Source organism: Sebastes fasciatus, chromosome 2, assembly GCF_043250625.1.
Source record: "Sebastes fasciatus isolate fSebFas1 chromosome 2, fSebFas1.pri, whole genome shotgun sequence".
Taxonomy (NCBI): domain Eukaryota; kingdom Metazoa; phylum Chordata; class Actinopteri; order Perciformes; family Sebastidae; genus Sebastes; species Sebastes fasciatus.
This window is the reverse complement of record NC_133796.1, coordinates 12,359,564-12,480,848: the sequence shown is the minus strand read 5'-3', so window position 1 is coordinate 12,480,848 and position 121,285 is coordinate 12,359,564. Positions and strand designations below refer to the sequence as shown.

Below are 121,285 nucleotides of genomic sequence, written 5' to 3'. Positions count from 1 at the left end.
TCCCGTCATATAGATCTGCCGGGCCTGCTGATGCACTCATTTCTGTGAGGCTGGACGGCAGAGTGCTGACCTGCCTGCCTCACACCACCGGCCCTGAAAGTGCTGCTTTTTCCTCCACGGCTTCTGGATCAATAGTGACTGCTCCCTGGGTATGGGCCAGTGTCTTCACCTCTTACCGCTAACCTTTCAGCTCTTGTATGACGAAGCAATGTTCAACGTCCAGTGTAAGGGCCCAGACACACCAACCCGACATCAAAGAACTAGCGGCGACGAAGGCCGCCTGTTGCGTCGACTCACGTTGACTTTCTCTTGGTCAAAAAGTTGTACTTGAACACATCACAAAGACCACAGCCGACAGCCAACTACCACGTACGTTCAACGCCTGCGTGAGATGAAATAACTCTCCACACCAACAGGTAGCGGTAGTTTGTATTCAAGCCGTTGTTGTGATACGTACATGAAACAAAGCAGCGTTTGCTGACCATTTTCACACCACTCTCACTCACCACTTAGCTTCATTCCAGATGGCCATGTCGTTTTGAAAAAAACCTGGAATGATCAGATGAGATGAAAATGAAAAATGAGAAGAGCCGTCTGTGTTTTTCCTCTTGACTTTACTTGTTGGTTTGCTATCCTCACTTCCGTATCTCTTATCGTGCACTGATTCATTTAAACTGAACCGCCAATCAGAGTGATTTCTCTAACTAACGGGCGCCGCTGCCGATTCAACATGCTCAATCGGCCGAAAAAACTCTGACACGGGCAGACTAGAGCCAACGGTGCGGGACACACCGAAAACACTAGGCTGAGGGATGCCCACCGACGGCCCCAAACTGTCCGACAGCCGACCGTCGGCTTGGTGCGCGAGAGCCTTATGTTCAGATTTTGAACGCTCTGGCATGTTGCGTTCATGGCCTAGCCCGCAGGCCCTCAGTCTTTACCTAGCTTTGTTGTAACTCAAGGAGAGTTGAGGGTTAACTCTCCCCATCAGAAACAGACCACCTCAGCCAAGTGAAAAATGAGAAATGAGCAGGGCAAGCTCTCAGGCACCAGTTGCCCAGTTCCCCGAAATTAACATTTCAATTCAAAACCAATAATAACGCATTGTGTCTGGCATGAATGAGTGCTGCTGCAAAGGGAAGGCGATACCTCCTGTTCCTGTGTCAATGAAAAAGCTCCTTCATCTTCTGCTAAAGGGCCCACACAGTCTGAGGTCAGCCAGTCAGCCTTGGTTACACTGCACAGGCATGCCTGGCTGGACGGCTACGAGCTTCCCGGTGCCTTTACAAAAGCCAGGAACTACAAAAAAACACACACACATATACAAACCCATACATTCACAGAAACACTCATGCCATGCTCGGCCTGAGGTTGATGGCTCTCAAGTTTTGCCAAGAAGTACTTAGCACATTGAAAGAAAAGTACACTTTGTGAAATAAGTTGTAGTAACTAATGCGATATCGTATGACCATTTCAGCCTCGGCAGCTTATTATGATTTGAAACATAATAAATGCATGAAGGTAAATAATCTCTTTTCCTTCTGCTGGTCTGTTAGGGCTGCGATGTGACACCTTATATGCAAGATATTCAGTCTAAAACATGATATATCATGAACGTACATACTGTACCTCTCTGTTCCTGTCAAACCCTGTGATATGCTCATTGACAGGAGATCTCAGGCCCACAACGAACACACTGTCGGGGTTTTTTGGGCATCTTGGCTTTTGAGAATGGGATTGGGAGCCAGGCTCTCTGTGGCTCTGCCAAGAAGGTGTCAGAGCCGACCTGTGCTACACGCTCCCCTCCATCAGAGAGCAGATTACCAGTCTGGGAGGTGAGCGAGAGGGACACAGGGCAATTTCAAGAGAGCACTGTGGCTATTTCTACAGAGACTGAAGGGGTGCAAGAGCCTATCTGCTTGCTGTCTGCTCCGAGCGATGCGGGCTGTGTTAGTCTGAGTGATTCCTTACATGTACTGCGTTGTCTACAGGCAGGAGGCTTGCCTGGGTTAATCTTCCATAGCTGATGTTTCACTTTTCTATGCTTGTGTTGTTTTGCACTTAAAACATTGGTGAGGCATGGTACCGTCAATAACATTTCAAAAGTTGAAATAATACACAGAGAGTCACTGTTGATATGAAAGACATTTGGGAAAGTGAGCATCAGCCATGTTGATGAGGAGGATGAGGCAGCATTCACAATACTATGCAGGAATTTACAACGGTTAGTTAAGGTGTCAAATAAAGTGTTTCTCAGTGCTTATCAATTCATTAATGATCCAACCAAACAAGGTATCCTCATATAATGGTTTGTATGATATCTGACGAAAATGTATCCCTCATTTTTTGTGTGTTTTACTACGAATGTCCAGCAACACGTGTCAATATCAACTCGATACATGCATACAGTCTTTTCAAAATAAAGTTATGTCTTCACAGGAAACAACTTGGTTAGGTTTAGGCAACAAAACGACTTAGTTAGGTTAAGGTTTAAAGGAAAAGATTGTAGTTTAGGATAAAATAATTCAGGAAGTGACGTAACATAGGTATGGAAGTTACAAATAAAACAACGTTGACTTCTGGTTTCACACAGGATACAAACACCGGTCTCCTGGACGAAAGTCCGCTGTTATTTGACCCACCCATCTACCCCGACCTCCTCCCTATACATAGCGTTTGTCGCTCTTTATACTTCCTTGTTCACAATTACGTGGATAGGAATTGAATTTGTGCAATATATACGAATACAGTGCATTTCTTTTTTTGCAGCTACGAACGGTGTATGAGATCAGCCTGAACCAAAGCAGCTATACTGTTAAAACAACTGCAGCACAACCATCTATTATCTGTGAATCACTAAAATGTGATGTGGTGTCCAGCCAGCCAGTGTAATTGTAATGTATATGTTTCTACTTTTTATAATTGAACTTATAATGTGACCTATGAACTAGTATGAACAAGCTCAAAAAATGTTTTACTATTGCCCAACCTGCTTGTTCCCTGTAGTTTCCAGGTGTAACATGTCCCTGATACAAAACCCCACCGTTATTGTGCGTTTTTGTGAAAATGCCTTGACTAGCCAGGGCAGCGTCTTTTGGCTGGCAGCGGTGACATCAGTGCTCCCAGCGAAGAGGCCAGCTCCACTAATAAGGCGCTGCTGGGATTGCTGCCCGCTTAGGTTGTCAATGAGTCTGTCTTGATCTGAGGATTAGACCAGTCGTTCCAATTACAGCCTGGTGCCTTGAGGTTTGTCAGGCATTGACACAGACGCCTGTCGATGGCCCCGGTGCATATTCCAGGACCCCGCTGAGTGACAGGCGCCAGCGCGCCAAGAGACAATAGTGTGTGAGTGTGACATGTGCTGTGTGTGTATACGTGTCTATCCCATATCATTAGTTTCTTATATATGTCATAGCTCTCAGCTGAAAATGAACCTGTCCTACTGTATACATATACACTATGAAGCACAAGGTGGAGTAGTGTGTGTGAGTGTCTCATTTCCATGGTAAAGATATTGACTCTTAATGACAGTCTATCCTGCACACATGGAGGAGCACGAATGCAAGCATAAGACTGGTGATGTATCAGTTAGTCATGTATCCTGGCTGGCGGTCTGTTACAAAGAGTATTGATAATTTAACGCTATACAGAAAAGAAAGAGGCACACTCTTTGATCACTCTATGGATCTCTGGCAACCAGCTGCCTCATGGTAGAAAAACAGCAAGAAATAAAAGGGGACCATCAGATACTCTTCAATTGTTATCATCACTCTATGATGTATTCCAGGGATTATTTTGATCAAATACTGCTATTAGTTTTTTTTTATTATATGTGTGTGTTTTGTCCTGCTGCATCTATATTCTAATACATTAGAATGTAGGAGTTTTTCAGGAAATAAACCGATATAAAATTTGATCAAAATATGGGAGAAAATCTGTCACCACAAAGAGAAGTGTGAGTGGGGGGGAGCTTGACAATCAGGGTATTTGTATCTGTTTTCTTTCTATGATGGACTCCACCTGTGTGATTGCAAAACATCAGTGCAAATGACAGATTGCACCGATCATATCGACACCAAAACCTGATATTTACTGCTGATGTTTTGAATTTACAGCACAGACGGACTGCAGGTTCACTCTATAACTGCACTGGTCTAAATTTTACTACTTATCCATGCAAAAATATGAAAAACATACCACCAAACAGCACTTTGTTTTGCAGTTTTCATGTTTGCTATGTTTGTTTAATATTTTTTCAGTTGTATTTTTTGTTATTACTTCCTGAGGCCAAAATGCATACAAAGACACTACTAGCATGCAGGAGGTCAGGCTGCTCTCATACACCGTTCGTAGATATACCTACGAAAAAATAATGCACTCTAATTCGTATATATCCCACAAAATCATTTCGTATTCAATTCACGTAATTGTGAACCAGGAAGTATAAAGAGTGATAAACACAGTTTAGGGGGGAAGTCGGGGTAGATGAGTGGGTCAAAAAATACCGGACTTTTGCCCAGGAGATTGTACCTCAACATTGATTTATTTGTCAAGTAACTTCTGTACTCAAGTTACGCCACTTCCGGAGTTATTTTAACCCAAACTACAATCTTTTTCTAAACCTAACCAAGTAGTTTTGTTGCCTAAACCTAACCAAGTCGATCTTTTCCTAAACCTAACTAAGTAGTTTTGTTGCCTAAAACTAACCAAGTTGATCTTTTCCTAAACCTAACCAAGTAGTTTTGTTGCCTAAAACTAACCAAATTGATCTTTTCCTTAACATAACTAAGTGTTTTTATTTTGACTGGAGAGGAAATTGCTCCAAGTCTTGCTGGACATTTTTTAGGAAAACGCATGGAAAGTGAGGAATAACTTTTCATAAGGAATCATACTAGCTGTTGTACGAGGATACGTAGAGCAGTAAACTGTAGGTGTGCCCTCTAAGCAAAAACACGGTGTGTATCTACAGCTCAGCCACGAGTCGCAGGGAGCAGGTTTGTGCTCTCAGAGCAGCACTCAGTAACTTGACATGGCTTGCCTGGACTCAGCCACCTCTCATCTGGTCATCTCTGCTAACTTAAACCCCCCTCGCTACACACACACACAAGCTTGTCGCCTGGGAGGCCAGCAGTGACTTTACACCCACAGAGGTGGGTCATGTGACACAGACTGCTGTGTCCCATGTTTGATACTTAATATTCACCACCTGGTGTTATTTACATGCCATTAAAGGAGAGATGGGTGCTGCCCTCGCTGACTCTCATTTATCTGATTTGGATAAAATAAAAAATCCTCTTAAAAGTTGTATCACGTCAACCACTCAGAAATAATATCCTCCCTATATTTTTTTATATTTCATGGCAGTTCTTCCCTCCATTTCTGCCGGGTGTAATGTTATCCGTGAGCGATGTTAGCAGGGTGTAATTAAATATGAATGGAGCGCTGTTGGTTGCCAGGCCAGTTTGTTTGGTTGAGTGCTGGCCTGGGGAGGAAAGCTCATCAAATCAGTTGTGTTGGTGTCACTCTACACCCCTATAACACTCCATGACAGGGAATCTCGGTGGTCCTGTGTAAGAAAGGGGCTGGGAATCACCTGTATTTAGAGTTAATGGATTCGAAATAACTCACAAGCTCGCTCTTTAATGAACGCTGGGTTGATGAAAAAAAAAGGAGCCCCTCGCTACCCCCCTTGTTCCCGCATTGCATGAAAAACATTTTCAAATTGCATGCTGGCACAGATAATTCACTTATTCTGTGTAATTGGATGCTGACCAGGGTTAATATGTAGGGTGTCATTAAATGGAAATGTAGAGTTGTAAAGGGGGACTGTATGATACAGGGAGTCTTTTCTATAGAGCTGCCCCTATAGAGCTGATTGTGAGCTCCTTCTTCTCGCTGCCAGGGACCTTCTTTATTTGAGGCAACTCAAGCATGAATTCTGCGAGGGAAAGATTGGGGACAGTTATATTCACTTCTGTTTGTTGCCCAGTTGAATGAACTGACCTTTTAAGATAAAGGGAATCTCTTGAGCTGGTCAGGTGAAGAAAAGGCCGCGCAAATAGGGCAGATGTGGTGAAAGGAACTTTTTAAATTCGACAGTGAAGGAGGGCTGCTAGACCACGGGTAGTTAAAAGACTGTTGTTTGCCGGCAACCCTGCTCTGCCACCATGACAATGCCACATGGGAGGAGGCACTCACTGTGGACGCTCCTTATTTTGATTCAAACAAGATTGAACACCAGGGAATTACTTTTTTTTTTTTTTTTTTCTATTTTATTTTTAACTGTTGAGTAAAAATCCTCCAGAAAATTATTTTGGTTGGTTGGGAATGCAGCAGCGGAATAATGCAGGGTAATCTAGAGAGTGCTTAATTAAGTTGCTCCTTCAACCTCCATTCATGGAGAAAGGCCTGTAATTAGTCTTCCGAAAGCAAAGGTATTTTCTTCAGATGGGTCAATTTGAATTCCTCCTGACTCCAATGGAGAACGCTAAGCTTCTGTGGCTTCAGGAGAGGCCTATAACCTGCGTACTCCCAGTGATAGCAACACTGTAAAAGTTAACCAAACGGTTAAATGTGTCCTAAAGAAGAACCATTAAAAGCCAAAGAATGTGGAAGTACAGTCGGTGATAAAAACAACAAAATGAACCCTTTTGGTCGCAGCCCACTTTTTTTGTTTTGCTCTGGTGTCGGCTGGGCTGTGCCACGACTCACCAGCTTTGCCACCTACAAAGAGGGCAGACTGGGTACTTTTGGCGAGGAAGTTAATCATATACCTCAGAGTAGCGCGACACAAGAAAAGCGGTGTTTGTAAACCTTCCCCCCACGGCTCTGCCCATAATTGGCTCTACAAGTGACTGCCTCGGCTTCCTGTCAGCATTATATCTGTGTTCACACCAGCCCAGCTGGTAAGACATTTGTTCCTTGGAAACATGGCTGCTGTTTTGATCTTTGGACTGTGAAAGCAAAGTAGCTCTCACAATGGTGGTAATGTGGGGAGGATTTTCCAGGCTGTGGAGGAAGCCAGGCAAAAATGTCCTGCTGCCTCGGCCTCGGAGCGAAGAACAGCACTTTGGTAATGTTGTTGGTGCTCGCTTTGCTCTTTTGTTACGTCTGCTTTGGGATGTTTAATCAGTGATTGTTGTTCATTGAATGCTCGGTGCGAAACACAATACACCTGCACATCAGATGCACTTTGGTTGGCCTATTTTCTTCTGTTTTGCTTGAAAAATCCCCTCAAAATACTCAAATCCTTATGAAAAGTTGAAATATCACAATGTAAAAATACTCGAGTAAAAGTCCCACATTCAAAATTTTACTTGTAAGAATAGAAGTATTAAGCAAAAAGTTAAAAAAATGTACTGTGTTAGCATATTAGCTATATTATTATCAATAGTATATTATCAGATTATTAGCCTGTTATTGATACATGAATGGGTAAATGACATTTGAATACTGTAATGGGTTATGATGGAGCTAATTCTGACTACTTTTCCGGGTAATTTAATCCATAACAATGCATCATCATTTCATAAGATGATCATGTGTTTTAGATTTGGAGTAATTGGGCTTTTCCTCTGAATTGTAGCAGAGTAGAACAATTCCTATTATTATTATTATTATATCAAGTATATTTTATTCATTAATAATAGTAAGCATATGATCAAGTACAAAGCCATGTGTTTTATAGCCGTTGCTTTAAATCATTTTAAGTAAATTAAACATTGCATCTTACTTTGAAACATGACCTTTGTAAGCATGAAATGAGCAGCAGAACAAAGAAAGTGAGCGGGGCCAGACATGTTTGTGGCGTCTCGTCGTGGCAGTACACAGATTGTTATTAGGAGGCAGCGAGCGTAAAGGAGCGGAACTTCATTTTGAAGTTGACACATGGCAGGAATCTGAGATTAAAATTGGAAATGTTAAAATACTGCTGGTTGACACCTCGACGTGTGGAGGGATGTAACTTCCTGTGCAGCTGTCAAGAAACACTTCCCAGCACCTCCCAAGCTGCTGCTGCTGCACCTCAACTCTGCTAATAGAGCATGCAGGGAACACGGGGGGGAACGGAAAACACTTGGAATATCCTCATAATTAATCATAGTAACTGTAAAAATCAGAGGTTGATGATAAATTTGTAATAGTAACCACTTGTATGGTTATTATTTCAGAGCACACACACATCTCTTTGATTTCACAGCGGACTTTGATTTCGTTTGTTTCCTTTTGCTAAAACAAAAAAAAACATTAAAATATGTTCATGTGACACGATGATGAATACATTTTCTCCAATTGTTGATTAATACAGGATGCATGAACCTTAGGATGTTGCATCACGTGTTTGTTGTTCTTTGGAAGGCTTCGTGGGTCTCTGACAGATATCTTAGCCAGGTACCAGGAGGAATAGCTCAAGTTGCAGCCACATGTGTTCGCAGCGGGCGCCCTCGTGTAATGAAGAATCGCTCCTCTTCACTTCGTACCGGATGCACGTATTGGCTGAATATGACTTTTCTGGCTGGTTCTGCCATTTATAGACGGGCTAGATTTGTTTGGGATTTTCTTTTTTTTGAGGAAAACCACACTCTGATGAACATCCTGCCCGAGACATTTAATTGTGGCTGCTCCATTTTGTGCACAGGCAGTGCCGTGCCTTTTTAGGACTTGTTTATTCAAAAGCGTCCACATGTTGATTGTAACCTTATTTTTTTTTCTCCTTCCTGTGGCCCAGTCACATTTTTCAGGGTTTCATGAACCTTGTTGAATGATGGGAAAGCATAAGTATTCTAGTTGATATAATTTATATACTGTATTATTTATATTATAATCATTTATTCCATAAACTCTAATCAATCATTAAGACTTTACATGTGTTGATCATTTTGGCGAGCATTTTTTTTTTTTAAGCATTTGCTGCAAAATTTTATGTAATTAATCAAAAAACATCTCAGCACCATATGTCTCAGTATTTTACCAAACCTCCCCTTGATCCTCTCACTGTTTTTCTACTTTTCTTACCCTTGCTTACCTTAGAGGCAGTAATAATGAGAAATGAGCACAAACAATACTTTGAATGCATGAAGAGAAGCCTCGGTCATAAATAGCAGCGGGGGCGAAGCTAAATATTGACTGTGTGACTCCATCCTGATGTCTTCTGTGACTGTAGGCTTTTGTCTTTTTTCACCGCCAGCGTGTAGTCGTAATTGAATTGTAAACAACACCCACCATGTTATTATTTACTGCGCTATGCTGCTCAAACCATTCGACCGGCCGCCACCTCTGCCACCGGAGCTGAGCTCTGAGTCACTTTGACGTGTTACCTAAAAGGCAGTGAAAACAATATATGGCCAGCTCATCCATAAGTCATGGCATTTGGCGCAGCAGCAGCAGCAGCAGCAGCACCGGTTCATCCAACAAAAAAAGGGGGCTTTATGAATGGCACAAAGTCTGTGAATGATAACGGTCATTAATATGTCCATTGAGGGTCACCACATTCATGCCACATATCAAATCCCCTTTGAATGAGATCAGTTCCCTCCTGTCAGAGCCCATTAGATCCGTCCCACAGCCCCAGTGGCCAGCTGACAGGGGAGAAACCCTAGCCCCGGCCTAGCACCATTAGCATTAGAAAATGAGCAATCAGCTGGAATGAAGCGCGAGAGGAGGAGGGGGGGACTCTCCAAACTTTAGTAATGACACCCGGCAGATACAAGGCAAAATGTAACACCATGTCAGAAACAAGCAAAATAGTCCTCTACACTGATACTTTCACTGCACTTTTCCTTGTTTAATTCAAATATTTGAAGTGAATACATTAGTACGTGTCTCGTGGTTGGTTGTGACTCTTTTAAAGGCTGTAGCCCCTCCACTGAAAATGCTCCGGCCGCTCATAGAAAATTGCGTTGAACCTCTTTGACTTTGCGAAATAATTGAGTTAAAACACTCGATAAAACATTAATTAGCTTAGCAGTCTGGAGCAGATAACATAGATAAAACCCTATGTAATTCATATTGATTAGAATATGCACATTGAGCGTAACCTCTTAAGACAAGTTTTCCTTATTAAATGGACACAAAGCCGAGGTCATTATTCGTACAAAGAAAGATCGCTTTAGATTTTATCTTTTCACATAAAAAGGTTTGATTGGATTTCTTTCTAAGGAAGCTGCACAATCTATTTTATTCTGGTTTGATTGTATTACCTCTTAATTAGTTTGTATATTGAGTAAAACAGGCCTTATTGATTTGAGGTGCATTCATTTGCATTGCAAAAATCCCCTTTAATCCAATATAATCTCATCCTTACTCAAACACAGCCGACTGCATCTTTCAGTCACTCTTTTCCTGCTTGTTTTCCTGCTCCTGCTTTTGGCTCGTCTCAGGGTTAATATAACCTCTTGGTAGAAATTAGAGATGGCTTTCTGTGGATGCAAAATAAGTTCCCTAAATTTGGCTGTTTATTTAAAAGAAGATACACTCAATTTCTGTGTATTTCATGTGGAGAATTGCACGTTGTGTGTGGTAATTTATACGTCGAGCATAATAACAAGCTGTGGTATTTTCATGTGGCTGTGTTGTGGGGTTTAATTTCGAGCTGTTTCAGTGAATGATTGGCGCTTGTAGGTGTTGTGTGTAAATCTGCTGCCGAACACCCGTGGAGCCGGCGTGGCCGTGTCGCGCAGAAATCAGCATTGGAGGCGTCAAAGCCCTCCCACCCGTCCAGCGCGCAGCGGCAGGCTTAACAATTCTCTGTAATTAACCTCACCTGAACTTTAATGGCCCACCTCCGGGACCGAGGGCCCCGGCTGTGTAAAATTACTGTCACACATGGAGCTGAGGGGGAGCCCTGCCGCAGCGGGTGTGTTCCACTCAGACAACTGAGAGGGAAATGGACCCCTGTGTAACACCTAATACCACCAACACCATGTCAGAGCGCTCGCAGACATTTTGGGGGTTGAGAGGTGGGGGCTGGTGGTTTGGAGATGCCCGAGATGCACAAAGAAGCCATTTGAGCATCTGAAAAGAGAAGATAAATATTTGGGAGATGGTGTTTTGTTTTATTTTACTAGTCATCATTGGACTCTTTTCTTTGACTGTAATTTACTGTATGATGGTGATTCATGCTAATGCTAACTATACAGTATTTCTTCTGTTTATGTTATAAATGCAAATGGTTAAAGGTGTTGGTTGTTAGGAAAAGATCACCCTCGAGGTTAGTAGAAACCAACATTGTCTATTCAACTCTGTCTCCTACAAAATTACGTTCCCATATAACTAAATTGAATTCTCAATTATGTTTTGAGGAAAACATATTTACTCCAGGATTACGGTCGCAGTTTTAAACAGTTTCAAACTTGTGGTTGAAGTTATAAATTGAAAGAAAACAAAAAAAAGAAAAAGCAAAAAAAATACTTTCTTAGGTTTAGGCGATAAAACTACTTAGGTTTAGTAAAAAAGCATCATGGTTTGGCTTAAAAAGACTATGAAATTGAAAAAACAAACAAAAATTGCAATACATTTATTGGATTAGGTTTAGGCAACTAAACTACTGGTTAGGGAAAGATCAGCCTTGTGGTAAATAAAAATCAACTTTGACTTTTCAACCCTGTCTCCTACAAAATTACGTTCTTATACAACTAAACTGAATTTTCAGTTATGTTTTGAGGGAAATGTAATCTCTGCCGGATTAGGGTGGCAGTTTTAAACAGTTTTAAACACATGGTTTAACATTGTAAATTGAAACAAAACAAAACAAACAAAAAAAAAAAACATTGTTAGGTTTAGGCAACTAAACTACTTGGCTAGGTTTAGTAAAAAAAAGTTCATGGTTTGGCTTAAAATGACTACAAATCTGAAACAAAACACAACAAAAATGGAACAAACCTATTAGGTTAGGTTTAGGCGACAAAATGACTTGGTTTATTAAGCTACAGACATAAATTAAAATAAGTGAAAATTGACTTTTGGTTTCACACAAACCACGAACAGCGATCTCTTGCGTGAGAGTCCTGTGTTTGTTTGATCCATCCACCACTCCAACCTCCTCTCTATGTGTCTCCAGTGGACTGTCATTACAAACGTATTTGTGATACGTCCAAAACAAACAGAATCCGTGGCCAATTACGTTTATTCCCAATACAGTTTTGTTGTATGGGAACGTCATTTTTAGGAGACAGGGCTGGGCTTATTGGTGGGAGACAGGATGCAAATTGTGGTCTCTCTGTGTCAAAGACACATTCTTCATCAACAATACTTTCTGTCGAGGTTTTGGAGAGGAGAGGTCATAATTCGCACAACTGCAAGAGGTTACCTGTCAGAAATGCCAGTATTATGTAGGTCATCAATCAATGCTGTTATCTGGGTGGGGCTACAGCCACAGGTTCAGCGTGCAAAAAGTACCCATGTATCAAAATCCTTTAAAATTAAAAACTACAATATTTTAATTTTGAATATTTCAGAGTGACTTAAAGGTGGAGAATACATCGCAGATTATTCAACACACAGTGCCTTATTAATAGATATCCAATCCAATGTGATGATCAAAGTAAAGACGTTTTTCTAAGACTATCACTGCTGCACCAACTGTAGGACAGCTGTTTATGAGTGAGAGGGGAAAGGAAGTGGGATTCAGGCACACATTATGTGAATGAGTGGAAGGCGTCCAGCTTTTAGCTTCAGGGCAGACAATAACATATGCTGTGATAATATTAATAAGTGTTAACAACAATGTCTTGCTCAACGACACGTCACCAGACCAGTTTATGAAGGCCTGCTGCTCTCTTTATCATCTTCAGTAGCTCTAATACGACAGCTGCATGCAGCTACTGAGGCATTTGGCGGCGTGAACATGTGCATGTTGAACACTGATCTGAATCCTGTGTGTGGCACGTCTGAGCCCTGGGCTTTGGCGGAGCAGACGCGGGTGGGGAGCAGATTTCTGATGGATACAGTGAGTCTGAAGTCATCCGGTCGCCCTGTGGTACTCTGAGGGCAGGTTTCCGCCAGGGATGTTCGTCTCGCCATGTGTGTGTTGGGTGTGTGTGTGTGATCATATGCCCAGTGGCTGAAACACACACAGAGGGGTGAGTCATAGCCGCTATCCCAGGATCAAACACTTCAAGTGCTCTGGGTTTACCATCAGGCCTGATGTTTTATCAGCACTGTGGTCCTCCGCCATGTCTCAGCGATACGATGAGAAGGTCCCAAAACTTCTATATCGCTGAGTCACTTAAACTTTTACTTCATTGTGATGTCTCACATGGTAGAGTTGTGCCTAAGAGTTTATATGGCTATATAATCTTATATTCAAACAGGTCTGTATTGAATTTGGTTTTGAAGTTAATTTACAGCATAATACTGTAATTCAAAGCATAGATTATATGATATGATCTGGTGGGATTACAGTCTCATCAACAAAAGATGCTGAAACTAAATTACTAAATCAGAAAATGAAAATCTGTAATTCTCAATAATTCATATTTACTATTTATGTCATTCAGAGTGGCTCAATCATTACAATGGGCAATGTGTATTTTTTAAAGGTACTATTGATAACATTGATAACCTTCAGCCACTAGATGTCACATTCTCCCTCCTCCGTTCCATTGCATTTACTTCACAACAAGTCGTTGCCAGGCACTTACCGTCAATCTCAGCCATTTGTCCGTTTTTTCTACACTAACTGACGACCCAGAGATACAACGTGATACCAACGTAGTTTTATATTGGCTCACAATCCTTGTAAGAAGTGGAAACCAAACATCACAGATAAACAAAACATTTATTTTGGATCTGCCAAAAATTTTTAAATGATTAATTCACAATTATAATATATTTTTTTCAGGAAAAGCCACACTTTTATTTGGCACCTTTCTAAAGGCTCTGTAGATGTATTATTAAAAAAAAAAAAAAAAGGATTTGTTTCCATAAAAATGTCATCAATAAGACCTTTAACTTCTGTTAAAGTATAATAAAGTTTAAAAGAGCTGTATTAACTTATGTCACTCTTGTCATTCAGCGTGGCATTTTAAAGTACTTAAAGCCTGCAGATTAACATAAATTGATTAGCTGGTGGGCAGCGGCAGAGACAGCTCCGTCATACACATCAGCAGTATATGCAAAGTGACAGGCTGACAGGTCTGCACACACACACACACACACTGAGCCCCTCTCACCCACTGGCTGCTGCGATATCCCCCGAGCCGCTATCTGTCTGCCACTTGTATGAAGGATAAAGAGACAGGATGTGGGGTGGGGGGGCTCAGGCCTACGACTGAATGCGCCATCAATGGGCTTATTTTCATTACAGCCAAACAAATGTGTCACCCCAATCATCACACGGCTGATTTTATCCTTCTGTTACTGTAGCTCCACAAGCATTTCCTTTTGTAAGCGCTCGCTCCTGATAATCCCGCTCTGACAAAGGGGCCATGTGCCGCCGCAGAGGTCCATGACCAAAAATGTAAAACTAGTCGTTTCCACTTACATACTTTCTCGGTGATATCATACATAATGAAAGAGTGTTCGTAAGCACTTTTGCTTGTTAAGTAATTCCCGTAATCCCATATGTTGCAATAACAGCTATTTAGGGGAAAACACTTCCTGGAATTCAACTTGTTTGTGTAGATTGTTTGAGTTAAAGTTGTTATTTTGATCACATTTATTTATTCCTGAAATGTTTTTTTCTATCCCAAAGTGTGATCTTCCACTTTAAATCAAGTGCTTTATGACAAGAGTTGCATTATGCATTTTCAGTGCAGATGGAGCGGCTGTGTGTTATCAGATAGTTTATAGATTAATTGAGCAGAGTGAGTGTAATTTACAGAGCTCTCAGTGGGACGGGGCCTCAGTCCTCTAAACCTGAGAAACTCCTTTATTCCACCCTTCACTGCCAGACTGACTCCAGCTTTACTGGGCCGGCCTGTCGTAAATGGGGCAGGGTATCTTTTTTCTCAGACGCTGCCTCGGCCCTGCCAGACTCGGTGTGGGCTACGCACCAGGTGAAAACAGTCTTACTGCTGGTGTAAGATACACACAGCAGCAGGCCGGCTGCACGGTGGTTTCTGTTGTTAACTTCTGAAGTCTGGAGGGCAGCTTTCCAGAACGACTTGTTCATTACATCAGGAGCTTTAAGTCAATAGTAGCAGCTGTTTTCACATCATATTTTACACATATCAGGTGACAAATATAATACTGATAATGAGCGCATATAGGTATGGTGCACTTTATAAAGTTTTGGCACTTTATATGCAAATATATAGTGGCTACTGCCCCTTTGCCCTGTTTGGCTGTACTGCCCCACTGGACCAGATACATGAATTAAAAAAAGCAACATTTAATTACCATTACTTGTATTTTGCTGTTATTAGTATGACTGTATAACTGTCTTTAGATTAATATAAAATTTAAATTGAAAAAAAAGTATTATTGTTGTTGGCGCTGTTATTGTGAGTAAATCCTGCCAAGCTTATTTTCAGTGAGTGATAACGTCATCATCATCATCAGTGTTGACTTTTTCTATTAATAATTGAGTTGAGGAGGATCTTCTCTCTTTTCAAGATTTACGTTGTTTTTTTTTATCATTATTATGTATTATATTATATATCCTTTATTCAGCAGTCTTTATTATAACTTGAGAAACAGAGTGCAGCAGAAGAAATAAGAACAGCGTTAAGACACACAACAAAATGCAGACAGTCACACATATACAAGTTTACAGGCAGAAAGCATCAGAAACACACACACACACACACACACACACACACACACACACACACACACACACACACACACACACACTTATTCAGAAGCATGCCCATAGATGATATTGTACTGTACATACAATGCTGTTTCTGTTATCAGGTTATCACAACAGTTTATGTGAATGGTAAATTCAAAGTAAAGTATATCATGTAAAATATAGTAAAATATATCATGTGTTTCACTGTATAAGACTGTTTTGTGTTTTCCCTGTTAACAACAGAAGCACCTTCCTGTTTATCCTGCAGCTTTTATTGCAGCATCACTGCAGCGTTACTCACTCACTAATGGCTCTGTTCCTGCTCACTGCATCTCAGCCTCTTGTCACTGTTTTAGGCCAACACAAAACGTTTGCTGTTATTATTTTCCATTATTGCAACTTAGAAAGCGATTTCAATCAGGTAGTGTAGTTGGAGTGGTGTAGTCCCAGACAGATTGAGATGTGTTTACAAGCTGGTGAAAGGACCTAACAGGTTCCTCAAAGAGGGGAACTAGAGAACAGATTATACTCCGGCACATTCCTGGAGACGCTGCAGTCTGCTGGACACCACAGCGCCACATTCCTCATAGTTGCAAGTAAGTGTTCACTTGATACCCTCTTCAAAAAGATATAACAGCAGACCTGCGCCACGCGTCGCGCATTGAGGTGATGGATGATCTCAAACATTTCAACTGGGTTTCATATCCTGACAAAGAGAGCTATTAATTTTCTCAAGCAGAATCTGATCTACAGTATATCTTTTGCCGTGATTGGCGAGTGGCATGATTCACTTTGAGACGCTGAATTAAGTGCATTATGTGACACAAACACACCCGTGTCAAGTTATTGACGCACAACAGTATCATATCTCTGCGTATCCTCACGCCGTGGCTCAATTTACACCTCTGAGGAGAAGCACCTGCTGTGACAGAAGCCACTGGGGTCGCGACACTGAATTTCTCAGCTACAGGGGGGCGTCCAGGGTCAATTTGTTTCTCCGAGCGTTTCCTCGGTCACCTTCGCTAACCCGACCTTTGATCAATGATGCTTGACCCAACTCCACTCAAAGTCAGTCAAGTACGCAGTGAGAAAGCAACAAGCACGTAACCATTTGGTAAAAAGGAAGTCATTGCAGCTCTTAGGTGAAAAACCTGTGAGAAAAAAAAAATCTGCTTTGCTTTTAGCTCGCTTTTTCTGATTGGTTTTGAAAAGATACGAGTTAAAGGTTTATATAATAGAATTCTCTCTCCCCACACACACACACACACACACACACACACACACACACACACACACACACACACACACTGAAACATCTGTGCCCTTTTACAGTAATTGGGTGAAAAGCTGATCCAAAGTTGTGTATGCCGAATACAGAACTCTACATACGATACTATTGTTTTTAAACCTAATTTAATATGTTTACTTTCAACTTTAACAAACACTGTGCCCTACGTTTCATTACAGAAGATAAATATCATACAACTCATCACCGTGCACTATATGAAAACGTAGGCTGGTCCTCACTAGCAACAAGAGAAGAACTATCACACGTATATCATTTTTGTTTGGGAATGTCTCCTAAAGCTTCCTCAGTATATCACATCTCTTTTCAAATTTAAAACTACTGGTCATTAAAGCATCCATCCAAGGACTGTCTAAACCTCGATACCCAATGAGTAAATACAGAGTTAAGGAAGACATGCCTTCCAGTATTTGAACCAAACAAATAGAAAGGACTTGAACATTTCATCAAATCTGGTGAATTTAAACTTTTAATGAACATTTTTAGAGATAGGTGTGTGTGTGTGTGCGTGTGCGTGTGCGTGTGCGTGTGCGTGTGCGTGTGCGTGTGTGTGTGTGTGTGTGTGTGTGTGTGTGTGTGTATGTGTAGCCAGATGCTGTGGAATAACCTTGTTGACAAAAGTTGACAAAAACAAGCCGGGTTTATGGAGTAAGGTGACAGGTTATTAATGAAATCTTACTTGAGCTATATGAATCTGTATTTGTTGTATTTGGCTGTATTTATGTGATTATTTCTTGGTTGGTTTGTTTTATTTAGTTTACACTGATGCAGTTTTGGTTTGAAGGTGCCGTCGTTCGATTTCGTGTTACGTGTTTTATGTCTTTTAACATCTTGGGATCATGTTGGAATGAAGTATTCTCACTTCAACATGTATTGGTGTGGTTTTGTATATTCATAAATAAGTCATATGAAATAATAAAAAGTAAGAAAGTAAAAATGCCTACTGTATATCCTGTGTTGTTTACAGGCAAGAAATACATTTCTAAAATTCACAAATGAATTGAACTTAGATATGTCACACTGTGCGACATTTCAGCACATTAACACTTTGTAAAGCTTCAAACACTTTCAAACTGTTCTGTTCTATTGTTTCACCTACAGGTATGACATAAAGGGGAACACCACCTAAATTAAAAATTCCAATATGTTATTTACATGGCCTAGTAAAGTTCAATCAATATTTGTGAACACGAGCTACTCTCTCTCACAACCAGGAACCAGAGAAGTAAGTCTCAAACTTGTGATGTCATAGGGTATAAAGAGCTGCTCCATAGACAATAAATGGGAGACTGATTTTGTTGACCTACAGAATGTTTGTTTTCATTTTTATACCCAAATGAGCTTTAATCTAGTGTAGTTTTGTCAGTTGTGAAACAGAAAATGTTCCTATATAATCAGATCATTCCTCTGGGTGCTCTCGTTGTCATCTAACATCTCCCTTTTCATTGTCTTTGGGGCAGCTCCACACTTTATACCCTATGACATCACAAGTTTGAGTTTTATTGCTCTGGGAGAGAGTTGATCATGTTTATTAATATTTTTTGGACTGTCTTAGACCATAGAAATAATATTTATGAATTTTGAAAATGGGCATGGTTCCCTTTAAGATTGACACGGGCCCATGCACTCTGCTGCAATCACATATCGTAGACTACAGCCAGAAGGGTGGCAGTTCTACCTATCTTTATGCCCAACACTTCACAGCCGTTTCCTCTGTGCCCGAACACCAGCCTGGGTTTTAATGTAATTATTTGAGCAGATAATTTCTATTTGTTGTCCCTGACTTAAAGTATCCAGGTCTCCGGTTACAGCTAAGCCTCCTGTCGCTACTTGTCGCTTGAGGGACGTCGTGATTTATCGACAAGATAAACAGCTTATGAATGAGGCCTAAGCTTTAGTTATACAGTTTACAACATTTGAGTAACCACAGGAGGTTTATGTACACACACGCTCTCAAGGCTACCGTTAGGGGAGAGAATGAGGTTGCCAGCCTCGTCTCATGTCGAGGGAAATTCCTCAATGTCTTAATTGTAAGCCCGTAAGATTAATTCTGCGTGCACAATTGCTTGTGTAAACGTTTCAGGGTGACGCTGAGACATTTTTAAACAAGTTTCAAGCAGCGTGAAGAGTGACGGGAGTTGTTTACACCCGTATACCTGCAGCTTGTTCGACGTCGCGGCCTCGTCTCTGAAGCTGAACGTCCTGAGGCTAACTAGGTTCAAAAAAAGGAAATTGAGGGGAGGACAAAATAAAGTACAGAAGGAAAAATTTGTCTTTTTTTAACACCATTTCCTGTTATGAACGGCTGAGAGGTTGATTGAAAGTTTTTGTTTTGCCACCTTGGACATGCCTTCGATAAGTAGTACAACGTTATCCTACAGCCAATAAATAACTTTCTTCTTCTTCTGTACTTCTTCTGTAAGTCACTTTCAGAAACAGAAATTATAAAACACGTTTTCATCAAAACTTCCTTTTTATGATTTCTTAGCTGCTCATATTTAATGCATCACCTTTGTGAAAGAGAGAAGGCAGTGCAAAGGTGAAAAATACAGTATTTGTAGTTGTTTTCTTTTTCCTCCACAGTTCAGTGTGCATAAAGGGGAGCAAATCCCAGTATGTGTTTAGGTGACTAAGGTAAGGCAGAGGCTGCTATTGGCTAATTATTGACCAGTTGGTGCTCTTTCCATGTCCGCATGGGAAGTCGACTCACAGACATGCAGGAGAGAAAAGCCAGAAAATGAAAATGGACAAAATGTACTGCTAAACGTCAAACGTTTGGGTGTTGTAGGAGTGTGTTAGATGAAAATGTCTAAATTCAGTACAAGATTAAGTGTAAAAAATGTAGTGCAGTGAATACTTCAAGATGTGAAGTACAGGCAGCTATTATGCAGAATTAAAATTCAATAAATTATATATGTGTGATTTTTAAGTTAAGAGGAGGATAAATGTTGAAAATGAAACACACACCTCGGCTTGTGTGGGAAAAAACACAGATGTTTTAGGGTTAATATTATATAGATTTTTCTCCTGGTGTCTGCTGATGTGTAAATAGGGTGTTATTTTGCACCAGTCCCTGCTGACACCATATAGCTATCTGCTCACAGGCATCACCGGATTCTTGCACATATTTAAGCACAGCTATTGTAAAAATGGCCCTCTTCCTGTTGTTGTTTTGTGGAGACTTGATTTTATTCAAGCCTCGGGAAGTGGAATAATTTCAATGCAGATGTTTTTCACTGTAAACAGCCGTGGCGATCTGGGGGGAGTCTGAGGATGAAAGCGGGCGTCAGGGAGAGTAAGGAGTGTTAGAGGTGGTGAGCGGACTAAAATATTTGGCTCTGGTGTTGCTTCATTTAAATTCTAATTAAAACAAAGGAAGGCAGTTTGTCCGGAGGTGGCTCCAGGAAAAAAGAAGTATTTTAGTTAAGAACTTAGAAAATAACTTAAGAACACTGCAGGTTAACATTAAACCCAACACAATACAAACTTGCATTGTGATCCCTGCAAAATAATATGTCGACTCACACAAGGCTTGTGGATGGCTTTTACCAACAAGGCTGAAGTCGACAGTGTTTTACCCACTGGATTCATTGCTTTAATACTGATCTAAAAGTTATATAAACTAGGGTTTCAATCGATTAAAATATTTAATTGCGATTAATCACATGATTGTCCATGATTAATCGCGATTAATCACACATTTTATTATCTGATCAAAATGTACCTTAAAGGGATATTTATATATATTTGTCAAGTATTTAATACTCAACAACTCAATCAACATGGGAGTGTTCAAATATGCTTGCTTTATGCAAATGAATGCATATATTTATCATTGGAAATCAATTAATTACACAAAACAATAACAAATATTGTCCCTAATCAGGTACTGCATTTACCATAAAAATATGCTAAAATCATAACATGGCAAACTGCAGCCCAACAGGCAACAACAGCTGTCAGTGTGCCCCAAACTGCTCGTGATTATCATAAAGTGGGCATGTCTGTAAAGGGGAGACTCGTGAGTACCCATAGAACCAATTTTTATTCACATATCTTGAGTTCAGAGGTCAAAGAACCCCTTTGAAAATGACCATACCAGTTTTTCCTCGCCAAAATTATCGCAATTTTAGAGCGTTATTTAACCTCCTTCGCAACAAGCCTGCAGTATCGTCACTGTAGCTTTAAAACTAAGCCCGCTACAACCTCCGAAAGATCGATTGTGTCAATGCTTTCAAGAAATTAGTGGCATTAAAAAAAATTTGCTTAACGCGTTATTATCGCTTTGACATGGACAGCCCTTATATAAACAAAAGTAATTCGTTAAAAACGTTACTAGAGCAAGTAAAAGTCGTCATTTGGTTTTCAACACCAGTTATCTCAGAAAAAAGTAAATTTATCAATCAAACTTTATTATTGAAATAATTGATATTATGTTCTATGAGATGTTTTGGATATTAATAGTGATTGTGGCTATTGATACTTATGCACGGAAATACGAATATTAGTTCATTTGAATGCACTAGAGCATTTGAATAGTATCCAAAATGTGATAACTGTGCAACGTTTTATGCAATATCCTTTATTGATAATAAAAAACTGTATAGATACACGTCAAGAACAGTAGCTGATAAACAGGTTGGGTGGCTGCTGATGAAATGAAAAATGACGCAGTCTTGTTGAAGATTAAACTCGGATCCAGAGCCATTTTTATGTGCTGAGGTGTTATGGTTAAATCAACAAGCACTAACCAATACGTCCTGGCCTAGTGCAAACAGAGCAGCAGGCTCATTTGATTAATGAGCTGGCGTGATGTAACCACGGGGGGAAATAGGTTAGTGCACCTGGTCGTTTACACAGTTTTTCATTCATTTCGAAAAACGCTGCGTTGAGGGAGCAAACGGTCAAAGCAACCGTTTCAAACCAGCCACGACTCGGAATTGTAAATTCTTTAAATAGCTGAATGATTGAGTTTCTGCTAATCCTGGCACTGCCCTCCCAATAAATGTCAATCGTTTTGACAGAAATATAGCTTCTAGGTCATGGCCTACGAGTGTTCTGTGTAGCAGCACACACACACACTGTTTGTTTTTAGTTGTCTGCAAACACACGTGAATAGTTGTGGGATGCGTTGCCTCCTGCCGTGAACATGCATTGTGTTCAACCAGCGGCTAATATCGCGCTGTCATATACTGCTTTTCTTTTGTCTCTGTCAGTGGTCATCAAAAGGTCAAGGAGGTGACGTGAAGTTGTAAAATGGCCCGAGTGAGGGTGACCTATGGCTGCCTGAGCATTCCTAATGCAATAGTGAGGCCCGCGGGCCCGGCCTGCCAATACCGGGCTGATTATAACGAATCAGGTCCCTCTTAACACAATAATGTGATCAATTTCTCATTCCACTGAATAAATAACATGGCAGATAGGGAGCTCTGAGTGACCCGCCGTTAACCCCTTGCCTCATTATTCATATCAGTGCCTGAAAAGAAGGGAAGGGGGCAAGGAGAGAAAGGAAGAAACAGGTCAATTTGAGCTAATTATTGGTTAGCCAGAGTTGCTGCGCTAAATGCTTCTGATTGGATGAATGTCCTGGGACGTTTTTATGACATCTGCTGTGAGTATGGCTGGTGAAACTCTGGATTCTTTCCTTTGGGGATTTAAAAGGGGTGACAGATGCTTTGCTGTTCTAGCGGTAGCAGCAGCCCACACGTAGATCCACAGGCCAGGCTCTGCGGCAGAGTAACATAATAGGCTCAGTCTGACTGCTTTCTCCCTGCTGGGTGCTTGTTCTGTCCAGCTAGTGGTTAACATGCGGGCACTTGGTAAAATAGCTGGTTCACCAGGGTCACGAAGACGTAGCGACACCAGTGCCGCTAATGGGATCATAATTAGCCCTGTCAGCTCTGCATCATACATAAGAGATCTCCTCTCTGACACATTTGAGCTCCATAAATCTGGACGCTTCTACATTTACTTCAGGCAGGCAGCTTACCCTTCAATCTTTGTTCCGGCCCCGGTAATAGAGCCGGGTCCGAGCGGGCAGGATTTCTCTGCATTGTAACCAGAGGCCCCGCGCATCTGCGGCGCGGCCTATGTGGGAGCATACGACACTCCAAGGCGAAGCTTTGAGCTTTACACGATACCCAGTCGAGCTCGACCGGGAGGATGTGACACGGTCATCGCTCTTCATTTATTTACCTGTGGGTCCTTTTTTTTTTTTTTTCTTTTTTTTTTTTTTGTCACAGTCCCACTCCGAGTCTGTGTGCACTTCACCTGACACCCAATATCTAGACCTATTGCTTTCATCTCCTCCAGTATTGGTCTTCACTTATCTCACTCTCATCATCTAGCTTTAATCAAGTAAATGGATGCATTTAAATGTTGCTAATTTCACTTTGGTAATTGCCTGTGTTTAATTAGGTTTGATCAAAAGACCATTGCAAGTAATCTGAAGTTACCGGTGCAAAGTTCCCCAAAGTCAGTGCACATCTATAAAAACCTTGACATGAAAAATAACCTTAAACCACCTCGGCGTATTGCATTTTGCTGCAAGGAGCCAGAGTGGCTTGAGAGACTGTCGCCAAACTGAGGCGTCACAGGTTTTTTTTGTGTTTATGTATATCTAATAGGGCTGTAAATCGATTAAAATATTTAATCACAATTAATCGCATGATTATCCATAGTTAATCGCGATTAATCGAAAATGAATCACACATTTTTTATATTTTTAAAATGCACCTTAAAAGGAGTTTTGTCAAGTATTTAATACTCTTATCAACATGGGAGTGGACAATTATGCTTGCTTTATGCAAATGTATGAATATATTTACTATTGGAAATCAATAATAACACAAAACAGTGACAAATATTATCCAGAAACCCTCACAGGTACTGCATTTAGCATAAAAAATATACTCAAATCATAACAGCTGTCAGTGTGTCAGTGTGCTGACTTGACTATGACTTGCCCTATACGGCATGTGATTATCATAAAGTGACCATGTCTGTAAAGGGGAGACTCGTGGGTACCCATAGAACCCATTTTCATTCACATATCTTGAGGTCAGAGGTCAAGGGACCCCTTTGAAAATGGCCATGACAGTTTTTCCATATGACATCAGTACCAATGGATTCTTCAGGTTTTCCATTTTCACTTGATTCCAGTATCTTCACTCTAGCTTTAAAACTGAGCACGCTACAAGCTAAAAATCACAAGTTGTGATAATGCATTAAAGAAATTAGTGGCGTTAAAACAAATTTGCGTTAACATTTTATTATCGCGTTAACTTTGCCCCTAATATCTAACAAAATATTCATATTCACACAGAGTGCCTTAATGCAAAATACAACAAGCTGCTCATTCAAGATTATCATATTTTAAATCAGTGAAAATGTGCATTTTGGTTCTGATTTTTTCAAAGTAAACAGGGTGTGCATTTCCTCTTTCATATTTGACTTTAAGCCTCGCAATGAAAAATCACACCAGATGTCTGGATTCTGCTACTTTATATCCAGCCCTGTACAGTAGATCCCTCTTGTCTCTCTGCTCACACACAGACCTGATGGCCTTAGCATCTGGCCACATGGCTGAATCTCTCCATATCTCTCTCGCCCTCCCCCCCTTTCCTTTCTCCCCTTTTTCCTCTCCATTTCTGTCTGCATAATTCTGAAGCATGTAAAAGGCCTGAATGACGTTGCAGAGGCCCCGTACAATTTTATTTAAGCCATTACAGTTCCTGGGAGCGTATCGGAGGGATGGGAGGTGGAGGGGCGGGGGTGGAGGGGGGCTCAGTTCCACATGAGAGGACTTCCTCCTCAGCAGGCAGTGTTTAAAGAAGAGCAACAGGTGGCTGCTGGCAGAGGCAACCTGAGGCTAAGTGGATGTCAAAGTGGAATTGCGGCTGAATCACGGCTATTTATTTGACCCTCCTCACATCTGCACTCTTCCCCTCTGAGGAGGAAGAGATGGGAGGGGAGACGAGCAGAGGGGCGTTTTGTTCGGCTCCTCTCCCCTAGTTAATGTGGGGCTGGGGGATGTGTAAGTGAGGGGGGGGATAAGGGAAATTGTACATGGTATTAATTACAGCCTTGTGTTCACATGGCCGCTCCTGCTATGTGTTTATGTATGGAAGTAACATCATGTGCGCACAACATGAAGGGGGTCAGCGGGACGGAGGTGTTTTTCCACGTGGCGAGTGAACGCATCCTATTAATTCACTGACGGTCACATCAAGCTGCTTGACCCCCACTGAGATAAATCTAAGTCAAGTTCTTTATCAGAGAAAGGGCGGATGTGAGAAGAGGAGTTTTCTTTCCACAAACAGATCTCTGCTATTTGAAAACATTTATATTATTTAAAAAAAAATGAAATACATGTAATTGAAAATAGGCTACATAAAAATCTAAATTCATATTTGTGTCATTGAATGGGTTATAATTGTACATTTATTTAAAATGATAAATTACGAGTGCATATAATTTTCAAGTATCAATTTAAAACAGCACTACTAAATTTCTGCTTTTGTCTTTCAAGATGGATTTGCCATATTACTTCTTTGTTGTTATATATTTGGATGTATGTCTATACATCAGCAGTTATTGAGCAACGTTATCATTCATTTGGAGTCGCGTTTTAGCCACCTAGTCCAGTATTCACTCTCTTTTAGCTTTGTTTTTGGTCTACCGACTCCCGAGGGAAATATCCGGCTCTTTAGTGGCTAAATGCTCCACTATACTCACCAGCAAGTCTCTCTAACTGTGTCTGTCTGCCGTTTGGTGCTGAACAGGTAGTGTAATGTGGGTTTTTAGAGCTTTTTTGCTTTAAACATCCGCCTGCTGCGGCTGAAAACAAAACTAAGAGAGCGGTGAGAGTGAACCAAAACAATACAGTTGCGGCTGGACAGCTAAATGATGAGCAGAAACTCGCTATAAAGCTACATAAACTGAGGGGAGCTGCAGATTCAGGTGATCATTTTTTGTAGGTTCATCTCATTGTAATATGCAATATTTAACCTGCATTCACAGACCACTTTCTGAGCTAACATCCTGGCGCTAAACACCAGCCACGTCACGGCTTGTTGGCAGTGAAAGGAGAACAGTGGCCAGGTCTGGGAAGGATCCCTGCATGTCTTTCCTGTTGGCCTCAGTTTTTCCATGCTGTTATCAACCCAGCTGATAATGCGGAGCTCCGGGCTCTTTTTCTCAGGACCCACAGCACACTGCCACACATTCTGATGGCGTGACACAGACCTTCACCACAGAGCCCCCTCTGTCTGAAGCAGAGCACACTGCCAGGCCCAGGCCCGCAGCTGGTTCGCATATTGGTGAAGGACTCTGCCAGTCTGACTGCTATTATCTGAGGATGTGCATGTACGTGCCACCCTGGTTGCAGGTTTCAAGAGATTCTGAAATCGCTGATAAATGCTTTTAGATAAGCAGTGAAAAGTGGACGGACTCAGATCAGGATGGGTGGTAGGTGCAGTAATGTGGTAGGAACACTGTGACCTTCAGCTCAGAATGAATCAGTATGTTTACACATACAAATTTGACTCCGGTTTCTAGTGGCTCTCAATGTACTTACATATAGTTAAAAAAACAACAACAAATAACCAAAAAAATAAATGTTATATTTTCAAAAAAGCACTTTTTTCCCCTCCCAATATTACCTAAGTCTGTCACTACTTATTATGTGATAAAGTGTTAATTCGAAATTAATGAGTGGAATTGTATTCTAGAAATATGGGGCAAGCTATTTGTAATCACATCTAATTATATCAATATTTCCTTATTTTTTTAAATTAGTTTAATTTAGATTACAAAACAAAATGTAAATATTGTGCAGATACATTTTGACTGTCAGTAGGAAAATTCCATAACAGTATTTTTGGTCAGAAACCAGAAAAGTTTTCATCAGTTGTTTGCTTTTTTGGTAAAAAACACAACAATGGGTGATGAGTGCTACATTTTCCTGTTTATCACATAGGTTGGCATGGCAACCGATACATAACTGCACAACACATCTTGGACCAATCAGACCTCTTGGTTTAATCAGAGTACTTTGTTGAAAAACAGTCCTCGTAAAATATGTGAGGCATTACAAGACGGCACGGACAAATTATTAGCACATTATGAGTTATTAAAGGCTATAATCTGAATATTGTTCACTATATTATATAAGATTACTGGAATATAAAATTACCAAAATTAATTTAAAAAAGTCTAGGGTGTATTATTAAGGGGCAGCTCTATAGATAATAGCACATTTTGTAACTTAGTTCATTTTTAATGTATTCCATAATACTTTGTAATGTACGCTTTTCCAACATGATTATGATTAAAGAGCATTTATTCTAATATAAAAAAATTCTTTCAACTTATAATGTACTTATAATATAGGAAACTGCATCAACATTTCAGGACCTGACTTTTTTATGACAATGACAATAAATATACCAAGCAATGAGTAATAGATTATTGATTATAGGTTTTAAGTTATATATAGTATGTGTTTAATTGCTGAATTCCCAGTGCTAATGAATCATTCTCCACTGCTATGGCCCACTGCCTTCCTCCATGTGTGTAACTAAGTGGGAGGTAGCTCCCAGACTGAGGCACAGTAAAGTTTATTAAACACATCAGCTGGTTTGCAGCAGACCATTACTGAAATGCTATATTCCAGCAATGAGAGATCAACAAATAGGCCTGGGAAATAACAAGCGAGGGGGACTTCGGCCTTTTAAACCAGAGAGCATTATGCAAACTTTGAAGGAGGAATTTATTAAATCTCTTACAACAACTGAGGGGGCTCTATATTTAACTTTGCCAGAGCGCTTCGGACAAGTATCGGCTGTGGTTTCCAATTGGCTCTGAGAGCAGTCTGGTGGCTGCGAGGCAAAACTTCTGGAGTCCCCGGTTCCTAAAATGAAACAGCTGCAGAGTGTGACACAGTGAGAGCGGTGGGGCGTAGGGAGGGAGGAGGAGTTTTCATGAATGAAGCCAGTGGGAGGAGGAGGAGGAGAGAGGAAGCTAGCTCGGGGCTGAGCACTACTACGTAGGTGTGTCATTAAAAGGGTTTGGGGGGGGGCGTACAAAGTATGGGTGTGGACTCAGACATGGGTCATATAAGTTCAGTTTGATTCATAGTGGAAGAGGGGAAATGGTGTTGTTGTTTACACTGGCTCAGGGTGCACAGCAACCCACTGTGTAATTTGTAGTGTAGTTTGCACAGATCTGCCCCCAGGGAGCCATGAGAGGCTGTCCTACATCGGCTGTTCCCCCGCTGCCAGAGCCCTGCGTGTCCCGGCACTGCACAGCCGACAGAGACAGAACAGAGCACCACTTGGACCACGCAAAGGGATATTAAAGTCCGACGCTGAAATTAAACTTCAGAGTCTGACTTTAGATGAACCTCCAAAGCTATCTAGCAGCCCTCTTGCACTCGGTGCCAGAACAATATCTGTATAATTAATAACCACAGGAAGAAAGAAAGAGAGAAATACACTTTGCCAAGCCAAACCAGAGCCATGTGTATGACGGTATGGAGCGCACACACATTGTTTGGATTGGTGAGACAAAAAAAAAAATTGCACTATAAAATACTTTCTGCTGAATCTGTGGAAAATTGCAGAAAGAAGCAACACGCTCCTTGCGTCTACCTGTCCAATCAGCGCCAGGAAGCTGGGCAGGGATGGCATCCAGCTGGTGTTGGGGTGTGAGTCACAATCCCAACACAATCTGGTGGTTGTCCAATATACTTGTTTTCTATTAGTACATATATACACACCTTTATTTCAAGCAAGCTCAAGAATTTGGTAGAAATTAAAAGTTCCATTCAAAAAAGATGTGAAAACGGATAACTATGCATCACAGATATACAGTACTTTTCACATATCCTGCATTCGACTTCCTCTATATATTAACACCAATCTTTCAACCAAGCAGGAAGCTGGCAGGCATTTTTTTTGCACCTTCTGATTCCTGTAAACACACAGCTTCTCTCTGAGATGGAGCCAAACTTCAGCTTTAGCCTTACAATGCAGGTCTTCGGCGATGGTTACATCTGCATAACATCTGCCAACGGTATTTTACGGTGGCGTGAGTGCATAGTTTACATTTTTAGGATGGGTGGTCTCAGTGGTATTTTAAGTCATTATTTTTATTAACCCTGGCATTCTTTTCACCCTGCTTGATCCCCTTTTTCCTCCTTAATTTCTGTTTTTTAAGCATCTTGTTGTTTAACTCACTTGCATACCTTCTTTTTTTCTTTTAATCGCTTTAATATGTCAAAAATAATAACAAGGCTTAAGTTATACCTTTCACATGCACTGAGCTACACATGAACTTTGTCACCCTTGCCGTGTTTTACCCCGCGGAGAGATGCTTGTGCTGTTATTGTTGTTGGTGTGTGGCTATCTATCTCACACCCCTCCTCTTGATCAATATGGTGAGCCAGTGGTCATCATCACTCATTGGGAACTGACACACACAAGTGCATGTGTACGTACGTGCTCGGTCACATGCACACACACACGCCGTGGCCTTTCAAACCTCTGCGTCTCCGAGAGTAAGCAATGGCACATAACCCATAGAGCACATAATCCATCTGGCTTTGATGAATGGATTTAACATCCATTTTCAGACCCATACAATGCCCCTGTATGAATTTTATCAGCGTACAGTGACAAATAGCGGTACTGTTCTCCGCTAAGAGCCCTCATTGTTCCTCTGACTGAGAGTCATGCAGATGTCACCGCCTCGGCCAGGCTGCCCAGAGTGACTTGTTTAGAAAATATAAATGTAACGGGCTGTAGTCTGACATCATTGTCTCAACAATATAGATGCCTATTTTGTCAGCACATAATGGGTATAAATGTATGACTTGATACGATTTTGCCTGAGAATAATATCCAGGCTGTGTCTGGGGTGGTGGTGTAATTGTGTATGTGTTTTTTTTTGCAGTGGGTCTAGATCAGGTCTCATGAAATAAACTGTAAGCATTTTCTTTAAAGAGGACCTATTATGCTTATTTTCAGGTGCATATTTGTATTTGGGGTTTCTACTAGAACATGTTTACATGCTTTAATGTTCAAAAAATGCTTTACTTTTCTCATACCGGCTATGTTGCAGCTCCTCTTTTCCCCCTCTGTCTGAAATTCTCCGTTTGAGCTCCTGACCCCGCCCTTCCAAAAAACCCAGTCTGCTCTGATTGGTCAGCTGGCCCACTGTTATGACTGGTCAACTGAACGAAAACTCTTCTGACTCCGCTCCAGCTCCGCTTGAACTAGCTTTCTTTGAGGGCATACCAAACTAACCGCTAGGCAAAATGTGTTACTTAGTGACATCACCACGTTACCGAAGAAAAGGCGGGACTTCAAGTGTTTCAGGACATTCAGGAGCAGTGTTTCTCTGGGAGAGAGTAACTCCCTTTAGCGTGGACTTTGGGCTTTGTAACTTTGCTGACCTTTTACATGCACAAAAAACTATAGAAAGGAAAGGGAAAAATCACAAAGCATAATAGGACCCCTTTAGAATAAAAGATCGAAAGAATATGTCTTTGCTTGATTCGATTTTACACGCGAATTTACAGCCCCCCAAACAATCCAAAGCAACCGCACGCATGCATTTAGTTGGCATCCCCTCCGCATTCATTTGGAAAGTTGCAGAGTCAATCATGGCACCGTCTTTACTGTTACCATACCCAGAGTCCGTTGACTGTAATATCAGTAGGCTATGAAGCACTGATCAGGATGGCGCGGCTGGCTCCCGGATCTGGGTGTCCTGGCACTGAATAATGCAGCTTTTTCCTCTGGGGCCCTGTATCCTTTGGGGCCCTGTCATTGAAGATGCCCTCTCATCTCATCTCTCACTGACACATGGAAATGTTCCCCAAGTAAGAGTTTACATCACTCGGAGAGGCTCGTTGATGAGGTTTTTACAATGGCAAACGGCCTGGCCTAAGTGGCGTGCATCTCCCTCTGAGTATGTCTCCTGACTGTCCTCCTAATGACTCAGAAAATATGCACGGCGCTCCATTTATGGGCAGTAAAAACAGACATCCAGCCGCATGCTAACAGACTGTGAAGAGCGCCATAAAAACTGTCTCTGTCATATTCACTTACAGCATAGTGCAGACTGGCAGCTCAACTGGCTATCATAACATCCAGGAGGACTGTCACCGAGCTCCGCGGTGCCTCGCTGCCCATCACAAGCAGCCAAACATGAAGTAAAACAGCAGGCGTGCCCTCCCCTGCTACACAGGGTGACATGAACTAGCAGCCCCGCACATAGGAAGTGACATAAACAAGCAGGCCCCAGAGAGGAGGGCCATCAGTGGCGATGATGAGCGACTCTCTGGATGCTCCTTGACATGTGTGGCTGCAGCAGCAAGGGGTTGAAAGGGGAGAAGAGGAGGGAGGCAACGGGTGTAGGGAGGGGGGAGGTGGTGAAGGCGGGTGTTATGGCGGGGGGGTGCATGCGGTAGAACTGTGCGCACGACTGCATTATCCGGCTGATTTAGTTATGACAGCTGGTGCCCAAGAGGAACGCAGCAGTAGGGGATAGGATCGCCCGGGCTGCAGACAAATGATGATGAAGAGATCACTTTAAAGAACAATCTCCATAATATTTCATGCTCGCTCGGCAGCTCCCAGGCAGCCCGGGCTGCAAGGCTAACTGCTCTATCAATTGATTTGATTCACTGCCGGAGCTACTCCTCGCACATAGTATTTCAAATAAATGACACAGCAGATAGGAATGATATCTACATCAATATTAACCCTGAAAAGAACTAATGGATGCCGGCTGCAATTTGCGCTATATCCTGAGTAATGCATGTGAGGCAGGTGATGGAAGAGTTATAACTCAGGCTTTTCCTGTCTCCCCCCGAAGGCACAAGAGGATACAATTTGACCTACACCCACCCCACCCAACACAAATATACAAGCTACATCTTTCCTCCTCCCCAGGCAACCATTTGTTTTTGTATTTATAAAGCACATTATGGCAGACCGGGCTAAACTAAACCATCTCTCAGGCTTGTGGAACACAAAAGCAGTTTATCAGATAAATCACCCTTGACCAGTTAGCTATTAGAGCAGCCAGGAAGTGGAGCCCGGGCACGTATGGTGCTTATAATGATAGCATAGTTGCCTTTTATTAATGCGCGGACATGATGCATGCTCCTGTGTCGCGGTGGTTTAACATGGCTCAGCACTCTTTAACCTGATCCCACTTACTAACCTGCAGTATTATGAATTCAGATCAGGTACAAGGATAGATATACAGATTATTCCTGATAAAAAGACCACAGTGGCTTTCCATACAGGGGTCATGACTTTTAGAAAGAGGTAGAATGCTTGTATGATTTATCTTTATGGTCATTGGATATAAAAACTGCTCCTCCCAATGTGTAGTCAACTATTTTAATTGAATTCTTTTTCATAAATTTTTTATTTACTGCAGATTAATTGTATTTCAAGTAGCACAAAAACAACACAGCATACATGTCACATCTTAAAATACCTATTGGTCAGATCGGGTGTTCTTACTCGTTGCTCTGAGATGCATTTAGGTGGCAACGCTTGCGTAAACGCGATGCCAGAACATTCATTAGCCAAGATGATGTTCACTGAGTAGCTACTGATCACTCCTGTCCCTGATATCTGACCCCTGCCCTAGTAAGAAGAGACTTCAACCACACACACCCACATACACACACACACAGACAGTGGGAGGTTTGTGGCTTGCCGATAAGGTGGTGATTAATCACAGTGCTGATGAGAGTGTGTAGGGTTTCCATCAGTGATGCTTAATGAATGTCGTAATAATACGAGCATCTCTGATTGCGCGGGTCAGCGAGTGGTGTGTGTGTGTGTATGCGTAGGGAGGGTGAGGTTTATGTGTGTGCATTTGGGGGTTAGGGGGGGATGCAGGAGGAGGGAGACCCCCACCGCTGAGCAGTCTGCTAATGAGTCCACCAGAGACCCACCCAATACCTTTGATTGTGATGCCATGGAAGAGAAGGGAGCAGTGCAATCTTTAGCTGGATTAAGTATCTCTTAAGGAGATCTACTTTCAGCCACAATGTTATCAACCCTTGAGTGTGTATTAATTAAGCCTATTGCAGAGGCGAAGCGGACGAATTTGCAGTATTCCCTCTACTCCCCTGCACACGCACATGCGCACACACACGCAAAAAAAAGTGCATCTAATAGCCTCTTGCAGAAATTCAGTCCCACGCAAACACAAACCTCCTGTGCTGTGTAACAATGCAGTTTCTTTTAAAGAGGAAAACATGTTTAAAGTCAAGCTACACCTCCGTCTACATGTTCCAGCATGTTGTTGCACTCTTTAATTTGACACCCCATTACATCCCCATCTACATGTTACATCCACACATCTGCATGCATGTTTAGGTATTGTATACATCATCCTGTTCTCATTAGCAGGGCTTTTGATATGAAGTGATGCATTATCTACGCACCAGGCAACAGTTGATTGACTGTGGGCCGGTAATACTGTTTAGCCCCACTTAGTGCAGCCTGGCTTTGATGTAAGTACATATTTCCTGGTGAAGGGGCTGTTATAATTTCAAACATTCACTGACTCATCATATGGAGGGCTGACATTGTTGCGGTTCACTTGCTGTTTTTTATCTCTTACATGTGTTTCCTGGACGCGAAATCCACTGTTTTTCCTCTTCCCTGCAAGTCATCAAGAAAACGCCTGCAGGTATATTGTTTACCTTGTTGTCCTGTGTGGCTAAAACCCTTCAGCGTATACTAGCGGAAGGTATTGCACAAAGCATTGATATTCAATCCCACCCCTCCGCCCCCCATCTCCATCATAACCCGGATGTTTAAGAAGCATGTCCAACTGGTATGTTTTGACTTGGTTTAAGTGGTGTTTAATGACAGTGGACTGGCTGGTCTGTTCCGGAGCTGTGTTAAGAGTTTCTAATCAAACGTTCTGCTCCATCAATAATGCAGCGCCTTGGATCCCATGGAGGACTTAATTGTGGGTGTAGGGCTGATAGGGAGAGCCTTGGCTAGGGGTGTCTCGTTGCACTCTTTAATTAGAGACCCCCGTCATGTCAAGAGCAGGAGCTCTGGGTGTTTACTATGCAGCAACGTGCCCAGCACTACTTTGGCAAGAACCCTACTGTAACCGTGCCATCAGCTACCGCTCATAGCTGGCTCTGCCTGGTAGAGAGAACGAGGTGGGCGGAGGGAGAGAGAGAGAGAGAGAGAGAGAGAGAGAGAGAGAGAGAGAGAGAGAGAGAGAGGAGACAGAGAGGAAAGTAAGGAAGGACAGAGAGAGTGAACACATATTTTCTTGCTAGGGCTAGTTGGGGGCTTAATTATTTATTGGCGAGACTGGAATTTGTTGTACAAAACTGTAGACAAGATTGTTTGATGATGAAACTGCATTTTTATCTCTCTGCAAGCCTGAATAACAGTTAACAGCCTAAATATACTGTATCTCTTGTGACATGAGCAACATGAACTCACCCGAGTGATTCCATAGCATAGAAAGTTGAAGGCATAGAGGGCAATTCGGGGCGCTATTTGGCCAGATCAACTAGACATTGGGAGAAAGAGTAGTCTAATTAAGGAAATTAAAAGTGGTGTGAAACAGCCTCAATTCTTAGACTATGACTAAACTAGTTAGATTATATATTTTTTAAACTCACCCGAAAATGTAGTAAGAGTAAATCTAATTTAACTGTGTAATATTTTTTACTTTCAAACTAGCACTGACATGAAAAAGTCATCTCTTTATTTTTCGGACTTCTCTGACTCCTCATGACGGAAAAATTGTAAAATCCCCCCAAAATCACACCCTTCCCTATCCCTTTACCCCTTCCATTAAAGCTGGCAATACTGCTATGTAACACTATCATTATAAGAACAGCAAGTCATCCATTAAAAGTATTTCGAGTAAAAGTAAAAGTAAAGAAGAAGAAGAATTACTTCATGAATCCAATTGAATTATATTTTTTTCACTCCATGGTGATTACACACATAGGCCTGAAATACACACATTATCATGTAGTTGGAGAGATATTAGGGTGATGGAGATGCCCATTGTCAGGTGCCAGGGTAGCAGATAGGGTAATAGTATACGTATTAGTATATTGGTAAAAGTATTACTTATATAATGCAATTAAAAGTAAATACAGTGCATTCATTCAAATGAAGTCTTTCAGATAGCTTCATTAATGATGCATTCACTATTAAAAAGCATTCAATTGTTGTTGTTGTTGGCCCAGATGGCTAGTGCTGGTCCAACTCCATACTGTTTGGTAGCAAATCTGAGACAGATGATTCTGCATGCATAGAAACTTGGAAGTATGGATAAACGTAGCTAAGTAAAAAAAAGAAATAAAAAAAAAAGTAGTATTTCCCTCTGAAATCCTGTGAAGTAGACAAGTACTGTTCATCAGAGTGAGTATCATGTTTGTTCATTATGCATTCTTGTCTTCTTTCTTTGAACAATATTAAACACAACAGTGATAAACTGAGAAAATGAAGGAGGGGAAGATAAAAATATTAAAACAAAAATGTTCCACGGAGCAATACCTCAGATATCTCTCCCTCTGAGGGTGTCAGGCCCAGATGTGTTTCTTTTTTTTCTGTCAGTCATGGTTATTAGAGCAATTATCGATAAGAAGCAAATATTCCTTTTCTGGAGTCTCAGCTTCATGTTTTTTATAAAATCAATACGCCCCCTGGTCCTTATCTTCCATCCAAAAGAAAAATGACGGAACAAATTTGGTGTATGATGGATGACGGTGCCTTTATGTGGCTCATGTAATGGAGCTGACGATAAGGAGTCGAGTGGACTTCCAATTAGGAAGCTTCTCCTATAGCGATATGGATTAACGTGTTGTTTGAAACGGTGACCATTGAATTGGCAATTTGACGCCACTGAAATGAGTGACAGAAAAATTGGGAGCAAAATGAGGGCAATGGGATGAGTGAGTATGAGTCCGTCACTTTTAATTTGTCGTACACTGAAACGTGACCTGATTTTAGCTGACCTGACATTCTGGTGAAATGCATGCCTTTCTCAGTGAGAAAATTAAAACTACCAATTACATAATTTGTGCGATGTATGTCGGCCCAAATCCTCTCACATTTGACCTGATGGCTGTAGACGCTGTGATCCATCTTAATGTTTGCGAGCGGTAAAGTGGTCAAGATGGAGAGCTGCAGAAGAAGATATCATTCAGTGTCTAATCATTCTATCAAGCCACGACGTTGCCTTGTGTTTGTGAGGCGTTGGAGGTGGAGGGAGACCCCGGCCAACATCAGGTGTCACACTCAGCGCCAATGAATGGACAATGGCTATCCATCAATCTTCCATGCCAGCTTGTCTCGTGGCCTGAAACCAACTACAATGTCCATCTCAAAGCAATTTGATCCCCTCAGTTGACTCATTCATCAGCCTGACCTCATTTGCAATCCAGACCGGTTTCCTAAAGAGAGGAGAGTTGGATTCAACGGAGAGGATGGGTGCGAAATATTGAATTTTAGGGAACCAACAACCAGTCGTCCAAAATATTGCTCGGAGCACAGTAGGTGAGCGATGGTCTTTATCTCGGTACCGTTGTGGCTCATTTATTTAGTTGATGGATTGTTTATCAGTCAGCCCGAACAGACGTGCGTGTGAGTAGCTGGAGGGAAGTTTAGAGGGGTTTTACTCGGCGGCGGCGCTGTAGCACAACCATGTACATCGCCTTCAGCCAACTGACCTCGTCGGGTCATCAGGACTTAAGTAAGAGTGAAAGTCGCTTTAAATGGAGCGAGGCTCCCAGGGACCCAGCCTTAGCCGAGCAGCTGCTGCCGGCCGTTGACTATTACTTTTCCAGGGGCTGACTTTGATGTTTTAACAATCCATACATATTGATTCAGACTGATAATAAACAATTTGATTAGCCTCTTTCTATAGGCTGTCATTTCAATCACTTTCAGAGCTTCGATGGAGTGGAAGTGAGGGGCTGTGGACGGAGGGAGGGATGAGGGGAGGGCGACATGGAGATGGAGAGAAGCCAAAGCTGAAAGAGAAGGGTGGAGGGCTAGGGCCCCCTCCTCAGACAGAAAAAGGAATCCAGCCCTGATTAGGCCTCTGCCTTTGGTGAATTGGACAAGACAGCTGAGCTGCCAGGTTATTAACTCCCTCAGAAAATTCTCAGCCCTCTCTCAGGCCAGCCTGAATACTGCGATCTGGATCGATAAGCAATCTCCGGTGTGTACCAAATGCCTGCTGGATTCATTTGTCTCCCAGCACCCTCTCCCTCCGCTGGACAATACACCTGCACAACTGAGCCCCCCCTCCTGCCTCTCCTCTTCCCTTCCCTCCTTTCCTGAGTGCTGTTCTCCCTCTCTCTCCTCTCCCGCCTCCCTCCTTCCTCACCTCTCTCACGTTCACTCACTGGAGTCTCTGTCACTTTTTAAATAATGACCCTGGGGCTGAAGGAACAACTGCCTACCTCTATTTCATCACGGTGAGACCCTCTCCTGCAGGCCTGGGTGACCAAGCTGTCTAAGGGGAGAGAGTGCGGGGGAGAGAGACGGAGAGACTGAAACAGAGAGAGAGAGAGAGAGAGAGAGAGAGGAGCAGTAGAGGGGGTTTGCCCACGGCAATGGGGAAGGTGGGGGCCACGGCTGCATCCTGACTGACAGCACAGATGTCACCATCAGAGCTCAATCTGAGCATATCAATGACCAGCCCGTGGCAACTTTATAGTAAACATGAAAACATACAAAGTAGCTGTTGTTATGGTTGATATCATACAGACAGAATAAACATCTGGCAGATACCCATTAGGTGACGCCGTGCATTAAGAATCAACCATGCTTCCTGTCTATTATTGAGCTGTTTTGTGCTGCCAGTGTGGGAGTTTGTTGATTCTGGTGAGAATATGTAGCTCCTCAGAGGAAACCCTCTGCACTGTGCTGAGAACTGAACCATATACTTTAAATGTGCCGAGGTTCAGAGTTGCCAATATTGTCCATTTCTATCACACATTTAGTTCTCAGAGAAAGCAGCTTCGCTCATACTCAAAGCACTCAAAGCAAGCGTTTCTTTGTGGAGGGGAAAAGATGGATTTACATAGTGATTGTGTTTGCTGATTTGGCAGGGCTTCAGCTGATAACTTTTAGTGATTCGCTGCGGCATTGATCTCCCAGATGGATTTATTGACGGGGGTGGGTGTCCGAAGGCGGGGGTTGAGTTGGTGGGAGAGGAGGAGGAGGAGGAGGAGGCGAGGGGGGTGCTGCTGAGGTGATATGAGGAGAAAACAGTAGATAGCCACTCGAGCGAGGTGGACAGTGGATGAGCTTGATGTTACCTGCCTTTACTTGTCGGCAGTGTTACTCCCCCAAAGGAGTCAAAAGCCATGCTGTTTCTCATAGCTCATTTCTGTGGTTGGTCTTTTCTATTGTCTTTCTATTGTCTCTGCGTGGCTGCAGAGTTGCGACCCCAGAGGGAATTGTCTGTCAGCATACAATAAAGGCGAGGCCTGCGACCGAGGACTCCATTTCTCAGGGCTAATTGTCAGAGACAATGAAAACGCAGCCTATGAGGGATAAACCTGGCGGATGTTTAGATTTTCTTATCACTGTAATCTCTCCGCAAAATCAAACTGGAGACAGAAAAAAACTGGTGAGGGAAATGCAGTTATTAAAAGGAGTTCCTTAAATATTTGAGAGGACTTTACTGTAGCAGAGAGAAAAACACTCATCACGCAGGGTGCTGTTTGTAAGCAGGGATGTGAGACAGACCAAACAGGAAGTGCTTCAAAAAAATTTTGTTGGGAGTTTTTAATCAGTCAAAGATGGCTTACTCATCAGGGGTTGATTGTAACGGAACAGTTTTGTTTCATAATGTTTTCTTCCTTTGAAAGATCACAGGCTGCGATATCATCAAAGAAAATTTGTAATAATGTAATTCGTCTGAAAAACATGATCTTTTGATTGGTATAATTGCAGTCCTGCGTAACCACAGCATTGTCCCTGCCATGTGATGAGTCCGATTCCCAAGCAAGCACATTTCATCTAATAATGTTGTCTAATGTACAAACTGGTGCCGTCAGTGAATACAGCCAGCTTTGTACCTTTATCAACCATTTTAACCTCCTCTGTAACTCTATCCCGGCAAGCACTTTTTCATTAGCGACTTTTCCCCCCCCGTTTCTTTTGAAGGTCATGTGTAATGTGGAATCTATAAAATTCTCAATGAAGAAAGTTATTTGAATTCTTAGATTTTAATGGCTGAGCTTAAAAATCCCCATTTCAGACCTGCAGTTTTAAAATGATCCTACAGTGTGTATGTCAGCAGATGAAATTACCGAGGGTAGCTGCTCTCACGCCATGCTTCTCTCTTTCTCTGTCTCTCTCTCACACACACACTTACAGCATGCTCACACACACCTCATACATTTACTTCATATTTTTTGCATTCTGTTATATCACATTTTGCAAAAAGCTCACTTCTCTATGGATACAAAGTACCCTATCAGTCGCATTTGGTGGATAAATAAACCTTTCTGTTTGGAAAATGTATTCATTGCCAATAATCTTCAATCTCTCTGCTTTACTCTCTTCTTTGAAAGTTTGTTGTTTGACTCTTTTGAGCAGTTACATTGATTAATTTTCTCATTCAATATCGCAAACAGGCTGTAAAACATATTATTTTTACATATTTACATTACTTGTAAAAATGGTGGATATCATCATGAAAATGTATCACAAGGAAGTACAATAAAGTATTTCTGATTCTGATTTATGTCTTGTGTTCTTCTGTCAGGTGCTGAGAGTCTTGATCCCTGTGGTTACCCTGGATGAGGAAAACTCCCTCCCTCCCCCTCCCTCTCATTGTCCCCTCCTGACAGTGACGGTAATGTGTGAGTAGGTGAGTCGCCCTCAGGGCTCTGTACATCCACGTCCACCTCAATATAAATCAGCACTTGTCATCACAGGCTCATATCACACGCACCGATCCCCCGTCCCCTCCACAAACGTGCAGATTCCGCCTTGTTATTTCGATACCGTCCGAGACGCCAGTGGCCAGAGCATTAAACCTGTCCAGTGTCTCCCTCTCTGTGTCGCTTTGTTTTCTCCCTCCCAGACCTGTAGGTGCTCCCGCATGGTGAAGTTAAACAGATGTGACTGCATTAGATTCAGCCCCGGACAGCAGCACACCTCTGCTGCCCTGAATGCATTCTATAATTATCCGCCACACCTTGTAACAGGAAGTCAGCTCATGTCAAAAGTGCAAGTGAAAGCTAGGGTCACTGTCAGGAAAATGAGCCTGATGGTGACAAGAGCCAAAGCAGCCGCAGAGGAGTGAAATAAGATTTAGATAGCATTGCCGGAAACATGCAGTCTGACTGCAACAGTGGCTTCACTTCAGCTACCGAATGTTGAATTTTTACGGTAAATGTATGTCTGGAACTGATTCTGATTCTGACATCACCTGTGATGCTCTTCAAAGATGAGATGCTAACATCACATTAATGAATGGTAACATTACACTTCCGGGCAACAACATTCGTGAGTCATTTGTATGCCACGCAACAAAACTGTGGTAATGTCTGCAGTTAGGTTTAGGCAACAAAACCACTTTGTTGCTGAAAACAAACAACAAAATCAAGTCATATCTGTACGTAAACAACATAACCTAGTACAAAAATCACATCACAAATGTCACTAAAAAACGTAACAAATGTCACTAGTGTAACATACAAAAAAAAACACAAGTCTTGAACACCGGTCTCCTGGTTAAAAGTCTTGTGTTTGTTGGACCCATCAACCTCCCCATCCGCCCGCAATAAGCGTAGCATATTCACACGGATGCGTTTACATTGCAGTCAGTAGGCTACAAACTACATGGTGTACAAATGACACAGCAAAAGCAAGGAAGTCATACGACTTTTCGTGCGAAGGGGCTGGATGCCCCTTTGCATCTATTGAAGCCCGTACGACAGACAAATTTAAGCGGGCATTTCCTGTTTTGATCTGACCTACAGAGTTCACTGTTAAAAACTGATTTGATATAACTCTGTTCATCATGGTGCAATGCACAATATACAGTCGGCTGAGTACAGTTACACTATTAATACATGTGATTGTGCTTGGAACTTGCTGGTGGAAAAATATGCATCTGTGAATGTGGGAATCCATTTTTTGATAAAGAGCTCAGTCAGATGTCCTGGGACTGTAAAAAAACAATGTCCTCCGGTGGGAGGCATACATTTTGACATTTACTGCACTGTATGGATTGAATCGATTTGAGTACAGCTAATTTCAAAATAAAGACCCAATACATTCAATAAATTCCAGTCTGTTGTATTGGACTGCTTATATAAACATCATCAAGATTCACGTGATGCCTCAGAGATTATTTGATGGAGAAGGAGCAGCTGCCTTGGCCTGGATTCATCCAGCCACTCTGGCCGTGGCCACTGATTGATTTTTAAGTTAGGAAGAGGCAATCAGTAAATACCACCCAATCAGTGGCCAAGAACATAGAAAAGATTAGACAATTTGAGGTAATCAATGAAAATATTCTCTGATTTGTAGGCGCTCAATTACTGCCATAAATCAAGCATCATAGCACGCAAGTTACTTAGCAATAAAACAAAGACCAGCGACAGGCAAACTATAAGAGATGAATTAAAGGTCCGGGGGAGGAAGTGCCGACTGGCGTGGTAATGAGACAGAATTACAGGCCTCCGATTCCGGCCTGCTTCCCTTGCAGAAGCTGTCAACAACTAATGGGCTGCAGCGGGAGCTGCTATCAGTCATCCTGCTTCCTGTCCACATATTTACTCACTTATTTATCGCCTTGATGTAATATCATCATTTTTAATGTTAAACACCCTCCACTCCCAACAAACACAGACTCCTTCTTCAGAGGACAGGATATGGATACAGACAGGATATTGCCCTTGGTAAGTCGACATGAATTTACATTTGAGAAGGCAGCCTCAGATTCTGCTACTGCGTCTTGATAAACAAACGTGATACTGTGTCAAATTGGGTGACTTCTAGTTTTTGTTTCCAGTAAGGTGAGAGGTTGTTTCATCAGATTGTATCTGGCGTGGAGACATCAGAACTCAAGGCAGGGCAGGCAGCCTTGTGGTTTGAAGGGTAATCACATAACCAACAGGTCACAATATGTGTCCATCAGCTGGATGTCCCACATAAGCCTGCAAGTAAAAGACTGACTCCCTACCTGCTCCATCATTGTAAGGTGCTCTCGTTAAGACTGTGTACCTGAACTGTAGACCGTCAACTCCTCGTGTTTCTGTGCCCCCTTGTCTTCATGTAGGATGTTCCCACTTAGGACGTTGGAGCTTCATGCTTTCTTGGCAGGGAGTCGAAGCCCCCGTGCTCAGCCTTAATGGACTGACTAGACAGATGATCCTGACAGCGACCCGCGCAAGTGCTTTTGATTCTATCATCCGCCATGGGGTCGGGCTGCTTTATCAGAGGAATTACCTAAAGTGCCTCTTATTTCATCATCCAGAATGTCAACGAGACGGCATTCTTTTAATTTATACACACCTCAAACAATCACCGCATCATACATCACACGACCGGCCCTGAAAAATCATTGCTAGGAGCCCAGGCCAGGTGCAGAGTCATTAACCTACGCCGTGGTTTTGAGAGCAAGGTCATTATAGAACGCTCCTACAACGTTTGTCTGAGAGCGGCTTTTGTTACTTGACCCTCTCCTTTATAACACTATCTGCACAGACAGAAGCATGCATCGATAAACTCATTTCCTCCTCCCCTGGGCAGCTACGAAGGGTCAAGGGATGTATTTTTCAACTATAACCCACCTCAGTTCAGTATCACACCTCTTTAATAGTTAACTGAATTATAGAGACTCTTTTTTTCATCAAGACTTCCTCAAGAGTTATTTCCTGAAGTGCAGTCGGCTTTGATATCTACAGCCTTTTTCATGTCAAAGCTGATTCCACACTGTCTTCAAGAGTTCATCTCTTAGGAGAATACGGTATGAGGCATAGGAAATATATCATATGGAAATAATTCTTTGCTGCAGCCCGCTTGGAGTAGCAAGTTGGGATTTGCAGTAGGTGAGAGTTGTAGGTAAGTTTTCAGTCATGTAAAAGTATACAAAAGTTGGCACTTTTTCAAAAAATCCAGTTCTTACAAATTAAAACTATAGACTGTATAATATATAGATGGACGACGCGTCTCTATGTTTTGGCCTCACTTTTGGGGAGCTTTTATGTTGTCCATCTTTATAGTCTATGGTTCAAACTAACTTAATAAATTCAAATTGATTCAAACACAATCCACAACATTTTCTAATGTCCAGCCAGACAAAGAGAGGGGGAGGATATTAACAAAGTGTAATGCCAATAAAATATACCTGTATAACTTGTGGAATGTTGTTCTTAGCCCGCTATAGTCACGTTAGCTCCTAAAGTTTAGGCCTCCCACAGTTTCTCCCTGATCTTCTGTATTTTTTCCCCCAACAAGTTTTGCCGGCGCAATCTGGTTCCTTTCATGCGCAGTGACTCCGCCGCCTCACTTTAGTGACCAGCTAACTTTATAAGGCAGTTGTGTTTTATAAAATACGCAGACAGATTTTGAGTTAGTTCTACCCCACCGCAGTGTTGTGTAACGGCCAATAAGAGAAGACTGTTTAGGTATGCTCCTATTTGTGAAATTACATTTAAATCTGAAGAGGAGCATTGCTTGAAAGATCATCAAGTTGAATTACTTTGGAAAAAGTCAGAATCAGAACAAATTGTGATCACTTAATACTAGGGCTGTCAAATATTGTACAGAAACCCTCACATGTACTGCATTTAGCATAAAAAATATGCTCAAATCATAATGTGGCAAACTCAAGTCCAACAGGCAACAACAGCTGTCAGTGTGTCAGTGCGCTGACTTGACTATGACTTGCCCCAAACTGCTTGTGATTATCATAAAGTGGGCATGTCTGTAAAGGGGAGACTCGTGGGTACCCATAGAACCCATTTTCAAGTTAAGGGACCCCTTTGAAAATGGTCATGACAGTTTTTCCTCGCTAAAATATAGCGTTTATCATGACATGTGCCAATGGATTCCATAGGTTTTTCTAGTTTCATATGATGCCAGTATCTTCCCTCTAGCTTTAAAACTGAGCCCGCTACAACCTCCGAAAGATCGGCTGCGTTAATGCGTAAATTAGTGGCGTTAAAACAAATGTGCGTTATTATTGCATTAACTTTGACAGAACTACTTAATACATGTGAATTTTGCACGATGACATTGAAGAGGTGTACTGACACAAACATACAAGGAACAAAGACAGCAGGACCTCACATATAGTGCAGACGGATAGTGCAAGAGAAACCCTATGACATGTGAAGTAATCGTGTGGGTAGAGGCATGTGCTGGTACAGTACTGACTCCTCTGACTTTGCTTACCCTTGGAAAGCTTTCGGCGCCCTATGATCCAACATCTGAAGAGCTGATAAAAACCCTTCAGTTGCCTCAAAGCAGCTGCGAGGCTTAACATTGTCAAAAAGGGTTTTTTATTTCCCTACCGTTTCGACCTCCTGTGTATATTTTATTGAGCTGTTCTCATCCCACAGCGGTGCGCGGCAGCCATAAGCTGCCGAAAATGTATTTCGAAGCTCATTAACACAGGACGTGCATGCTTGGAACATGTAGCATCCCTTTGCAGAGACACTTGTGAAAGAGTGCGAAGGCGATGGCGGGGAGCTCAGAAATCGTTGTTTTTGATATTCAGTGAGCTTTTCATCTTTTTTTTTTCTGCTGCAACACCACATGAGAGGATTAGGGAAGTTAATGAATTATCCTCACAGGGGCCAAGACAGTATGTGCAAGCTGCACTATCCCACGTCTCATAACATGGAGCTGTTTGAATTTATTGAACTGTGGGCTGAATTTTCCCACACTGATCTGACCCAGTTCAAGATTATACCTAGTCCCCTTTCTCTGTAATCAAGATGACAATGTGAAAGTCTTTGTAATCTTTGTAAGTCAGAAATATCATTGAACTTAACCCCAAAGTGAAAGTCGACTGAATGGTGTAATGTTCACAGTGGCCTCGCTATACCAGTTGCTAGATATCTCCAACAGTTTCTGTGATCAAATCAAGGCTTTAAAGTGTGTCTGTGTGTGTGTTGGAGGGTCTGGAGTCGGTGGATCCCCTGGGCAGCTAATGTCTGAGATTGTATGCTCCTGAACTTCTGTTAAGTGAAAACAGTCCACAAAAGTGAAATATCACTTTAAGATGTCGCCTCTCGCCATTGGCGTCTGTTTGCTCAACCCCCAGAGGCAGCCCAGTATCAAATGCACCAGCACAAATGATAATAACACAGCAAGACCTTTCTATTTTTCCAAATTAGGTTGAGCCTCAGATCAGTGCCCTTGAGGCCAGCACAAAGGCTCTAATTCTTCCCTGAAGATTTTTCCCTTCAGTTTTCTATCATATAAAGTAAATATCAAAAATGTGATTTGAATCCTGGAAAAAATTAAAGCTGAAGGGCGCCAGAAGGAGGAACAGTGTAGCGCGGCGGCTGACAACACACCAGCTCGCTCGCCTCTCTTTTACAGGCATCGATTGAGTCTGTTTAGCTCACTGTCAGATGGCTGCACTGCGAGGCAAACCCTGGAGAGGCTGTGCCCAGAGTCACTGAGCGGCAGACCAAACTGCCCCAGGGGTTAATTGAAGTCCCTCGAGTGACTCAAGTGCCCTCTCTTTAATGGGCCAACCCATAAAATGTTGGATTTCTGAACCGCAATGGGAAAAAATGTATCCTCTTATGGGCCTTTTTTCTCATCGTTCCCGTCCTTGAGAGGAGGACTCGGATGTGGCCGGACTTGAAAACACTTCACTTCCGAACTTGAATAACAAAAGAAACATCTTGAACAGGGTTAGGCTGATAATAATATGGCTGTGCCTTGTTTCCTGTGATTTTTTTTTTTTTTTTGCTTTAACCACAAGTATCTCTGTACTAAGGCCAAGTGGATGGTGCTCACTTAAAGGTTAGAGGAGAGGCTTGTGAGAACGGCTAAATACCTGGGTAGCCTGGGAAAATCATGGTGAAACTTGACCTGGACATAATATTTTAACCATTTAGTTATTGTGCTTGTTTCCTTTCTTTCTGAGACTTAAATGAGCTGGAACGCAATTAGCCTAGCTCACAGATACCCTGCCTCTGTCCAAAGTTAAAAAGTAGTCTACCAGCACCTCTAAAGCTTGCCAACACGTTGTATCTCATTTGTTTAATCCATTCACAAACAGAAATATAAAACCGACAATTTGTGGTTTTAGGGGGAACCTCGTGCTGTTACTAATTTTTCACAAGCAACAGTCGGGTGCAGTCGTGTCATCCCCGTGAGGTTTCCACACAATTAGCGTTATTGACCTTTTGCAGCCAGCTCCTTTTTTTATTGTTTGTTCCATTTCCAGTTTTGGAGCTAGAGACCATTTCAACGGAATTGCATTGCTAGGCAACAGCTTGAGTCCATGTTTACTTCCAGTCAACTAATGTCTTTCACATACACTGCAACAGGAAATAAACTGGGACACATTTGTAATGTTTACAAAACTATTTGATTTGTGTAAACAGACACTTTTTTTTCATGATGCTCAGCACGACTTTCAACAACATATTTTTCATGCGTTTTCCTACGAATGTCCAGCAACTTGTGACGCACGTGTCAATTTCCGCTGCAGTCTTTTCAAAATAAAACTTCTTAGTCAGGTTTAGGAAAAGATCAACTTGGTTAGGCTTAGGCAACAAAACTACTTGTTTAGGTTTAGGAAAAGATTGTGGTTTGGGTTAAAATAACAATGGAAGTGCTGTAATTTAAATACAGAAGTTAGATGACAAATCAACTTTGACTTGTGGTTTCACACGGGACATGAACACCGGTCTACTGTACGAAAGTCCAGTGTTTTTTGACCCACCCATCCACCCAGATCTCCTCCCTACATGGCGTTCGCTGCTCTCTATTGCCGGTTCACAATTACGTGAATTATATACAAATTGATTTTGTGCTGACCATCACGAAAAAAAATTTAAATTTGTGTGTACATGAATTAATACATTAAACTTCATGACTATTTCACAAGCTGCTGTGCGACTGGCCTGGATGTAAACACACCTCCACATTTTTGAGGAGGTGGCCTGACAACTCCACAGATCTTTGGCTCAAAGTTGCCTAAGGGACACTAGCTCAACTAGCTCAACTAAAGTTATCTTTATGTTGCAGCAGCAGCTTGATGTTTTATGGTGAAACATTTCAAGAGCACTGATGTTTAACTTATCAGTACGCTGATGCAGGTTATCAAGTTAGTAACATTATTTGCGTTCGTCACAAACAAATAATGAACAAGCTGATTTTTTACTTGTTGGTCTGGAAGCTGATTTATAAAGATGCTTATAACTTTTCATCCAATTACGTAATATTTGTTCATTACATAATGGTATTTTATTAATAATATAACTTTGAATAATCAGCCCATGTCATAGTAAACTGGACTGATGTTGTAATAAAGGTTAAAAACATACACAGGGAAAATGCGAGGAAGATACTGTTCCATAATGAAGCCTGGCTTTGCAGTGTCGACACATTTTACAGAGCTGAGCTCCCCCACCTATCAGTTTCAATCAACAGTGATTCCCCTTGCTACATTGAATCCGAGGTATCTGCAAATGAAATCTTTAAACATCTTAAATCTTTAAAAACTAATTTACTTAATGTCTTACCGTTCCAGATTAAAAGCTCTGTCTGCAATTATATTAGGCCAGTGATTACCAAGTTCCATGATTTACTCTGCAACTGTGTAGTGAGCGTGTTCGTCTGTTTGTATTTATGTGTTTTTCGCATGTGCCTATTCATGCAAGTTATGCGTTTAATTGGGGACTCATTATGTGAGAATGCACTTGCAAATGTGTGTGTTTGGTGGGGTGTTAGTGAAAAACAAGAAGGTGAGAGATGATTTTATTGGCCTGCATTCAGAATGCCCTCCTTTCATCCCTCTCATTTGTTGGAAGATAATGTTGCCATCGATTCGTAAAAATGCTTGAAAATGAAATGAGAGTCTCTCATCCCACTTAATCAAGAGAGCCTATTGATCAGGTTTCTAATGAAGGATCGTTTAGATAGGGTGGAGAAGAATAGGCCGGCGTATCATATCATGTCAAGGAGTAATAGGAAGTCTTTATCTGAAGATTCCCGGATATCAGTAAAAGCAAAGCCTTCTATATCTTCATAATGGAAACCTGCTCCGCTGTCTCATTATCTAATGTTCTCTGCTTAAAGGGATATTCCAGATATATAATACACGGTGGAAATATTTTCTGCATCATGCCCTTGATATTTCCTGTCTTCTCTGTAGCACGGTGCTAAATAATTGGAAAGTCCCTCAGTTTTTTCTGTGCTAAGGTTTCATTTGATCTAGAAATCAATAGCAGTTTACTCTTCTTTTTTATTTTGTATTACTAAACGATCATATTAAAAGACTCTGAATCAGTATGGTTGACAATACATGTTGCTTTTTTAGATTTTTCCTGATTATCTCCACATGCTAAAGAACATTTTTGCTCACAGCCAGGAATGCAAACCCGATATCACACCAAAGCGTGTAATACATCAGACCGACACTTATGGGTATTTCACAAAAAGTCAAGGCCGCGCCCCCTTTTGGGGGAAAGAAAACCGAGGATCCCATAGACTTCAATGCATTTGACGTATGTTTGGATTGTAATTTTGACAAGTTTGTACGCATTCATGTCTTGTCATACAAACGTTTTATACACATGACAAATAATAATAATAATTATAAATGAAGGTTGATCGCCGCCCTGCCCCTTCAGTCTTCCCCCATCCAAATCAGTGGTTGGATATTGCTTATCCAGACAGCAGTCTGATGCTGCTATAACGTTAATGTATGACTGTATTACTGCAGCAACCGCACACTCAAGCTAACATTAGCTAGCCATGCTAGTCACCAGCATCCTTTAGCCATTTACCACACTGACGGTGAATATTAACATATCGTATGTATCTCAAATCTCAGTGTGAAAGCCTCAGTTCACCCGCTACACAACAGCTTTTCGTCATTTTCTCTCCTGTGACAGCGAGTTTCTTTACCCCAAAAGGGAGCGCAGCCTCGGCTGACATTTGTGGTATAGCTACTGTATATCTTGACACAGTGATGTGATTGGTACTGTTTGTTTAACAACAGAAAGGCAGTACAAAAAAGTCTGTAGAAATTCCTAAACTACTTGTGCCACTTAACACATGCTGGCTTAATGAGCCACTTATGGTGTCATACTGTACCTGTAGTGCAGGCCTGGACTGAAGACCATTCACTGGCTATGACTCCTGCTCAGTCACAGATCTGTCCAGTGACCAAGCCTGTCGGTGAGCAAACCTTCATGCAAGTGTGGTTGGCATCTGGTTAGCAGGTGGCTTATTTTGCTCTATTTTTTGATAATATATTTATATGTCTGGGACGTACTGAGCAATGTTAATTTGATATGATTTTACAGATGACTTTTACTGGTTTGAGATGGCTACCACATTTGGAATTGGCATTCCAGGCTCTGCAACTTGTAGAAAGTTGGTCATTTCAGTGAGATAGTTATTGGGGTCAAAAGTCAGCAGTTTGGCTACTCCTCATGAACCCTGAGCAGAGCAAGTTAGCCTCAGCAATGGTGTCATAAAATGTGTGCATTTATGAGACTGTCCTCCGATGGAAAACGGCAAGAACAGTCTCCTGAGCAAGTGCCCCAAAACAACATACGGTCACGTTCAAAGCCCTGCACCGGCCGCAGTATGACAGAAGCAAAAGGGGAATTCAGGTGACGTTGTTAAAGACCATCAGGAGGAGGTCAGGAAGGATGGATGGGTCAACAAAATTTCAGACTTTAACACGGGAGACCGCAGTCCGTTTCCCGTTTCAAACCCACAGACAACATTGCATTGTTTAAAACATGATCATGATTGTTCCTTAACCTTAACCACATGTTTATTATCGTAACCATGACAACGAAGGTCTCCTAACCTTAACAAAGTCTTCATTGTAATCCAAACCACACTGTTTTTCTAACCTTCTTTAAGTACTTATTTCAACACAAACCATGATGTTTCCCTATACTTAACCTAGTTGTTTTTATACTTAAACTTAACTAATTCATTAACCATAGAGTTGTCACATAATAAAACTGATTTTGTGAAAAGTGATTTTTAACAGTTTTGGAAGACGCAGACAAATGAAGTCATTGTGCCGATAGAGGCATCAAATCAGAATACAGTATGCTTATGTGTTGTTATAGAGCAGGGGTGCCCAATACGTCGATCGCGATCTACCGGTCGATCGCAAAGATAGTGTGGGTAGATCGCATGGCATTAAAAAAAAAAAATATATATTTTTTTTTTTTTTTTAAAATAGACGTCAGCCAACAAATTGCAACACTGTTTCACCTGAATTCATCTGGAGTGGAGGATGAGATTTTGACACTACAAGCTGACATTCAGCTTAAGTCCAGGGCTCATGGACAGTTCTGGAACTTACTCACAGAGGAAAAGTACCCCAACATGAGGAAATGTGCTACCTCCTTGACTGCATTATTCGGCTCCACTTATTTATGCGAGTCAGCCTTTTCCCACATGAAGATTATTAAGTCCAAATACCGTTCCACCTTGACTGATGATCATTTGGAAGTGTGCTTGAGGCTGGCTATCAGCAGCTACTGTCCGGACTATGCATCCCTGGCTGATTCCATTCAGTGCAAGTCATCAGAGTAAGGTAATGGCAAAAAATTTACAGAGTTATATTGTACAATATGGGTTCATGCAGTTATGCAAGGTACACCAACATATATTGTACATATAAAGAATACTCAATATATTTATAAATAAATATATGTTTTGCATTTTTATAGTAGGTAGATCATTTTGACTTGGTCATTTTATAAGTAGCTCGCATGCTGAAAAAGTGTGTGCACCCCTGTTATAGAGTATATGGACAAACAACGTATTTTGTTGTTTAATTTGGAGGACTTGGCATGTATCGATCTTACTATTGGCCCAGTGACGTCCATGAATGCTTCTGTGTGTTATTTCATTTAACGTTTTTAATTTGACTAATGTTTTACTCGTGTTTTTATTAACTATATAATTTAATTTTCAACATATGTCTTACTCTAAATATGGATAAAGATGCAAAGATTACAATTTAGAAGACAAATTAACAAAAAACATTTCACAAAACAACATTTCAGCAAAACAGTATTTTAGAAAAAGACTTTCTGAAATTCTGTTGTGTTTTTTGACAAATAATTTTCTGAAATGTTTTGCACCTCCGGGCCACCATACTAAATGGATAAATAGATTAAGACTTGATGAAGGAATTCACTTCATTTACCAAAGCGTGTAAGATCAAAATCAAATGTTACATTCTTACAACAGCAACATTAGCAATTAAAATACCAACAGATATTCAAATATTCCTTACATTTATGTATGCTATGACACACCTCCAGGTAGGGTTAGAAGCTAAATAGAGGGCAAGATTGGAAATGGTTGTATAGTTTTGGCCAAGGTGGTCACAAGAGGAATTAAACCTAACCCAGGGTTATGTGCCAATACACCATAACAGCCTAATGTTGTGCTTTGATGAAGTAGAGTGACCGTTACACTGAGGAAAGTGAGTGACGTTCTTCTAACAAAACAGGGTTATGGACTCACCTCTTTTTCTGTTTGTTTCTAAGGGCCTATTCTCACATGTCCTTGTATCCCCACAGTTAGCACTTTCACACAAAGTTTAAATCCGTAATGCACTTCCCATAAAGGCCGAAAGAGTCATTCACACCTAATGGCGGCGTGTTAAAACATGGCGAGCGTGGCCTCCAGGGGTCCATATACTACCCAGAGTGCATTGACCACTGTGACTGCATCCAGAAGGGCACTGTGTTGTGATCAAAAGACAGCAGCGGGGCTAGTGGAGATGGGAGGCCACTATCAGCTCTCATTATGGCTGTGAGACATCCATTTGAGCATTTTTAATATGTGTATCCTATTAGGCAGTTTAAGTGCTTTTTGATAATTGTGCTTTGTACTTTTACAGCACTTCAGTCTATTCCCAGTTCAATTTCCTCTTTTATCGGACGTTTGAAATATTGATCTCTGACAGATAAAAGCAAACACCATAATCTCACTCGGGTGAGCTGGTGAGTGAGTGAGAGCGCAGAGCGAGGGGAATACACCGGGGACAGGTCGCCCCTCCAACCCCTCTCTCTGCTTTATTACCTTTATTCGTCAACAGAATTTGCTTACTGCTCTGGGATGTTTATGTAAAGCACCTGCGTACTGATGGGTGGTTGATATGACCATCTCTCCCAGTGCCCCCCCCCCCACCACCCGAGATCTCTGCCAGCCCACCCGTCTCCTCCCCTTCCATCAACCCCCCATGACATTTTGCAAAATGCAGCGCAGGGGCTCCCGAGGTGCTTCTGATGATTGCCGCTGCTTAAACTGCTGTCAGTGCTGTCAGGATAACAGTGATTTATCTCCATAGCACTTTATGGAAGTTAGTGTTTTCTGTTAACCTGAGCACTGAAATGCTGCTTGGTGCTGGCTTGCAGTCACATTAACCTGAATCAATCACGTCTTGATTTTTCCATAAAAGAAAAACCCTCTGTAAATAACACTCAAGCGATTGGCGCATTGAATACACTAAGCCCAATAGCAGCCCTGCTGAGCTTTGTTTGATGCGCAGATATCATTGTTACCTGTTTCCAATATCCTCATGCCAACGCAGGGATTTGATGCTTTGACTTGTGCGTATAATTTCTTCAAATGGGGGCAGCTCTTAATACCAGTACTGTCAAGAGACACGCACTGAACCTATGGTGGGAGGCAGAGAACTATGATAGAAACAAAGTTTGGAATCACAATCTGGCTGAAGTGAAACAATAATGCACATTGATTGTGTATGAAGCAGTATATTCTTTGGTCTGAGCTGAATCTGTTCACTTTTAGATGGCAGGTCCCTCTTGAGATAATAGAAAGGGCTGTTTTGATGTTTAAAGCATTGCTAATCTCCTAAAGCCTTAGGCTACTCATCCCACTGCATATTTGCAGGCCTGTCAGTTTGAGTGGGAATGCAAGAGGATGGTCCTCCGAGCAAATGAATTTTTTTCTTTTCGACTGTTTTTTAGCTTTGCAGACACTATTTGAGATTTACTGCAAACATTTGACCACCGGCCTGGCATATTGACTGCGTTTGACAAGCGTAATCCTTTTCTTCTTTCCAGTCACTTCCATTCTGCGATCAATCAGAGCATCAATGCCCTGTAGACTGCTATGAAGTGCAGACGCAGTGTTCGATCATGAGCCAGGCACCTTGTGGACTTTCACTATAATATAGTGATTGATTCATCTTCAAAGATATCTTAAGTGGTTGGCTGGGCACGGTATATAATGCCTTTTGTTGACTGCAGCCTTTTCCTTCACCCAGCATGCAATCCTTTAAAACAGCAACACAAGCACACACATCAAAACTTAACCCAAGACAAATATACCGCTTTTTGATGTGATCCATTCCCGCTCGCCTCTTGAATTTCTCTTGCGGGACAGAAGTTTGGTTTGAAAAATGATAAATTCTCAAGTAGTGTACAAACAGAAGATGTACTTTGAGTCCCTTTTGGACTTTGATATTACTTTCCCGTTTGAAAATTGAAAATTTGAACCTGAATCGCGACTGAAAACTGTTTCCAGATTAATCTGGCAGTAACCCTGTACTTTAGGGGAAAATTTCAGTAAACCTATACTTTGAACAAACACAGAATAATGCCAAATAATAGACATTAAAGTTGCAGTGGAGACCAGACTAAACCCATAGGTCTGCAATAGCTTTTATGTCCATTTGAGCTGGTGTGTGTTCAGGTTTGGTTTACCTATTTCAGCTGTGATACTCTTGATCGACACTGTGACCTGAAGTTTAATGCCACAGTCGTGTCCCCAGAAACCAAAGAGCTGCTATTATTATGCATCTTATTCACCCATTGACAGTCAGCGGAGTGAGAAATGAGGATAGGGAATATGTCTCTTGCATGATCCAGAGGGTGAAAGGTCACAAACCTGCTCTTTGTCATCTAACATCAACACGATCGGCACATTAAAAAGCTCAATCCTGAGGAAATGAAGACGGGCTCTCACAATACAGCTGTAACAGTGAACGCTTGTCCTCTTACTGATATGTTCATGTTCGTCTGGAAGAGGTGTGTGTTCTGGGGGTGGGGAAACAGTTGCATAGCAGAAGTATTAAAGGAAGTGTAGTAATTACAGCAGAGGCAGTGTCAGTGACCTCTAGATTGCACTATCTTGTCTCCTTTGTGCCTGCCTTTGCAGCCCGCCTCATTGAGTGAAATTGTATCTTTTCACTTTGGCTCTCTTAAAAATGTGCATGGTATTGGGAGCCAGTGAGGCGTGATGGGGTGTTTTTTTTATGCCTTTTCTCCACCTCCTCCCTCCAGCCTCCCCCAGCTGCCCCTCTCCTCCATCCCCACTGTCTTACTGGGAGGTATTTCATGAACAGCTGGGTCCCGGGAGAGGAGAGGTTAGTGAAAGAGGCGCGCTGTGTATAATTCAATGATTATCAGGTGTGTGCATGTGTGTGAGTGTTTATATGTGTGAGTGTGTGTGTGCGTGTGGCCCTCCCCCTCTATTGGCAGGTGTCAGGTGACGGGCAGGCCATGTCACTGGCTGTCAGCTGGCTTTCTATTGGAGCAGTCACACTGTTCACAACATTACCATAAGCTGATGAGGACCGCTCGAGCCCGTCTCAGCTCACACGCTCTGATCTGCAGCTCTGATGTCACACGGGAGACTCAGACCATGTCACCTCCAAAGCACATGAATCTGAAAAAACATCTTTTTTTACTGCCTTTTAGGCTGATGTTCACTCTAAGTGAGTATTTCTCACCACAGGAAATAATAGATGAATTTTTGAAACATCGGCATCATTTTGTAGTACCTGAAGTTTTTATACTAGAAGTATGATCACTTGTTTTGTGTGTAGATGTAGCTAGGTTTTGTTATTGCCATAGCTGCATGCTAAGGTTGTCAGACAACTGCAACAGTATAAATTCTAATTTGACCAATACAGCTGCACATAACTTACTCAGCTTTGTTTAGCAGTAAGTATTCTTGATCAAATACCCATTTTTCTATACTTTCATGGTCGATTGACAACAGACACAGAAAGCTATTTGGCTCTAACAAAACATAAAGTAAGTAATCACAGAGAGAATCTGAGGCAACAGAACAAACCCGCTGAGACTAGTGTTGATTGATCGATTACTTGCTTGACAGAAAATTAGTCGATAACTATTTGGATAATCAATTAATCATTTTAGTAATTTTTCAAGCAAAAACTAGCAACCATTTTCTGATTTTAGCTTCTCCAATGTGAGTATTTGCTGCATCCCACTGTTTTATATCATTTGAAACTGGATATCTTTGGGTTTTGGGCTGTCGGTTTGGATAAAACAAGACATTTGAACATGCACACAGGAATGTATTTTCAGTAGGGGAGGGTTATTGCCCTGGATGCATGCGCGTGTTCGCTTTCGTGTAGTATCAAATTTTCTAAGTCAAAAACTTGAGTGGAAATAAGATTATGCCAGCAGCACCCACATCACCCCCCTTTCTCATGTTAATGCATGTGAATATCTCTGTGAAACTGAGATGGATACTTTTCACTATTTGTGATTAATCAATGAATCAATGAGATAATCAACAGATTAATCAGTAATGAAAATATTACCAGAAACCGTATCCAGACATTTTTGTAAAAACAGTCCAGCTTTTCAACCCAACTCCTCCCTGGATGATGACAGTATTGATCTATTTGCCAACTGCTATTAAACTAAACAAGGAGATGAAGATGAGGAATAACAGTTTTCGCCTACAGTATAATAGTTCACTGTGAACGCTAAAGCTTTAGAGAACAATCTAAAACAGTTCTGTGAATGAATCTGTACATCTGTACATACAGATTTAAGCACAATTCTTAAATCTACTACTATTTTTAAATGCATCAAAATTTGCACCTCAGAAAATGTACCACTTAAAATGCATTTAAAATCATAATGTATTTAAAGGTGCTATTGATAACATTGATAACATTGAGGCATTAGATGTCACATACTCCCTCCCCCGTTCCATTGCACTTACTTCACAACAAGTCGTTGCCAGGCACTTACCGTCAATCTCAGCTATTTATCTGTTTTTTCCACACTTACTGACGACCCATTTGATACCAAAGTTGTTTTACTATTGGCTCACAAGCATTGTTAGAAGTGAGAACCAAGCATCAGATATCTTCTACAGAGATAAACAAAATATTCATTTTAGACCCGCTACATTTTTTAAATCATTAATTCACAATCATAATATTTTCTTTCAGGAAAAGCTCATGAACACAGCCTGTCTGCAATTCAGTATAATATCTACTGCATCGTGCCTATAATGGTGCATTTAATATGGTCTTCTTTGAGCGGCTTCATGTGATGTCCCATTTCTGACTGACTCTCTGACCCTCAGTTTAACACAAGTTAGCCTCCAAAATCTGCTCACTAAACCGCACATGCTTGATTATCCTGTGCAAACACTGAGCCAATCCGCCTATTACCAGGGCTAGTAATAGGCAGATTGGTTCAGAGGGGGTTCAAAGATGGTCTCGCATTAGTGCTACCTTTAGCATGCTAATTGCTATTCTTCCCCTCAGTGGGGATCCTGTTTGAGATGGAGGGGACATGTGAACTGCGCTCGATCCCTAGCTGCTTCACTGTCAACATGCCCGGCCACGGGGAGCTGACACCAACACCAGCCGCAGATCTTTAAACCCAACTCCTTTCATTTCTCCTCTTTCCTCAGAAAGAGCGTGTTATCTTAGCCGCTACATTGAGAGCTGGTTATCCATCGCCGTGTGCTGAAATAACCACCAATGATAATATCACAAACATGCAATATGATATTTTAAAATAAATACAAGTCTATAATGACTTTATGTACTGATCTTTTACGGTTAGTGTGAAAGTTTAACAGGAGAAGTCACAAAGTCAGAATCTGTAAATTGTGATCAAAATATACAAAATGTCTTTGCTTAGGACATCTCATAATTTAAACATTCACAAAATGTTATATTTTCTAAATACACAAAGAAGATTTAGCCCATCAAAACATTCTCGAAACTACCACCATGGTCTGTTTGTAGCAGGAACACAATCTCTCTCCCAGGATGATTAATGCCTCTAAAAGGACATCAGACACTTTTGAGGCTAAATGGCACACACAAAAACAAATTTGTTAAAGTTTTAAAGGGGGCATGGCTAGTGGTAGCTCTGATCGATAGCATTAGCTGCGACAAAATACATAAAAAAGGGAATCAATGCTAATAAAGTGAGCTCAGCCTCGCAAGAAAGCATCTGCCTCCTCCATTCACCTCCAGATCGGTTGTCTTCCTTGTCCAGTCATATGTGAGACATGGCTGACTATCAGTGACACAAGGTCCAGGTCAGGGATCACATCTATTAACAATTATTAATGGCCAGGTTCCAGCAAAATAGCAGCAATTGAGAAGAAAACAATGACAAAAGCCACTTTTGAATTAAAGGGATGCAAATATAAAACTAACTGTGAATATAAACGTTCCTGATGATGTTCTACGATACCCATAGAACATGTTTACTACAAAAGTGTATTGCATAATTAGCATTTTTTTCACCAACCTGATTATTCTATACCAATTTTAACATAACAAGAAGCAAAGTCACAATATAATTGCACAGTGTTTGATGAAAACCATTCTTACAAAAGTCGTGCAAAGTGATGAATATGTTCCATCTGCTTGTCGTGGTGTTTTTCCAGTGCTAACCACTCTACATACCTGTGCTAACCTCCACACTGTCTCCCCCTCTTAAGTCTCAAGCACGTGTTAAACTGTGAGAACACTTGACTGCATGACTGTGTTCTCAAAAAAAATCCAGAAACGGCCAGTTTGCCTGGGAAATCACAGCCCCTTTGTTTGCATCAATATAGTAGTGAAACTGAAAATGCCAGAAATTGTAATGTCAGTAATGTAAATCTAGAAATTAAAGCTTGTTCTGCTGTTACGCTCATTGAAAAACATTGTGGATGCACATTACACATAGTATATTAGTGTAAAAGTAACTGTAAAGTTATGTAAGATAATAATTTTTTTCCATATAAAATAAAACATATTGGTCAATTCATAATTTGTGAAGATATTCAGTTCCATTTTATAAAGTTTTTTTTTAGTATATTTTTCATTGTAGTATTCAATGAAAAATTACAAGTCTTATGTAACCTCATGTTGTTTTGTATCTAGTTTACATGTGCATAGTGCAGGCTAATCTGCACATAGAGGTCAAGTTACACAAGGCCTGTTTGATTTAATCTACATTCATGGAATAAATCTTCATGGAAACTGAATAACCTCTACTCGTTTTCGTCATACTGGAACTTGTGACTTTGTTTAACCGCAGATCAAATTCATGTTATAAGGCACAGTGCATGCATTAGCGTGTAAACCTTAAACCTTGTTATAACTTCAGATAGAACAAATAGATTTCATGTTATCATTATATTCTAATATATAATCACATATAAAAAAAAGGATTCAGGATGCAATGAGGAGTTTAGCAGAATGACTGAAAAATCTAAATCTAAACTTTTAAAAGTGTACTGTAATTGATCTACTCCAGTGGTTCCCAACCTATTTTCCTTGAAGCCCCCCTCCCCTACTTGTATCTAAGAAAAACTGAGCATCCCCGGTGTAATCACCCTAAAATAAAAATTACAAAACCTTGAACAAAATCCTCAATTTAATTATAGTGAGTCTGTTTTATTAAATCAACTATCTTTAATAAATAAAACTCATCAGTTTCGTCAACTTAAATAAAGTGATGACGTCTTGATGGATTTTCCAAGCGAAAGCAGATACATAATATGATCCTTTTTTTATAATGACTTAATTAGTTTACTATAATAGCATTAGAGCCAAAATATTTTTATTTTTTTTTGTGGCTAAATAAATGTCATTCACGGCACTGTTAGATTGCTGCTAGAAAGCAATAAAATCCTTTGACCCTTTGATGTTATTTTTGAAAGGCTAAACGCCAACAAATATGGATTGAATCAGAATATTTCATTAGATTCATTAGCAAAAAAATATATTTAAAAAAAATAGTTTTATATACAGACTTATAAATGTATAAATTATCCAAAGGCAAGTGTGTTATATATTATTATTATTATTTAGTTATACATGAACAAATCTAATTTTGACAACCTCAGAGCAGTCAAATCCTGGCACACTGCCTGTGATCTTTGACGCCCCCATAAAGGAGGCCCGGACCCCAGGTTAGGAACCACTGATCTACAGGATACCAAAAAGTTTTGGCCTTATATTATCCCCATTGCACATACATAGCAACTTGTTAAGTTTGACATGTGGTCTGATATACCAATTAAGGCATAACAAAAAAAGAAAGACATAACACCACTACGCCTTCTGATAACAATATGATGTATTCCAGCTCAGTCTGGAAGCACCATACCCAAAGAACTGACCTGGTTCAACTTATGACCATAGCTATATGTGGTGTATGTATGTTTGAGTGTGTGTGTGTGTGTGTGTGTCATTACCACACAAAAACCTGCACATACTGGATGTGTTTGTGTATTCATGTGAGCTCTGTCTGATTACAGTTTGTGATCTGGAGCACAGCGCCCCACAGTGGCCCAGCCTGAAACAGTGCTCTCCTCTCTCCCAGCTGCCCCAGCACCTCTGTCCGTCCTCCTGGCTGCATGTGTGCCTCTACTCCAAGGTGGACAGCACATTTACATAAAGGTGCAACCCCTTTACGCCTGTGATCATCAACACTGTTTATCGTTTGATCAGCTATGATTGATGCTCTGTTAATACAAATTTAACTTAGCGTATTTTCCCTGCCAAGGGACCCATGAAGAGGTTCAATTACAGAGCAATCTCATTAATTCGAGAGCTTGTTACGGAGAGAGGACAGCAGGCTTTTTTTTTTTTATTCTGGAATGCAGATGTGTAAGGGACATAATTAGTAGATAAGAGTCCTAATTGGATCCTGCTGTGTGGCTGCAGAGGGTGTAGCCCTCGCTATGTTTTACAAGTTCCACGGTGTGGAAGAACACTTTTTTATAACCTGCTCGCACACACGCACCATCCGTCACACACAATGTGGGAGGGGAGTCCTCACTCCCTGGTATTGTTAGCGAAAGATCATCGCTGCAGACGTATAATGATACGTGACAAACTTTGCCTTTGGTTTTAAAATAGAGTGACGTATCTGTCTATGAATATTATTTGCATTTGCATGGAAGTATAATTTGCTTATAATAGAGCACTAATTTTAGAAGTTGGTAAAGTTGAGTAAAGTAATAGAAGACGTAGTACAGAGTCAAGTGGACATGTTTTTTTGGTTGGCAAAGAATGCAGGGTGAACACATCAAACAGTCCTGTGCGCTTGCTTCACAGCCCTGTTGTAACGTTTTTATGACACAGGTTCTTTTTACCCGGCCTTCTCTCCTTGGCCGTGTAAAATGTCAGAGAGGTGGAGGGCTCCACAGAGGCATATCAAAAGGCCGACCACCCCCTGGTCCAGCACAAATAGCCGGCTTCATTGCCCTCGTTAGATGGCCGTGTTATTTAAGCATGCCTGTCTCTTGGCCTCTGCGGGGGGACCTGCTATGTAGAAATAGGCACGGCAACGCAACCTGCCTTTCTCTGAGGGAAGATACGAGCCTGACGGTTCTCATCCCGGTGGTCCACCCACGTCTGGAACTCCCACGCTCACCTCCCCTTATGCTAGGAGTGCAGCAGACTGAAGGCTCAAGGCCCAGCAGTGGCACAGCAGGACTGGGAGGCAGGAGGGGGGGGGAGGCGGCAGCTGGGTGTGGAGGGGGGGTGTGTAACCCCAGCTCTGGGTGGCGGATCTCCCCCAGCTGTGCCCATCTGAGGGGAAAAGCGGCCCAGAGGAAGCTCCATTAGTTCCAGGGACGGCCCGGGCCCTGAGTGGCCGATGGCAGCAGCAGAGCAGAAACACACTCTCTCCCTCGCTTCCAGCATCAGCGACCCTCCACACTCAATTACTTCTCTGGGAAAGAGGTGGACAATGAACACAGCCTCTGTCTGGAGCACTGATTTATACTTTACACAAGTTTCTACTTGTTCTCAATGAAATAAGCTTTTTGGGAAAAAAAAAAGTTCATTGGAATTGTACCTGAGTCTTGCTCCTACTGGCCAAGGCCCTGAAAGCTATTTACTGCATGTTTCTCTTTGATGCAGGCCGCTGACTGTGAACAGTGTCACGCTTGTACTTTGTTCCAAGTACTGTATCACTGAAAAAGCAATCAGTCGAGGAAGTCTTACCACATGTCATATACACACAACAGTGAGTGGAAGCTGAAAGTATCTGATGACTTTGTCCTGTCTTCTACAGGGCAACACCTGTATAATGAAGCTGATCCAGTATCGTTATAAACGTATTAAGTGCGACGCAGCTCTATAATATTATTTTGTCTGAGCATTTGAACTGCTGGAGAACAAAAGTTGTCCGGCGCACTTTTTTATAGAGAAGGATTGTGTTAACATCAAAGTCAGACATGCTCTCAGGAGCTCCTCCCCACCCTGAGTGCTTCACCAGAGCTTGATTCATTCACATCAGAATGAAACAGAAATGTCTGTATTTTTAGAAGATGAGACTTACTTCTCATTTCACCCTCTGAAAGAAAAAGAGAAAGGGACAATTGGCAAACGAGGCCCCGGTTGCCCACTGACCCATATCTCCGTTAATTACAAATGTAGTTTATCTCTCACACCCCCGGCCTTTACAGTGAGACCACTTCCCCCGTAAAAATGGACAAGGACACAGATTTGTGTCAACTCCGTGGCTTCTCCATGACACCGACAAATCTTATCTCACATCTATCTGTTTACCCGCGGAGATGTTGTTGCAGTATTTTACATGTGACACTGACATCTGAGAACATGTTTTCCTCCTGCTAAATATCATATTTTCGCTGCATCTCTTTTAGCCATGATGTTGATGATTTATTCCTGTTTCTCTTCAAAGGAGAAACACTTAAGTGTGTTCGTGCGCAGCGGAACATGATTAATTGTTTCAGTACTTTACATGCAACCAACATTATGTCCGTATGATAAACATCTCGGTTTTCAAGGGGCAGGTTTTTTAACCTCTCGTGTCCCTTTGAAGGCAGAACACTTTAGCCATCTCCCCCATCTTCTTGGTTTTATTTGTCTGTTGCTCCTTTTTTTTGTGTAGTTGATACCACCTACTTTGGCTTTGTGTCTGTGTCTCCATGCTAACTCGGTTTGTGTGTGTTTGTTTATGTGTCTCGTAAGTCTTGGCCAAGCAATCTTGGCCTGGGTGCCTGCTGTGCTGTCTGTCATTCTTGCTTCCATTGACATTCAGACTGAGCAGCTGTGCCTCTTCATGTTTTTCAATTAGACATCACTTCAAACCACCCTGTTTGGAATTTAAAGGGCTCACTTTCCTTGTTTACACACCCTGGCAACACAGGGAATAAAAATCCGCAGTGTGAGGATTTTTTTTTCCTGTAAAAATATGGATATATATTCATACTCTTCTTTTTGTGACCTTGTACCTGAGATGTTTGAATGCCTGTGTGTATGGGAAGACACAGAGTCAAAGAGATTGTAATACAGGTGAATCAAGCAATGATTGACGGTGCTCTTTGGTAGTGGAAAACAAGTGTAGGGATTTTATTTTGAAAGGGAAAAAAAATGTTTTGATAAAGAAAGTATCAGCAGATAAACAGACAAGATCCGAATCATCTCAACAGGTGTTCCCTCTAGGCGCTACGAAAAAGGCCGGGCACCCAGAAACGGGGCTAAATAACCCAAAAGGCTTGCATTTTTCCAATCACAACAGAGGTGTCATTTACGTCCCCGTCACCAGGCGTGACCTGGACCCAGACTGAGCCCTGAGGAGACACGCTATTGATCCGCACAGCCAAGAAAGCCAGCTGCCATTAAAGCCATGACAGTGGAACTGTACGGCATCGATCGGCAGCGCCGAGGCCCCACCATATTATTTATAGAGGAGAGCTCCATCCACTACTCTCTTATGTCTGATAATTGATGGCAAGTGGGGCCTTGCTTCCTACCCTGACCCCGACAAACTGAAAGTCAGATGGATTACATCTAACACAATTATGATTGATATTATCAGATTACGCCATGCACGACAAGGCATGCCGGGTGAGCCGAGCTGAGGTATTCACTCTTTCGGGCTGTCTCACTTAATTCCTCCTGTGGGAAAAAAATGGTGTGCCTGCAGTGAAGAGGTGAAGGTGCATGTGGCTGTGTACTATATATGTGAACTATATATATATATATATATATAAATATATGTATACAGTTAATATTAGGGCTAATCAATTAAAATATTTAATCAATCGCATTATTGTCCATAGTTAAATACGATTAATTGCAAATGAATCACACATTTTTTATCTGTTCAAATTGTACCTTAAAGATTTGTCAAGTATTTAATACTCTTATCAACATGCGAGTGGGCAAATATGCTTGCTTTATGCAAATGTATTTATATATTTATTATTGGAAATCAATTAACAACATAAAACAATGACAAATATTGTCCAGAAACCAGTAAGCAGGTACTGCATTTAGTATTAAAAAAAATGAATACGCTCAAATCATAACGTGGCAAACTCAAGCCCAACAGGCAACAACAGCTGTCAGTGTGTCAGTGTGCTGACTTGACTATAAATTGTCCCAAAACTGCATGTGACTATCATAAAGTGGGCATGTCTGTAAAGGGGAGACTCGTGGGTAATCATACAACCCACTTTCATTCACATATCTTGAGGTCAGAGGTCAAGGGACCCCTTTCAAAATGGCCATGCCAGTTTTTCTTTACCAAAATTTAGCGTAAGTTTGGAGCGTTATTTAACCTCCTTCGTGACAAGCTTGTATGACATGGTCGAGACCAATTGATTCCTTAGGTTTTCTAGTTTCATAAGATGCCAGTATCATCACTCTAGCTTTTAAACTGAGCCCGCTACCACCTAAAACATTGTGTTAATGCAGAAAAGCATTATAGCGTTAACTTTGACAACCCTAATATGTAATGAGTTGGTGCACATAGAGGTCCCGATGAGCGAAATAAAGCTCTGAAATATAACCTTTATCAGCTTTTAAACTTAATGATGGAGGTCCTTGAATATCCAATATCCTCATATCTATGAAGCAAAAGATTTGTGTTACTACTGCTATGTACTCAGGCATATTAGAGTTTCCACCTGGGCTGAAGGCGGCATGGCGATAATGTCGACTCTGCTGCAGAAGGTGTGAAAATATCCTCACAGTAATTGAATAGGTTTGCTGAAATCTAAGTTGGTGCATTCCCTCATTGATTTATTTCCACCACATTTATATGAACTTCCCAAGTGTAATGATCGGATTTAGCACTTAACATTTTCTTCCACCTCAATACATTAACATTGTTTTATGGCTTTGTGGTTTTTCTTTAGGAAATGAGAGATGTATTCAAATAATGAGGTCAGATTCTTTCATCTGTAATATCATTTCCTCATGCTACTTTCTCACCATAATAAATATATTAATGATTCTGCTCTAATAATATTAGTTTAAACTGGAGTCAGAGGCTGTGAAGGAAGTCTTTCGCATGCAGAACCTGAAGTTGACATTTCATTTTGTATGTTTTTGCTTACAGTTAAAGTGTGAACGAGCCTGTCCATGCTCATTCGGCAGACTATGAAACCTCTATTGTAGACAAGGCCGGCCCAAAGTGGCACATTCAGAGAGCTACTGCAGCGCCCAGCACAGACCCTTCCTGTCTCATCAATGACCAGCATACTGCTCTCAATCCATTTCTTTATATGTTATTATTATGTGGTTTACTTGCATTTTTCCTCTAATCCAATTACTCCGGATGACTATAATGCAATTTAGACATTGTTTATTATTCAATTACAGGACATGTCTCTCCCCCTCAAACATGCACTGCTTGCCCTTAAAGCCCCCCTTTTGTGGTTCAGAAGTTTCTGCGTTCTGTGGAGATCATCGTGATCGGGAATTGAATTAACGTGACAGAAAGGGTAGCGCCCTATGAGACTTAAATTGTAACGACAAGCCAGTTAAAATTCATTTTCCACTCTGATTAGATTTAATGTTATCATCATTGCTTCACAGATATGTCTGTTCTTGATTCATATTAGACAGAAAAAAAAACATAAATCTCACAAATTGGTTCCTGTCTCTTCTTGTTAAAATGATGGAGATTTATGGCTCGGCCGTAGCACAAGGTCTCAACCGCTTGCCTGTCCTTACCAACATCAGCTTCATAAATACACCAACAAAATGTTTCGTTCTCTAACAGTCACAGCAATTACACCAAATTAAATTAAATCTGCATCTGTCTCCAGATGATTTTTATGTCCAATTCATTAGCAAAACTAACATACTCATTAGATAATGAGAGTGGATGTGTTGCACAGTAGAGCACTTGACTAAATGCCTGCTGAGTGTTTTAGTAGAAACATGTTTGATATCGTAATAAGCACTTCCAACAAGTGTTGGCCTCCCACTTATGGACGTATGTTTGTGTCTTTTTGTATTTTTACTTTGGGACTTCCTCACTTTTCTAATGTGCTGGTTTAGTTTTCAGTGTTTAGGGTTAATATTAAGAGTAGGCATGTGGTAGAGATGGTTAGTGTTAAAGGAATTAATGTGCTAAATTAATATCCTCACTTGATGGTATAGTAAAGTAAATCAAATGCGTGTCATTTTGTACATGAATGTGTGCAGAGTATGTGTGTGAATTAGTGTCTCTTTGAGGCAGCAAGTAGACATGGAGTTCCCTCTAACAGCGTGAAGAAGTGGAGGAGGTGGGAAGGAGCAGTCTAGCTGGCTGACTCTCCTGCTGGTCTGGCCTGATAGCTGAGCCAAGTGTGTTTTAACACCTGGAGTCCTGGCTAGGCCCTTTCCAAGCACCACACTATAATGACTTGTTAAAGAGCTCAATAGAGGCAATTCACCTGATGAAAAAGAGAGGGGAGGGGAAACAACTTGAGATATTGAGTGTCAGCCAAACACAAAAATGTCCCATTCAAAGGATGGTGTGTATTACACTACGGTTAGTCTCTATCATCTTAATTTAATGGCCTCTCCTCGTTTGTGATATTTGATTTCATTTTTCACTTCAGCAAAGAGAGGAGGTCCTATATGTATGGTCAACATATGGCACATATTAGATTACTCATATATTGTGTTTTGTTGTGGCAGGTATCATCTTTCTCATCCAATGGCTTCATGCAACATATGTTCTCTTCTATTCCTCATAACACACCAGCTATTGAAGTCTATCTGGTATCTGATACCAGCTACTATAGTACTTAATATCTGCATAAAGGACCACTAAGCTCTGAGTAACAGGTGTTTTGTATTTCTATTAAAAGTTGATTGTGAACTTGTTATGAACATGGGGATTAGCTGCCAACACATCTACTGTACATGCATACAATGAGTTTTTTCGACATACTATACTATGACTTTTTATCACATTTTTGACATACTATGACCTTTTTCGACATGCTATAGTAAGACTTTTTAATATTTTTTTTCAAAATACTATACTATGACTTTTTATCACTTTTTTCGACATACAATACTATGACTTTTTTCACTTTTTTCGACATTCTATACTATCACTTTTTTGGACCTAATATACTATGATTTTTTATCACTTTTATCAACATACTATACTATGACTTTTTAATCACTTTTTTTGACATACTATAGGATGACCTTTTTATTACTTTTTTTGACATACAATACTATGACTTTTTAATCACTTTTTTTGACATACTAAAGTGTCCCTTTTTTATCACATTTTTGACATACTATGACTTTTTTATACGTTGTAAAAAGTGATAAAAAAAGTCATAGTTTAGTATGTCAAATTTTTTTTTTTTAAAGTAATAGTATAGTCTGTTGAAAAAGTTATAGTATGGTATGTCGAAAAAAAGTTATAAAAAGTCATAGTATAGCATGTCGAAAAAAGTCATAGTATAGTATGTCAAAAAAGTGATAAAAAAGTCATAGTATATTATGTCGAAATTTTTTTTTAAAAAAAGTCATAGTATAGTCTGTTGAAAAAAAAGTCAAAGTATGGTATGTCGAAAAAAAGTTATAAAAAAGTCATAGTATAGCATGTTGAAAAAAGTGATAAAAAGTCATAGTATAGCATATCGAAAGTATAGTATATCAAAAAAAGTGATAAAAAAGTCATAGTATATTATGTCGAAAAAAGTCATACGATAGTATGTCGAAAAAAGTGAAATAAATTCATAGTATAGTATGTCGATAAAAGTGATAAAAAAAGTCATACTATAGTATGGTTAAAAAAAAGTATTTGTCTAGAATGTGAAAAAAAGTGACAAAAAGGTCATAGTATGTCGAAAAAAGTGATAAAAAGTTATAGTATAGTATGTCAAAAAAAGTGATAAAAAAGTTATAGTATAGTAGGTCGATAAAAGTGATAAAAAGTAATTCTATAGTATGTTGAGAAAAAAGTGATAAGATTGTTTGTTGACAAAAAAGTCATAGTATAGTATGTTGAAAAAAGTCGTAGTATGTCAAAAAAAAAGTGAAAGTCATAGTAGAGTATGTCAAAAAAGCGATAAAAAAGTCATAGTATAGTGTGTCCAAAAAAGTAAAAAAAAGTCTTAGTATCGCTTAGACTTTTTTCGACGTACTACACAATGTTTTTTTTTTAACTATTACTTTTTTATTACTTTTTTGACATACTATACTATGAAGTTTTATGACATACAGTACTATGACTTTTATATCACTTTTTTCGACATACAATACTTTGATTTTTTATCGTTTTTTTCAATATACTATACTATGACTTTTTCGACATACTGTACTATTACTTTTTATCACTTTTTTCGACATAATATACTATGACTTTTTTTCAAATTTTTGAAACATACTATACTATGACTTTTTTCGAAATACTATACTATCACTTTTTTTACTGTTTTTGACATACTATACTATGACTTTTTTCAGCATACTATGCTATGACTTTTTAATCACTTTTTTTGACATATGATACTATGACTTTTTTTCACTGTTTTCGACATACTATACTATGACTTTTTTGCAACATACTATACTATGACTTTTTTCAATACACTATACTGACTTTTATCACTTTTTTTGACATACTTTAACTATTACGTTTCTATCACTTTTTCGACATACTATACTATGACTTTTTTATTACTTTTTTCGACATACTTTACTATGACTTTTTTGATGTACTGTAGTCCCTAAATAGTCATAAAATACGTCATATGTCTAAAAATTCATAGTATAGTATGTCAAAAAAGTTAAAAAAAAAGAAGTAAAAAACAGGTATTAGTATAGTATTTAGAAAAAAGTCATACTACAGTAAGTAAAACAATTAAGTCATCATAGTATAGTGAGCCTATGTTGAAAAAAGCTAAAAATAAAAGTCATAGTGTAGTATGTCTAAAAAGTCTTAGCATTGTATCTAAAAAAAAAATCGTAAAAAGTCATAGTACAGTATGTCATAAAAATGTTGTAAAATAGTGTTACGCCCCTCTCTTGGGCAGCCCTATTGGGGCGATCAACACTCTACCACTGACCCAAACCAAACACAGAAGACACCTTTAAGACTCTCAAATCCATAGGATTTATTAACAAGGAAATATGAAAAAGACAATATCAAGTCCTAAGCTGAGAGGCAGCAAAACCAGCAGTCCTCACACCAGAAGCCTCTTCCTTCTGCTTCTGGCATGGGAGCTTTAAAGAACTTTCTTCCCAACCTCGCTGAGCAAATACAGCACACCTGGGCAGAGCTACTGGAGAGGGTGAAAGGGACAGCAGCACAGAAAACACATACAGCCGTAACAGTGTCATTAAAATGTTATAAAAACAAAAAGTAATAGTATGTGGAAAAAAGTCATTATCTAAAATTACGACGTCGTGGTTGTCATAATTAGCACATGAATTCTTGAGTTGTGGCCAAAACATGTTTTGTGATGTCACAGTGACCTTGACCTTTGACCTTTGACCACCAAAAACAAATCAGATGATCCTTGAGAAAGTCACTTTATAGTATTTCATAATAAGTCACAGTATAATATGTCGTAAAACAAAGTAGACATACCACAGTTCACAGCCATTCATTTTAATTAATATTAGTTGTCTGAATCTTAACCAATCCAACTGACATTTAAAACCAGTGACGTTCTTGGCTGCAACCCACATCTCTCTCTGTCACAGCGCAATGAAGCAACAGCAGAGACAACAGAGCACTGGAAACACTGGCATAATGCGTTGCTGGAGGGAGAAAAGTGACATCATCCTGAACACTACTGGACACCACAAGCTTCCTGTTTTTTCCTCTCACAAAACATAATGGGAGTTTGTCTCTATGGTGGTGTCCAGTCTTTGTATCTGTCCTCAGGAACAGGAAATCCATGCTGAAGGCATGCTGTGGCTCTCCAAAAGAAAGTGATGACTGCAGAGAAAACCCTTTTAACATAAATACTGTCATAGCAGGTCAGGTCTAACTGCTGTAATGATTTCGCAAGTTGTCTACCAGCACACAACAAAGAAATAGGTTAAAACACTATGATTATTTTTCTAAATATTGGTAGATTGTGAATTTGTGTTTTTATAGACATCTTTAGTGCGAAATAACATAATGTTGCTGAGATTTTTTTTTCTTTTTTCGCCATGTTCGGTATGGCTAAATGAATCATCAATTGTCTCATGTCTCTGTCTTTATCTAAATTGTATTATAAAGTCAAAACGCAGTACAATACATCTTCAGCACAGCTATCACGGCAAGTAATTGAACATATCAGTTCACCGCAGCTAATAAGACCTAGTTTTGTAATGTAGGAATTGTACATTGACAAACGGATTGCATTTACTTCTTCCCGCCCTGCTTATTATCAGTAACTCGTAATATAAATATGCAAATCTGCTGCTTGAACTTTACAATCCTCCTTTGAGGCTATTCATCTCCTTTAAAGTGTTCATTTACATGTGGAGAGCCCCCATGCATCAAGCCGTGTCATTTTGAAAGCAAATATTAATCAATTTTGCATTGTGGATTGCCCCGGAGCAGTGTGTAATACATGCGGTGTCTTTGCCGAGATGGATGTACGTATGCAGACGCCTCTCTGCTCAAACTTACTGATGATAACTGTGGAGAGGCTGAGGACTCTGTATCACTAAGCTTTATCATATTAGGTGCACACATGCCCTGGGGCCTTTTTTATATCTGTATTTACAGACAAAGCAGTTGTTGCCTTCATGCTAATTCCCTTTATCCCACCTAGATGCATCCATATCCAACGATTATGCTGGTATCCTAGAGGATAACTTATTTGTCTTGCTTGCTTTGGAAATATACTAGGAAATAAAGTTGTAGATATGGTCTTTCTGATGGATGATTGCAACGAATCTGCAGAGCCAGCTGGTATATTGGCTTACTGGCAGTGGCACATGTGTTAACGGACACTGAATCATCCATATCGTCTAACCGAGACTGGCACTGCCTATTTAGTTCATAATACCTACTGAGCCACTCATGATAATCTTTCATAAACAAGCTGAAGTTTATCTGAGTCATGCAAACTGGTCTGTTTCAGCCGACACGGTCTGTTAATGTTAATACCAGTCAGAACTCATTAACCTCACTCCACTGGGCCACAGCATGGCTATTCACTTTCACAGGAAGCTACATCAGTTTCACTTGAGTGTAATGCGTTGGAATAATACTGTGATTTCCTGTGCTCAGGCTCATAGCCCATGTAATTTGCTTCTCGGCATCATAATGTTGCTCTAATGAGCTCCCAATGTAGTGTCATGTTTTCATATGGTGGGCACTGCTAATATCATCTGCTGGTGATGGGCCTTGTTACAGAGCTTTAGAAACTGAGATGGATTCAAGTTGTGTTTGTCCATCTGCTCGTACCGTATGCACTGAGCTTCTCTCATCATGGCTGGCTTAGCAAGGAAATATCTGAGTCAATTTTGGGTCATTCTGTTGAGACTGCAAAGATTAAAATATGGTAATAATATTATTTTCTGTAAAAAAAAAATATATAATAATATACAGTATATATAGATTTGGGCTGTTAAAGTTAACGTGATAGTAACGTGTTAACGTAAATTTGTTTTAACGCCACTGATTTCTTTAACGTATTAACGCAACTTGTAATTTTTAGGTTGTAGCGGGATCAGTTTTAAAGCTAGCCGCGAAGGAGGCTAAATAACGCTACGAAGTTAGTTTGCGATTAACATGATTAACTATGGACAATCGTGATTAAATATTTTAATCAATTGACAGCCGTAGTGTAAACCAATAGAAATCATGCACACAGTTGCACTGCATCGTTGGCCAATCAAAGTGCTCTATGATCCTGTTTTCTGATTGTGTGTAAACGCAACCAGGCCTTACAGAGCAGCCTTGACAAGCCATCATACTGACTAATACCACATGAGGCCAGGCTGCTGGTTTTTCGGAGAAACCTTACCAAGCAATTTGACAGGCTGGAAACAACAATCCTGATAAAGCCAAGCTAGCAACTAAGTAAAAACGGAGCATACAGCAAATACAGCAGCCTGCCCCCATTTCCCTAAGGGCTCCCTCCTACTCAATAGCGTCAGACACGGCAGACAAACGATGATAAAGTGATCCTCTCATGACTTTGACAGGGACGACAGACAGCAGCAGGGCTGGCCCACGCAATAACGCCAGTCAACCAGGCTCTTGCTCAAAGCACAGCACTGAGACACGCGTTTCATCTGCAACAATGCAGTCAAAGTAAACACCTACGCTCACAGTCATGCTCCTAATTATTGCCAACAGCTTGTTAATAAATAAAGGCATATTGCTGCTGTCAGATCAGTAGCACACGCCTTTTGGGGGGGATTTGAGATGAACACACATGCATTTCTAGATAGTATAATAGGGTTTGAATGGCTTTATTGAGGACTTAAGGGTTATGAATTTTGTTCTTAATGTTCAGAAACCTGAAAATCTATAGCTCAAGTAAAAACAATGGTTCATTCTGGGGGGGGTTTATATAATTTTTTGGGGGGGGGTCCTTAAAAAATGCCAGTGTTTCGCACAATAAATGGGACATTATCTGTACAACATATACATAATTTTAGACTAATATGTCAGTAAAGGAGTTATCTTATTTCTTTTAGGGATATTTTTCTTTATTTTGTGTCTGTATTGCATTGAAAACTATTCAGGAGTAACAAAAATGATGCGTGTTTTGTCTTCCCTGTGCATTTGAGAAATAACATAGGTTCTTAAATGTACTATATAATTGATCTTGGACACATTCAAACTAAGGAAAGTGAAAATCTGCAGTGTTGCAGCAACAATCACACTGCAATAGTATCAGGACCACCCAATCAGAGGTCAGCCAAAAACCTTTCTGTGTAGAATTGAATTGTTTTTTTACTGATGAATAGATATTGCTCGGCTTTAGACTATGATACATATACTATAACTCACTATGTAACTCTTTATTATTTGGACTTTCCCCTCCATTTGTCATTCACCACGTACACTGAGGTGCTACTGGGAAGCCAACAACCACAGCACAAACCAGAGTTTCTGACTGTCGAAATATTTACAAGTAGCCTAAATGAAAACAGTGTTTTTAGTTTGTACCAATACGGGTCGAATCATTGCCTTGCTTTGTCTGCCGGTGTGATTTTAAAGCACCATATTTTGATTTGAAGAAGCTCAGGAAATACAACAAGGCCACTAAGAGAGTGGTAGACCCAAAAGGTCAAGCATGTAATATCAAGGAGACAGCGCACTTGTCTCCAGTGCACAATAGCCTTCCGGGAGCAAACAGCCTCTAGCCATTTCAACATACGCCATCCATTTCTCTGTTAATTATAGTCATATTGCTGTATATTGAAGTCCAGCGTTCCTTAACATATTCTTTGTTTTGAGCCCTTTTTGTCTCAGGTAATGGAATGTCAGCTTGGCGTGATTCCCGCGTGTCGCAGAGTGTTGATCAAAGTGACCTCTGCACCCCTCGGCTCTTGCAAATCAATACACGCAGTCAACAGGAGCTGACAGAGGCAGGCACAACATATAATAAATGACAATTCACCATCACAATGGCAAGAGCATATCTGACAACTACTGCTCATGGCAGTAATTTTCATGTGATGCCAAGCTGTTATGTTCAAAGTGGGATTCATTTGCCAGGACTGTCTCACACAGATGCTGATATTACAAGGCTGACTTGTAAGCACCTCATCCCCCAGTCATACGTTCCTGCTGAAGCTGTCCCAGCCAAGTGCTGACAGAGGCAACGGCATTACAGTTGTATCTTTTTATTGTTGTTGTCTGTCAAAGGGAGCTTATATTGAAAGCAATTTTCCTCTTAAGGGACCAAATTGTTCACAGAAAATTGTAACTGCCATCGCTTGGAGATGATTGGCTGCATCTTTTGGCAGCCAAGAATGGAAGGATTTCATATGTGGGAGGGGAGAGGAAGAAGAAAAAAAAAAAAAGAAGCAGTGCATATCAAAAGATGTGTTGTGAAAAATGAGTGTGAAATTTCACACGCTCCGGATGATGAAAATGGCTGCTGTTTTGCCAGGTGGAGGGGAAATAAAAATCGGATGTGTGACATGCGAAAAGGTAGAGGCGATGTGTTGTGGGTTTTGGGAGATGCAGGTTTTATTATAAACTACACTGTGGGCCTATCAGAAAAAAAACTGAGACTGACCATTTCCCTTCATGTTTTGCAGCTTTGTACGGATCAAGAGGATTTGTTTCTGCTGGCAGCTTGCCCGTCACCTGAAAGAGAAAAGCCAACTAAAGGAAAAGGGACTTCTGGGTTGTGTTGTGGCCTAGTCGACCACAACTGATGCCAAATGTCAAATCTGCTACTTGAGTTGGGTCAAAGTCAATTAGAGAAATGTCACATGCATAGCTCTGACAGGTGTTTCAGCAACTTAGCTTTTTTTGTAAACTTGCTGTAAACTGTTGGTGAATGTTTCTGCCTGTCACAGAGCTCTGTAGATTTACTGTATGATGGCTTATGGAGCTACCATTGTGCAATAAGTACATCATTCTGTTGACATCTGCATTCGGCTTCTTTATGAATACGTGCCTTGTACGATACACATACAATGGAAACATATCATCCTCTGTATTAAAGCATCAGTAGGCAGAATGTTTTTGGCATCACTGGGCAAAAAATAACCTTTCAGCATATTGTAATTCAAGTGTTCTGAGAGATAAGTGGACTTCTGCACCTCCTCATGGCTCTGTTTTCAGGCTTTAAAAAATCTAGCCCGTGACGGGAGACTTTGGCCTCCTGTTGGCTGTTCATTCAACGGAGGCAGCTGTCAATCACGAACTCCGATCAAACCAGGCAGCGCTGATCAAATATGAATTAATATTCTGTTGTTGTAATGCCTATTTCTCGCCTCAAATGTTTTCAGAAACATCTTGTAGTGTACTGTTTAGCTGTGAAATGAGAAAGTGTGCTCCGGCTGGTGGGCGGTGCTTGGTATTTCCTCAACTTATATCAACATGGCTGCCGGGTCACAAACTTTTTCATTTAACTTTTTGAACATTTTATGTGAGAAATAGGCATTACAGTATAAGAACATTGATTCATATTTGATCAGCGCTGCCTAGTTGACCGTTTGATCGGAGATCACGAGTGATTGACAGCTGCTCAGAGACGGCAAGGCTCCAGCTCGGCTCTGATTGGTTGTTTTCCTCCGGTTTGTGAAATCTTGCAGATGCCATTAGGAGCACCGGAGGACACCGAGGCACATGTTTTTTTTCAGATTACCTGTCTCGTGCACTACTGTCACTATGCCACTGGGGTGTCACGCAGTAATCCTATTGTTTACACCATTTTTGAAATAGAAGTAACACTGTTGTTAAACAAAAAAAAAGTAAAACTGTAAGTTCACCATTCATTGCCAGAGTTCGGTCAGTCTCACTGTAGTTGTTTCTGCTCCGTCTCTGTCTATTCTCCAGTAAGCAACCCCCTCCTCCTCCTCCTCCACCACTATCCAACAAGTCCCTGCAGCTGCTGCTAATTGCCCAGATCCTGACATTTCTCTTACTATGGACATAATGAATTATGAAAGTGTCAGACTAAGCCCGACCTCCCTCTGCACACACACGTAAACACACACATTCACATGCACACCTTCCCGCACCTCCCAATAAACCTATTTGTTTTGGGGCTGGCTTGCCCCATCCATTAGTTGTTATTGTTTTCTCTAAACATGACATTGATTCAATTTACCACCAATCAATTTCGAATGGTTCTGACATTCAGATATGACCTTAAAGCCAGGCACACCAAGAACTATGATTAGGATTAAACTTTTGTTAATGAGGTGATTTCTCTTCACACGGGGCCGTGTGACACGATCCAACAGAAATGGTCAGTAAAAATTAGATCAATTATTGTGAACGAAACCGCTTTAACTCGATTACCCTATGCACCCGCTAGTTTGTGTAATTAATAACCCCCCTCTCAGCTGCATAGAGCAGTTTATTAATAACAGTCTATATCTGTGCTCCTTAATGAAATGGCAGGAGCCAGGCCATCCATTCTGCAGGTAATGTCATAATCAATGGTGCACAACACACATGTTAATTACCATAGTTATTAATTGTTACAGTCGGATTTGAATGCTACATGCTGTCAGCTCCTTTGTCCTGCTATGTATAGCAATCAGTGGATTGAAAATGGCAAATCTAATTAGCCATTCAGCAAGCAGGCTGGGAATCCAAATGAGACGGTATCAGCCCTGACAGCTGGCAACCGAGGCGCCGTTCACACTGGGCCGTGAACAAAACCAGCATTATCCACTGCCCCGGGAACAACAGGAAAAGGCATGTATCGCAAACTAATAAATACATTCACAGCAGCGGCCTGCCATATCACACAATGGTCTAATGAAATGCCTGCTTGATGCCTTTGTTTGGGTACAAGGAGTGTTTATGCATTTATCTGTACAGGGTGCACCTCGCCCATCCAGCAGGCAGCGGAGAGTCATTTATGAAGAGAGAGATTCTGCACCAAGTGGTACTCCTGGTAAATATATTCAGTTATGTAATGACATGGTCATATGGGAATAGGTTTTCTTTCATTTGTTTGTATTAACTAATTTCCTGAATAATTTCCAGATATGTTTCAAAATGTTTAACCATTGTATTTAATGACAAATTACATACATTAAAGTTTATGATATTAATACAATACAATGTTAAAGGAACATTGTGTAGGATTTAAGGGGATATATAGACAGAAATTGAATATAATATTAATAAGTATGTTTTCATTAGTGTATAATCACCTGAAAATAAGAATCGTTGTGTTTTCGTTTCCTTAGAATGAGCAGTTTATATTTACTTATTACATGGCTTTGTTGAATACTCGAATCTGATTGGTCAATCACGGCTTTCTACGGTATGTTATTTTTTTATAGCAGACCGTTGCTATGGGCGCAGTTCTGATGTCGGATTTTGGCGAACCATTTTTGTGTCAAATTATTGATTTCTTATGCAAGTATCTGTGTAATAAGCAAGACAATGTACAGCTAGCGGGTCATTTTTGTGAAATTAACCTCTTCAGAGCAATCCAAAACCAGCTCGCTGTGCATTATCACTTAAATACTGTGCAGGTTTTCTTCACGGAGCAAGCTGCCATGTTTCTACAGTAGCCCAAAACAGACAAACCAAACATTGGATCTAGATAGGGCCGTTCGCGTTTTCACGTTTACGAGTCGGCCACAGTAGTTCTCCTACACGCTTTGGCACATGGGAAAAGTTTCAGCTGGTTGCAATCTGCAACCTCACCGCTAGATGCCACCAGATGTTACTCACTGCACCTTTAATAAATAATGTTCCCAGGCTGACAAACTAAAAGCCTAATGTGTGAGTTTTTGCAAACTCATGTTCCATCTGCTTTTCTATCTATAAAGAGTGAATGTATTCCGTTTTAAAAAGTAAACTAAAAACAAAATTCAGAATAATAAGTTCCCCTCAGACTAATCATTTAATTACTCACATGATTATGTGCTTCAGATAACTGCAAGTCTCTTTGAACATATCTGTCTTTAATCTGACCATTGTGGTTAGTTTGTGAGAGGAAATTGTGAGGAGATTATAAAAGGTCATTGAACAGGACATACTTAACTTAGCCATACACAGTCATTTTGTACTCATTACAGTGGATGATAGTATCATTTCCACTAAGGCCAGTCTCTATATGTGTTGTCCTCATAATAGCACATACTGTAATGATTATATCTGGTATTTCTGTGCATAATTTTACTTTAAATATAGTGGAAATTACAGTATGTACAGTAAGTACTGGAAGTTAACTCAGGGTTCAAGAGTCTTACAGCACTGAGGTCATCAGAGTGGCTGACGGTCCCACTGGTAGATGGTCACAGATCCACTTCCCGCTGTTCCTCATGTGCAGTGTACAACCTGCAGATAGCACAGCAGACACAAACACATCGTCAGTGTGAAAACAATCGATCGCCAAAACTTTTAAGTTAGTCTGTTTTCAGCTTTGTGATAATGCATTTTTTTCATCCAATGCCTTTTAAAGGGTTTATATAGCTCAAGAAGAAGTTTGAGAATTTATTCAACCCATAACTCATTTCACTGGACAGCAATGACATGCCAATAGAACTAAAGTGTAATTTATTTAAATATGCTTTTGGCGCATTGAGGGCAGCGGAAACAAGTTGTGTCCACCTGACAAATACAAGTCCAGTATTCTCTCTCTTCTACCTCCGTTTTTGGTTCTCTACCAACTGCTGAGGGAAATATCTGTCTCTTTAGCTGCTAATTGCTCCACTATGTTCACCAGTTATAGTCTCTAACTGTATCACCAGCTAGTCTTTAACTGTGTCTGTTTGCGGTTTGGTGCTGAGCAGGTAGTGAACAGTGGGTTTTTAGAGGTTTTTAGCTGAAAAAAGCTGCCTCCTGCGGCTGAAAATTATGCTATGAGTGGTGAGAATGAACCAAAACACTAAAGTTGTGGGTCGGACTGCTAAATCTAGGAGCTGACAAAGCTACATAAAGCTGAGAAGAGCTGCAGACTCAGGTGATAATTCTCTGTAGGTTCATCACTAGGAGCGACACCTTTCACATTGTTATTTGATACATTTTTATTATAAAAACATTGATAACTCCTATAAAAGCTACCATGTCATCCACTACAAAAGCTACATTTTATGAAATTGTTCTGAAGAGCGTATACAGTAATGAAATATGTTGCTATGCACTTGTGGACCCTGTCCGTCACACCTGTTCTGTGTGATTGGCAATACTGAATCACAAAACAAGTGATCATAGATACATTAGAAACTGCTGCTTGGAAATACATCAACCATGTTTAATTCAATGTTCTGTTGACACAACCACGCTGTAAGGTTTGGAGGTGGTGGACCTTTACAACCAGGACGAAAAAAAACAGGAGGATTGAGGCGTACAGCGAGCGTGGTGGAAAAGTGAGCAGCAACAGACCAGCCAGGATTTTTCCAGAGCTCACTTTTTTACTTGTGACTACAGACAAGTTACAAAAAAATCACAAAACTCTCACCAGTGGTTAGCAGACAGATGGACAACAAAACTGGGAAACACATGTAGCTGATTCCAGGATTAAGGTGACACTCAACCTGATTCTCCCTCTTTCACACACACCACACTGCTTCTCCAACCTGACACATATACCTGTGGTCCATACCAACAATGAAAGGCATATACCCACTCCTACAATCAATTTAACTTAGCATACAATATAACCTTAATATTTACATATAAAACGTACAAATGAATATTACATATTACAAATTAAATAATATGCATGATGAATGGAAGAAATATCAAACAAAAGCCAACTTAACAAACAAACAAACAAACACCTCTACCCCACTCCCCTCTCTCTTCCCTGGCACTTGGTTCAGCCTAACAAGCTAATTGAAATCAGCTGGAGACCTGTGATTGAAGTTTCAGGTGTGCTCCCTGAAAACACTTCCCCCGGAAGAAGGCCTCAAAGAGAGAGTTCCTAGAGGAGTTCCCCAAAATAAAAGCACAATATATAAACCTGAACTTCCTGTATTAGTCCGTTTTCTTGAACTTAACACAGTCAATTCACGTGTGTGTGTGTCTTTTTCCATCTTAGTGAGGGGGGTGGTCTGCAGCTCCCTCAAACACGCAAACTCAGCAGTTTGAAATTTATCCACTTTAGAGTTTTTGTTGGTGGAAAATGTCTCAGTGTGGATGGGAGAACAACCTGCACACACACACACATACACACACACAACCATCCATATTTAAAGCAGACAGCAGCTTGTGTCTCCATCCAGAGAGCACCTGTAAATAATGCAGTGTTAAAGGTGGCAGCCAGGAGAGAATTAGAGGGCGAACAGGTGGATGGACCCCCCACCCCCACAGCGACACACTGCCACGCCAAGTCTCACTGTCAGCCTCTCCATCCGCAGTCTTAACACCACAGGTGCTGAGCTCCAGCGCGGCAGGCCCAGGGGGGCCGCCGGCCTTTCCTCTCGCCATACTCAAAGCAGTGATGGGCAATAAAAACACTTCACACCTTAAGTGAAAGATACGACTTTAAATATTTTACACACATTCTGCATATGCAATTTATCCACACCTGGCTGTTAGGAGCAACAACATCTGGTAGCTGTTGCTTTAGAGGCAATTAATTCTTCATCCAAGCGACCAGGGTCCTTTCTGAAAATGCGGGAGAAGGACTGATGTGTTACTTAGATGAGTACAAATGTAAAGATTACAATGCAGTTTAGTAGCATCGATACCTACCGGTGAAACTAAAACGTCAACAACTTTTTATTCATTTAACAGCAGCCAGAGACATCTGGAAGAATCCAAATTTGGAATTTTATTATTTCTTTATATTATTATATATTATTTTATATTTATTATTATTTAAAAAAAATCTAATTTAGATTAATTTCTCTACATTTTCAGGATAATATGAAAGAACGGAATCGTCATACTGTAACTAATATATGAATATTATGTACTATTGAAAATTATTATTAGTTGATTAAATATGAATTTATTTAAAACACAATGGTATATTTTTAAATGCTGTTTTAGATGCCTGCACTCACTGATTTGGAAAAGTAAGAGACAACAATGACAAGTGATAGAAATGCTGATTTTGTGTCCTGACAACATTCAAGCCAGAGGCACTTGTGTCCCTCTACTGATGAATTGAGTAGATAGATCGGCTAATTGTCTGGCTGAGTGTAATTTTGGAGGGCCACGTGTCCACGGAAAGAAAACCGATCTGGGTAATGATGAAAAACAACTGTCTCGTGAAGCCTGAAGAAAAACTAAAAACAAAGATTTTAAGATAGCTCAGTGACTGAGTAACTGCTGAGTTAATACTTATGGCTATAAACATTTAGGTTGATTACACTACTTTGACTTCATCAGAAACTGACCTTTGAAGACAGTAAATAAAACTGGTTATCATGATGGAGTTAAAACAACACCTAAGTGGTATATTGAGTTAGGACTGATTGGTTTAAAACCGTTCACCCTCCATTCTTTTTCATCTTTAGTGCCGGAAATCACTGCTTTCCTGTTGTCTTAATGGCCTTAGACATTTACCTTCCTCCTGCACTGATAGGATTCCTTTGTTTATTGCTGTCTTTTCCCATGGGAATGAAAGTCGATTTGGAGTTCGGTGCTAAGTGAGAACTGTCCTGCATTCTCATGTACTGTGTCACAACAGGGGGGGACACCATATTACCCTATGGGACGGTGTTTACTATGACCATACTAACACCAAGGCCTATGTGCATGTCATGGATGTGAGAACCACAGCAATGAAATCTTGACAAGGTTATAAAAGAACAAAACAGTCCTCTGTTAGTGGGAAAGAACAGGGAAGTCTGACGGAGAAGTATATCTGTTTTGAGAGAATTTTCCAGTTTAAGGTCAAGGGGGTAAAAAGGACTTGTTGTGGTGGATAGCAATTATTGGAAATTCTCCACAGAATAGGTTAATGTACACTCTGTCTTCTGTTTGTTTGGGTTTGCCTAATGTTTGGGTGAACGGAGAGCTGCAGCCCGCAGTGCAGGTGAGGTTAAACTACTGTAATCCTGCTAGTTTGTTGGGAGGGTGGGGTTAAGGTGTTAGATGGACACTGGTTGTGCTGGCTGTTTATCATAAACACAGCCTAGCCCAGAGAGGTCCATCTGCTTTGATTTTATTTAGTGATTCCCCCCAGGGGCCCTGAGCTGGAGCGAGAATAACAATACTTGAGCCCATCTGTTCCTGTAGAACCAGCCCCGGCTAAATTACCACACGCTACGAGCGGCTGGCATATGCTGTGGCATAAAGCTACAAGAGGGCATTGTGTGCCAGCTGTTCTGTTGACAAATACTTATCTGGCACTTCTGAAGTCAGCTTGCTAAGCTGGTTTCAAGTTTGACTAAAAAATAAACGAGGTAAGGTGTGGAATAGGGTTCCTGTGGGGGAGATGCATGTATAATACATGCCGATTTATCTCGGGGTATCGTTTTGTCAGAGATTGTCTGGGGAATTGGGTCACTGAATGTAGACTTAATCTGAACATATAGGCCAGATAGAAGACTAAAGCCAACCAAGTGGTCAAAACAGACTATACTTATTGTAATCTTTCTCATCTTCCCGCAAACATGACAAGCTGTGATCTTATTGTTGTTGTATGTTTACAAGTCGGTGGATGATCACCGTGTCAGAAGCCTAAATTGGGCTTGATCATGTTAATCCTATCAGCAAAGGATCGGATCTTTGTTGGAGTGGATAACACACACGTCTTACACGTACAAATACACCAAAAAGCCAGGATTTACAAGGATTTACTGCTATAGCCTCCAGAAACTCCCTGGAAGAATTAATAATATTATAATAAATCGTATGAATAATAAAATGAATAATAATGATAATAAGCAATCAAGGGGACATCTCATTGAAAACATACAGCCACTGCTTCCTCATGCTGCTCCCAGTAGAGCGCTTACATGGCCAGTCATATAACTCCATTAAGTGTTGTCATATTATCACCAAACTAAGATTACAGCACAGTTTTTATTTTCCCTAATTGTGTAATAATGTGTGAGATTTTCAATTCAAGGCCAGTAAAGACACTAAAATGCGAGTCTCGCAGTAAGACATGATACTTGACAGGTTTGTGCTAAACTAACCACCAACCATAAGCTACCAACATAAACTTATGGAAATATACAGAACATTTTACATCACAGAAAGACTGTTTCTGTATGCATTGCTGCTTCTTACAGTTTAAAGGTAAGTTTAAAGCACCCTGTTTTAGCTGCACCAATAACAGAATCCAGAAAAAATCATTCTGTATATCAACTTGAGCAAAAATAGCTCAATAACAAGTGTCTTTCAGTAGCCACCATTGTCAGTGAAGCAGCTACAACTCTGTTTGTACTGTAGGCCCACACAATGCATTTACAGTAATGACAGCATGGCAAAAACTGTACATTAACATAAAGTTAAAAATTTCCCAATTCACTAAAAAGCATTTAAAGGCCAAAGCGGGCTTAGTATGTGAAAACAGCTATTTGTATTGTCTCATAGTATATAGGTCGCTAGATGTGTGTGTAGGTCTAGAATGTTTTTAAATTTAACTTAATAAAATGCTGAAATCTCAGGTTGAATGTTTAAAAGTCTGTGGCACCTCTGACCTCACATAAGTGATGTCACGATGTACTGACACACCCTGGAGTACAGCTCTACAACACGTTTAGCTGGTGTTGAATTAATATTTAAAGGGACAGTGTGTAACATTTAGGAGGATCTATTGGCAGAAATAAAACATAATATTAATAAGTATGTTTTCTTAAGTGTATAACCACCTGAAAATAAGAATTGTTGTGTTTTCATGTGCCACCATGTTTCTCCAGTAGCCCGGAACGTACAAACCAAACACTGGCTCTAGATGGGGCCATTTGCGTTCTCTCGTTGGCCACCGTTGTTCTCCTACACCCTTGGCTCACTGGAGAAGCTTTAGTTGGTTGCAATCTGCAACCTCAACATTAGATCCCGCCAGTTCCCACACACTGCACCTTTAAAAAAGGGAAATGTTAGTGAATGCCCCCATTCATTTCTAATTGGAGGAGTCTTTCCTTTTATGTGCTGCTGATTGTATCCCTTAGTTACCATTCTTGCTGAAGGGAAATAGTAAGTTAATGTAAAAGTAATACATTGCATGTAGATTGAGCATTATAGCATCACACAAAAATAATCAGTTTCTACTGTAAGTTACCTACTCTCCATGGTGGCTTTCCATCCTCACTAGTGTCTCAGTACTGTGTATGTAAAATACATTTCTCAATTTCTCTCAATTTTTTTTTTTGTGATTAAAGGTATAATTTGTGATAGTTGTCGGTTGCTATTTGTAAACACACGACATTCAAAGTTGGCCTCTCCTCCTCAGCTCAACAAGGAAGAGAGAGAGAGAGAGAGCAGCGATGGTTCAGCGAGCTATAGAGTGAATGAAGAGAGGGAGCGGCGTTAATGAGAAGCAGTGAATCAGACAAATAAAACGTTATTGCTGAAGCCCAGAAACATCCCGAACACCGCAAAATAAAAAGAAAAGAGAAAATACAGGCACCACCACACACTTTTAGTTGGTCGGAAGTGATTGAGAGGTATATACATTGTTTTTAGAAACATTTCTGCATATTATACCATTAAACATTTGTGACAAGGAGACGGCAATCTCCTTGAAAACTCACACATCCCCTCCCACCCCCAACCCAAGCATCTGCAAAGAGACTTACCTTCAATCCTTGATGCTCACCTACACCGGCCGCACAAAATGCGTCATCACACCACACAGGACATGCCGCGTACCCTTCAAAATGGGCTTTATTTTGTTAACATTTACAGGAACATCACTGACATTAATTTTCCACCCGTTACATATGTCTATACTGTACAGATGCAACAGAAAAAAAACAAAAATCAAAATCCCATCCTCTGTTGTGAGACTTCTCTCATAGAGAACAAGGCTCCAGTCAGTGACAAGCTTCAGCAGTGCAGAAAGAGTTCACACAGGAAGGTCCCCTGTCAGGATCCCTGGGACAGTCAGTGGAAACGACCACAGAGCTTAATGGAAGTTGTCAGCTGGAACCTAATTTATAAAAACGCCCTTATTTCATACTCACAACTAAATCCATGATTAAGTTGTGATTTAGGAAAATATATATATAATGCTGATGCCAACATGTGCAGTTTCTCGATTTCATCCAATTTTGTGTGATATACTGTATAAAAAGCAACTAGTTTATATCTCAATCCACGGTATGACTGGTATGCTTTAAGTACTCTTTAAAATTGGAATACAATGGAATTTTTAAAATGTTTGTCTTTAAATACATATATATGGTGCCCCAAGGTTACCAGCCTTGCGCCTCATTCATCACCCATCCTTTGTTAACTCTACACTGTTCAACGTGTCACTATTAACATTCAGTAGTTGCTAAGAGACGGCGTAAACTACGATAACTCACTTCAATATACTGTGAAAGAGGACAAAGAGTACCCAAACCAGTATCATCAACCCTGTTTCATTTTCTTAAAAAGGGACGACATATAAGTTTGTAATATGATTAGAATATAATAAATAATATTTGATCACAATTGTTTTGTTATCTGGTGCATGGCTGGAAACATTGCATGTCACATCTTCATGGAAGGCAGCGAGAGTCAACACCTGCCATGGCGGGCAGAGAAAAGGCTTCGTAAACATAAAATATAATTTAGACTTAGTCATCAACACAATAAGTCAGAGACTTAAAAAAAAAACACTGCATGTGAAAGTCTTCACATCTTACTTTAAAGAAAACACCCAGACTTTTCCAGTATTTCACCTCATTGACCCTACGAATGCAGAGAGTGCTCCACCGACCAGCTTTACAACAGGAGCCATTGTACAAGTCTCCCTTCATGCATTTATCTGGCATCTACTCTGCATTAGCAATGCAGAGCGCTCTTTACAGCTACAGAGGAGAAGCACATTTGTATTCTGTAACACAAAACTCTGATGTCTCCCAACCAACAAATTAGCACTCACTGTGACTTCCAATGGAAGGAAAAAAAAAGAGCAAAAACCTAAATGTTTCCTGATAGGTCCACTTGGGGATGGAGCAAAAGTGCAGCATTGGTGGAGCAAGTATGCAGTAAAACATGAGACTTTTACAATGGCTACATCTGTTTCTGCAAAACATGTACTGTAAAGACATTTACACGGCGTGATGGGGGGAAATACGAAAACCGGTTCACAGAGAGCAGAATGCTCTGGTCTTAATGCGACTGCACAGTAGGTTGACGTCTATACTGTTGATGTTACTACCTGGAGAAATCTATGCTACGAAGAGATTTTACACGAGTTTTTAGAACAGTACACACAGGTTGGATGAGGATTTGCGCACTGCATTGCTTCCTTAATGTGGCGTTATGGAAAGCTCCCGTCTTTTACAGTGATTAAGAATAGCAGGACTCCTCTTTTCTTAAGGTAAATGAGGTGGCCGAGGTTCCTCCCACTAGCTCATCTTGTTTTTGCTGCACATGTTTTGTCAGCCGCGGCGACGCGAGCGTGGCCTCCCGCCCATCTTCTCCCCCCGTCCTCCCTGAACAGGGAGTGAATCTTCATAAGGCCTACCATTGCTTCATCATCCACCATCAACGCTCAGCTGTGAGACACAGGGAAGCTACATAGGACTACATGAAGAACACAACACTTCAACTAATGCACAGTGCAAATAGGCTTCTCCCCTTCTCCTCCATCTCTCCAACCTCCGGAGATAGGCAGGCATCGAGGAGAGGTGGGGTGGAGAGGGTTAACTCCGGACAGCACCCCTGCTGGCAGGCAGCCTTTCTTCTTTTTAGTTTGTTTTTCATTTTTGGTCTTTCTGGGAATCTCCTGCCCTTGGGGAGGGGGGAGGTGGTGTGGCTGAGGGGCAAGGGTGGAGGGGGGTTGGGGGAGAGGATTCTACTTGTACAGGCTCATGGTCGGGCTCTGGTACATGCACATGTAGGCGTCGCACAGCAGGCGTCGGGCCTGGCCCTGGATGCTTTTGGGGTCCAGGGTGTGCAGCTCCTCTGGGGTCATTTTCAGGTAGGCCTCCACCTCTGGACAGGGAGACACCTGGGGGATGTTGAAACCATTCTGCCCTCCTGCAAAAGCCACATGCACCATGTTTAGAAAAGACATGATCGTTTGTAACAGCAAAGCCATAGTCACATTATATTCTTAGTGTTTGAAATACTAGATCAGTGGTTCCCAAAGTGGGGTCCGGGGACCCCCAGGGGTCCTTGAAGGTGTAATAGGGGGTCCCCAGCAAAAAGGGGAATAATTCATTTTCTCTATATTTCCATATATAAGTAACACGATGACAGAATGTATGACTATTTTGGTCATGGGTTTCATACACGTTCTGTAATAAAACATCTAAAAACAACCTTATGAAATGGGATTCCGCGGTCTAATTTGTGTCAGTTTAAGGGTCCTTGATGTGAAAAAGTTTGGGAACCACGGTACTAGATGTCTAGAATTTAATGCATCCGGTCAAATAAAACAATGACCCAGAAGTTGCCAGTAGCAGATATGAAAGTACTTTTTCTTTTTTTTTTTATACTTTTAAATTAAACTTCTTTCCAGCATTTATTATGTTGTTTTATATGATAAGTAAGCACTTAAATGCTTTCACCATAATAAAATAAAACAGCAATCAGAAGTAAAACTATTAGCCGATTAATCATTTTGTCGGTCCACAAAAAAATGTATAAGCAACAATTTTGATAATCGACTAATTTCATTTTCTATGCAAAAATGCTAAATTCTACCTCCAGTAGTTCCAAGAGTGAGTATTTGCCCTTTTCTCTGTCTTAACATGATAGAAAAACTTTGGCATGTTTATTTTCTGACATTTCACCGATCAAACAATTAATCTATTAATTGTAAAAAAAAAGAAATAAAATAAAATGTAAAAATTAACTTAAAATTTAAAAAATCTATATTAGTAGCCCTATTTGCAATTTTACCCAAGTCAGATTGGAGCTAAATGTACAATAGTACTTATTAGAGGTGCTGTGGCAGTCATGCCTGATATCACAGGAAGAATAAATATCTCAAAGTCCTACAATGCAATACAATATGGCAACCCATAACTTTGGTTAAAAATGTAAACAGTCATTGCATGAGGGCATGAATGTTTTCTGTGTAGTGATTAATTAGATTAGTGTCTTCTTCACTGGGTTTCTGAGGCCCTTTAATACCATCTGTGTCACTGGACACGGTGAAATCCTCCCACCAGTGTTACAAAAACAATTTCCCGTACATATCCCAGATCTCATTTCAAGGATCAGTTTGATGTCATAACAAGCGCAGCATCGAAAGGCCGTGACACCTACCGTCACGGTCGGCCATGCTGTCGAAGAAGAGCCAGGCGGAATCTGCGTTGCCGTACTTGACGAAGGCCACGTAGTGACTGGTTTCGATGCACAGCACGGCGAACAGCTCCATCCTCTGGCGGGGGAAACTGCCCTGCCGCCCCGTACCGTCTTGCAGCTCCTTGGGGACAGACAGTTTGCCGTGCCGATGGGCTTTCCTCCTCGGGTGGAGGTGAACCTACATCAGTACAAGCAGTTACACACAGACTGTTTGTTACTGTGGACTATTCAAGTTGAATAAAAAACAGATTTATTATGCTTCATATAACATATGGATTAAGGATCAAAGAAATAAAAGCTTTGATTTGAGGATTCATAATGCCAGATGGGCAATTTAGATATAAATCCAACAATATTTCAGTAAGTGTTGGCAAGTGAAATGAACGGACCATGTGTTACAATCTACTGTAGAAGCCACTCTTCTGCAACATAACTTCTGCACTGAGACAGTGTGATTCCTTTGGATTTGGCGCCACCAAATGGACAATCCTGACCCACACTTTACAACTTAGTTCTTGTTGTTGAACAGTGTTGCAATAATGCCCTCTGTTGTTGTACCTGTGTATTGCACTTTTCACAGAACTGTTTAATCTTGCCAGCCGTGATATCCCCGTCCTCATAACAGTCTCGACACTCGTAGAGCGCCAGTCCTCCGCAGATCCGACATTCCCTCGGAGCTGGAGAATAAAAACACATACATTTATTCTTGTTGACACGCTGCACTAAAGTTCTTTAGCAGGTTTGGAAACAAGAAAAAAAAAAAAAAAAGGTTCCTTCATCTCAGCTGAGTAGCAGTGACAACTCAGCGGGATTTCATTACCAAATGCCACACAGCTCTGAAACGCCATCGATCGGCAAGAAGAACACATCACACTGACACACTGGAAAAAATTATTAGCTACAACTCACTGTCTTCAAGAAGGTCTGTGATGTCTAACTCTAGCGAGGGGAAAATCTTGTTGAACATTTTGAAGTCCTTGCCAAAGCGGGGCATCTGGATGATAAGGCAGGAGGGAGCCTGGGGGTCAGGAAAAACAGAGAAAGAGAAAACGTATGTGGTCATCAACAAAGATCTGCAAAGCTCAGTGCAGACAGGAACTGAAACCAGAATAGAGTCTACACAATGTACTTGATATCTAACACATTACAGACCTTTACTATTAAGCCTGTAAAAGTGAATAGAGATGTTATTTTATCTAGGGTAATTAAACATGTGACTGGACTCTATGTGTGATCTATGTTCTAAGTTTCTTGTTTGAATTAATTGTCTACTGGAAGCTGCTTTTGATCTGCTGTAGGAAGTGTCATTTTTAGGATTGCTGTTAGTTTAGGACACACAGTCATGTAATGTAGCCCCTCATTTCTGGAGCTGTGTGGTCAGTACCACTGGCAGGCTGGCATGAAGACAGGACATGGAAAAAGACGAGCTGTGTGAAACCTTTTCCACTCAACAGCATTCTCGCTACTCTCATAGGCCACGACAGGGGACATTACGACATCACATATGAACTATTTCTTTCTTAAGGAAAGCATTTAGTTCTCCTCATCAACATTGGAAACAACCAAAAGATGAGTCCAATTTAATGAACTATGATATAGAAAGGGAACAATAACTTTCCTTTGTTCCAAGTGCAATAAATGTATTTAATTTGCACTGAAACTTGACGTGACTGCACTGCTCAGTAGCACTTTATTATGGCTACCTTCACAACGGTTTGACACTTTTAACGAACAGATACATCTTTTTTTACTTGGTTGTTTGCTGTAACTGTTGTGATTGTTGTCCCATGTCCTCTTGTATGTTGTCTTTGTGTTTTTGCTCCGTCTACTATAAACAAAATTTCCCCTCGAGGGACAATAAAGATGAACTAATACACCTACTGTATGTACCCTGATAAAAACTACAAATGTATTTTTTTTTAATTACAAACTGTTAACACAGGGGGGAGCCATTTCTTTGTCACAGACTGGAGACGCGAAAAGGACCTCTGTATCTTCAGATGAATTAAGGGGTGTACTATTTATTTATCTTTTGTTTAAAAAAAAACTTAGAACCCAAAGCCATCCAGAAGTGAATAGTACATTACACAATGTGCTATTTTTTTCTGAATTTTAATCTATCCAACACCTCACACACCATTTACATCCTCAGGCCTGTTGTCTGCTTAAACATCAGGTATAAACATTTTTAATAATTTCATCACCATGATGTAATTTTGTAGCGCCACATATTGTAAAAAAGAATTTTGGGTAGCACTGTGTATGCTCAGTTTGATCTAAATACCTATGTGATGTGGTAATATAGGAGCTGGGAATGACGGTACTAAACTAGCATTAATCAGACAACAATCTTTCTACTCAACTCAAGCTAATCTGGTTTTTAAAAAAAGTTCAAAACAAAATGAAATTCACCTCTGCAAACTTCAGGTCGCTGTTGATGAAGGACCACTCCAGGAGCTGCTGGATGGTGGGAACTCCCACCTTGTCCTTCTTGTCCATGAAGATCTGGTAAAAGTAACAGTCCTGGACCTTCTGTCCTGCTGACCTGGAAAACAAGTTTTATTTACATCCTCCTTTCTCAGGGGACAAAGCTAACAGGATAACTGTAATCTGTGCTGACATTAAAAGCACTTCCTGTAGCACCCACGGGTGATATTTATCTCACTGATACACAAAATCAAGATTTTTTTTCTAAAAACTTTAACACTTCAGGCCAATCTGTATGTAATTATAACAATTTCTTACCAAAGAGTACCTTACGTAGCAGATATTGATTAAACCTGTTAGGTAAGGATCTACACTATTTTTCAAAAGAATATTTATAAATAACTTGATGGATTTTCTAAAATTGAATAGACTTTCAAGACTTAAAAATAATAACTTGTAGTTTACTGCGACAATTGGGAATTTGTATTTCTTCTTTGAAAGCAGCTAAATGTCAAATCAAACTACCTGATGATCAAAACAGGCAGTTTAACTTGACATTTAACTGCTTGAGATATGATAAACACATTTTCTGTACCATCTGTATCCTGTCCCTGATAAACTGTAAAGACAGATTTAACACTGCTGAAGCACTGATTTCTAAGCCTGGTACATGTTTCAGATTACTCCTGTTATATGACGTGGCTTTACAACTCTGTGAGTCTGCCACTGCTCGGCTTTGGTATCAAAGAATTACGATGGAAATACTACTAACCCTATCGTACAGTAGACTGAAATACTGCTCATCTGAACTGCAAAGGTCATTAAACATGACAATAAAGGGAGTTTTCATAACGAGACTCCTACAGTTAAACCACTTTGCCCACGCTGTCTGCCATTCAATCTCCAGCGTGATTGCTGCAGCAGAAGTGAAACTTTGTGTGACTGTGCAAATCTACATACTGCAGAATTAAACAAGGTCTGGTTTAGTTCTGTGGTTTAGCAGCAGTGATGTGTTTGGAACTGTATTTGCAGCATATGGTAGGCAGCATTAGGCCATGTCATACACATAGTTTGTGTGTGAAAAGTAATAACTGCATCACTAAACTATTTCATCCACATCTCTTGCTGTGTAAAAATTCAACATTGTGCTAACAGATATCTCTTTTGTGCCTTTACCCACTAGAAGTAGCCAAAGAGGTTTTGCATTTTTTCAAAAGGCAACAGGCCCTTACCTTAGCTTGAGCAACGGGTCCACCCTCAGTATGTGATGGAAAAGGATATTGAGGAACTCCTCAGGATCTGCAGTAGTACAAGATGTGCTTGAATGAGATGTGAGGTAATGTTCCTGTGTAAATGTTGCAATCCAGTGCAGACACTGTAAAAACTGTAAAATTGATTGCATGAATGTGTAGGTTATCTTAAAATAGCTGATTCATTGTGTTTCTTGTGACTTGCAGCAGTATATTATACATTATCACAGTTTCTAAAGAGTTGGTTTTATCCTCAAAAAATTATTTTATTTAATCAGTATAGCAGCTTATTCAACTGATTCTCAACACCAGTACAAAGAAGTTGAAACAATCATCATGATACAGGTCAAACTCGTGACAATGAGCACAATGAAAAAGTATGATATATTGTTCAAAGAACAATAAACAATAGAGTGCTGCAGGAATGAGTCCTTAAACCCGGAAATTAATTAGCATTTTAGCACTTCCAGTTCCCTCGTCTGGTAGTCAATGGGGTTTTAGTTAGATGCCTGAAATAAGGTCGGTGTTTAACACAAGCTTAAGAGAATTTAACGTTTAGTTCTACAATATAAAATACGTCAATAAATACCCCACTCATGAATCTTGAAGCCTTTATGTGTCTTAAAAAAGGTGGTAGCTAACAACTGGTTAAATGAGACTACTGTACAAAACATCATCACGCTGACACGTCAACTTTTACAGCCTCGTTGTTTATACTCACGCTCATGCAACCGTGATGCAGTTGGTTCATAGCCTAATGTGAGCTTTTTACTTCTGGCGATTGCATTTACGCTTCAAAAATCATAATAGTGGTGTTCATTATCTTGCTGAACAAATTGTGTAAGTATCATAAACGTGTGTTCGCCACAGAACTTATTTTTCACAATAATCCAAAACCCAATGGAAAAATCCCATTGGCTTTTTGTCGAGGGAACCCATGGCAATGCTAACTTCCAGGTTGGCCTACAAAAATGCGTCATCCCAGGAGCACTATTTAGCCGTCTCATTCTCCTACCTTTTTCTTCAGACGTAAACCCAGATGCAGCTTCTACTTTCTCCAGGATCCTCCTTAGCTTCATCACTTTAGTGGCACAAACATACCCATGTCTACAGGACAAAGAATGAGCAAGTTACAAACTGGCTAAATAGTCACATTTGGTTTAGTGACATTAGCTCTGCTAGTGAAGTTTTGCATCAGATGTTACATTCAGGGTTTGATGATGAAGTAAATAATGGCACCTATAATATTCCTGATGTGTTTTGTTTTATTCATCTGAATTTAAATCATGTACAGGCTCTTATTTAAAAGTCTGGGAGAAACTTTAGCATTCTAGTCTTGAACGGCTTTTAGCTTCCAGTAAGAATTATACCATTTACCATTACCATTATAACAGGTGATGAGAACACTGAGTCAAAACCGACAATGTGAGTTATGAGTCATGAGTCATGAGTCATGAGTATGTATGCAATAAACCGCTCTGACTTACATGCGCAGGGGGTTGACTATCTCTGTGCGTAGCAGCTCTTGGGTCTCCCTGTAATACTCCACGTCGGTCTTTGAGCGTGGTCTCAGCAGAACCGTGTCCAGTACAGAGCTGAAGGAGAAAAGACTGCAGAGCAGAATATACAACCAAGGGATTACAATAATTATTAATATTCATGTTTCTTTTGTCTAATCTATAGAAGATAAATGATGATTTACCATGATCTTTGGCTGACGTTGAAAAACAGATATCATCCAAAAATATTAATGTTGTAAAACTTTAAATGATGCAGTTTGTTCGATTACATTTGTATTTATTGTGTAGTTGATTAAACATACTTTCTATTTTTATTTGGAAGTGGGTTTTTTAATTATTTATGGTCAAATTAAAAGCTAAAATTCAAAACTCCAAACTGGTCGAAGCATCTTCAGAGTGTGGGATCTCCTGTAGTTTGGGGAAGAAGTTTGGGTTGACTGCTTTATTCAATGTTCCCTTTGGCAGTGTTGGCAGAAACAACAGATGTACTACTATCCACCGGCCTGCTCACAGCAGGAATACACCCTCCTGTTAGAGCCAGTGGGCAAAGTCAAAACAGTTTACTAATAAGCTTCTGCCTCTGGGCAAACACAGCACTGCAGGCTGAGGAATCACCATATAGTCGATCAATATGACTGACCGTCCAGACGTTAGTATATCATGACATACACTGTAGCTGATAGAGCATTTACTGTTAGACTAAAAGAGTACTGACCAGAAGAGGGTTGAATCCAGGTAGCAGGAGTTGTAGTGGCCCTGGATGCCTTTCTTTTTTCCCACCATGACATCCAGACCATCATTCTCTGTGCGGGGAGGCGTGTTCTCGTGTACTACCTCGCTTAGATACCCCCCAAATGCTGCATAGAAACAGACAGTACAAGTGTGAACATAAAGCTTTTGGGGATAATAGTCAATTTGGTGCCTTTAATCATCCCAATTCCTGCTACTGACTCACCGATGGAGTTGCATCGCTCTATGGGGTTAGAAGAGTGATGCAGGGACGGGAAACGGGAGTCAGGCCGGCAGCACTTGAGCTTAACAAACAGGGCTTTTTTGGGTGGGCAGGTGAAGTACCGCGTACCTTTGAAGGTGCCGTCAGTGCAACCAGGGCACTCTTCCTCCTAGAAGAGAAGGTCAAGATCACGTCATCCGATCAATTACCTTCAGGTACTGCATGAATGTGCCTTATGTCGTACTTGGAGCTTTTTCAGATATTTTGTAACTGACTTTGTTTACCAATTTTGTCAACAGTGATTGGCTGTTTAGTGTTGAATATGCTGCATATTGTCTTTACTGGCCAAGAAATAGTCCGGCACAAACCCCCACGTAAAACCGTTTTTTGTCATTTTTACACTTTGGTTTTTGTATGGATTACACAAATGAGATATAAAGTTTTATTTAGTGAGCTTTAAGGTGCTAGCAGGCTGATTTAGTTACCTTTGAATACAGCCAGGCTAGCAGTTTCCCTGTTTCCAGTCTCTATGCTAAGCTAAGCTACCCAGCTGCTGGCTGTAGCCTTAGGCTGCATTCACACCAGATTAAGCGATGCGGCGAAAACGCAACTCTTCCCATTAATTTGGGTCATTTTTGAGTGTGTTTGCGGCTGCGGCTGCGGCAGCCGCAGCCGCAGGGGGTGCCGAGAAACAGAATCAACTTTTGGAAAAGTAACCCAATGTCACGCTGCGGTGGCCAATCACGTAACCGGCAATCCAGAGCTGTACAACCCTGCCATGAGGGAACAAAATATGTTAATTGTTATGGACCATTAAAGTGACTCTCCCACACTGCCGCACAACCCTGCGGCGATTCGCCGCAACACCTGATCTGGTGTATATATTGATTATATTATATTGATATTTTCAGTCAACTCTCTGCTAGAAAGCGAAAGAGCATATTTCCCAAAATGTCAAACTATTTCTTTAACAAAATGTTCAATAAATGAATCAAGCAATGTGGTGATAAATTAGTTTTTACCTGACCAGTTATGACGTGTTACTGGGAGCAACATACTGTAATCAACACGGCCATATAAGTCCACTAATTTCCTATCCAGCTCATCAACAAAGGAGATGCAACAGATGTGTAGTTGATCAAACAAGCTCAAGTTAAGCAAGAAACTGATATGTTTGATATTTTTGTGGTCATCAGTAGGGTTATAAACTTCTGGGAATATTCAAGGTTGAAACTTTCCATTTATTTGAATGGGAATTAACAGGAATTTATGGGGGTGGGTTGCACATGTGATGGAGTAGGCACTGTGCATGCAGAAGGTTGTAATTTTAGGTAATTCCTATTTAACAGGATGCTGGCAGATTATCTGTACATGTGATGGAAGAGTGTGCAGCTGAATGTAGTGCATGGTTACAATTCAATTAAATGAATTGAAATTGTGAAAAATGTTCAAAAATTCCCCAAAGATTGGACATATTCCAGAAATTTACTGGAAATTTTCCAACCCTTTGCAACCCCAGTCATCAGTCAATCAGGGTTAGTAGTAGCACCAGCAGTTACCAACAGCAAGCTTTGAGCAGTAGAAACTGAGGGAAGGCTAGTGTGGTGGATGTTGCATGTCAGGTTGCAATGCTTTGCAATCACTGGCCAGTGAACAGCAACCGACAACAGCAGCGGTTACTGATATAAATAGCTTTAACTTCACCACATATAAATCAAGGCTGGAGTGGTGAGTGTTGCTAATAAGATAGATCAGATCAGATGATAATCAGCTGATCTGAGTGGCACTTCATGTTCCTGCCTGATTGAGAGCTCCAGAAATGTGTTTATGTAACCTGTCAATATGTATCAAACGTTGAAAATGGCAATGACGGAAAATAATCACATAAAATGTATAGAAAACTAAATCAAACATCCAAGTTTACATTGCTGTGTTGCCTCACCAGCTCTAGCCCAGCCAAAGGCTCCAGCAGGCCAGGAGGAAGGCCCACCCAGCGGATGACACCACACAGAGGGGGGTTCTCCTTCACCTCCACCAGAGAGCCCACCTCCAGACCTGGCTGTCCCCGGGGAGGGGTCGAAGGCCGCGGTGAGGGAGGGGCAGCGGGCGACGTGGGCTCGGGCTGCTCTCCCATCACCGACTGGACAGAGAGGGAGAGAGGCCCATGGCTCATGCTGTCAATGGGCCCGGTCTTCCGGTTCAGGCTGAAGGGCAGAGAGTGGAACTTGTTGTCACTGGACAACGAGGCGGGGGGCGGGGCTCTGGAGGGCGGGGAGGACTGGTTGAAGTCAGGGGGCGTGTCAGTAAGTGACTTGGCGGGGTCCTCCCCAACTGCAGGAGAGAAACCAGAAAACAAAACTCAGTGTCCATTTTTATAGTAAAAACACACCATATCATATCAGTCTGTCTTCACTACTGTAGAGATGTCAGTCTTTAAAGAGCAACTTCACACCAAGCTGAAAATCTCTATTTTACTGACAATAAGAGAACTCAAACACCGGAGGTCAGCAAAAACAAGACTTTCAGATGGTGCTGAGTCACGGTTTAATAACTGAAGGAAGAAAAGAACCTGCACACTGGCAACTGGATTCATTTGGCTTTAACGAGCTACTAGATTCAAATAGAGACAGATCATAGTTTTCATAAAATGTAAGAGTGAAGCTCTTTCATCTTTTATTTCTATCTAAGCAATCTCAGCATCTTAGGACATTTTCAAACTTGGGTCAAATAGATCATTTTTTAGTAGATATGAGGGTATATCCCCCTGTTGTCAGGCTATCAAATAGGCATTATCGGTTGCTATAAGCCCCATAGATGTGGGTTAATAGGGGCCTATACACCCAGTAGTAGGTTTTATCATCTATTCAAATGGTAGATCACTGAAAGAAGGTATAAAAGAACACAATAGCCAACTCTAGCAACCGTAGGAGACCAGAGTTGTTGTGTAGTTGTCTTTGTGTTCACAAGCCTTAAGTTTCATTTTCACTTTAGAAACGTAGTTATTTTAATCCAAAACGTGATGTTTTTCATGAACATGAGCAACATGAAGTGTTTTTGTTGCCTAAACCTAAAGAAGTTATAGTTTTGTTGCCTAAATCTAAAGGAGCCTTTTTGTTTGTGTTCAAAACGTAACGTTTCCTTCAGTTTTACATGTTAGAAAATTTTGCTTTTAAGTTTCACTTTCACTGTTACAACGTAGTAGGTGTAGTAGGCCCCATACTGACCCACATCTATGGTGCTTATAGCGACCGATAACACCTATTTAATGGCCTGATAACAGTCTAATCGGGTGCAGCACAGACAGGTACACTTGAGTGTATAGTGCTGAAAGAATTAATCCACAGCTCGGATAGATTCTTTTGTATAAAAACTGTTGATGATGAACCTCCTTAATTCCTGAAGGAACAAGCCACTGTCCAGACTCAAGTTTTGAGTTTTTAAGAGAGAAAATGCCCTTTGTTGAGACATGACATCTAGTGTGCAGACTCCTCTTCCCATGTGATGGTGTTCTGAAATGTGCTTCACTTTGCTTTTAAGAGTACACACCTAAAGTCACAATTTATGTGCCGTATCAAATTGACAATTTTCAGAGATGTCAGCCTTCTTTGATAATTTAGTAAAGGCAGGTTGTGCACAAATCACACCTTTCAAAACTATGTGTTTGTGAAGGGGAGTGCCACTCTATCTAAGAATTCACAAAAGAAGAATTTGAGTGACAGTTGAGTCAATATATGCACACTCTTTACAAAAGCTAAAAACTGGAGAATTTTGTGATGTCGCTGGGAGTCAATATCTGCCACTGCTCTAAAAATAACAGCTTTTTGACCATTTTTTAAATTATTATTTCAAGTCCTTGAAGATGTAAAAGCAGCCAACTAGAACTTTACACATCACAGTTTGCAGAAGTGAGAGCTCACTGAAATGATGTCCTGGTAGTCATCACAATCTAACCAGATTCTAGCTCTCTGCTGTTCTCTGAAATCCATATGTGAAATTACAGATGTTGGTTTCAGTTCGGTAGCTCTTTACTAGAACTGTCACCTCGAACAGATGCTACACAACAACCTCATCTACATTATGTGATAGTTGTGGAATGTTTAACACAGATGTTAATTAAAACATCCATCACAGATACATCTTTATATTGTGATTCATGATTGTTAGCAATCCAGCATCTTATGGCAGCAAGAAAGTCATCACAACATTTATCGTCTCCCAGTAGCAGCTGATTTTGTAAACCACTGACATCACAATGTCGTAGTTTTCTCTCTGAATTTGAACTTTCAGAAAGAGTGATGCAAGATCCCAAGTATTGACAGAACTGTCATGACGGACATGACATGAATTCTTGAAAAAAGTGGCATTCGTCTTTGAGCTTGTACATCCCATATTCCACCACTCAGAGAACCACAGGAGTTTGTAGTCCAGTCTGATGACTACGTTGACAGACATGAAAGCACCACGATCACAAAGAAAAATAACCCCAAATTGTGGAAAGTGACCCTGAGGAAGATGAAAATGATTACACATTCACAGGATGAGTAAGCAGTTGTGAAATCAGCACATCAGCCATTTATGACAGACCTCTCTTACTTTCTGCGTTAATACTTTTACAGGCACTCAAGTACTCTGTTTTGCTTTGGGAGGAGGCAACACCACAATCATTCACAATCAATCATCTAAATTTCAGAGCTTGCACATTATTTGCAATGATACTGAAGTACATAACCTCTTGTGCATCTTGTTATTTTTTGGTTGATTTGTATTGAAAATTTAAGGTTATGAATTTATTCATGATTAGTACATGAATCAGAATCCAGAATGTGACCATAAACAGAATAAAGTTAATATCCAGAATCCTGTGTACATTTATATACACTCAGTGATAATCAGCCTCCACCATCTTGACTACAGGAGTCATTTCATTTTTATAAAACTCTCAAATTCTTCACAACTGACACGTATTGGTGATGACATGAGCAATGTGACATTTCAATGTGAAAAAAAAATCAAACTTCCGAAAATGAAAATACCACAACAGTGACACTGAATGACTCAGTCCTGACACAAGAAATAAAGGCTTTTACTAACGCTTCGGCCTGCAAATAGTATTACACAGAAATGTTAATCTTAAAGACAACAGCCAGTTAAGAAGTAATTTGCAGCACTGAGCATTATTAAAAGCCTTAGGGGCGACACCAATTACTCCATGCAGGTGGGATATCATAATGGTGATGAAGGACAAGACTAGTGGAAAGGACTTTATAGCAAGCTACTGCAACAAACTACTCATTGTTGTTTTTCTGCAAACTGTGTTTTGGGCATACATTTTATTTTATTCCAGAATACATTAATTACAATACATAACCTACATATACATACAGCAAATAGATTTTGTATGGAACTCCATTTCTCCCACATGTTAAAAAAGTTAAATCATTTTTTCCTGATTTATTATGACTTAAGGTTTCTTAAGACTATGGAGGTGCAATGTCACAATCCTGAGATACTTCAGGCAGATCCACTCTGACACTCTGAAGTATTTTAGTCATCCATCTTATAGAATAACAACAAATGTGTCACTACGCAACAACTCTGCGAGATGCGTATCAATGTGCAACCCCTCAGATTTTAATTTATTTTGTATTACACACCGTGAGAAGCAGACAGCCAAAGCACACAAATCTCCTACTTTGCATATGTCGTGAGTTTCATATCAACCACATCTATAGTCTATGTTTAAGATGGTAGAAATATTCTCCCGTATACATCTAAAACGTACCTCTTCTGTAAGCTACGTGTACTGGAAAACTATTTCTGTTCACGGATCAGATCAGCTGTGTTGGTGGTATTTCTTATATTAGCCGGCGTGGTGAAGACGGTTGACTACCGCCGCCTGTTTCAGCACCACAGCTGTTTAGTTGCTGCTGAAAGCTCACTTCCTAATTCAACCACTGGACAAATAATATGCAGTGGATATCTCATATGACAATAAAGTATGTTAAGATTATGAGATACTGTTCCTCATAATTATACCATATACTAGATTAGAAATACAATACGGCGCGAGTATTAATATAAATTATATTGATATATGTGATATTATTATATGCCACATGTTTTTAGCAGGTGGGAGAAATATGCTTCCATACACAACTTTACCAATTGCTAAAATTATCTACACAATACTACTTTTGTATGATACTTGTATTTAGAGCAACCCACAATACCAGAATATATATATATGTATTTTAGTACAGGGGTGACCCAACGGGAATGCCAATGTTAGTAAAATAAAACTATACAGCCCAGATAAAAAGTGTTCCTTATTGAAAGGGATTAGGATGTAGCTTGTTGTAAACAGGAGCTTGCCGGTAAGATGGTTGACATTCCATGAGTACCCGTTTTTTACCTTCATCAATGTACCATGTGCTTTTGGATTTGGACTGGGCGGGGGGATCAACAGTGCTGCCATTTAAAGTATAGTAAAATTCAGACTTGCTTCTACTGCCACACTGATGACCTAATCCTGTAAATAACACAAGTACATGAACAAAAACACACAGAGATAAGCAAAATGTGTCTGTGTGTGCGTGTGTGAGCATGTTTTGTCCCCTGTTTTGACCAAGTGAGAAATAAAAGGGTAGAAAATCCTAGAAAAAAAAAGGTCAATTAATCAGCGACTGTCGTCAGTTGTCTCCGTAACAGAAACACAAAAAGAGAAAACAAAAGCAATCAGGTAGTAACACATTCCATTCACATCAAATCAATGCAGCTGCTGTATTAATATATTTTTAAAAGGGACTTTCCACCAAAACTGTTGCTATTCTTAGCTTTGCTTGCCTACAATATTTCAAGTTTGACCAGTTTGTTTCAGTGTAAGAGTTCTCTAAAACAAACAAAAGACTTCCTCTATCAGGAATTAGCCTCACAGGGATCATTAGAAACCACAAATCTAAATTTGTTTTGATGGAATGCCCCTTTGAGAGTTGTCATCACACTAAGTGGTTGATACATCAGTTAGGTTTGTATCGTAACAGCGGTGCAGTACCTTTGCTCTTTGGTTTGCTTTGGCCAGAGGACGACTTGTCACTGTTGGTGCCTCTGGGGGCAAAACTGTGCTTTTGCAGCCTTTGGTCCTGCATGGAATATTCTGTACAGCCCAGAAATACATTCACATTAGAGGCACAACACCCCTATCAGCCTACGTCAAACTACCATTCAACAAATGTCTACCACAGCCTACTTGCCATGTATGTAAGTTCACATTGACCCTCTACCATTTCCCTTGATGGTTTTCAATTTGTCACTGCAGTTTGATAAACACAAGTTTGATACAGTCCAATATGTTATTGGATATTTAAAACACATTTAAATATCCAATAACAGCTTTTAAGATTCTATTTTAGCTTCCTTAGCTATATAAAACATACTTTTAACGCATTGGTTGTAATCTTAAGATACTGGCAAGAGTACGCTAGATTTTAAAAATGATCCAAACCAGCCCAATGTTGCCATTGAGTGGTCGGAGGAGTAGAAAAAGCGCTATATAAATGCAAGTCCATTTACCATTCAACTCTTTTCCAATGAAAGAAAGTCGCCAAGTCGGCAAAACTGACAGTCCGTCGCTTCAGGCTTCCCTCTAAAGCCACTCCCCCAAAATGATCATTATGAACGTGAATGGCGAACATGGCTATTGTTAGTACTCACAGCTGTCAAGCTAGCAGCTTGTGGAAGACTCCGGAGACAATTAGTGCACGGGCAGAGTGCGCGCAGGTAGACAGGTAGGTAAGTAGACAGGTTGACAGGCAGGCAGCCCAATCCAATCATTACATTTGTGCCGATTGAAATGATTGGACAGGTTTATCACAGTCCTGCTACAGTATTATACAGTACACTATTTGATTTATTGATTGCTGTCAGGATGTAAAGAGAATTCCAACAAATATAACAAACATTTGTTGAAGAAGAAGATTACCAACCTTAGCTTTCTTGTATGACACTAACCTGGCTTTCAACATTTAGCCAATGACAGCAGATGTGTTGCTTACAAAATGTTCTAGACTAAAGATGTTTTGTATGTATTGACCATAACTTTGACCATGAGTTTTCTTCCTCTCAAGTTTGCAGACAGGCTGACAGTCAAAAGGATGATTTTCACTGTCTAGTATAACAATCATGACAAATTCGGAACAAATGAATAACACATTTTGTTTTGCTTTAAGTAGCCTGTCTAGAGAGTGCAAAAGTGTTTCAAAGCGAAACGACGAATGTGCAAAATAAAGAATCTTAAAGATTTTCTAGATGCGATTCTGAATAGTCAGAGAGGCGTCAGTAGCGCACATAAACAAATCAATATGCCAATGTGGGGAACAAAGAGCCTGAGTATCTCACTTGACTTTCAAAAACAAGTGAGACATCAACACAAAAGGCTCTCTGTTCCCGCTGCAAGCAAAACACAAACTCAGAACGCTCGGAGGCAGCTCAGAGCTGGTCCAAGAGAGGGACGGCTGAATGTGTTCAGAAAACGCTGAGGTTTCACGACATGCACATGGTCCAAACACAGGAACAAATACTGTATGACTCACCTGGCATTACGTCACAGATGGGGACGAGTCGAGTGTGCTCCAAACTGGCAAAACTACACAGCAACTTCCCATCAAACACACCATCCCAGTCCCCGATAGGATTGTCCTGCAAGAGTTGGAGACATAAGAACCTTATAACCCTGCCAAGCGTTCTTCTTCATCTCTGTAAAACTGATCAGGTGCCACACGTGCTTCTTCTTGATGAATAAATCAATCGCGATTCTTGATGATGGCTTTTGTCTTATCGCTCTAAAAATGATGCTTAAGCTTGATCCTCTGTATTGTTATGATCCAAACTGCTCATCTCATCTTCTCCACCAAAACAACAGCTCTTCCTCCTCAAATCATTCCACCTGCTGAAAGCTCTACTTCCTCTGCAAGCACAACCACGCCATTCTTCTTCTTTGGTTTGGGATCCAGGACTCTGCTCCGGCGGGATAATGTAAGACAAGCGTGAGGCCAGTGCCACTAGCTAGAGAAGGCAGGGCGAGGCTGGACGCAGAGTGAGGCAGAGCAGTGGGCTCTCCTCAGCTGCCTGCTGGCCCCTTGCCATGCTGTTGGGTCATACAGCACTAAGTCTTTACCTCACTCCCCGCGTGACTGCCTTGCCTTTGTGTGGGTGGCTCAGATGCTCTGAGTGGGCTGCTGCTGCTGCTGCTGCTGCTGTTGGTGCTGCTGCTAACGATCAGCAGTCAAATGCCTCAGTTATGTGTTTCAATCTCTCTATGACTACAATACCTCTCCCGCCTGACAACAGTAGTCATAGATACCAGCTACAAGGCAACAAGACATGTTCCCTCAACATACAGACACTGTCATTAAAAAAAAAAAAAACAACAACACAGGCACACATGACAGAAGACATTAACTCTCATCACTTGACTGACTGATAATTTAAAGCTGACATGTGTAACTTTCTGCACCACTACTGAGGCGAGGACAGTTCAACTAGAACGAAGATGGCAGAGCATCCTCAGTCATGATTGAATGAAACATCATCTCACTTCATTATAGACAGCTACCTCAATGTGACACTGTGACCAGAGGCTTGTACTACGAAGCGAGTTCAACATACCCAGGGTATATTCTCGTTGTCTGGTTTAACTAACCCTAACAACCGCAATCCCGCTAAGCGGCCCTACAGCGGTGGTTATCAACTCAGTAAATCAACCCAGGGTTTCTCCATCTGACTGCGAGCGCGTTCACATGAGCGGGGCGGTGTTTGCAGCATTTGACCAATCACAAACATGAACAAGTCTACTGTCTGCAGAGAGGCACATTTTACAAACGAAGAGCAAATTATAATATTAGACAAATACGAAGAAGTTAAACACATAAGGCTAAAAGTAACACAGTTGAAGCTGCCAAATGCAGAACGGACAGCTGGCAAAGGAAAAGAAATGCCGATGTGTGGATTTGTATATTAACAGACTTATAATATCACCGCCCCATCAAGAGCATGAGGAGATCTCACTATAATTACTTTGTGTATAATTAATATGCTGCTTATAGAACAGAATGGCAGACTGGGAGATACTTCATTATTCCCTTTAGGGAAACTGTGGCATGTACGACACTTTTATCCTGCTTTCTGCTGCGTCCCCGACTCCGGCGGTATGAAACAGACTTGGGAGCAAATAAAAAATAAATATAAGAACATAATTCAAAGCGAAAAGCAGGCTTACTTTCATGTCTTATAATCACCCACAGCATACATAAATGTACCGGTAGCAAAGTAACTCAAGGCAATGCATACAGTCTGCGTGACTGTAAACACACGACTCTGACGTAGGCTATTTATTAATTTTTTCATTTGCTTCCAAGTTGGTTTCACACCTTCAGCGATTTCTTGCCAGCTGTGCTTTCTGCATTTGTAAGTTTAAACTGTGTTGCTTTTAGCCTGGATTGTGACTTTAACTTCTTCGTCTTGGTTTCATATTATTTTACATTCCGTGCACCGATCTGATTGGTCAGTAGGCGGTGTTTCCATAAGAGTTGACCTCTTATCTCAAACAAAACCTGCTCCGAAGCAGGTCAGGTGTGCAGCATAAGTTACCACGGTGATCTACCCCGTTAAGAAGTGAACCACCGTCGTAGAACTGAAAACCCAGGGTTGAACCTGAAGTTACCTCGCTAACCCCAAATCCGCACGTATCAAAAACCTAAGTGTAAATAAAAAATCATTTTACGAAGGTTTATGTGCCGGACTATTTCTTGGTCGGGACAAGTTGCTAGACGAGCAACGCAGACTCCACGAAGTAACTGATTCCTACCAGGAAATAGTGCGAAACATAACCCCGGTAATACAACAATTTGTCATTTTAACACGGATTAAACAAACAAGATACAGCATTGTCTTTGTATTAAGATAAATAAGCCGGCTGCTGGCCATAACTTCATATTTTGCATACAAACATGAAAAGTGGTATCAATCTTCTCGTCTAACTCTCAGCAGGAAAGCGAATAAGCGTTTTCCCCAAAATGTTGAACTTTTCCTTTGAGGGAAACAAGTCATATTGTCAGGGAGAAAAAATGCTTTAGAACTTCATTTTCTTTTATTTCCTTTAACTGACAACAACAGGAGTCTTAGATTGTGTGCATTTGTCTATTATTTTCTTCATCAAGTAACCTGTTGATTATTTTTGGACACACAGCTGTGGATACAATAACTATTTAGAGAGAGCCTTACTTACCATGTCAACTCCCACATAGTAACCCAGGCTCTCATTGCCCGGTAGCAGGTCACAAAAAATGATGGTGCCTCTCTCTGGCCCGTCCCTGGTCTGCACCAGGACCCTGGAGTTGATCTCCAGAGGAGGGAAGTCCTGGTCCACTTCCACCAGATTGCCGTCGTCCACCTCCAGCTCGCCCAAGGCTTCGTCATCATCATCCTCCCAGAGTTCAAGTTTGTCCAGAGCCACGAACACGCCGCATTCATCCTCACAGCGGAAAAGCTGGCGGCCCTGGTAGGAGCCCTCCGTGAAGCCCTGGCCCCGGCCCTCCTCCTGGGAGACGGAAGCAAAGGAAGGATGATGAGACAAGCGTAGAGGGTGAGACAGAACAGGAGCAAGAGGGATGAGCAACTTATTGTCATAAAAAGTAGGGCAGGTAGCGAGGCTGCTTGCTCAGCATTCTTCAGTGAGGGGAAGTCAACATCATAGAGCTGTGAGAGCATATGATCGATTACTGCAGCAGGAATATGACTTGACTTACTGAGATGATAAATGCATTCAAAAAGTTGTAGCACAGATACTGGATGTTCTCACAAAGCATACTGTAACATACTGTATTGTGCTTCTTGTATCACATGCAGGCTTTAGATGTGAATTACAGTCATCTCTATTTGGTAGTAGCATAAAATCAGAATTGGATCTGAAGCATATGTGCAAACTCTGATGGCCTGAGCTGCAGTCTGAATGTTTGCGCTCCATCAGCCCACTCAAGCAGACGCCAGCTGGATTCAGTTGAATAAAAACTACTTTGTGCTGCAATAAGCAACCCTTTGTATTTTGCTGCTTTCTATACATACAGTGCAGAATGAATGGCGTGACATGAAATAATCACATTTAGTGTTGAGATTAAAGGAATAGTAACAAAAAGTCAAATGTTATCATTATCTGCTCAGTCAAAAGACTGCTGCTTTTTTTTAGTCTATTCTAAAACACATTTGTAATCAGTCTCCATCTTTAAAGCTTAAGAAAGAGAAGAAATTGACAAAAAAATGTAGATTTGCAAGCAATAACTAAGTCTGAAAGTCCAACATGTACGTCATTTCATCCTGCATTTTCAGGGAGTCAAAACGAATATGATGCAAAAGGTGCCGAGCTGTGACATTCTCATAGCAAATGTCACACAAGTGTGAATATTTAGCTTTTCATTGTGCCTTGTGCTCTGTATAAACAGTCCCCAAAATAGCTCTGCAACAGTCAGCACAAAATATGATTTGTTTCAGGGGTCCATTTTGTTATCTCCAAATGTGATATAAGTTGCCATACAAGTGCAAGCTGACAAGGCGCACATGAAAGACACTTATTGTGTGCACTATCTGGATGAATAAATCTAGCTGTACTCTTTGCATTTTTTCCTTTCTGTTATGTATGTAGATAATAAAGTCCATTGAGCTTAAAATAGCAGACTCACACCCCAGCAAATGAACAGCGTTGCTCACAAAATCGCATGCTTCTGTCCGTCTTATTTATGAGGAACAAGAGTACAAACACTTCATTGCATTGCAATTGCCTTGAGCACTTTCACTAATGAGGCCATGGGTAGCGGAAATAGTTGGACTTCTCCTAATAAATAAAGACAGCAAAGGAGTGTGGGTTTTCATTTGCTGAACTACGGGTCTGATGCAGCTTTAAGCATTAGACATAATTTATAAAATGTTACTTGAGTCAAACAAAACCACCTGGTTTCAGAATGCTCACAGGAACCAGTTACTGGCTGCTTCTTTTGTAGCAGGTAAGACTGAAAGAAATTTGCACTGTTTAAATTGGTTTAAAGGTGAATAGTAAGGACACATGTTCATTTTTGACAGCTTTGAACTTTTGTCTCAGTTGTACTGTGCAACTTAAAAAATGTCTCTAACACTGAAATTAATATTTCTACGGTAGTAGAGCTCTCTGGCACAACGATCAACTCAAAATAAACACCTCACCCTCAAGAGAAACAAAAGACACACAAGTTCTCACCAGCAGCTCCACTCCAAACCAGATTCCAGAGAGGGCTCTGTCAGGGAGCAGCGAGCCCTTGAATCGGACCACACCAGGCAGCGGTTCATCCCCTGAACGCAGCTGGACACGCACCTTCGAACCACAGTCAATATCACGGACGCGCTCTAGCCGCGACTTGTTGCAGAGCAGGGCGTACCGCTCCTCACAGTTGGTGATGGGGAACAGCAGCTCAGCCAGCTTCTCATCCAGCTCCAGGACGTCCCGCTCGTCCAGGCTCAGCACCACGTTGGTCTGGTCCAGGATGCGGAGACTTTTTTTGCCCTTGCACGGGGGCAGCGTTCGGCCCAGGCTGTTGCGCTCCTGGCAGGCCTGACCGAGGCTGCCACGGGGGATCCTCAGGGTCTTCTGGGGAGGCTTCTCCACCGTACACTCCTTTATGACCATGTAGAAGCGCCAGTCCTCCCTGAAGCCCCCACTGGGCTTCTCCTGGCTCCATAGGGCAGAGCTCATGGCTGCATGAGGTCCAACATCAAGGCAAGCTTGACCTGTGGTCTGTAGGAAGAAATAACAAATGACCACTTAAAAAAAGAAAAAAATCAAGGACAACAAGACACATACAATTAAAATTATGAGTGACAGCTTGTTTTAATTACTTTATTTGATAAATTAAAATGAGGGCTGTCAAAGTTAACGTGATAATAACGTGTTTTTATAACGCTTTTTCGGAGGTTGTAGCGGGCTCAGCTAAAGCTTAAGGCTAGAGTAAAGATACTGGTATCAAATTAAACAAAAAAACTAAGGATTCCATTGATACCAACCATGTCATATTAGCTTGTCGCAAAAGAGGGTAAATAATGCTAGAAATTTAAGCTAAATTTTGGCGAGGAAAAACTGGCATGGCCATTTTCAAAGGAGTCCCTTGACCTCTGACCTCAAGATATGTGAATGAAAATGGGTTCTATGTGTACCCACGAGTCTCCCCTTTACAGACATGCCCACTTTATGATAATCACACACAGTTTGGGGCAAGCCATAGTCAAGTCAGCACACTGACACACTGACAGCTGTTGTTGCCTGTTGGGCTGCAGTTTGCCCTGTTATGACTTGAACATATATTTTTTTATGCTAAATGCAGTACCTGTGAGGGTTTCTGAACAATATTTGTCATTGTTTTGTGTTGTTAATTGATTTCCAATAATAAATATATACATACATTTGCATAAATCAAGCGTATTTGCATTAATTTAAAAAAAGAGTATTAAATACTTGAGAAATCTCTTTTTAAGGTAAATTTTAAACAGATACAAAATTTAATCATGGACAATCGCGATTCAATATTTTTAATCGATTGACATGCCCTTATTAAAATACAATATTCCACAGACTTTGGCATAAACAACTCATTCATTAATCAGTTGTAAATAACAAACTAATAGTGATCGAACATTTGGTGACAGTGACTTAATTGCATTAAGGTGAGGGGAAATATGTTCTGAATAATGATGAATGGTGACCTCAGTAAAGATATATATCTGCAAGGTAACTTTACATCTTAATTAGCTGATGACTGCTCTACACTGCTCTATAATTAACAGATATCTGATCCAGGCTGTGGTTTGTTGTGTTAGCTCATGATGGTAATCTCGGCTGTTTACTCTCCCTCTCTACTGCCCAGTCATCCCTGTGCAGTACCCCTTGTTTTTTAGCAGGACCTCGTGTGACATTAGTCATATCTACTGATTTGAATTATCTAAAAATAGACGGTGAGCAGACAGTTGACTTATTCTGACAGCCAGAGCAAAGACTCAGATACCAGACAACTGGATTTCCCCTGATGACACCTTTGATATAATGATCAACCACCCAACATAGTCAAGAGCACACTATACATCCGTGATTTGTTTCAAGCATGACAGCATTACTAACTTGGTTATTTTTATATTGTTGTGTCCAGGGTCTGAAATTAACCTTTTTCCTCACATGCCGCTGTGGCAGGTCACTGAACATTTCTACCAGCAACTCATTTTTGTTTGTCTGCCACTTCTGAAATCTAAGTAGAATGCTTTAAAATTGTAAACACTGAGTTAGTGGTACCAGACCGTAGAATTATGGAATATATCATGTAACCTTAATCCATGACTATATTTTGTAACGCCTCATTTTACAGGCCCGCAAGTTCATGGTAATTAGCTGATAATTAGCAAGTAACATATTTGAAATTTCTTTGCAATTACTGCCAAATTACCCCAATATTTACCTTAAAATGTATTAAAAAAATTATTTGTTATAAACATTATTTGATCATTATATTCCACTATTTCTCAATAATTAATTGAATACATTTCCAGGACAGCTTTTGCCTGGTGATGGTTGTCAAGGAAAAATGTTTATGGAAAAGGACTCATGATATTGCTGTCAGTGGCCAAGTGCTGCCAACACTGAAATAAACAAAACCGTAATCTAACTTTGTGGTTGGCACCTCAATGAACAGGCTAAATAAATGTCAAACCACAGGTCAGGGCACTGTTTATAACAAAGTAATTTTCAATAAATGTTGAGGTTAATATTGGAGTAGTAATTCCAAAGAAATTTCAAATAGGTTAACTTGCTAATTATCACATTTGCAGACCTGTAAGATGAAGTGTTATAATATATTTAATTTAGGAATTGCTTTTTAAAAATAGTATTTCTTAATATAAGGAAAGCCTGGTGGCAGGTGACCTGAAATTTTCACCTGCCACAGCCAACATTTACCCTGTTATTTGGCAGGTGGCAGGTGCTAATTTCATTCCCTGATTGTATCCAAATAAATGTAAATAAACATTAAACTAATATTGTTATGGCTTCTACATACAGGCCTCAACACAGATAGCAAAAATGAAAGTAAACCTGACTATGAGCTAGCATTGACCTATGTGTTGTTTGACATTTATTTATTTAGTTCATTGAGGTGACAACCACAGAGTTAGATTACAGTTGTTGTTTATTCCAGTGCCTGCATCACTGACCGCAACATCATGTACATTTTTCTTGACAAATGTATTAAATTCATTATTGAGAAATAGTGGAATATAATGATCAAATAATGTTTATAGCAAAGTCATTTTCAATACATTTTAGGTTAATATTGGGGTGGTAATTCCAAAGAAATTTCAAATAGGTTAACTTGCTAATTATCACCTAATTACCATGAAATTTGCAGGACCTGTAAGATGAAGTGTTATAATATATTTAATTTAGGAATTGCTCTTAATATAGGGAAAAATCTGTCTGCCATGGTTGGCAGGGGGAACTTTCAGGTCACCTGCCAACCATAGCAGACAGGTTTTCCCTTATATTAAGAAGCCAACATTTACCCTGTTATATGGCAGGTGGCAGGTTGCTAATGTCATTCCCTGATTGTATCCAAATAAATGTAAATAAACATTAAAGCACTATTCTTATAGCCTTTACAGGGCTCAACATCAGGTAGCAAAAATGAAAGTAAACCTGATGTGAGCTAGCACTGACCTGTGTGTGGTTTGACATGTATTTAGTTCATTGAAGTGACAACCACAAAGTTAGATTACAGATGTTGTTTATTCCAGTGTCACCATCACTGACAGCAACATCAGGAACATTTATCATGGACATTTTTCCTTGACAACCATCACCAGGCAAAAAGCTGTCAGTCATAGAGGCCCTTTAAGAGAGGGAAGTAGCTAGCTTAGCTCAGCTAAACAACACCATTATAGTAATGTGGGTTCAATAACAACCTTACCTTTGATACCCGTCAGTTCACTTAGAAGCTACAGATGACTGCCATGTCAAATATCCATCTCCAGTTATTAGATCCAGGCCTCTGGAAACAAGCTCCTCGTAATAACCTCTGATTAGCTCACTGGGCTAGCTAATGCTAACATCCAAAAACCAGCTAAGTTATCACGTTAAAGTTAAACTAGCTGAGCTGAGCGACAGCAGAGGACTGCCAGCTCCTCAGCATTCAGATAAACCTGCTCTCCATGTGGGGAGATACGTGAAATAATAATAAATACACGCTACAGCTATGAGATATATATATTATTTACAGGAGAAGACGACCTCACCAAACTTAATGTATGACGTCACGCACGATCTTGGTAGATGATTGGTCAGTTGGTTTCGTATTCGAGCGCTGATTGGCTGTTCAGTGTGTTTGTAAAAACCAGGGTCCCACCCTACTCTGGGGTTTTCCCATGAATGGCAGAACATATAGTTAGGTGGAAGTGTGCAGATGATGCTGTCACTTGATCCAGGCTGTAGTGGAAGAAGCATTTAATGTGGAATATTTACATAAATAAAAAACTATATATTAAAATATATTACAAAATATATAAATAATAAAAAATATATAAATAAAAAATATTTAAATAATAAAATAATAAAAAACACAAAGTATATTAATTTTATTAAAAAAAAAAATTATCAGCAGCATGTGTTTAGAAAACAAAAGTGCTCTTTATACAGAATTGGCCTCTTTCAGAGTGTTATATAATGTGATATATATTATATTATTGGATTATTATCAATGATGCATTCATATATATGATGCATGATACTGCACACATTAGATCTATTTATTGTACACTACATTTTTTTATTGACGGACGGTACACGCCATGTCCATTCACTATGTTCATTCACTGTGTATATTCTGTATTTCTATTTATTGTTTTATAATCTTTTTGTACACCTGTACCTCTGTATCTGCCCTTTGCTGTGTTGACACCTGAATTTTCCCCCGGGGATTAATAAGGGTTCATTTTATCTTATCTTATCTTATTTATTATATTATTGAATTATTATCAATTATGCATTCATATATATGATGCATGATACTGCACATATTAGATCTATTTATTGTACACTATATGTTTTTATTGACGGACGGTTCACGCCATGTCCATTCACTATGTTCATTCACTGTGTATATTCTGTATTTCTATTTATTGTTTTATAATCTTTTTGTACACCTGTACCTCTGTATCTGCCCTTTGCTGCGTTGACACCTGAATTTCCCCCCGGGGATTAATAAAGGTTCATCTTATCTTATCTTATCTTATCTTATATATTATATTATATTATTGGATTATTATCAATGATGCATTCATATATATGATGCATGATAATGTTGCAGCTAGTTGACGTAAAGCACTGTTTTATAAACTGTTGGGAGGTTATATATCATATTTGTGTCATATTTTCTAGGATGATCATACAGTACGTTTTGGATGAACATTTTATATTGAAAGTAGTAACTAATAGCTGTAAAGCTATACATGTAGTACAATAAAACTATATTTCCCTCTAATATGTCAAGAAAAGTACCTCAAAAGTAAATTGAAGGAATTTGTGTAGTTACTTTTCACCACTGACTACAGGCAATTATTAGACACAAACTGCTTGTTTTTAGACAAAAAATGTAGTAGTAGTAGTAGTAGTTGTTGTTGTTGTAGTTGTAGTAGAGGTGGTGGCGGTATGGTTTAATGTGATCCTATACCCACCTACACCTACAAAAGAAACCCACGATAAAGGTGGATACATTTAGTTTATTTGGATGAACTACGAACAGTGGCATTTTGGTCACCAAGATGCACTTTAGCATATTTTACATTTCACAGTTTGACATAAAATATTTCCTATAATAAACAGACACAGTTCTTAAAGCAATACACAGTCCTCAGTCAACTTTATACAAAATCAGAAGATTAGTCTTGATTCCCGTTGTGTCATCTCCTCTACCTCTTCCACACTGAGGTCATTGTTTATCAACCTGCAGTGAAATAGGACGAGACAAAAACAATCAATGATTTAGCACAGTCAGTTTCCAAATGGAAATGAAGCTTAAAGCCAAAATAAGGTGCAGTTTCAACTACAACAACAGTTCTTCTTGGCACTGAAACGAGTAGTACGGCCATGCCCTGCCCCAAATCCAGGATGCAAACAACCACCAAGTACATGTACTAACCACAAAAGAAACATTACGCACCACACTGATTTCATATGAGTGTTGTGTTGTAGGGCTTGAATCAGACATTCCACTCCTGTTCTGGATATGCAGTTCTCTGTCAACCTTTTACAGGAAACAAGAGGGTGGAGCAATTTAAGCAACACAGTGAGTGCTCAAATGCTAAATCAGCCATTCGGTTGTGTGCATTGTCAATACAACTTCTCTCTAACACTTACCAAAGCTCTTCCAGTGACGTGCTGTTCTTTATAATGTTGGCAAGGGCACATGCTCCTGCACTCCCCACACCATTGCCTACAAGGCTGCCATTACATCAAATTAGAATTATATTCAAGTAAAGTATGTATATTTGGCAACTTACAGGAAAATATTATATACAACTGATAAATACATACTAGGGCTGTCAGTCAATTAAAATATTTAATTGCGATTAATCGCATGATTGTCCATAAGTAATCGCGATTAATCCCAAATTAATGACATATTTGTATCGGTTCGAAATATAACTTAAAGGAAGATTTGTCAAGTATTTAATACTCTTATCAACATGGGAGCGGGCAGATATGCTGCTTTATGCCAGTGGATGTACATATTTATTAATGGAAATCAATTAACGACACAAAACAATGACAAATATTGTCCCGAAACCCTCACAGGTACTGCATTTAGCATAAAAAATATGCTCAAATCATAACATGGCAAACTCAAGCCCAACAGGCAATAACAGCTGTCAGTGTGTCAGCGTGCTGACTTGACTATGACTTGCCCCAAACTGCATGTAATTATCATAAATTTGCGTGTCTGTAAAGGGGCGACTCGTGGGTACCCATAGAACCCATTTTCATTCACTCTTGCGTTGTTGCCTTAAAGAAATTAGTGGTGTTAAAACAAATTTGCGTTGACGCTTTATTATTGCATTAACTTTGACAGCCCTAATACATACAATTGTGGTAGTTATGCAACTGCACAAAAGTGGGACATATTTGAATACATTCATATTTGTAATACATTTTCCTCACTGTCTTAAGTCTATCTAACATGCCAACATTCAAAGCAAATATTACCTAAGCCACAGCAGAGATGTGCTGCTCTCTAGGGCGCTGGCAAGGGCCTCTGCTCCTGCATCACCTATCTTGTTGCCCCAAAGCCTGGAAATACAAAGAAAGATTATTAATTAAAAATGCACCACCAATAAGACACATGGAATTTTGCAGGACAACTTTTTACCCTAAATGCTGCAGTGAATGGTTGAATTTCAGTCCCTCTGCCAGCTGCTTTGCTCCTTCTTCTGTTATATTATTGTTGCCTAGCCTGAAAGAAAATAGAGAACTGCATTTGCTGTTCATTTGACACTACACAGACTTGGTGCATTATAGATCCATTTTAGCGTCACATCTGATAATATACTGTATGTGCTGACCTTAGAGCAAGGAAATTCTGCTTGGTCTTCAGAAGATGAGAAAAGTGCAGTGTGCAAGCATCAGTTAGATTGTTGTTGAAGAGCCTAGAGACAAACAAACTGATTATGAAAGGTAATTGATCAAACATCACGATAGCGTTATTAATCATCTTGACAGCACTTACGAAATTTTCCTGAAGTTTTCACACTGGATAGCTTTAGCAAGCAGTTTGCGGATCCCCTCATCTGTAATGTTATTATTTCTGAGGCTGATAATGGAAAAAAAATATAGGACACTTGAGCATAACATGTATTTTTGCCTTATTATAAATGCTATGGTGTTCACTATAATGAATAGATGGAGGGAAGAATTTAACCTTTTGATACTCACTACAGGGAATTACAAACATGCATGCAGGGAAGAAGCTGCTCCACTCCAACATCACCTACAGAGTTGTTGTCCAGCTGGAGACCTATAGGATTCCTTAAATGCTGGAGCACATAGGCTAGTGCAGTGCACTCCACAGGACCAATGTTACAGTAGGTCAGTTTCAGGTGGTCCACCACCAGCCTACCCATGGCGTCTTTAGCAATCCGGCTCTCCTGCATCTCATAGATGCATTTGATAAGCCAGACGAAGCCTGGCATTGCGTGCATGCTCTTCTTCTCCCCCTCTACAGGTTGAGGGATGGACCTAAAGTGTTTCTGCATGCCTTTGGAGAGGCATTTCACCACCTGGCTGACCCTCTTCTCCATCAAAGCACTGGGGCAGCAGTGGAGCCACAGGCCTCGATGGCGCTGAGACAGTAGTCCAGACACAAAGGTGGCTGTGATTTGCAGATTTGGTTTAGCTTCCCTCACTAAAGTCTGCTGTTGTTTGTCAGTGGAAGGCAAGCAGACCCCAAAGCATGTGCTGTTCTGACCTGTCTCCTTCACATTCTGCGCCTCAAAGAGCTTTGGGATAGCTAAACGGTCAGTGTCAGTTGACAGAACCACGTACAGAGCAGCAAAGAAACATTGCATAGTCAAATGAAGGAATTCATAGCGTTTACAGTGGGTTGAGGACATATCTTTGCTTTGTATGAGAAAGCCCATGCAGATATCCTTCTCAGTTACACCACATGTTTCTAGGTTTGTATCTGAGAAGACGTAACAGCTGGTTCCTATCCCCTCAAATGCAAGCTGCCCTAGATGTAAGACTGTGTTTAGGTGTTCCTGAAGCCAACCTGACCCTGGTGTGGTGCTCTTCAGGGAGCTTTGGTGCTGGAGAAAGTGCTGTAAGATCATGAGGTAAACGTCTGTGATTGTTTGAGGGCTGCCCTCGCCACAGCCTAGCAGCTCCTTATGGCACTGTGAGACAATCCAACAGAGGACTGGACTATGACACAGTCCAAGTAATGCTGTGTTTGTCTGTAGGGACTCCAAAACCTTAGCAGCCACAGCGGGATCACTGTGATGCTTCCTCACAAAACAGTCAATCCCACTCGGGGAAAAGCCTTTCAGGAAGATCTCTTTGCGAAGATGTTTCTTCAAAACAGGGCCCACCGCCTCTGGGCGACTAGTCACCACTTTACGCACACCCTTCATTAGGGAACCCTGGATTAAGTTGAACAACAGTATGTGAACAGGTGCACGCTGGGTGGGGGAGCAGAGTCTGTATTCATCTGAAAAGCTCTGCTTGAGCTCATCAAGGCCATCGAAAGTGAAGAGGATGAGATGAGGGTGGTCCAGGATGAACTGGAAGATCTCCTCCTGCTCCCTGTCTGGCCAGCAGCAGTGCTGAAACAGCAATTCCTGGACAGACAGTTCCCTGTGCTCCGAGTTCAACCTGCGACAGCTGAATGGGAACAGAAGGAGAAAGTCCTGGAGAGCTGCCCCCTGAGCCCAAAGCAAGTGCAGCCTCTGGAGTAAAGTGCTCTTCCCGCCGCCCGCATCCCCAGACACCAGCACCGTGTCGGCCTCCTTGTTCACTGTACCCGCTGTACCGAGGATGTCCTCCAGGCCCAAAGGTCCATGGGCATCAACGCAGTTATGAGTTAGCTCCAGCTGGCCTTCAGTGTAGATGTCATCCAGAGACATGTGGCTGGTTCCTCCATAAGTACTGAGGAAGCAGGACTGAGCCGACACAGAACTGCTGAGCTTCTTCTGATACTTTAAGACCTCTGTGACAGAAAGCATACACATGAGATAAACTACAGTACATATATAGCACTGAAAAATGACACATAATGTATATTTGTTTATATTCTGCGACTGCTTTTTTTTTTTTCAACCAGTTCCTATTTTTGGAGCTCCCCCACTTCCGTATTTTCAAAGGAAATGCATATATTTTTCATATTTCAGACAGATCACAGATCAGATCAAGTTTAAACACACATCAGTTTTCTTTCCATTTTTGTAGTGGATTGGCCTTGGCTGATGTCTGGGCTCTCTGAGTGCCATTCTAGTTAGGCTACTGTAATAGTTTATAATAATAATTATAATTATAATGACAAACCTTTGGGAGGAGTCCATTCCTCCTGGTTCAGTGGACATCCAGATTCTTGTTTTTGCTCAATGTACTGCAGCACAACCTCTGCCGCTGATTCTCCTTTTGATGTAACATGGTCAAGCAAACGCCTTGCCTGATTGACATATGAGTGGCAACAGATTATTAAAGGAACAGTTCAACATTTTGGGAAATGCAAATATTTGCATTCTTGCTGAGAGTTAGATGAAAAGATTGACCCCTTTTTTCATGCATGGTAAGTATGAAGCTAGTACCAGCAGACAGTTGGCTTAGTTTAGCACAAAGACCAGTGTTCCCAGTCTTTGTGCTAAACTAAGCTAAGAGGCTGCTGGTGCTAGTTTCATATTTAGCCTACCGTGCAGACATGAAAGTGGTATTAATCTTCTTAGCTCTTGGAAAGAAAGTGTATAAGGTAATTTCGAACTAATCATTTGATAGATTTGATTTAATGATAGTACAAAATCTATTTTAAGCAACATCAAAAATTAGACTGCTGGTATACTGAGCAAGATTAACATTAAACCAGAGACAGCTTCAGTTCCTGTAGGCTATAACATCCCAAGTTGCCAATAAAAAGGGATGCAAAAAGTTTTAATTCCAAGACAATTGAATAGGTAAAGAAAAATAACAGGGAGATGTCTAACCACAGTTTAATAATGTGTATAAAACGTGGGGCATTAACAGTACCTGTTGAGAGGGGGTGTGTATAGGTAGCTGCACCTCATCGCAGTCTGCTGAGGTGAAGTGTCCTGATAGGACAAGAGCTTTTAGAGCACCATCAATGCAGCCTTGTAGCTTGCTAACCAGGCTTGGTCTCTGAATCAGAACAGTCTGAGTAGACGTGCTCTGGTATTCTTCTTTTTCCACTAGATTCAAACAGCATTCTGGAAATGATAGGCCAACTCCCTGAGCTTCAGGTAGGACCTGTTTGAGAGCGGCAAGGAAGAGCCCACTGGTGTCCACACCCTTTGTATAAACCAGGTCGAGCAACTGCCTGGCATTGGTATACAGTGCCCTACCCGGTACCTGTATGTTCTGGTAGTCCTCCCATAGGAGCTCCCCCTGGGACAGCAGTATGTCCAGCACCTGTTCCAGATGCTCAGCTGACCCGCTGCTGCACAGTGCATGCAGTATCTCTGTCCGTTGTCTCAGCACAAAGTCCTGGACAAACATGCTTTTTGCATGTCAGCTTCCATAATCAGGGACATCCGATGTGTACTTAGGCTGCTTCCAGTATCACAACCTGGTAAAGTGAACACCAACATGACATCATGTTACTATTAGTCATCAACAGTCACCAAACACCATAGCTTTGTGTTGTTGATTCATGCACACTTACTATTTTTATATGTAAATGTTACACACTCATTTAAAACATGCACAAAAACACAAGATTGATCTAAGGGACTTCAACTGCAAAGGCAAGCAACACACAGTAACACCAATGTTAGATTATCACTCACTTTCGAGGCGCCACAACAGAGAGCTTTCTTCCCTCCTCCTGCCATTTGGGCAGAGACGCTGCACTACTTTAAACTGGCCTGTTCCTCATTCCACTGCTGAAAGCGAAACTTGTTCTGCTACCAAGTCCCTCCTGTAAAACGGAAACTAAACCTTGCCAGCAAATGGGATGAAACTTTAATAGAACCCCATCAATGATGCGTCACAGCACAACAGTTAAGTCACTTCCCTATTTGGTTGAGGGGATTTTTCAAACTAGAACAAAAGTCATGTTTCACAGGTTTGCCTCATGCCAATGGCCACTTTTCACTGGAATGTGATGATATTTCCACATCTTAGCAGAGGTTAATAGTGCCAGAGCTTCTGCTCTGACACTATTAACCCATTAGAAATGGTTCATTTGACACATTTACAAGAAAAGCCAACAGAAATATACTGAAGGGGAAATCTGCAGGTCCACGTTGGTACTTCCATACTGGTTGCAATTTGCTCATGCAACCACTTGGTGGAACTATTGCATAAATAAACCAACCTGGTTTGTTCAAGAGGCTGGGACTTTTTGGTTTCTTCTCCTTTGACACATTTCTTTATTCCTCTTCCTTTCACATTTCTGACTTCTTTCCGTCATCCTACACGTACCCCAACCCTCTCTTTGTGCACAATGTGCAGCTCATTTTCAGTGGTTTAATTGGAAATTATTGGATAATTACAAGTTGGTATAAGTGGGTCTTAAACATACTATGTGATAACCTTTGTTAATTCTACAGTGTTATAATAGTAATAATATTGTAGCCACTGGGAACCCACAGCCTAACCAGCATGCTGTGTATCTGGTATAAACGTCAAAAAGTGAATATAAAATACAACCCATGGAAACAGCTCATATTGATAGCCTGGTACTCTCCTTGCATTCTTTGGTGTCAATATAAAATATGTGCAAGAATGACTTTTTGGACAGTCAGATGATTTCTCATTACTATTATTATATAGCCCCCTCCTGAGTAGCATGATTAGTTTATTGTGTTTCCTCGCTGTGTCCTTGGGGAACATCCTCAAACACACACAAGGCTGGAGTAATGAAAGACAGACTGGAATAAAACTTTATAAAGTGAGTTTCTTTTTTTTCATTCTTCTTCTTCCTCCTCTTGTCTAAGAAACAGGCAACTCCAACAAGGGGAGTGTAACACAGAGTACTCTCTGTAAAGTATCCTACGTGAAGCTCTAACGTGGTGTTCTGCCATCCAAAACACAGTAGGGGGTCCAGACAAGTTTGGATGGATAAGAAAGAAGGTAAGAAATTGTCAATAAAGAGAATACAGATATAGTCCCAAAAGACATCTCTGAGTATTTCTATCCTCTGTTGCAACAGAATTCGTATCACCGTGTGCAAGGGAAATATGTGGCTCCAACTTCATCCATGTGGACTATATAAACTCCTTCATTATTAATGAAGAGATCTCTGGACCTGTTCAGCCTAGACTAGCCAAGAAGCACAAGTGGCCAAAGGCTGTAACTCACTGACTTTGGATGACTAACAAACAAGTGTTGGATAAAGTCTTCTTACTGTAAACCTCATATCTCCAAGGAGTCAGCTATCTAGGAATTAAGGAAATGAGTTTGGATAAGATGGGTTGAGAGGGGTCAGACTACTGTACGTCACATATCCAGGTACCGTTGTTTTTGGAGCAAAACAAGGTTTCTGCATTGTATTAGCAAAGGGTCAAAGGTCAGAGGCTGCAGTGCCTGATCATTCTGTGCTTGTCAGGCACCAAACGTCTGCTGTTTAAGGTTGTTTTTGGTTTGTTCTCAAGACAGATTTCAATCTCTAGGCTTTTGGATCAAGAGAAAGAATTATTCTGAGTCTTCGTGTTTCTCCAAATCACTTTACAGACGATCAGGATAAGAGGTATATTCATTTTTCCACCATAGACAGGCAGATAGGTTGATTTAAACTTGGCCTGGGATATCTTCTCCTCAGCTTGCAGTTTACTGGGCATGGAAGTTCAGTCTCGCTCCATATGGAGTCAGTTCAGCGCTGTGTACTTCACTGAAACCGCTGCCCAGCACTAAATAACCTTGTCCAGCCAAGTCAGTCTTAAACTGTATGTCAATGAATAACAGTGCAGTTCAGCGCTGGAGCCGCCCCACCTCTCGTAGCAGAGATGGAATACTTTGGCTCCAGTCGTTTCATCGCTGTGCATTCTTTCTGTGCCGATATCAAAAGCACATGTGGTGAGCTCAGTGTTAGGCCAGGTGCACTGATGTACAGTATGTGCACTGATTGGTTTGCCAGACACACACTACTCCCAGACGCAAATCAGCACGTCTCATCCTCTATGAATTCTGAAGTTATACACAACCAATTATCCTCATGTTCAGAAATAATGATTTATTTTATGATATTGCCAACTTTAGAGAATGCACAACCATGATAAAATGAATATGGGGCACACAATTACACAATTGAAGATGCAATCAATCAGCCAGCCCAAAACAATTAAAAATAAGAAAATGAGAATCTAACAAAATATGAAATATGTATATATTTGCATTAATATGTGCAATATTTTAAAAATAATCACAGTGCAAATAAGTAAAAACAAAGAGAAGAAATTCTAGTAATACATTTGGATATCAAAGACGTAAGTTAATGAGTTAACATGGGCAGCGTTAACTGTTAAGTTACTAATAAGGCACTGACTTTTTCAAGTTGACGTGTTCT

The 121,285-nt window shown here is 40.6% G+C and overlaps 2 protein-coding genes and 2 long non-coding RNA genes across 10 annotated transcripts; 1 reads left to right on the top strand and 3 right to left on the bottom strand.

Annotated features, from left to right (window-relative positions):
* The first annotated feature begins 6,694 nt into the window (after window positions 1-6,694).
* LOC141752297 (uncharacterized) lies at window positions 6,695-76,726 on the top strand. Of its 2 annotated transcripts, XR_012590204.1 has the most exons (4): window positions 6,695-7,072; window positions 39,846-39,950; window positions 59,846-59,987; window positions 74,040-76,726. It is a non-coding gene; the product is annotated as an uncharacterized LOC141752297 (long non-coding RNA). The 2 variants fall into 2 exon arrangements; XR_012590202.1 differs by lacking the exon at window positions 59,846-59,987 and having other exon boundaries at window positions 6,777-7,072; window positions 74,040-76,724.
* LOC141752306 (uncharacterized) lies at window positions 68,836-82,615 on the bottom strand. Its single transcript, XR_012590205.1, has 3 exons — window positions 78,884-82,615; window positions 77,673-77,760; window positions 68,836-69,094 (listed from the first exon to the last, which is right to left on the bottom strand). It is a non-coding gene; the product is annotated as an uncharacterized LOC141752306 (long non-coding RNA).
* A 1,580-nt stretch (window positions 82,616-84,195) lies between these two features.
* Window positions 84,196-111,326, bottom strand: cyld (cylindromatosis (turban tumor syndrome)). 4 transcript variants are annotated; one of them, XM_074610083.1, is made up of 17 exons: window positions 110,969-111,326; window positions 107,227-107,760; window positions 105,229-105,540; window positions 102,536-102,641; window positions 100,999-101,100; window positions 100,360-100,476; window positions 95,890-96,278; window positions 93,951-94,116; window positions 93,711-93,852; window positions 92,963-93,085; window positions 92,491-92,582; window positions 91,458-91,524; window positions 90,211-90,343; window positions 88,708-88,816; window positions 88,357-88,475; window positions 87,760-87,976; window positions 84,196-86,523 (listed from the first exon to the last, which is right to left on the bottom strand). In XM_074610083.1, exons 2-17 carry the CDS (start codon window positions 107,716-107,718, stop codon window positions 86,339-86,341), a joined length of 2,871 nt encoding a protein of 956 aa, XP_074466184.1. In that variant the 5' UTR covers window positions 107,719-107,760; window positions 110,969-111,326; the 3' UTR covers window positions 84,196-86,338. The 4 variants fall into 4 exon arrangements, with proteins under 4 accessions (XP_074466184.1, XP_074466204.1, XP_074466195.1 ...); XM_074610103.1 differs by lacking the exon at window positions 100,360-100,476; XM_074610094.1 differs by lacking the exon at window positions 100,999-101,100.
* Window positions 111,327-112,760: 1,434 nt separating this feature from the next.
* nod2 (nucleotide-binding oligomerization domain containing 2) lies at window positions 112,761-118,720 on the bottom strand. 3 transcript variants are annotated; one of them, XM_074610033.1, is made up of 11 exons: window positions 118,566-118,717; window positions 117,790-118,263; window positions 117,091-117,217; window positions 114,985-116,755; window positions 114,779-114,862; window positions 114,615-114,698; window positions 114,422-114,505; window positions 114,259-114,342; window positions 113,413-113,496; window positions 113,216-113,299; window positions 112,761-112,999 (listed from the first exon to the last, which is right to left on the bottom strand). In XM_074610033.1, the coding sequence occupies exons 1-11, from the start codon at window positions 118,608-118,610 to the stop codon at window positions 112,927-112,929; spliced, it is 2,994 nt and encodes a 997-aa protein (XP_074466134.1). In that variant the 5' UTR covers window positions 118,611-118,717; the 3' UTR covers window positions 112,761-112,926. The 3 variants fall into 3 exon arrangements, with proteins under 3 accessions (XP_074466134.1, XP_074466142.1, XP_074466150.1); XM_074610041.1 differs by having other exon boundaries at window positions 117,790-118,345; window positions 118,566-118,696; XM_074610049.1 differs by lacking the exon at window positions 114,422-114,505 and having other exon boundaries at window positions 118,566-118,720.
* Between the last annotated feature and the right edge of the window lie 2,565 nt (window positions 118,721-121,285).

Excerpts from the sequence above, each read along its gene's own strand:
- nod2 (XM_074610033.1), bottom strand. The coding sequence starts at position 118,610 with ATGGCAGGAGGAGGGAAGAAAGCTCTCTGTTGTGGCGCCTCGAAA. Across the intron at positions 117,218-117,789 it reads TACACACCCCCTCTCAACAG|GCAAGGCGTTTGCTTGACCA; the intron begins GTACTGTTAATG and ends TATGTCAATCAG. Across the intron at positions 114,699-114,778 it reads GAAAACTTCAGGAAAATTTC|GCTCTTCAACAACAATCTAA; the intron begins GTAAGTGCTGTC and ends GTTTGTCTCTAG.
- cyld (XM_074610083.1), bottom strand. The coding sequence starts at position 107,718 with ATGAGCTCTGCCCTATGGAGCCAGGAGAAGCCCAGTGGGGGCTTCAGG. Across the intron at positions 87,977-88,356 it reads GTGAAAAGTGCAATACACAG|GTTCACCTCCACCCGAGGAG; the intron begins GTACAACAACAG and ends GTACTGATGTAG. Across the intron at positions 86,524-87,759 it reads CAGCATGGCCGACCGTGACG|GAGGGCAGAATGGTTTCAAC; the intron begins GTAGGTGTCACG and ends TGGCTTTTGCAG.